This window comes from Anas platyrhynchos, chromosome 8 (genome assembly GCF_047663525.1).
Source record: "Anas platyrhynchos isolate ZD024472 breed Pekin duck chromosome 8, IASCAAS_PekinDuck_T2T, whole genome shotgun sequence".
In the NCBI taxonomy this organism is placed as follows: Eukaryota; Metazoa; Chordata; class Aves; order Anseriformes; family Anatidae; genus Anas; species Anas platyrhynchos.
Genome location: NC_092594.1, coordinates 9,031,739 through 9,152,793, shown reverse-complemented (window position 1 = coordinate 9,152,793; position 121,055 = coordinate 9,031,739). Strand labels below are relative to the sequence as shown.

At 40.3% G+C, this 121,055-nt stretch overlaps 4 protein-coding genes across 13 annotated transcripts; 1 reads left to right on the top strand and 3 right to left on the bottom strand.

The window, feature by feature from the left end:
* Positions 1-2,065: 2,065 nt before the first annotated feature.
* RWDD3 (RWD domain containing 3) lies at positions 2,066-9,631 on the bottom strand. 2 transcript variants are annotated; one of them, XM_027463087.3, is made up of 4 exons: positions 9,398-9,631; positions 3,754-4,238; positions 2,943-3,058; positions 2,066-2,844 (listed from the first exon to the last, which is right to left on the bottom strand). In XM_027463087.3, the coding sequence occupies exons 1-4, from the start codon at positions 9,480-9,482 to the stop codon at positions 2,730-2,732; spliced, it is 801 nt and encodes a 266-aa protein (XP_027318888.2). In that variant the 5' UTR covers positions 9,483-9,631; the 3' UTR covers positions 2,066-2,729. The 2 variants fall into 2 exon arrangements, with proteins under 2 accessions (XP_027318888.2, XP_071897821.1); XM_072041720.1 differs by lacking the exon at positions 9,398-9,631 and adding an exon at positions 9,074-9,359.
* A 5,386-nt stretch (positions 9,632-15,017) lies between these two features.
* HCCS (holocytochrome c synthase) lies at positions 15,018-21,420 on the bottom strand. Its single transcript, XM_027462351.3, has 7 exons — positions 21,222-21,420; positions 20,894-21,032; positions 20,109-20,257; positions 19,336-19,484; positions 18,440-18,559; positions 17,541-17,627; positions 15,018-17,280 (listed from the first exon to the last, which is right to left on the bottom strand). The coding sequence occupies exons 2-7, from the start codon at positions 21,009-21,011 to the stop codon at positions 17,082-17,084; spliced, it is 822 nt and encodes a 273-aa protein (XP_027318152.1). The 5' UTR covers positions 21,012-21,032; positions 21,222-21,420; the 3' UTR covers positions 15,018-17,081.
* Positions 21,421-23,481: 2,061 nt separating this feature from the next.
* TLCD4 (TLC domain containing 4) lies at positions 23,482-64,120 on the bottom strand. Of its 7 annotated transcripts, XM_072041848.1 has the most exons (10): positions 62,903-64,120; positions 58,604-58,698; positions 57,625-57,794; positions 55,750-55,921; positions 45,252-45,417; positions 40,562-40,651; positions 36,151-36,209; positions 34,258-34,352; positions 31,888-31,961; positions 23,482-30,051 (listed from the first exon to the last, which is right to left on the bottom strand). In XM_072041848.1, exons 5-10 carry the CDS (start codon positions 45,404-45,406, stop codon positions 29,736-29,738), a joined length of 789 nt encoding a protein of 262 aa, XP_071897949.1. In that variant the 5' UTR covers positions 45,407-45,417; positions 55,750-55,921; positions 57,625-57,794; positions 58,604-58,698; positions 62,903-64,120; the 3' UTR covers positions 23,482-29,735. The 7 variants fall into 7 exon arrangements, with proteins under 7 accessions (XP_071897949.1, XP_071897947.1, XP_071897948.1 ...); XM_072041846.1 differs by having other exon boundaries at positions 57,625-58,698; XM_072041847.1 differs by lacking the exon at positions 62,903-64,120 and having other exon boundaries at positions 57,625-58,711.
* On the top strand, positions 50,252-120,602 carry CNN3 (calponin 3). Of its 3 annotated transcripts, none has more exons than XM_072041844.1 (9): positions 50,252-50,353; positions 64,882-65,033; positions 69,586-69,708; positions 114,891-115,012; positions 115,437-115,503; positions 116,966-117,103; positions 117,977-118,093; positions 118,859-119,005; positions 119,494-120,602. In XM_072041844.1, exons 2-9 carry the CDS (start codon positions 64,971-64,973, stop codon positions 119,839-119,841), a joined length of 1,125 nt encoding a protein of 374 aa, XP_071897945.1. In that variant the 5' UTR covers positions 50,252-50,353; positions 64,882-64,970; the 3' UTR covers positions 119,842-120,602. The 3 variants fall into 3 exon arrangements, with proteins under 3 accessions (XP_071897945.1, XP_071897944.1, XP_027318149.1); XM_072041843.1 differs by lacking the exon at positions 50,252-50,353 and adding an exon at positions 64,259-64,418; XM_027462348.3 differs by lacking the exons at positions 50,252-50,353; positions 64,882-65,033; positions 69,586-69,708 and adding an exon at positions 98,014-98,193.
* The last annotated feature ends 453 nt before the right edge of the window (positions 120,603-121,055 follow it).

Here is a 121,055-nt window from a genome sequence, read left to right as displayed (position 1 = left end):
CATAGATCAGAAGAGAGCTACAACTTACCCATTTGTCACTTGTATTTTTGTTTTGTTTCAAATTGGCTGTTGCAGAATGGTTAACTCTTGGACAGAATAACTCTGTCCAAAGAGTTAACCAAGAAGGTATCAGGTAACAACATTCAAGAAAATAAATATATGAGCTTATAACCAAGTGTGACTGGCAGCCACTTACCCTGCAAACAGCTTTTCTAAGGCAGCTAATTATAGGAGCGTTCACAATAATGAGGAAAAAGTTGGAGAGTGAGCCTAAACTTGCAAGAAAGATGGCTGAAATTTATCTGTAGGTTCGTGCCCAGTGCGCCCCGCCAATAAGCACAGAGTCAGACTCCACACAAAGGTCTTTAATTAAATAATTAATTATCTGACTCTGCAGACCTTGGGACTACACAACTGCATGCCTCAGTTACTTTTGCAGTCAAAGGCAACTTGAGATCACATGACTAGGATCACTATTCCATCCAATTCCCAAAATTAACAGAAAAAATATTCAACTGATTTAAATGCAAGTTGGATAAAGCCCCAGCTAGACTTACACAGCCAAGATGTTGATACAGGTTGTGCCAAAGTACCTTGCAGTTCTCTTTCCAGAACACCAGAGGATTTTAAAGATCTGGCTGAGGACATATAATCCGTCTGGCAAAAGCTTAAAACATATAGATATGCAGAGAGGTACCAACTACTTTTTCTTCTGATGTATATGCTTAAGCCTTTTGTTGTTTTGATCCTTGCCAGATGTATCACATAGTGTAAGGAGAGAGCCTCTGCATCTTATCATGGCCTTCTACTCCACTAGCACACAATTTTTCAAGACAGATCTTTTAACTCAGAGTAACAGAATTCCGGGAACTGTAATTTAAAATCTTTGTTATTTCAATATTTTAAAGATACTTGTGTTTTATTCAGCTTTATAAATGTAAAAACTCATTTCCACATACTCTTAAAGTGATACAAGTTGTGCTTCCTTTCTCTCAGGGAACTATTTCAAAATAATACAGAACAGATTTGCAAAACCTCTTTAACCCACACTGTTTTCTGCTGTGCCTGAAATGTTGTATGTACTACACATGAAAGGCTCATTAAGAAGAGATTTTGCTACTGTCTCATTAAATAAGCCTCGGTGCATAAACATGCAACATACATGTTTGACACACTCCATATTGGGAAAATTATCCAGCTCTAAAAACTTATCTTTTCAAACAGTCTAGCCACACCCCTTTATGTATGTGATATCTCAAAGAATAAAAAACAAAAAATCTTATTTGTTTTCTTTAGTTGGTTTGCTAGTATACACAAAGAAAGAGGCATGATCTCTTGGCCTGAGTATGAAACTGGAAGTAAAAACATCTTACATTATGTACATAACACACCACGCTTTGGGAACTAACCAAATAGGACTGGTCTTCCCCTAGTACAATGGAGAGAACATAATTTACACTGAATTGATCAGATCTGTTCTGTAAACACAGAACATGTGGGGCATTTGGCTGCTGGGAGTGAGTTTTTGAAAGCAGTAAAACACATGTATAGCTATATGCTAAAACCAATTAAATGCCATTGCTAGTTATTGAAAAACTCATGACTTCAAACTTTTTACTCCTGGACAATCTATTTAGCCTTGCTAGAGGACGGCATAAGGTAAAACAGAAACCAGAGGACACTAATAATTATAACAAATCAGCAGTCAATTCTCCCTAAGCAAACAGAACATGCACAAAATGATTTGTAAAAATGCTGTATGTAATTTTTAACACTGCACTGAAGTAAAATATAGACTAGTGACAAAAAAATTTATAAGCTGGCCGAGGCTACTGACCTCAAAAAAAAATGCTACAGGTGGGTAAGATTCAACAGGGACTTATATTCTACCAGCTTTTAAATGACAGAAGACTTAATGTAAGTCTTGAGATAGAAGGCTGAAGTCTCTATATATACTGCTCTAACAGTTTAATTGAGTCAAGATATCTAAATAAGCAGTCAGTAAAACCAAAGTGCAAAAAGAAATCTGTAAACTATGAAAGAAAATACAATTGGCTTTACCTCAGATGATATACATAATTTTAATCAATTTAAGTTCTCCACTTGAGTTGCTTTATACATTTTAGAGTAACATTCAGAAAGACACTTCCAGTTTTTGTTTAGATCCCAAAATCACATGAACTGTTTCTTGAAATCAACACTCCAATATTTATAGATTCAAGTACATAGAGAAGGAAAAGTTCGCAGATGAACACCTGATGGTTATTAAGTATATGCTGTCCTCTCGTCTTCAAATCTATTTTGCTATGCTTTTAAAAAAAATATAAGCTTTCACAGTGAAATTAGTCATACTTTCTATCAGGCCATTATGAAAGACCACTATCACAAAAGATTAAAAAAAAAAAGAAAAAAAAAATAACAACACTGAAAACAGGGACTGAAAAACAGTTTAATTGAAAGACTTATTTTAACATGACTTCCTCCTTGTCTTTCATGTTTGCCATGCAAATATCACAATTAACTCCACATTCCTTTGAAAAAGTTATAATGCATAGAAGTCAAAAGATCATCAATTCATAATGTATGAGTTGCTTTCTCCTTACTGCAAAAGGATACATACTTCAGACTTTCTTTTTCTCCAGAAAATCTTGTTTGTCGAAATAGTCTTTGTATCTTACAGCAGCATCTGCAATCGACTGCTGCTTTGGTCAGACTCCAGTGTTTTATTTTTACTTTAAGAGAGGAGGCACAAACTCAGAGAAGAGAGTCGCAAGTCCTGCAGCTTCAAATTCCTTTTGTAGCTCATCCAGCGTTGAATATTCTTTGACTTCAAACATCTGAAACCTACATTGTACAAGAGAAATTCATGAATATGCCTTGATTTGTCAGAATGTAATTATTGATTCGGTTATTTTTCTGTCCACAACAGTATTAAATTATACCTTTTATGCTGTGGTTGTACTTTTGTCTCACACAGTACACTAATCATTTTCTCTTTGCATTTCTTTCCGCTTGAGTCCACATCTACCTTAGAAGTTTTCTGAAGAATCAAGTACTCCTAAGTGACAAAAAGAACAAAATATTAAATGTCACCTAGTACCTTTGAAGTTTAGTAAAATTCAAAAATCTATATGAAACAAAGATCTTTCTTCAGAACACAGAAATCAAATTTTGAAAGCGCCAACTCCAGAAAGTGTATGCCTGTTTCAATTCATCAGCTTGAAGTTGAGCACATTCTTAACTGACCCAGAGAACTTGAGTCTGAAAAATAAGAACATTCTACTCCTGTATCACCACAAAGGCCTGCCTGATGCAGCAAGAAAAGGACAGACAAGTTCAAATGTGCAGTAGGAACACCTGGTGGCTTAAATATCACGGAAGGAGACAGTTAGGAATGAGCTACAAATAGTCTATTAATTTCTCATTACAACTTTTCTGTTTTCTGGAATATTTTCTGGAGTGCTTCAGAAATAGAGGAGAATGAATCTGGGCATGTTACACTCAGGAAACACAGGGAATAGAGGAGTATAATTCCAGTGGGAAGCAAAGGAATACAAGCCACATGCTTTGCTGGTTTCTTTCTCACGTAACTTCTGTTTCTTATATACAGAATAAAGTTGTAGGGCCTTCCTACTCTCCTAATGATCAATCTGCTTCCAAAATTGTTAATCTTAGAAAAACACACACAAAATATTCAGACACAGGTTTCAGTACTAAATCGATAGAACTAGTCAACATTCATTGTTCCTGCACCTTAATGTTGCTCCTGTCACCCTGAAGAAGAATCAATATTATCTTGCCCATGAACATCAGTCTTCCAGTCAGCCTTAGATCTGAAGCCCATTTTTCCACAGTTTTGACGTATTTTGCCTTTGCTCTCATGTGATCTAAATGCAAAAGGAGCATCCAGATAGCGTCCTCTGTACTTTCTGCTTTTGACAAAGTAGTTTTTTCATTGTAAACTGTTGCTGGTTGCTTAATGACATATTTAAGATTCTCCTGTATCCAAAGAACCAGCTCATGTACCATGGGTTCAGAAAGATGTTTCTTTGCTTCTTCAAGTAATTTATCTTTCACATCTGTACACTGGGCCCTTGTAAGCTGGTCTGAGTTAACAGAAATTTCTGGTAGAGTTGATGGATAATTAACTGGCAAATGAAATAGCAGCTTTAAAAGTATATCTGTATCCAGTAGTTCTTTCACGTTGATTTGAATTCTAAATGTGATTCCATGCGTTTCTGGAAAATATAAAAAATAAATATTAGTAGTTTGCTTAAAATTGAACTTAATAATATACGTTTTTCAGCTATTTTCTTTATCAGTTCAACTCCAATGACTGCCATTCTATATTAAAAATTGTGTTTTCGGGGGGGGGGGGGGGGACACAACAGGGGATGGGTTGCAAACAATGCCTCAAGCTGTACTTGCAGGGAATCCTGAAATGAAACACTTCCATATCATATTAGAGGGAAAGTTATTTAACACATTCTATAAAGCATTCACACCTCTTGGCTCTTTTAAAGTCTAGACAAGCCAGTAATAAAGAATCGTCCTAGAAACACTTAAGTCAGCTTCTGCAGGTCAATAGCAGTAGCAAGGACAACTGAAAATAGAGGGACTCAGCAGTGCCCTAACTTTGCTCCCAGAAAAATCTGTAGGGCTTTTACCACCAACACCAGCACACGGCAAACAGACTTATACTGAGTATTTTTGAAGACATGACCACTCAAAAGCAGTTCAACACTGAAAACAGACATAGAAAGAAAAAAGTCATAGATTCTTTGTCCCTTACAACTTTCAGAGAAACTCTATTTCTTTTCTGTCAACTTCTCTGCATCTACAACATTTGGATTGAGAAAATTAAAACTTTGCTATTGTACATTTGATCTTAAATATGGGTCCTTAAATGACCTTAAATTATGGGTCCCTTCCAACTTGGGATATTCTATGATTCTATGAAATACTAGAAACATCCACATACACGTATATGCATATTCATATATAAAATGTGTATATATATACAGATACATACTGAAAATATGTTCTTGGTGTATTTCAGAATGCAATCATTTTCAGTGTAAAAAGTGTATATACGGCATGTAGCATGAAGGACAAAAGACCACGCTCTCCTGACAAATCACATACTCCAAGACACAATATGAAAGTTCTGCACAGTAATTCCTGCAATAAAGTCCTTCTTGACTAAAACATGTTTCACAGAAAAACAATACAAAAGTTCATAATGTGAAAAGAGGGGACAAAGACCTAACCTCTTCTACAACAAAGAAAAAAAAAGGGGGGGGGTATCAGAAAAATGGTGAACTTCCTCAGATGTTCTTGCTTCACCCTTTTGATGCATCCCAAACACTCCACCCCATTTCTTATTAAAAAAAAAAAGCTAATGTCAAGTTGATTCATTCTATGAGGGCAGGAGAAGCCAGATTTGAAAGGCAGATTAGAGCAGAGCTGAGTTTCCGAGGAGCTCTTTTGAAGTGACTTGCCTCCCTCTCCCCCTACCTTATCTTCCTTTGCACGACAGTCAGTCGAATTATGTTTGATTAGCGTTGCTGACACTGCTAGCCAACCTCAGTACTCTCTGTGATTTTATATTTAAACCATATTAAATAAAAGAAAGAAACTAAAAGTGACTTGGACAGACAGAAGTATTTTAGATTGCTTAGCCAAGGGTTTGTCTCCAAAATTCCTTCTTGGTTCACATGAAGAACACTGTAGGTCAGATCCATCACAAAATAAGCAAACCCATCAAAAACAAAAAGTAAACTCTAGTATTACAATAGTGAAGCCTCAAACAACTACAGACCCTCACTACGTAAGTGGAGTCAGATCTGGTGCTGAAAGTAGAAGATGCAAATCCAGCGAATTAAATGAGATTACGCCCACCCGTGCCCATACCTCCAGGCACTAAGGGTCAAAGCCTCATTCCTTGCCAGCAGAAGCTGCTCTCCAGCCTTCCAAGACCCTGCTAAAGATTCCAGGCTGCTTTTAAGGCAAGTTTATTCCAGAGAAGCACACCAGCCCTAGAAGAGATTCAAGTCTCTGGGGCTCCGGCCTGGCAGCGGGCACCGCTCACAGCCCTTGCTGACGGGCAGCAGCGAGGCCAGGACCTCGAGCCTTCCCGCTCCAGCCTCCACCTTCAGCTGAAACAGCCCTGGCAAACGCTCCTTGCTGGGCACCAGCAATTATAGCTGCTCTGCCGTTCTCCTAGGCTCAGTACACCTAAGCACACACCCAAGAAGAGGAGCCTGCCGTGCAGCCCAGCAGCCAGGGCAGTCCCCAGGCCGAGCGCCATGCCTGACAGAGCAGAGCGCTCCGTCCAGCCGCACGCTGCTGGCTGACAGCAAGCGGTGTTTGGCTGAACACCACCGACATCCTCAGGTTCCTGCCCAAGAGACGCCTTGTTTTAAACTAGGTTGCCAACAAATTTTGAAATGCACAGCCCATAGACGAGCTGAAGAACAATACACCAGTGCCAGCTTAATTATAGTGACAGAAAACCAAGTTACCTTTCTGACAATCCTGCTAGGATTTTTTCACTGACTTGTCACAACAGGTCTCACCAGCTCAAATTAACTGAGGGATAGCCAGACAGGCCAACCTGCCCCTTCGGCAAGGGCCTCCTGCCGCCCTGATCGCATTTGTAAGCCTGCAACAATCTCACACCTTTCCCGGTGATGATGAACTAATCCGAAGGCAGCCACACAGCCTCACATCCCAAGGTGTATCTCTCTGAGCCGTCGCGAAAATCCCAGCCACGCTCATTTACATCTGCTGCAGACTTCCTTTTAAAAAGGAGAACTGGTTCAAAAAGTTCGTGGGGCTACAGTGTGTAAAGTTTATTTCAGCATCGCAGCATCCATGTTCTGCGCCAGCACTGCAGACTGCTGGCAGAACAAAGAGCGAGTGCTCGCAGTCCTTCGTAGCTAGGCTCTAAAGAAATATTTCCTTTGTTTGCACATGCTACAAGGTCTGAGTTGCCTTCACAACAAAATGGTGATTATTCCTGAAATAAAGGGTTGGGTATGACCATTCTGTTGGCATTTAATGTGCTAATAAGACTAAACTCAATACATTTTAACCTATTTTCCCCCATAGCGGCACGCTTATCAGTATATTTAGCTCTAGCATACTTCAGATTTTTTCTTATGTTCCATGTCAACCAGACAGATATCCCCCTCCTCTCCTGCCCAAAGGCATTTTATGCAACACATGCGGTCTATTTTTAAATTCAGAAAATGGCACCTATTAAAGTACAAGCTTAGAATATATAAATATATTTTTATAGCAAACTGGGTGAGCAAACCAGAAGAGAACGGATTAACAAATAAATTATGAATTTCTATCTGTAACACTAATCTTTCTAAATAGATACGTAAGGTAAGAAAGATATGCCGTAATTAGTTTACTTAAATTCATCAACACATTGGTTTGGATAAAAACATATTTTACATTCTGAATAGTTCACCATTAAATTCTGGGAAGCTGAAGTTTTTAGCATACCCAGAGATCTGCAAAAGCATTTTCTTACATTCCTCAAAACCATAAATCCCCAGTGGCCTCCTTTTTGATCCTGTGGATCTACATGCAAATTATTCTTTATATATTAGGGTTAGCAGAACATAACAGTCTTACTGGAAGTTACCTCTGTGCACTGTTTGTCAATGACAATTTACACAGTTTGAAGAGACAAAGCAAACAAGCTAGTGAATATAGCAAAACTTTATTTTATACTAACTTAGGGATTTTGTAGCAAATTAAAAGAGAAGTAAATTCCCAAAGTAAGAAAATTACCAACAATCAATACTGTAAATGATACTCTCAATTCCAGCAGAAAACAATGGAATAAGCCAGATATACATGATTCTAAAACATCATGAGAATGTGGCCGATATAAATACAACCTGTTCCCATTGTGCACTCATAGCACATCACTTCATGTCCCAGGAAGGCTTCTAAGCCTTTTATGTCCTGGTAACTTAACGCAAAAACATTTTGCTGTATATGAAGCACAGAGAAAGATGTTCATATATTTTTCTAACAGACTCGGAGAAACAGACATGCATATGCAATGCTTAGATATGATTACTTTTTTTTTTTTTAAATGAACATCTGTTAAGCCTAGATACTGTATTTTCAAATGATGCCTGAAAAAAAACATTGCTGAACTTTATGACTTTTAAGAAAATAAAACTCAATTGAAACATTTCATCAATCATATTTTAAATACCACTTGAAAAAATATCAGAACTACCTGCCTACGCTAGAGCGAGAGGTGTGTCACGCAGATCTAGACACAAAACAATTCTACTTTTAGATTACCCCAGTTAATTGTTCTCCATGCAGACACTGATGTCTTCAGCCCTCTGAGGCTGTCTACATGTTCTCTTTTCAAACAGCTACCTGTTGTTTTCTGAGAATCTATTTCTACAACTATTTTAAAAGGGAAGTTTGGGGTTTATTCAATGAATTTCTTAGTAACCATTTCAGGTGAATCACTTAAAGAGAGCCACCCGCAATCTCACCCCAAAGCAGTGTTTACAGACGGGCCGAGGCGGCAGGACCCTCTGGAGGTCACCTTGCCCAAGTGCTCAGGCAGGGCCAGGGGCCACAGGCAGAGCTCCAAGAGGGAAATGCCACAACCCCTGCCAGTGCTCTGCCATTCTCACAGAAGAAGAAACAAAAAGTGTGTCCTTGTCAATCTCAGTACTTTGGGCTGAGTCCATATGCAGACAAGATGCCAAGGCAGGACATTCAGTCCGGTTTTACCAGCCTTCCCCTGGTAACCTCTTTGCAGTGCACCCAGCAGGGAGCCCCGGCCGGGTTGTGGAGCTGGGCAGCATGCTACAGCAGCACCCGTGACACCAGGGAAGCTGCATATTATACAGAATCACCACAAGTGCACGGGAGAGGTGTCACATCTCTGGTAGGAACTGAGCAAAACCTGCCCGGCACAGCCTGCCTGACCCCGGCAGTAACTGTGGGAGCACATCGGCCCTACTGAGCTGTCCTGACGGGACACCCCGGCCCTGCAGCAGCACAGACTGCCACAATTCACCTCTAAAATCCGTGCTCTGAGCAATGGCCGCCAAGCCAAGCCTGGCGCAGACAACGCGGAGCCACGGATCCTGCAGCCGCTGCGCTCCCACCGCCCCGCCCCGCAGCCAGGAGCGGGCGGCAGCAAACAGGGCGCCGCTCTGCCCTTCCCACCTAGGGCACCCCCGCAGCGCCCCTGCACAGCCCGCACCCAGAGCGCCGGGCATCGCCCTGCAGCACGCCGGGGGTGGGCAGGGGGTGGGCAGCGGCCCCGCAGCGCCTCCTCCCGGGGCCGGGCCGGGGGAAGCGCCCCGAGCGGGCCCGCAGCCGGCGCCGCCGCCGTCACCTGAGACCGCCAGCACCTCGCAGGCGTCCGGCTCGCAGTAGATGGCGGCGAGCGCCGAGAGCTCCTCCAGCGCCTGCCCCGACATGGCCGCGCCCGCCCGCAGGGAGCCGGCCCCGCCGCCGGCAGGGGGCAGCGCCGCGGCCCGGCCCGGCCCGCGGTTGCCCCGCTGGGCTGTGGGAGCGGGGCCGGGCCGGTGCCCTCGGCTCCGGGGCGAGCGGGGGCCGAGGGGAAGGAGGAAGGGGCGCCCGGCGGGCAGCGCCGCCACAAAATGGCCGACCGGGGCTGCCTCGGGGTAGCGAGGACGGGCTGCAGCTGGGGGCAAGCGCAGCCCAGCGCGGTGTAAAACGGGACCTGCGCGGAGCGTGAAACGCCCCAGCGCGATTCTTGGCGGTGTTTTGTTAAAAGCACTGTGCCTAGGTGTAGAAATGGGCATGACGATTCCTGGCCCGTGCTGGATGCGTTAAATGGAGCCGTGCTGCGTGAACACACGGTGCCTGTAACAGAGGCGATGGTCAAGGCGCAACCTGTGCTGCAGAGCAGCGGCCCGACCCTTCTGCTGAGGCCATGCAGCAGCATGGAGCTGGCCTCCACAGCCACCTTTCTTCAACGCAGCACACAGTTGTGATACAATTAACACCCTCAGAACCCTGCTACAGCCACACGTAGCTGCGCAAACCAAACTGATGGATACTGACATGCACAGGTGCATGTACAAATATGAGCACATCAGCTCTGTCTGTATTCAGAGAATGTTAAATTTGTGCTTCTTGGAGTCAACTATGGTGGCTTTATGGTCCTTCCAGTGGTCTCTTGACTGAGGTCTTCTACAGGCCACGTTATAATGCACAGGTTAATCCCCTCAAAGAGGTATTATTCAATGTTTTCCATATTGTAAGACTCACCAACTGGAAAAGCAACAGGAGGCTGAAAGACTAGACAGCAGTGGGCATACATCACTGAAGTTTATTTATTACAAATAACTTTCAAAATCAAGGGATGAGGAGGGGCTTATTTTTTCAGGAAAGTATATCATTCTATTTTTAATGCCATATGTTCTGTTGAAATACCAAGAAATACCGGAGTGCTGAGCTGGGAACAAGTGAAATAATGCGAACAGGAATAAGACCGGAGCTGTCAGAAGTCCTGTGAGGCAGCAGTCCATGCAGCTGTCAGAAGGCTTCGTGGAAATTAGCCTTAAAAGTGCCTTATTCTATTATTGAGAACTTTCTTGCCCCTGGTCTTTCCCCCTTCTCCTCATTCACTTTGCATATTCCATTTTACATGTTTAAATAAAAAAAAGTCAGTGTAAATGTCTTTTAAATTGACACTATCACAAGACATTGAGGTCCCTATGAATAAGTTACTGCACTCTGACATTTGGAAGTCATCAAATGAGACAGTATAATGTCAGCTTGATATTTTTCACACTATGAAAATATCAGCTTCATGTCAAAGATCTAAATTCCATCTTAATGTAATAAATTTTCTTGTATTCGCAGACTAGTGAAAATGCTAAATATTTAAATTTGAAATGAACTTCTACAGTTACAATCTGGCCTTCATATTCCATTATTATTAAATTGGAAGTCAAGATCTATTTTCTCACTTTTTTTTTTTCTTCAAACATTGAAACATTGTAGTGTTTGATAGAAAAACATCAGCTATATTCATGTCTCTAAATGGCTGCTTTCCCATCAACACATGGCAAATAAAGTTCAAAAAAATCTCACTTTTTAGAGTTAACCTATATTAAAATACCTCCAGCATCCTGACATAAATACCGCTGATACCAGTATTTTCCACTTTGTCTGACAAAGCAAACAGAATGCAACCTTTCATAGATCAATAAGATTATTCTCCCCAGTGTTATTTGCAGAAGTGGTATCTTTTCCTTTCCGATTACAATAATTATGACCCCTCAATCAATCACACGTTGCATCGACAGTCAGAAGTGATTAGATATAAAAGTGTGCATTTAGACCTGTTCTCCCCTAAACTGAGTGGTGAATAACAGAGTAGACAGACATTTGAAAAAAAATATTGATTTGGACCATCCATCTATATATACTTTTGCCATCATTTCCATGCCAGCCAACCTCCTGTCCCAGCTACCACAACTATATGCGGTCCTAAAAGTATGTACTATAGAAGGCATTAAAGGACCACTAAAAAGAGTCTAAAATCACTTCAGTTGCCCATTCAAGGGTCAGAGAGCAAACAGTATTGAGGAGCCCATAACCACGGCATGAGTGTGATGGCTAAGCTGATGATACTGCTGGGAAAGGGAGAGCTGGGGGACAGCGTTTCTGCAAAGCTCATTAAAAATCCATCCATTAAGGTCAAATTTGCCTGCTTACCCCTAAGTTTTGTGCTGATTCTTTACAGAACAGCCAGTAGTTTCACCTGGAATAGATGCTGCTGCTTCCAAGACACAGATACTTTGGAAGCTGATGTACCTCCAGGATTTGGTGCTGGGTCCAGGAACTTGCAAAGATTTTACCTGAATATGCTTACACAGGTGAGAACATCTAATGAATAAGCTCAGGGCTAACCTGCCTCCACAGGTACACACATACATAGGCATTTTTCTAAATTAGAAACATAACTAATTTGGAGAGTTTCCTCTTTTATATGACAGCCTTCTAGAGCCCTATCAAATGAAACTTCAAGAATTCAAGAATAATGCTCAAGTGACTAACATCACCTTTTGATTGCTCTATGATAACGGTTTGTGGTGGGGTTATCAGGACAGAGTCAAATAATATATGCTTAACATATGCTATAATCCAAACCTTTTATCCAAAGGTAAGAACGTTTGGATAAAAAGATAAATCACAAATTACCTTAATTCACCCAGCCTACTAATATATCATTTACAATTTATGCTCAGAAATTAGCAGTTTGGAAGATTCTATTTAACAGTTTGAAAGTAAGCATCGTAACAAAAAAGCACTACAACAATGATACCTAAATGAAAATGTTTATTACAGAGTGTAATGAAAATACTATTTCAATTTAAACACCACTTAATACCTATCTCAGAGACATCAGGTGATGTGAACATTTTGATTAGGGAAAATCATTTAGCCACAAAATTTAATTCGCAAACTTTTTAAGGGATCATCGAATTTCTCCTTCACAATTTCTGTATGTATTAATTCATCTCTAAGTGCAATACAAATCACATCCATCTTTCAGTATTGCTGTAGGACAGCTGCAGCTACTATCCTCTGCTACACTGATGTTAACAGTTCTAATGCAGACAATGTCACTTTTACCATCTAAATCTGTTCTTAACTAAGTTAAATAGCACTGATATTTCAGGTACCTAAGAAACTAAGCCATTATTTCTCTAGTAACATCAGTAAGTGTTAGCTCAGTGGTGTCAGTTTTCCCAAAAGTGGCTTGTACAAAAATTGCCAATAGAAAGCAACATAAAAACTTGCAAAAATCACTCAAAATGACCTAAAAGGTGAAAGTTGAAAGAAGGCAGAAGGAGAAGCCACCCCTCTAGTTGTGATAAACATGAAGTGTTGTTGTTCCTCAGTATTCTCAATTATGATGAGTAGAAAAGTTTTTGTTTGTTTGTTTTTTGGCCCAAAGCAGGTTTCTTTGTTTTGTTTTGTGTTTTGTTGTTGTTGTTGTTGAAATAAATTCATTTAACTTAAAATTTACTTTGCAAATAAAACTGCCAAAAAATGAATCATTTCTTCTGAAGTAAAATTCAATATTTTCATGACATTTTGCTCTTTACTTTTTGAAAATTAGAGTTAATAAATTCTCATTGATATCTTTAAAAAGGCTTCTCCAATTTGAGAGACAGCAATATATATATTGCTTTTCCATTTAATATTTTAGAAGGAAATTTTTCAAGGATTTGTGGTCTAGCAGTGTTTTTGAAGGCCCTTGCATTTATCCTCTATTAATCACACCGCTTCAAGTCAATTCCCTAAGACACTTAATCTTTTGGCAGATAGAAACTCATTTTGAAAGTCTACTAATGATCAATTAAAGCTTTAGCTATCTCTATAGACAGAAGGTTTATGAGGTTGTGGTCTTCAGAAGCTGAAGGCAAGAGCAGCAGCATGTTAGAAAAACTGCTAAAATTTGTTGTAGTTACCACAGAATTGGCAAAATATTGGAAAACAAAAATCATGACTTAGTCCTTGATTTTCTTTTTACTAACAACACTGAAAAGAAATGTGATGGTTTCTATTTTCTAAGACAGCTTATGGTCCAAACTGCAATGTCAACAGAGGAAACAGTGTATTATTTTATTTTTTTCAATGAGGCCTAAAAACAGTACCAATGCTTCCAATACTTAGATATTATCCTTTGAAAATTGAATTAATTCAGAGTCCAGTCATAAATATGCATGTATGCTGCAAAGATGCAGTCATGTCTTGTGAGTAGCCCTCAACAGAATGAGTGGGACTGTTCAGGAGGGTAAATAACATATCCTTTCATACGTGTATGTGTTCAAGGCCACACAACTAGATTTGGAGTCAGGACTAGTACTACCCACAAGTTTCTGCACAGTTTGACATACAAGTATTAAGACTAAATAGAAGCATCTGTCACATTCATGAAAGAATTTCAGATTCTTTCTCTAGGAGCTTGACAAGCCATTTTTTTCTTGAAGATGCACATAAAAGTGATTCATCATCTAACACAAATAGGAAAGGATGCTTTTTACAAACTGACGTATCTAGTATGACCATAGATTCTTACTAACAATGCCAAAAGAATCAATGCCTACTTGACTCACTGCATATAGATCTTTGCCTGCAATTTACCTTGAACAAAGTTAAGACAGTGTAATAAATGGAATGTGTTTTCCTTCACTGAGAGTAAAAATGCATGCTGAAGTTGCCTACTAAGTTTGTTTAAAAGTAGTCAGGTTCTGAACTTCTCTTTCAGCCTAACTGTGATTGGGAGCTTGACAGTGCTCAAAAATGCCATGAGAGGGCCTGATCAGGATACTTCACTTTTTTTCATCATTTTTCATATATTTTTTTCTTTTCAGTGCTACATACCTTTCTATACTTATATAGGAGGGATATAGATATATTTTTACTTGCACACACACACACATTACCTTTTAGCAACCCTAGATAATAGTTTTACAGTGAAACCATCCCCCAAAGGGTAAAACTTACAATTTAAATCACTGTTTTCTAAGTTTTATATTTGAATTCTAATCACACTGACACCTATCTTAGAAATAGTGAATTGCCAACATCATGTAGAAGGTAACCCAAACCTAAAAAGGAAAAATTGCATGTTTATTTCATTAAGTCTTAGAAAAGTCTTGTAGAAAGTATTTAATTTATATTCCAATGATTACTAAATAAAAAAATAATAAAAAAAAAAACACCTTGAATTCCTCTCTTCTGAAGTTAGCTAGACTCAGGATGAAAATAATTGTCATATGCTCTTATTCTGAAATCTGCTGGTTTGGTTGGCTATTACTTGAATTAGTCCTTTTTTCTTTTTTTCTGTGTATGAGCAGTACATATTCAAAGATTTGTTGTAACAGACTATAAGAATTCTTATGTAATACATACAAGAGCTTATATTAATAATTCTTAAAGCTAGAAATATATACCAAATACCAACATTAAGAAAAGTATATTTATTTGATTCTCCTTTTTGTTTGAATGACAAAGAACTGCATTTTATTAATAGTTGAATGAATTCCAGAACAGTAGAATGAATTAAAACAGAACAATTTTGAATCCAGGAAACTGGGAACATAACAGAAGATAGTAAACTCATGAAGTGGCATAAGACATGTTTTATCAGATTTAGCAATTAGTCTTCGTAACACACTTAATGTCAAGCTTCTGAAATCAACAGTACAGGCTAATTAGTTTGAAGCTTCTAAAGCACTCCCTCCATTGTTGTACCTTTTCCATATTTATTTGTGAGAAATACAGAATCAGAATTCCACATATATTGTTACCAAATGCATACATAGAAACAACAAATAATCAAAAAAAAATCAAAAAGCTGTGGCCCTCAGTCTTTGCTGTTAGAACTGAGAGGAACATCTCTTTTATCAGATACAATGCTTCATACAGGCTCACGCACTCCTCGTATCTAGTATATATATTGCCTACTCAGATTGAAGGTTACTTTTTTTCTCCAAACTATTTTTGATTTATATATATATATGGTTCACTGAAAAAGAGGGAAAAGGAATGTGGAAAAGTGGAAATGGGTAAGAATGAGGGTTAAGGTTTTTTAGCATTTTTGACTTCTGGTTAAGATTTATTTCTACCTTGAAGGACTGTGGCCTCTAAAGTAAGGAGCCATTTGTCTTTGTTGGTACTACAAAGTATGGTGGCTTCCCTGAATAGTTTTCCTAAATGGGAAGAGCCACTTTACTGAAATGCTAAAAAAAAAAAAAAAAAAAAAAAAAAAAAAAAAAATACTTGGTTATTCCTTCTATTTCCAAGTGTTTTGCAGGGAGGTCTCATTCTCAACAGTAGCGTATGATGAAAGGGAGGAATAAAGCTATTACACTGGAAGACTTGAAAAAAAATGTTAGTTTCCCTTATTAAGCACAAACATCAATCATATATAAGCTTCACAGCATTAACATGCATAAGTCTTAGAAAACACTCAAATCATTCTTATTTTCTGGCACTTCAGATATCCTTTTAGCCAAATTATCTATACATCTGTAATATGCCTCACTATAATCACCATGCAGAAACATGACTACACAGTCATACACCATTGTGCGACTCTGCATTATATATATATAAAAACCACTACTCTATAGTTGATGAAACTAAGATACAAAATCCAGATGCAATACACGAAACATTCTTTAAATATAGCTTCTGTCTTGACATAATAAAGACAAAAATACTTAAGCACACTAAAATTTTCTTACATCATAAAACAAACCCTTTAAATACTCAAATAAATATCCAGTAAAGATCAACCTTATCCCCTTTCAGATTGTTGAAAAACCAACTGATACACTACTTTCCTGCCTCTAAATCACCTGTTCAAGATAAATTGCAAATTAAAGCATGAGTATATTCTCCACGTTTTCAACACACCTTTAAAAATACTCATACTGTATTTCTTTTAACAGACCAGATCTGACTGAAAATTTCTGAGAAACTGTGTTTGAGCAGGCAAAGCGCTCATGTAAAAACCATTATGTAGTCTTCTATAGTTAAACTATGCAGTTTGTAACACCAAATCTTTTATGCTTTATCATCTGAGTACGTAAATAACGTAACTATGTGAAACCATTCATGAAATTTCCAGTTTTCACTATTTTTCAAGTAATACTCAAAACTCCAGTCAGAAGAACCAGAAACCTCATGTATTTGGCACAGCACTGGAGGCATGAAATTAAAAAAAGCTTACACAGTATCTGTGACAAAAAAAAAAAATCCCAACTCTTAAGAAAATTAAGATACATCTTTTTGCTACTGTAACTTTATTATTTAATTCAAAATATATCATAGAGTACTGGTGTGCTTTACAAGGCATTTCCCCATACCCCCGACACCCATAACATCCCCCCCAAAGAACAGTGGTGATGATGAAAATCACAGTTGGAGTCAACTTCTATTTCAAGTCCTACTGTCCACTTATCCGCATTCTCAGAAGACAGTGGTTTCCTTTCTGATTACACACAGCAGGAGCAGCGTAGTAGTTATGATGTCCACCGCCACCAAGCTACCTTCATTCTGTCCCATACAGCTGAGAGAGAATCAAACGCAGGCCGAACATCCAGGATAGTGAACTGGTAGTTTTTATCTACTGCTCCGCCATCATAGTAATCAATAACGTATCGCACTTCTTTTCCACATCGGTCAACAATCCAATCATGTCTGTCGAAGGGAAGTTCATATCTGGAAGACAGATAATAGACAGTGCAGACAGTTTAATGTGTAGATGGTATGAAACTGGGAGAGGGAGTGGAAGTTGTATTTAAGAGAATTTATTTATCCAGATCCTGGTATAAGATCCCTCACTACTACATTAACCTTCTGGTAATTACAACTTGCAATTTCATTCACATAATATCTTTAAATTACTTCTACACTATGTTTTCAGACATGTCTCCCTACTCTCCCACCTCACCAGAAGTCCTACTTTCATGCCCACATACCCCATCCACGAACGTATTCTGGCTCTTGGTGAGTACTCCTTCGCTTTGCCTCCGAACCGCATCAGTGATGGTCCACATGGACATTCCCTACAAACCCAATTAGAACAGAGAAAATGGTTTTTACCTTTAAAAAACAAGGTCTTATTTTAAGTGTTTAAACCACGACAATAATTTGTTTTAGTAAAAGAAAAACGGAATAGGAGAAATAGCAACAGTAAAAAATTGGTTACAGTGATCTAAGCCAGCTATTTTTTAAGGTTTGAAAAGTCCCCAGTTTTTGACAGCATTTAGTGATAAAGTACTTTTGACATACTCCACATCACCGTTCTAACTCATCAACAGAGTAGTTATCCACAAATCTAATCCACAAATTTAATGGACTAGAGAATAGAAAACGATTAAAGAACAAAAAAAAACATAATCCAAACCACTCTGCAATGAAGGTCATAGAATTTCAGAAAACAATTTCTACATACATCACGTTTAACTAGTCTGCGTCTTCTAGGAACAGGGACTATACTGACCTAGACACTGACGCAGTTTAAGAATCACCAGTATAAAACATTTACATCCCTCACCTTTTTCATAACAAAGAGGGAAATTAAGTAGTCCCCAAATAACCATATGCAGTAAGAAGCTTTACTTCTCCAAATCCACATTATATACACACCACCGAAAGGCTGATCAGTTTTGTCACCATAATTATTTAGTTCTAGTCAAGCTCTTCTGAATAACCTTCCTACCCGGCAATAAAAATGGGGGATCCCAAAAGATCATGATTTTTAAGATGTATCAGCACCAGAATATATTCACAAAAACTTGAAAGGCATCCTACTTCCAAGGAGTACAAAAGCAAGAGCTAAACCAAAGGACTCGCTTTTCATTTCATATGTACGTACACTGCATGAAGAGCTTCCCACTTCAAAATCTCCTTCCAAGCTTGCTCGTTATTTTGATTGTGAATCTTAATGATGTTGGTCATGTCTTCACTTGTTATGTCATCATCTTTCCACCTCCACCTAAAAATAAGAATTTGAAAACAATTTACAACTGAGTAATTCCTCCACTTTCCTCATTTTATCTGATGGGCTTTTGAACCAAGAGATTTAAGGGTTTATGCAAAGACAGAGCTAGAACGCTAACTGCTGAACATCTTGAGAACCGCTTCATTTTCTGTGTAAACGCATAGTTGTCAACGTTATCATCACAGAGATACACAAATTATAGTCAATAGATTAAGAAAAAGTCAAAGTCAACAGCTCTTCTGATCAGAAAGTTATCAGAATGTACAAATAATGCAACGATCAGTTAGATCTTGCCTACACTTAAGTTTTGTATAGACAGAAAACTTCTAGTAGTCAATTTTTATTTTCAATTTTTTTTAGCAATTTTACATAGTCAAAATAAAAGTTCTTGGATTCATAGAACCTTTACTGACAGTTTATAGGATTAGCCTGAAACCAAACGCATTTGAAAGCAGGCAGTCATACAAAGTTTTTCCAAACCTATGCATGACTTTTAAGAACAATTTCTGAGCTAGTGGCAGTTGCCTGACATTCTCTACCATCTTGCAGATCACCGAACAGATTGTGGCCTTTGAGACCCGCTCACCCTTTATTTTAAAGCTTTTTATAAAAATGGTTATTTTTAGAAATTCAAGTTAATTTTTTGCTGCTTGGAGTATGCTGCCACAAACTCTTAAATATTACTGATGAATAACAACTAATGATACTGTTTCATGAATCTCAGCATTATAGGCTCACGCAGATTTCATCTGGTAATTCTGTGTATTTACCCTTTTCTTAGCATGGCATTCCAAAACATTTGCTCTGAAGGATAGACCCATTTCTTGTCAGAATGTGCTCTAGGAATGGAAGATTCTTCTCTAACAGTTGACAATGGAAATGGCTGACCTGGGGATGGCAGCTGATTAGGAGGAGGCATCTAGAAAACAAGGAAAATCATATGAACATGAACAATGAACTAGAAAAAGGGTGTTTATTTTAGTGTTTGAAAAAAATTTAAGCATAATTAATCAGCTGCTACAAAAATCAAGAAGTTCAGCCTTTGTAAGTCCACTGAAGTTACCTCTCTTTTTTTTTTTTTGTAAAACTCTTTCCACAATTTTGTCAACTGAAGACTAAACGACACCATTTGTCTAAACTTCACCCTTCAAATCAGCAGTGCTTTTTTGTAAATCAGAGGAAATCTCGGAGAGACCTACATCAGAACTTACGCATACCACTGTTACACAGAACCTGGAAACCACTAACGTAACATAAAAACCATGCATCCAATTAACAGATAGAAATATGTGACACAAAATACCTACAAACTGGAAAAACACCTTTTATCAAACCAACATAACTCTGAAGAAGAGAATGTTAAATAAAATCTAACATGTTTTTATACAAATATTTGGATATACAGTCAGAAAAAGCAAATTAAAAATGAAAAAAAAACATTAATTACCAGTTTCCATCTTCACAGCAACACCGTTTACATTTTGGGGATAATATTTCAGGAGAAACAAGACTGAAGAAAACATGTGAACTAAGTGAAAGTTACCATATTGCTAGGATCTATGTCATCATTCCCTTGAGATGCACCAGACTTCACCGGGCATGCTACGTATTCATAGGCTCTTTCTTGATGTGCAGGAACATCATCTGTGCTCTCAGTCCTATGCTCAGGAGTCTTCATGTGCATTGGACAACCTGAAAGACAGGAAAAAAACAGTTTGTGTTCTGCTACAAAATGAAGTCTGCAAGATGTGCCAGGACACGGGAAACAGTTCATTGAATGCTAATGTAAATATTAAGCTGGTAGTTCACTTTTTTTTTTGAACTTTATTACAGTTTCCAACTTTTCCTATTTTAGAACCCAACACCATGTTAAGATCTAAGCTCCTTACACAGCCCTTGAATGCTTATATCCTGCTCCATGCTGGACCCTACACTGAGCTGCTTGTAGCCAGAATTTCCACATCAATATTAATGCACCGTGTGTTCATTTTGTCAACAAAGCGCTGATTTCTCCTTATACTGACATTTATCTTATCTCACCCTCCTGCCCTTTCCCAGATGCATGTTCTCCAGCGACAACCACCTGCTCCCAGCAACCACCCAGTGACCTGGGCATTGTCCTGGGGGTCTGCAGCACGGCAAACAGGAGCAACCCGCAGGTTCTCTGACTCCTTTCTATGTTCACCTGGCTTCTTTTTATGAATGGCTACTTGCAAACTACTTGCAAGGGAGGGGAACAACTCAAGTTTTTGCCGTAGAAGAAATATCGAGAGAAACATTTGTCGCTGTTCGGTGTAAGGCACTCGTTAAAGCTCCAAGCGCAATTACCGCTCTTTCTCTCCTGGTGCATGGGGCACTCCGCAGGTGGCGACGCCGCCTGGTGCAGCTTGGCCGGCTCAGCGGGCGGCTGGCCTGCAGCAGCCGGGGAGGAGGCGGACAGACCCATGGCCCCTCCTGCAGCGAGCTCCTGAAGCAAACAAAAACCAAACACCCGTACAGCAAACCCGCCGCGGCCCCACAGCCCCGCGCCCGGCCGTGCCCGCGGGCAAGGTCAGGCCCGCCCCAGCCCCAGCCCCAGCCCCAGCCCGGCCGCCCCCCGCTCCGCTCCGCTCCCGCCGCCGCCTCACGGCCCCGAGCGCCGCCGCCGCCGCCTTGCCTCAGCCCGGCCCGGCCCAGCTCTGCCGGCCCCGCCGCAGCGCTCCCCGCACGGCTCCGACACCGGGGCCTGCCGCGGGCCCGCTCCGCGCCTGCGCCCAGCTGAGGGCCGCCGCCCGCCCGCCGCAAGGCCCCGCGGGTCGGGCCGCCTGAGCGGGGCCGCTCCCTGCCCGCGCCGCTCCCCGGCCCCGCACACCCCGGCGGCCGGCGGCGGGCAGCGGCACGGGGCGGGAGGCGCCTCGCACCCGCAGCGCTGCCGGAGCCCGGACAGGCGGTGCCGAGGCCACCCCGCGCCTCAGGGCTTCGCGAGCCGTTGCTGAGGCCGCGCGCGGTGTTCCAAGCGCCGCAGTTAGCACAGGAACGGGAATTTTCCTTATGAAACGGGTCGTGGCCACGCCACACGGGTATAAAGCTCTGTCAGATACCCGAATTCACTCCTTTTGGCGCTTTTGTGGTCTACTCTGTCAGAGGAGGCTGTTTCCAGGCTGCCTTTCTGCACCCCGGAATTCACTACCACAGCATAGCGAGAGCCTGGAGTTAGGAAGGTGGCACCGTGTCTGTCACGGAGCTGCTACATGCCTTCAAAAACATTATTCTCTGTGAGTTTTGGCTTCGCTGAAACCTCTCTGTAACAGCTGTGCAAACAGCACTGAACTAATTTAGGTCTTCCCGTGCTGCACTTCACGAGGCACCTGAGTAAGAGCCTCTTGTAGGCTAAGTGACATCTCTGATCCCAAACATTGCAGGTTAGGGGCAGAAGGACCCTGCCATAGAGCACATTTCTCCACAGACTTCCACTTCTCTGGAAGTACAGTGTGCCGCTGACAGCAGTAGGTCGCTGTCTCCCCAGTTTCCAGCATCACACTCAACCAGGATCACAACCTCCATGAGGCACACGCTCTCGTTAAGTATATTACCCTGCGGACTCAGCTTCAGAAAAGCAGAGCAAAACCAGAAAATACAAGAGAAGTCCACCATCTAAAAAATTAGATATCCACAGTGAAGATTTAAGAAAATAAAATAATAATAATAAACTAATTCAGAAGTATCACACCAATACAAGTACTGAAAACAAAAGAAAGCTTTCAGCAAGAACACAAAAGACTGAAGAAAAAAAAAAAAAACGAGGGGAAAATGAAGAGCAACTATGCCCCAAAACATTACACAGAAGTGGATACACAATACACTTTCTGTATCTTAGGAGAGGTTTCTCAGACTTCAAGCTAGATTTGTTGAATTTTTCAAGTTAAGAATGACTCAGAAAAAGGCATTCCTTGTTCCCAGCCACGTTTAGTCCTTCCTTTCTACCATTCAGTGGTAAAAGCCATCCGGTGCCAAACTAAGGCCTCCCACCAAGCCCCCATTGTCTGTTCTCAAGCAGTTGGAAATCTGACCTATATAGCATCTGACCCCAAATAAGGTTTCCAGATATTCCCAGCCTGAGTCACTTCCAGACAGATCGACTACTTAATGAGTAATTTTCTACAGTAACAGTGCAAGATTAGTACTCTGAAAAATATAATTTACAAATGGCACAAAATTCCCCTTAGAATACGAGAGGGGGGAAAAAAAAAAAAAAAAAAGTAAAAATCACTGCACTGCTTTGTATCTTCTTCTAGTAACTTAACCGCTGCATAATACACCTGAAAGCTTAGAGAAACACAAGCAATTCTTGTGTTTGGAAGTCAATGGCTAAGATATAAATCAGCAACTTCCTCCGAACATGCTAAGAGAAAGCTCCAAGCTTTACTATGCAATTAATGGTTCATAGGCACACGTATAGAATCTAGAACTGCCATATTAAGGAGCTTAAGTGCCTGTATTAGTATTCAGGAAAGGACTGTGCAATGCATCACATCTATAATACGCACATGACAGTAGCTCTTTATCCCAACAGCCTGCGGAAAAGTGGTTTACATCCTGAAACGTGGTACTACAGTACAGTACAATACAACTATACTACCTGATATAAACATAACTTTTTCCTCAATACACAACATAATTTCAAGTTACGTTCCTGGCCCCAGCGATGTCCTACACAGAATTTCACCCTTCAGAAGTCCAGCCAGCCTGGCTCAGAGCTCATACTCACTCCCCACATTCTTCTAGAGAAATGAAGATGCAGCACACAGTTTCATGACACTCTGATGAGCCAGCTGCTTCTGAACCCAACGTAAATTGTCCTTTTATAATGCATTTATTATTATAGGTACATAAGCTACTACCATATTAAGAAAGAAAAAAAAAATCACAAAATAAGAAACTGTTTGTTTCATTTATTAAGAAGTACCAATACCTTGCATACAACATGCAATTTATTGCTCATTGACATTATTGCATATATCAAAGGAAAAAAAAAAAGCCAATTTAACCTCATGCGAGCTCCTAAATTGTTCAAATAAAATAAAGAAGTGCTCTACAATATCACTGAAATGCAAACAAAAATAGGAACTTTAATAGTAAGAAGTAAATTTAAACCCTTAATATTTCATCATTCACTTTACTACAACTGATTACATTTATAATCAACCTTCAGAATTATTATATTGCATTTTTTAAGTTTTTGTGCAGTGATAAGGATTGCTACTACAATCAGGCCACATTACTATTTTAATTTAATAATGTGATCCTAATATTTTGTGACAGTATTAGTCTTTACTGCAAACCAGATTGTCATGACTTTCCAGAAATGAGTCCAGCAGAATTTTCATTCTTTATCCTTGCTCTGTGTATAAATTAGCTATACCATATTTATCAAATTTCTTTTTAGACACAAGATTATATATACATTTTTTGAATTACAGACTCTATTACTCATGATTAAATCATAATTCATTTGTTCTCAACAGATTGTAATTTGTTTTTGTATCAGTTTAACTGTGCTTACATGTTAAATTATTCTCCATATATAGGTATCCATTGATATTAAAGAAAACACTGTTTGGTACAAGCATGCTAGAAACCAACCCAGAATATTTGGATGTATGCATGTTACGTGTATAAAATATATACCAGAGCTCATGATTAGCCCTTGTCCTCCTTCCCCCTACCATATGATGGATTTCTCCTGTGAATCTGGAATAGCGTTACAATAAACTAAACCAACACATTTCACGTTGCATTCAAAATGTTATGCTCTGTATTAGAGCGTAATATTAATGTGTTGCTTTCAACCCAGCAAAAAATTTTAAATACCCAAATTTAAGAACTTAGAAGACAATTTACATGCAACATGTTCCACTTGGGTGCAGATTCTCATATACTTAAATATTTATAGGCTCATAAAAGCATGTCCCGTCCACAAGACAATTTTTGACATCCCACACATAGATTAAAAATAAAGATACACTACAGAATATTTTATTTGCTTTTATATTTTCAATGACTAAGGAGTTATAAATAGCACACTGAATCATTATATGGTTGATGCCAAGGCATGCTGAACTCTTCATAAATCACTCCCTTAAAGACATTTCCTTTACCTTACAACTAGATTAAAAATTTATGTACATTGTTATCATCAGATGCCCTCTCGGTGCAGGACACTACACGATGAAACTGATCTCAGAACTAGTTTTGACAAAATATTTCTTATACCAAAACAATACAAGTCATTCTTTATAGCTACCTTCCATTCTTTACTGAGCTATAAAGTGCTTGGTTATTATAAATAGAGTAAGAATGCCAAAGGAGGTAGCTAGTAGAGATTTGTAATGGATAAGAAAACTTATCAAGTGTTACCATCTAAAGGTACGATTTGATGCTTAATCCCAGAGCTCTAAACATCCCAAGCAGCACGTCTTTCCATCTTTCTTTTTCTCTCCCATAGAAAGACCTTTCATCAAGTTGCTTTCAGAAAATCGCATAACCTTCACCTGTCCAACAGAGATTTCACCTGGGTTTGGATGAATGTTAAGGTTCCTAAATATTGATAGTTATTTCCATTTGACTGGTGCCAGATCTCAGCAATGAAGTACTGTTTTTTCTCCAGATGTCAGATACATTCCGTATATAGAGACACCCTACAGAAACTCTGCCTTGTGAAGTTCCTTGTAACCAGTTAGTGAAATTGTACAGGAGGCTATTAAAAATATGAAAGAGGGCTGCACACACTTTTTGAAGTCTTCTACATTTGCATTCATCATCTGACAAGTCTAGTCACTTTCTACATGCTTTGTTGATGGCTTTCCCCAGCAGTGAACACTGCAACAGATCCTAAGCTGGAGTAATTTTCAAGCAGCCCTTTATTTTCCTCTGAATGGCTCAGCAGAAGCATTACAAAACAATTTAACAAACTTCTCTATTAAATGCTCTTTCACAGAAAGCTTGTATGTACATATACACACACGAGTCCATGAAGTCCTCTTCATACAGCAATCAATAATTTATAAGCTATTTTTTACAGCTCAAAAATAAATTTTAAAGTTTCATTTTGCTCTGTGTACAGAGATATAGAAACACCTAACCCTTTCTGCTACTTATCGTCCTACCATTGTCCCAGCAACAGCAGCAGGAAGACATCTGGACTCCTGCACTGTGCGTTCTCAGTCTCCTCTGCCTCTCCTCTCTAACCTTGCTTGAGCATATTTGCTCACTTGTGTGAGCTTTACTTATAGGTTCACATTAATTTTACAGTATGACTAATCCTCTGCCATAATTTTTAATGTAAAGATGGAAGTAATTGTCTTCCAGACACTAATTAATTTGATTTTTAATAAATTTTAATACAAAATTTGGAATTGTTCAGAATTTATATAAAAGTCAGCTCCTCTCATTTTTCCTGCTCATAGAGTATTTTTCATTATTCAATAGATTCTATTTTTTAAGCAATTAGGCTATGAAAGCATTGAGCTCACCCAAAATAGCATGTATTTATAGAGGTAGAGTAGGCTTCAGAGATGGAATTCGCATCACTGAAGTATGCGTACAGATACCCATTAAGCATCCCTGTAGTGTAAGGCTCTCAACTTCATTGAAATCCACTAGAACACTCACCATGAAGATGAGTACTTGTAGTACATTTCCTCTCTGCAAGTTCTGCTTCCACAAATCAATTATAAAAGCAAAACCTGACCCACCATTCCCCTGTATTAGTTCTGAAAATGGTATTTATTCATCTTCTGATGAAAAGTAAAGCCATAAAAAGGGGGAACATATTCCTGCACGTAGCTTTACTGGTACAAACAGACTCTCCCATGGTCACCGCGCTCATTTAATGTCACCTGGTATTGAAGAAGATTTAAAAAAAAAAAAAAAAAAAACAGGATTTTCGAATATTTTACAAGATTAATTCCTTCCATTCAATATGTCCATGGCAAAGAACCCTGGTGACATACTAAGGGTCTGCTTTGCAACGTAAACGTTAAAATAGAAATCTTAAGCCACTAATAAAGTAATATTACATTCTAAAGATAGTGTTTATTACAATGCTACTAATCATGCACTTACTTTTTTGCATAAAAAAGAAAAGAGACAAGTTTGCAACATTAAGCGTTGTCAATATTTTAACAGTTTTTAACTAAGAAAGTGCAATTGAAAAATGGGTGCCAAGGCTATCTAATTTGCTGTATTATAAGCTTTTAACAGCAGGCAGCAGTGCCCTATGCTAATGCATTCATTACAGCACAACTCTGCAAACTGTTTACTACAGTCCCCACAATAAAAACAATAGTATTTAATATTGTTTGCCATTAGAAAGGTGCCTTCTGACACACAGTAGATGCATCAGAACGTAACCGTAATTCATTAAAATATCAAAATAGAAAATCAAAACCAAATGCACTACAAGATATTGTTTTAATTACACTATTTTTGTGCAGCATTCCAAAACATTGCATGTTCTAAAATAATTATCCCACTGCCCTTCCATTCTGTATTGTTGCCTAATGTGCATTATGCAGGGCTGTTGCTTTTTGTTGTTGTTTGTTTGTTTCCCAATCTAGTTTTAGCACAGTCTTCTTATAGCTTGACTTTTTCCTATGATACACAAATCTAACTAGAACTGAAGAAAACTGACCATTTTAATGAATGTTCTACACTGAAAACAAAAAAATAAGATACTGAAATATTAAAGATGAATGCAAAGAAAAGACAAATCTGAAGTTTTCATGAGCTATCATCTTAAGAGCTGCTTCAGCTCATCTTCCTTATCAATGTTTTTCATCCTACCTCCAGAATAAAAACCAGATGCTTCTACCTTTGAACATATTCTCCAAGATGTTTGAACTTTATTAATTTGAAATTTACTTTAGAAAGGAACAAACTATTAAAACCAATGCCCTGATCTAGTGACCCTAACAGCACATGAAAAAGGTATTCCATTTATGCCTTTAAATCATAAAGGTAATACAAACAGAACGCTTGCACGTATCCTAGGTTTTGCTTTAGGTACACCAAAACCACTATTTTAAAAGATACCAGGTTCTGCAAATGAACATAAAGGGAGTCCACTTCTTTCAGCGAAATGGGTCACAGAATCAGTTCACAAAGACTACGAATTTATTGGTACCCAGATAAGGTTGCATTCATTCATTTAAAAAAAAAAAAAAAAAGCAGCTTAATAAATTAATTGATATCTTTCCCAAGGCATAAGCAGATTTTTGTTGACGGGTTTGTGAAGGATTATTAAAAACAGAACCCCCAAAAGAGAGTTATTGGCGATCCTTGACATCTTCCTCAAGACAACAGTATTGGAAACAGTATGGGTAAATGCCCAGTGGGGGGGGGAAACAGGCAGAAAAAAGCAAGTATTATGCTACCCCAAACAATACTCCCTGACATCATTGTTACTGGGAACTAAACTCAGCGCAGCTGCCTTGGTTATAAGGCACGACATCCCACAGATTCCTGGGGGGGGGGGGGGGGGGGCGGGTACCACAACTCTGCTTCTCACCCAAAAAGCATCATAGCATTGGGACACTGACACCTTGGTCAGCAGAGGTGAGCACTAACTATTTCACACAGCTTTGTTAAAGGGAACAGGAGCAAAGGAAAACAAAATATCCTATGCAGGGTAAATACCTTCCATCTTTGTTTAAACATAAATTGCTTACACGGTCTGCTACAATAGTTGGTATGTGCACTAAAGTACTGAGTGAAAATGCATACTTCTGGCACACCTTACCAGATGATATAACAAATAAAGTGATGTTCCAAAGCAGTAATCATAATAAAAAAAAAAAAAAAAAAAAAAAACAAAGTTAATCGGTCACAATTCAGATATGATTCAAATAAGCAAAACAAAACCAAAACTATACATAAATATGGTTCTAAATCATTTTTTAAAAATCCTCTAATATTATAATTTAGATTCTGGAGCATTCCTAGATGGTAAGATTTTTCTCCAATGTCCTCCAAGCCTTTAGGTTTGCAGGAGAACAGTGTGAGTACCTATGACAAATACATAGTTCTGAAAAACGTGCCTACAAATGTGAGCTATCATTGCACAGAATTATGTTACAGCTTTAAAGAAGTTTGGCACAGTTAATTCAAGAATATTTTTTAGTTAACAGCTCAGATGTGATTAGCAAGGAAAGCGTGACCAAAAAAAATCAGCAATCACATCAGATGGGTCACTTCTGTGATATAAGTCATACTGTACATTACATGGCACATATACAGAAGAATTTTATCTTTTTACAATTAAACTTCACATCCCAAAAGTCAATGGTTAAAAATACTCTCAGCAGAGTTGCAGTGTTTCTCAAAGGCAGCAGCAGCAAAGGAAAAAGCACTCCAGTAAGAATTATGCTGTTTCCAAACAACGTTTTCTATATTAACTTACGAAATAATTTCCGTGACTGATTTAGTAGATGTAGTCTAAAACAGCAAAAGTGAATCCTTTCCATAAAAATCAGAGAATTTTAACCATTGTTAAGGTATCTTGTATAGTCTTATAATACAGCATTTTAGATAAAGTTATTTCATAAATTTCCCAAAATGGTTTGCATTCATACAAGGCAGAACAAAAAGCAGTAAAAGACTTCACAGAATCAAAGCTAGATTTTGTTTTCCTTGCAAAAATTAAAAAGTTTTCAAGAATGAAATCTTGATTGTTATTCCTAGAAGAAAACATAGAAACGTGCCAGGAAAATTGCACCATATCAGAGTTTGGGGAGTTTCGTTTCTGTTTTGTTTTTTTTAAAAAAAAGAGAGACGTCAATATTCACTAGTTTTATAAAACATTGATCTGAGAAACCTGAGTGAAACACTTCAAACACACTGGTGGACAACAACCAAGTAACCAGTTTGCTCCTTCCTCATGTCAGTAGTTTGTTAAGTGCTCAGAACACACACGTAGCATTCATTTCTGTGAACTTCTGCTTCTATTCCTCACTGGATAAGATCCTTAAAGCGTGGCCTTGGGTGCACAGGCAGTGTGGCTAGGGAAAGATAAGATCAGTACAGAGGTAATACCTTGTTTCCTTAACAGGAGCTTTTCATGGCAGAAATGTGCACTGGTTCAGTGAACCCAGATTATTTTCATAGCAGGAATTTCATTTTATGCATATGATCTCTAGTCAGATTTTCCATTTTTGTGAGTTTTAGCTTCCTCCTGTCCAACAAGACAAATAACTTTGTAGCATCCTTTTGTAATTTTGACCATCCACATCAAGTTCATAATATCCAAGACAACACTTGAGATAATCCAGGCGCTCTGGGCTGCAAACCCTAATCTCTGGAAACCCTCAGTTCCAAACGAAGAAATTACCCGGCTGTAATACATCGGTATGACGCCAATCCTCACCACGAAGAACACAACTGTCATCAGCACACCATTGATGATGTTGGCCTTTGAAGATTTGGGATATCCCAGTACTTCAAAAAACCACCTGCAAAAGAAGCGTACACACAGATGCCAGGCAGACTTAAAGCCATTTCAGTAAGATTGATTTTTATTTATTTAATTAATCATGTATTTTTAATTGCTTCTAGCTTGTATTTCTAAGTTATTGTTTGCAAATTGCACCTGTAGCAATGTGGGGATCAGGCTCTTCTCCCACGCACCTAAGATGAGGGGAAGTGGCCTGAAGTTGTGCCAGGGGAAGCTTAGATTGGATATTAGGAGAAATTTCTTTACTGAAATGGTTGTGTGGCATTAGGACAGGCTGCCCAGGGAAGTGGTTGAGTTGCCATCCCTCATCTTCAAGAAACGTGTAAGTGCAAAATTTAGAAGCATGGTTTAGTGGTGGACTTGTCAGTACTAGGTTAAAGGTTGGACTAGATGACCTTAGAGACCTCTTCCAACATGAATGATGCTATGAAATTCTTCTGCTTGGCTGCATTTTTTCACCTAGTTGAGAGCTGCACAATACTGAGAACATTACAGGAATTACACAGAGAAAATCCTGATTCAAACTGTAAACCAGTTCCCAAGCAGTCTGCATTTCAACAACTACCATGTTATTACACTGTAATTCAAATTTATTTTTAAAACGATAACTACAAACGTATTACTTGTTACTATAAATTGCACCAATCGGCAACTAGTGATATTTTAAAAGGTTTTTAAAATCTCCAGTGATGTGCCAACATAGGTAACTGTAGGAGAAAAGGGTAACTGGACCTCTGCTTAGTGATTTCCTCCTCCCAGCACATTCAGAAAGATAGAAGTCCGTAAATTACAGTGATCATGAACGTTTTACCCATCACTGTTGACAATTAATTACATAAATGCTGACACTAACATAAAAAGATCTGAATGTTTGGCATGGAAACAACCTCCAATTAGATAACCCTAACAACACAGACAGGAAATACAAGGAGAATACTTCAGTTCTGGGATCAGAATATCATTTGATATGTTGATATTGGGTCTTTTTTTGGTAACACTAAGAATGCAAACAAAAAACATAATGTAAATCATTATCCACAGCTTGCTGTCTTATGGATCTGGTTCTCTTCAAATTCAAGGAAAAAAAAATCATGCACTAATGAGATGACATCCCTTAGTGCAATGGACTTTATCATCTTCTACAGAGATTTCCATTTTTCTCAGAAAGCAGTAAATGTGGGTTTTCAAGGACACAGTCTCACCACGGGCATTTTATAACATATTGCTTTTAATTAATCTGAAAGGTTAGCAGCTGTATAGGTACCACTTCAACATTTCTAAGATTAAATCTATTTAATAAGACAGTTGGGAGAACACTGACTGGGACGCGACTGTCAATATAGAAATCTATAGGATAATACCACCTTCAGATTACAAGGCCACCTTCCCACCACCCCATTTTCTTACTTTCCTCTTCATTGTATCACTAAAATAAGCTTAAAAGAAGCCATGTCTCTTCTGTTCCCGACCCACAATATTGAAGAAATCCCTACTGAAATCACTGGCTTCTGCTATAATAACTGACTAAACACCCATGCTAATAAACAATATTGAATTTATGAATTTTTGTCATTCTGTAGTTTCACAAAAATTTAGCATTTGATATGAAGGATGGTCTACTCCAAAAGGGATCTCAAGAGCAAATCCACCAGTTATGCTGTTTGCAGCTATAGCAGCTAAAAGTTTTCATAGCAAAACAGTCTTCCAGGTAGTAGTCCTTAGTTGTGCAAGTTCCCTTTTAGCAGATGTTCAACGACAAAAATCTAAGTGAGAGGAATCACCATACTGAACAAAATTTTAAGAACTGTGTAAAAAAAAATCCACAACTGCTTACCGCTGATTGACAAAAGGAGTGGAGAACTCTGCAAGCAGACGGAAGTTTCCAAAATAGGCCAACAGACCTTTGCTCTAGTTAGACAAAGACAGAACAGACATAGAAAAATCAACAATCTAGCAGATAAACCTTGATTAAAGCCTCCAAGTATACACAGTGATAAAATGTCTCAACTGTTTTTATTAAAACTGACAGTAATCAAGTTTGGTAGCTGTGGCAAACTTCCTTAAAATTTCAAAATTAAGTTTTCTACAGAAGATGCAACTGTCCTTCAGGTATCTTAAAGAGTATTTTTTTATTTTAAATAATTCTTTAAAAGATTTACAGGTAAATGGTAAAGGAAATCTATAGAAGGCTACCTAGAGAAGACTGGCACAAATTGTCATAGGTTATAACTATAATGGCACTGCCCAAGAGGATTATAAATATTTTGGATTTCTCATGTTTAAACAAACCTGAACAGAAACACTACATGGAAGAAGAACATCCCTGCATTGTTTTAGAACTGCGATTTGCCAACATGAATTGCTGGCTCTTAGTTCGCAGCAGAAAGGGCACACAAAGCCCTTAATTCTTCTCTCCCCCCACCTCAGGGAAAACCTGTTCCACTGTTTCTGTTGTAGCCCCTGCCATATCCTCCAAGATGGAAGAATAGCATGTCTTTTTTTTTTTATGCCAGTATCCAGATAAGAGCATGGTACTTTTACACCGATACACGTTGCAACTGAACACTACCCTCCAAATGACAAAGTACAGAATCCTCTGTCTTATCTTCTGGTTGGGCTATGTGCTGGAAATAGTATCTCATTGCATAATGACTGGGTAAGCAGCACTTGGCAGGTAGAGAGATAAAGTCATTTAAAAAACAAACACAAACAAAAACTCTCAGCCACACCACTAACAACCCACAACATATGCCATCATTGCTTTTTCCCCCCATTGAAGGGGTTGCCCCCCCTATTTCAGGCATTTCACATAAGTTAGTACGACAGCAAACAGAAAAACTGTGTTCATTATCAAATTCTGTCCTAACTTCCTAACTGCAAGAGCAATTTTCTAAATAAGATACACATGAGTAACAGAATTAGAGTAAGGCATAGACATCCGAGGGCGGAAACAACTACTGAATTTTCTGCATTAGGGATTACCCCTAGTAGTGATACTTTCATTTCTCTAATATTCAGCTCTAATTCAGTTTCATCCATGATAACAGTAGTAGATATTATTATTTTTTAACTAGAAGCAGAGTAGTTACTTGTCAGTGTACTTCATTCCCTTTAAACCACTACATGGAAAATCTGACTGTACTCTGATGTCTTGACACATTTTTAATACTGTAAGTGTAGGATTCATGAAGTAGGTAGGGAAAGAAGTGTTGTAAGTGATGCAAATGGTATTTTATAGCATTTCTTTATTTATTGAATGAGCTTTTCAGAAGAAATTCAGCAGTCTTAATCTGGAGTTCAGTGGGATTTCTACCAAATCACATATGCATCTTTGAGAAACACCAGCAGCAAAGAGTAACGAAGTTAGTCTTCAGCCTAGAACAGTACCCTTCTCTTTGCCTCTTCTCATTAATGTTCGCCACAGGTATTTAGAGATATAAAGAGTTAATAATCATCCACTGCTTCCCCAACAAAACAAGTTTAAAAAAGAAGTCCCAGAAAGTCAACAGCAATCTTTATAAAAAATACTCAATGAGAAATCTCAGACATTTATAACAAAATTTAAAATTAGCCTATACTAAACAATGAATATGGTCCCTTTATTAAATACTCATGAACTTCATATAATAGTACATTTTTCAGGTCAGTGTACTAATATTACATATTAGCATGTCAGCTGTTCAGTAACTCAAAGTGGAATACATTTCAGAACCCTACCTACCATAACAGTAAAGTGTTTGCGTCTGGGTGACAAAACTGTGTGTAATAACATTTTTTTTTTTTATTTTTCTTTTTAAATAAAAAGAAAAACCCACTGAAAAAAAAAAAAAACACATCCAGCTGACCAGAGTTAGAGGTCACTGACCTATGGCCTTACAAATATGGAAACAAGCAGAACATAACCCACTGAAATCAGCTTCTGATTTTCTAAATAAATATTCAGATTTGTGGTTTTATTTGAGATCCCTTTCCGTAACCATGTAAAAGCCCCTCAAAGTTTCTCTACAGCAAAAACTGAGAAGAGCTTCCAAATGACTGATAAAACCATTTATAAAGTAATGATGATTGGAAATATAAACATGTCTTTCAGAGGTAATATACCAACCAGTGAATAACTTTTTTAAATATTAAGCAAATGAGATTCATAAAAGCATTGTCTTCAATCTCATCTGCTAGTTATGTTGCTAGAAAATACAGTACTCACCAGTACAAAATAGTAAGCATACAGAGCCGCCAAGTGATGTATTACAAAAAATTTGTCACCAATTGCCTTCCAGTAGTAAATAATAAGCAACAAATCTACAAGAAAAAAGTAACCATGTTAAAGAACAAGTTAGTGCACTACCATTTAACTGAGAATAGTGTTTCTTTAAGTTTCTAGGAGGTATGAATGCAAATATATGGTACCAGTAGAAATGCAATTAATTAGTTATCTCTGAAGAGAACACCTTTATCCCAAAGGCTTTCCTTTATGTAGGAAAAGCTCTGACAAAGCATAAGCAACCTTGTTCTTCCAACAGTTGCCATGAATTATTTTTCTTATCAGTGGAAGTACAGGAGCAATACCTTTAGCTGAAATATTCTGGAAGGAAAAAGTGGATCCAAGATCTCATAGCAAGACTCCACACTTATAAATCCACAAATCTGGAAGAAGTGACCCCCAAAAAATAAGGGGGATGGGGAAGGAAGGGGCATAGCCGATGTACAAATGCATACAATAAATGCAAGGGAATTTGTGTATCAAAAAAATTGTATTAGCAAACAGGGAACCATTAACCAAAATATTTTGCAAGAGACACTTGGAACGAGAAGCATGTTCATCTTAATCAGACTTTTCCAATTACTGCCAAAGTGATATTGTGGACATGAGCTAATGGTGTAAAGAAAGCTTTGACAACCAAGTTTTTCTTGCCCTGGGGATAATTCAGAAGATTTTCTGTTCTAAACTGGAATAAGCCATTTCTGCCTCTACTTTCTCCAAATAAATAAACACTTGGTACTTTGAATGGAATACTAATGATCAAGGTTCAAAATCAAAGACCTTACCCCTATGCTTTTCTTAACTCCAGTGAATGCCTTGATCTCTTTTAGATTGGCTGTCCTCAGGCAGGACTCTATATTATCTGATACAGCTGCTCCATTTCCTATTAATAATTTAACTATGTAAGGAAGTAAAAGAGAATCAGCGGCCAGGTTCAGGTCTCTGTTCAAAGGCATTCATTAATTCATAATGAAACTCTGGTGTGTAATTATTCAGAAATAGACACCAATGAATTTAAACACAGAAGATGAAGTTCCTCTCACAGACAAACCAGAGACTTAAAAAAAGCCACACTTTAACAGGGTGTACTGATTACCAAGTTATCAATTCCATTATAGTGAGAAACCTAGTGTGTACGATAAGCAAGTATATAGGCCAGTCTGATCAAAGACTTCATCCAAATATGCAGTTTTCCCTGGAAATAGTCCAAGTTACGAAGTTTGGTAAGTCAGTATTCCTCAGACACAATATAAGTTTCAAATAATTTTGTAACAAAATTCCCATGACAATCTTAGTTGACAGTAAACAATTAAGAACTCTAACATATCTAAGGGTTAATGCAGTATTAAGAAATAATTAAAAATTTGAAGTTTTATACACAATTAAATTTTGTCTTAAAACAAGATGAGGTGGGCAGGCACCATTTGCCTCAGCTTGTATTAAGGGTTATTAAAATTCCCCTGCCAGTATTTTCAGGCCATAAGACGAAACATGCAATAAAAGTGCTCCAAGGTCTAGGCACTCTGAGTGAGTGAAGGGCAACCCCTTTAACACCTTCTGAACTGGCTGAAGTACAAAAAATTAGCCGGAGTTGGTGGCTATTTATCTAACTATCACATAGCCACACTATGGCACTTCCTTAGGGCTTGAGGAGACAACATTCCCATCTTTCACATCTGCAGGCAAGACCCTGTGATTTCACCACAGCCCAGAACTCCATTACAATACAGTTTCTGCTGCGGCTTTTCAAATTGCCGTATACATATCACATCTCCAGCGTAGTGACTTAATATAAATATATAGGTTAAGTGCATTATATAGACATTGCATAATTACCAGAAATGAGGTAGCCTGTGGTAATAGCAATATTCAGTTGCACCATTGAAGGGTCACCCCTGTAAACACACCAAAAATGCAGTTATAACCTTTATAACAAGGTAATTTGCAGAGACCGTACGGATATCAAGCATCATTACATCCAACGGGTCACATAATATTTGGCCCAACAGTAAGACATTATGACTTTTGGCTGAAGATGATCCTCATCACAAAAACGGATTCCTTTTTCACCCAGATAGAAGCCATCTGTCTACTAGCTACCCTAACCAGGACTATCCCTGGCCTTGGGGCAGAGACCCCAATAGCCTTGCTGGAGTCCAGAACTGAAACCCTGCAAGTCCCCTGAGCTGGCTTCTCTGGCCTAAGTGAATAAAAGCACACAGCCCAGGCGGTGTCTCTTAGCACTTCAGCTGACACTCTACATCCCCATTTTTGTTCTTCTGCCAGTATTAAAACTTTGTTGCGGATGACAAAAATAACTCGCTCAGCTGATGCTTTTCACATTTGCAAGAGGATGGATGCTTATAGAAATAAACAGAATAGAAAGAGACATGAAAGGAATTATGTGCCTGCTCTTTGAAGCCAAGGAACCTTCCAGCAGAAACGTTTCTGGCATAGTTTCCCACCTCCTGTACCTTCCCTTTTGGTGCCAAACATTCAGCGGGCAAAGCTCTTAGTAGCAAACATACAACTTCAGTTCCTCTGGGATGTTCAACACACCCAAACTTGTGAACACTGCTCAAGGGGAGGAAGCATTCACATCACAGCAAATAACTTTTTTGTTCTTTCTTCGGTTGTTCTCTGTGCATACCTACCTTGAGGAGTTTGGTAAGCAATTCTTTTTCTCTCCATAAAGATATATATATACACATATATATTAAACTAAGTTGTGTATCTAGTCTAGATGTGTTTTGTGTACGTATGAATTGAGCTTCAAGGGACAGACCTACAGATTTATAGAAAGTGGGCTGCCCAGGACAGGCTATGAAAGCAGTCTTTGTTGCAAAACTTTTAAGAAAAAAAAAAAATGTGTGTTTAAACCAACCTTCAATACAAAGTCCACCCTAGCTAGAAAGCAGTAAAATGCTATTACTTAGCTATTACTTCTTAATCCTACTGGAATGAAACAATGGGAGAGATTTCCTGTATTATTACAATCTCTTCTCTAAATCTTAAAGTCTTTCTTGGTGTCTAAAACTAATTGGTTGCTTGAGCGAGAGGATAGCTTACAAGAAAATGGAAGGACTCACAACAACAGAATTTTGCCGTGAGCTGAGGAGAAACATTACCAGGAGAGCCTGGAGCTGTGTCCAGCTCTTAACAGAGGCCATGCAACAGGCTCTCAACTACAATCTGAGACAGGAGCATTTTTCACAGGCTTCAAAACCTGGTTTCATGTAGGCTGTGGGCTAAGTGCTCCTTCAGATGTAACGCCTCAGAAAGTCACAGCTAGATGTGGAGCAGAGACAGATGTGTTCTCACAACCTCAGGCGGTGTGTGAATAGTTCCAGTCCTTTGTTAGGGCTCCAAGCTGCAGCAATGGCTGCACCAAGCTGTAACTTGCGAGCACACCCAGATCAATTCAGCACAACCACCCAGGTTGAGCCTGCACTCAGTATCCTTCATTTTCTCATCCAGAGAGGACACAAAGGTCTGAGCGTATGAAATTGTTTCCCTGATACTGGTAAACAAGACTTAACTGGAAGAGACACCTCCCTTCAGCCTTTCCATGAGAATGATCACCTTGCAGCAAGCCCTCTCTAGGCTTGCTAAACCATCTCAACAACATACACCACTGCACTACCCATTTGTCACCTCCCAATACCTTCAAGAAGAGTCAGTCCACGTCAGATTGCCAGTTAATCTCAATTAATGGAAAATGCAGAATTTAGCCTAAAATTTTCTGGATTCCTGATCTGTTTGAATGGGAAGTGCAACAGAGCTTATGAGCTTTGATGTTTGCAGCCAAGTTTTGATGCAAGCGAGTACCAGGAATGAGAAGCAGGGAGTGACCTAAACAAGAAGAGAAGAGCTCTCTCGTTTGCGATTGCTAAGGAGGTGTGTATGGCAAATGAGTACACAGGAACATGCACAGGCAGATATAATGAACAAAAGTCCACATGACCAACTTTCTTCAAACTTTTCTGCAGATATGATCATGCTAGATAAAAACAAAACGCTAACTGAACATCAGACTTCACAAAGTTTAATGATTTTCAAGTGGACAGTTGCATGAAAAAGCCTGCCCTTTTGTGAAGCTTCAACTCATTTCATTTATTTACACCGTCTCCCTCTCCTTATCTAATCTCTGCCACCTCCACATTTTCTACAATGTTATTCTCATCACCTCAAAAACAATTTCCACATCACCTATGTTACCAACTCTGTATTACATACAGAAAACAAGGCAAAGTGTTACAGGAAGTCCTAGACCACCAAGAAAAGTGTGCATACACAAGGCTAACACGTCTCTAATTTATGGATGCTCTAGTCTTTATTATCCTTTGTTAGGATCTGCAGGATCTAGTTTCAGGCATTACCTCAGAGCAATACCACGTGCTCTCTCCATTGCACCCAAAGCCTTAGCAGGAGTCCTGATCCTTTTCCAGACCTACAGGTACCAGCAGCAGCATGCATTTAAGCTTCATATGAGCTCTGAAATTGGGCTGACAGGTTGAGACTCAGAACCTGTGATTTTCCATTATAGGTAGAGATAGATATAAGCCCTGCAGAGAATAACTGGACATGGTCATACAGTCAACAACTGCACAAAGATGGTGGCAATAGCTACGGGGAAAGAGTGCCCATGTCAAAACCTTCCCAGCAGTCTAACGTTGGAGCACCTGAGTAATGTTCTCAGGCTACATGAGTGCAAGAGAGCTGCGTCAAGGATTCCTGGGCATTTACTCAAAAACTAGACTTTACTCCATAAACAATAAGCTTTCAGATCAGAATACAGAAATATCTAACATAACTTTTCTCAAACTTTATAAGAATAGAAAAAAAAAAGTTAGTTTTCTATTTATTTTTATTTTTTACTGGATTTGTACCAGCATAATTTAGTAAAAAAAGAAGACTATCATCACAAAGTGGTTTTCATTTCTGCCATTCGTGATTTCTTTTGTACTGCTTAGAACAAAGCCTACTCAAACAAACCATGATAAAAGCTTGTATCAGATAAAGCTTACCACAACACATACACTGAGCAAGTTATAACAGCCTCCTTTTCATCGTGGTTAACAGATCTCATAACATATTCAGTGTATTTGGTTTCTCTAAAGATACTAGTATATACAGAAAAAAAATCCAAGACAGCCAGCAATTTAATCCTGTTTTACTACATCCATGAGAGGCCAATGTTGTTAGATTTGTGTTATGAATTAGTGTTGCATTTATGAAAGCCACATAACAAGTCAGTGGCAGAGATACGATCAGAACTCGTAGCTTCAAGCACCCAATTCTGTCTAGTCCACACTGCACTTCCATTAGTTTACAATATCAAAAGAGCAGAACAAGCATCAGCTGTTACATTTATCTAAGTTTAAACTGACTCATAATACAGTCCTTTGACAAGGTTAAAAACAGCAGCCTCTGACAAGACGTGTAAAATTAAACTTATAGGAGGTAATCACTTTGCTGGAAAAATACGGCCTCTTCCTTCAGGGGGGAAAGAGTTTTCAGAGGGTAATGAGTGAGATGTCAAAAACATCAACTGCACTCTATAATTAATTAACACAAGAGGCATCTTATATCCCCCCCTCAAAAATAAGCATAAAAAAAACACAACACAATGTAACTCAATATAACTAGAAATCACTAAAAGATCAAGCTGAAAATAGAGTATTTGATAGCTACAGAAAATGTTATAAATTTATTAAACAATCCAATTCCTTATGAAAATAGCATTATTTTCATCTTATTTTTCTTAAACAAATATTGGTAGAAGCTTTTTGAGAGGCTGAAATACAAACATCTTAACTCATCACTTTCTTCATATATTTTTAAATATGTAGTAGGCCCCACCAGCTTTTTCCTTTTTTTTTTTTTTTCCAAGGCTATCAACAGCATTTCAATTTTGATTTAAAATGATTATACTAAATAGCATAGTTTCAGTCTTGTCAGCTTACACTTACATGCTCAGTTTTATGGATTAGTAATGTAATTTGCTATTCCAAATCAATTGCCTCTCTGTGAAGCGAATAAAGACAATAAACTAAGGGATTAGCACTGACAAATAATTTGGAATTATCACGTATTACAGACAAAAACGGACACATCACATCACAACTGCGTATTTTAACAGAAAATAAAACAATTATTTCAGTAATTAATAAACAGCAAAACTGTTTTCCATTCTTAGTTATGCTATTTTATTGCATAAGTGCAACATATCCGCAAAATGTCTTACCAGAGATGGTCAGCGTTAACAGCGTCATCGTACACCAAAATATACAGACAAAACCCACCGACCACCAAGGCATGGAATGTGGACACTGTCCTGAAAGAGAGATCACAGTCACAAGGAGATACTGCCATTCACCTCCTCCTTCATGTAGGATGCATCCAAAGTCCCGCTCAGTTGCATCTCTTCTTTATGCTACTACCAACGACTCATTTGATGTCAGGTGGGAAAGAGTCAAAAAGTAGAAAATACCTGTTAAATAAAGGGGGAGGGGAGGGATGGTGACAAAGGAAGGGATGCATTGAACAGAAAGTGGGGTCTTAAAGTACAGTAACTGAGATCTACATTTTTTTCCCCTGATTATCCCATATATTAATGGGTCCTTACAGACAATATGACATCCAGTTCTCAAACAAATACTTACTGCACTGCACCACGTGCTGGAAAAACTAGAGGAAAGCACCTTGCGTTTTATATTCACATTGGCTGATTGCCACAGCAGCCGGCTTCTCTGTCCTGGCACCAAGTTAACAGGTGGCCCAACACACATCTCCTGAGACCACGTTTTGGAAAGAGGGACATTAAATTAAAAGTCCTATCAATGAACGTTTCAGAAAGAATTGCCAGAGCACTTGAAGTAGATTCTGTCCCTCCAAGAGAAAACTCACAAGCTACAGCTGCACATGTAACAGCTGCAGGTTCTTACAGCCAGCAGCTCGCAGCCTTCCTTGCGCAGTTTTTTACTCCTCTTACACAGAATTGCAGCAGTCAGGGTTGCCTTGCCCATGCTCTAGTCCTAAATACCCATGTCCAAAGATGTCAGCACTGAGCATACAGGCTGCAGGTGGAACGCAGATAAACACCGAAGGCCAACACGCCTGGAGAGCTGCCTGCCCTAGGGCACAGGAGGGCTCCTGCCAGCACATGGCCAGGGCCACACTGCCCCTGTGCAGCCCCAAAGTATTCTTGGAAGGCAGAACAATGCGGTGGGCGCAGGTCCAGCTCGGGAGCCTCGTTCCTCTGGCCAGGGGTTGAACACTGCTATAAGCTGCACCTACGTGTGCAGCTGCTGACTGCTTTCCCACTTCCTAAGCATGACTAGGATGAAAAAGTGAAGCGCAGCAGTATTTTAACTGAATGATGGATGGTATTTGAAAGATGAGAACTCTGAGTTAGGGCTGAGCGATCAGAAACTCCTTCGCTCCGCATCCACAGCAATACGTACACACAAACGTACAGCTGCTGTTAGTTACTAGTCTTGTCTTTGTACATATTGAATAAATGTATTTTGAAGTTATTCATAGTTTAAATGTGCATATATCACTCTCCAGAGTCTCGACTCTACCACGCAAGATAGTAATTCCTGTAGAATACTTTCCAAAGTAAGAAGGGTTTATAACCCTTAGTCTATTTCCAGGGGATGTATTATCTTCTCCTGGCATTAGAAGATTCTATCACTTTTCATGAAGGAAGTCTGCATTTACAATTTGCTTAAAAAGTGTATGATGCTATTTTCAGCAGCTTTTTCAGAAGTGTTCCAAAAACTGAATGGAGATTAATACAATATGAATATTCACGTGTAGCATGCTGAATAAAAACATGTACTAACCATTATAGCACAGGATTTTTTCTTTTCTTTTCCCCCAAAGAAAGAAAATTATGTTATCAGAACCTTAATGATAATTAATAGTTTAATTAAAGCATCAACTCTTTCAACACAGAATTACAGAAGGCTAGGAACTTTGTATCCTTGCTTAACATATTATTTGCTTTAACAAAGCATTGCATATAAGATTAGTGTTTAAGAAATACCCGAGGTTTTTGAACTTTAGGAGAGGAAATGCTGGAAGAAGTGAAATTTGCCCTAGCATATAGTTCATTAGTTTGCAGTTGCAGTTTGTCTTAGGAGTGGCTGCTTATTCAAACCTTAGTTTGGATAAGCTTACAACCTATACACAAACACAGCATTTAAAGAGGGAAAAAAAAAAGAGAGAGAGAGGAATAAAGAGAGAAAGAAAGGAAGGCAGGAAGAAAGCAGACTTCCTCCTTAACTTTGAAGTTTCTCCACAGAAGAGGAGACAGAAGGGAAACAGCGTAACACTTCATTTTAACATGGAATCTAGGTCAAGCTATCAAGCTCAGTACATTTCCTTGAAATTACTGTCAAAGCTTGCATCCTTTAACTCCTCATTAAACTGAAAAGAAAAAAAAAAAAAGAGTTGCCCTGGTAAGTTGCATGCTTATTCCTTTACTACCTAATACACATATTTTTACAACTGCATAATAGCAATACAAATAAGTATTGTAGAAGGAGTGACAGGAATTTATGCCCAACAGACAAGAAAGTTATACTACATCCGTGTCAAAGTATAGCTTCTAACTCAGTTTGAGAATCTGCATAGTTAAGATCCCACAACCAGTTACTTATTGGCTCTTTATTCTTGGAAGGGCAGAATGAACAAATCCACAGCATGGAAAACACAAACCAGAGCTGCAGTTCAAATGCTTAATTCAAAAAACCCTCCAAACTAACAATATACTTTCAATGCTACAGCTCATTTCAGACAGATGCCCTGCTCCAGACCCAGCTGAGCTGATAAAAATGCAGAACCATCCTCTGTGCCAGTTTCCTTCAGGACTGCCAACAGAACCGTTTGTGTGAGCGCTCCCTACATCAGTTCAGTGTAAGACAAAAGAGCAAACACCTACTTTTAAATCACTTACGCTAACCAAACTGATTTTAACAGGCAATAGTAACTTTCTCCACCTGCATAGCTATATGCAGAATACATACACATCCATCTATATTCTGTGAATGCACAGAATACCCCTAGGGGCATCTTCTGATTTAAGTGAAACACTGGAGTGATGTAGCAGTTTGACAAAACACCGCATTTGGTTAGCAGAGTTAACAGAGTTAACAGTCCATCTTTTATAGAATCACAAGCACCATTAGCCAGCTGTTCTTTCACTTCATACCCTCCTCAGGTATAAAATCAACAAGCTGCTGATGAACCATGCCCTGAGTTTCATGCCTTCTAACTCCAGAACTCAGCATCGCACTGGACCATGACTCACCTCCGTGCTAACATATACATCCTGCTATAAACTCCACGCAAAATTGCAGAAAGAAGTAAAAAAGGGTACACCCAAAGTGCTTTACCAACTTGCGTAGTTAAACACCTTACTGCAAAGTAGCCCAGAGATTACAGAACAGCTTATTTCCAGCAGACTTGTGATCTGTGAAACAATTTGTATGTTGTTATGCAAAGCACTGCAACTTAGCATCGTGCTACCAGGCATGGGATATGTCCTCAGAAACCCTATTATGCAATTCAAGGGTCACTCGATGTGGCTTTGAGACAAAGGTTCAGCTCCAACATGATAAAAGTTTAGTTTAGTTTCCTTGTCAACCTTTATTATTGATTTTGAACACAGAGATAAACCTCAGCTTGCACTGATATGATGAACCGGCAACCTAAAGAGATGTTCTAGCAGATAAACAATTATTCAAAGATCGAACCGAAATTAAGATGGTGCCTCTAAAAGCACTGCAAGTGGACGTTTGCCAAATGGAAGGACAAGACTATTTGAGTTACTAATGCTTCATAGGCCAGTGGAAATAACTTTAAAAGTATCTACCTGATAATGCCTCTGAATGGCACAGGGGAGGAAAAGTATAAGACTAATGCATTTGGAATGCAGTTACAGCAGTGCAATACAAAATTTTGAGCTCAGGATTTGAGAAACACCTGAAAAACATCTGAACATTGTAATAGGCTACTCAAGCATGAAGTTGTGCTATATCAATTCCTTTCAACTGTAGAAACTTGTGTACTCTATATGTATAACCTTTCAGAGTATTGTATTGCAAACAAAACCTCGGTGACCTGTTTGCAATTACTACCCTATACTTCCTCTGTGGCTTAAAAGTGAGGAAAGCATTCATCCCGAAAAGACTCCCTGGACTGAACAAGCTGCTACCAGCGCTCTGTCTGAAGGACAAGTGTAATACACCTGGATATATCCCAGCGACAGGACTGAAAAAACACAAAGGGAATGGGGAAAGGTTTTAGAGCAAGTTTTGGCAACTCCTTTCCAAACACTTACCTGGTGTCTCGTAATGTCCTCCTCCTCTTCTTGCAGTCCCCTTCCCCACCAAAATACCCACGTAGCTGTCCTGTAACTATAGCATAACGCTGCCTCACCGCAGTGCTACACTGATGATTCAGTAAATTTCTTTGAAAACCCAAACTTACCCAAAGCAGGTTGTAGCAGTAGAATGGGAGAAGAGAGCAACTTGCATTTAGATCACAGAATAAATTGAAACATAGATAATTTTCATTTATGTTTGGGGAAAAGGAATTCTGTACTTCTCCAAGTAGAAGCATCAGAGAGAAACCATTTAAAATTAATCCACATTAGCTTAGTCCCTGCCAGCGGTCACTGTTTTCTTTTTAAAACTTACCTTGTAATTTGCATATCACTGTCTAAAGAAGTGTTTATCATACAAGTGTTAATGCTCCGTGCCTACACAGGGGCCTCAGCATTTTACCAGCAGAACTGTCCTGCTGATCACCGAGCGCGTTTAACTAAGTGACATTATGAGCAGTTTTAGACATATACACACGCAGGTGGTTCAAGTGTTGAAAAGAGCAGATAGTTCATTAGCTGTAGTTTGTTTTCAACACTTTACCTTGAATTCCATTCGATCTTCCTTTTCTGGCTGAGATTGTTAAAACCAGGTGTTATCCGTGTTGATAACCAAGAACTTAAAACATGGAACAGGAGCTGAAACGTGGTAAAACTGGCAAGAGCAATACCAATAGTCAGGTTGCTGAAGGAAGCCATTGTTCTTCAGCCTGCAAAGAGAAGCATCAGGTAATTTCAGTCCATCGTCCGTTTAACTGTTTTAATCAGGCACAGTGTGTTATTGACAGCTAACTTATCAACAGAAATACTCTTCAATAAAAATATAAAAGTATCCCCAAACTTTTTTTTTTTTTTTTTACTGTAAAGTTGTGGATTTTTGTTTGTCTTTGCATGGTATGCATCCAACTTGAGCTTCCCAATTTCTGCTACTGGATCCCCCCTGCCCTGAACAATGGAAGTGCTGGCTCAGTAGCCCCTGCTCCTGTCCCAAGAAGCTCCGAAGTTAAAACCCATCTCACCCTTAACAGATTGACGGCTACCAACAGGATTTTGAAAGCAACAGCGAAATCACGTAAGCATATAGAGAGATTTCCAGGTCAGCTGAGAAGGCTTCAGGAAGTACTAACCTCACTGCAGCTTTGTTTCTGTACTTCATAGGGACAGGAGCTCTCCGTTCACACTTCTGTTCACAGCTGAGGGCTTCTCCTTGCCATATCATGCAAGCTATGACATTTGAGCTTTTTTCTTTACATGGAAAGCTAAACTTTGCGCAATTTCTGAGCACACTGAAAAACTTCCTATCATCAGGGCTAATGCATTTTTCAGACACCGTGTTGTTTAGCTACTTTATGAGGCCTAAATCAATAGCTGAACAATTCCAAACACAAATAACAGTCTGTAAATACTTGAAGTCATTTCTCAGAAGCCTCCAGTACTTTGCAAGGCAAAATGGTATTTTCCCAGAAGTCACAAACTTCTGATATGTATCTCTGGTTTGATGGCGTAGAGAAACGTTTTATATTTCGTGACTGACAAAGGTCACAAACTCATAAAATTCAATTTCTATTAAGTTGAACAGAAAAGAGGAAGAAAGCCACAAACAAATGGCTTGCTCGAAAATAATATTTTTAATTAAGTAACAGTATAACTACTGTCACTCCTTTGATTTTTTTTTCCTGAAGAAAACATCTACAAATAAAATGCAGACTTAGAGGCTAGCATAATTTGATGTTATTACAATAACTAGTGATAGCAAAAACTGATATAATAATATAGTACACTTATGTCCACATTCAGTTCACATGCATTATACAATGAGGGAATGTGTATTAGAGTTTTAAAACTGTATCTGCATTGCAGATAGAAAGAAACTTGAGCTTCAGGGAGAGACAAAAAGAAATAAAGGTCCATTATTTACAATAATAGCTTCCAAAAAAAAAATGAAGTGCAATAGTGTAGGCATGTGGGGTAGCTGGTGAGTGAGCGTATGGAAATGTTTTGCATTTAAACTGAAAACTTTAACAAATGTGTGCTATCTATAAATAGGAGCTAAACAATAAGGAAGAATGCACTTTTGTCTAACAAAGTTTTAGAAGCAGCAGGTTGAATTGTCTCAAAATCTCCCCCCCCTTTTTTTTTTTTTTAAATAAAGAAAAAGTGAATTACCTAAAACATTCTCAGAGCAACACCTACTGTAAAAGCTACAGGTGTGTGAGCAGAGCGCAGCTCAGACACAAGTAGATCTCTCGAATGAAACCCACACCCATATCATATGGATTTCAAGAGTGTACCTCAGCCCAGCTTTAATCCAGTCCTAGGGACCCCACACTTGTTAGATTGCATTTGAGGTGCTCTCTGGGTGCATCTCCCTGCTTCGAGCAACGCAGAAGGACACCTGCCTACAAGCTCCGGGACTACTATGCAACACAAACCAAAAGGCAGAAAGTGGGCACGATGCAAAGATGCGGTTTGTGAAGTGCACTTTTACTCCACGTTAAGATTTGAAAGTACACACGCTGCAACGCACTGCAACAAAGTTTGGTTCATTCCAGTTGTTTATCTGATGACCCGTTCTAGTTCAGCAGCATACCAGCCTTTTGTACTTTTTAACGCTAGTTTACCTGAAACTTTCAATTTCAAATACTATCTGAAAGTATTCAAATATATTTCAAATACTATCCTGGAAGTTCTGCATTCTCGCAATTATGTTTATGGAGTTCTCCCCATACTTCTCCATTTGCCTCCACTGGCCAAGAGGACACAAAGTACACTGCAATGCAGTTTTTAGTACTGGAGACAATGGATTCAAAGTCTCATTTTCTAAAAAACTTTTCAATTTGAAGGAATAAAACAATCAGTGAAGTTTTATAACCTCCAATTTAAGCCCATTGAAAAACATCGCATGGTGCCCATTCCAGACGCTGCGCCCGGGGCCAGAACTTTGTTATTACATCTTTAATTTGTAGTAATAAAGTCCTCTCCTGGACCACTTAAAGAAAAAGTAAGTCTGCCTGATTTCCCATGTGTGTGAAAGAAGCCAAAATGCATGTTGAAGCCAAATCTCCTCAGAAAAATATCAAAGGCAGTGAACACAAAACACACCTACCTTATCCTTTTGACCAGAATATTAACAATTCTCATGCCACCAATTTTATTCATCTGCCATGACTACACTAGTACCCCTGACTTTGAAAGACACTAACAATTTCTTGGACAGAAGAAATCCATGTTTTCTTTTGTTTCCTTAGCACCAGAAGATTTTGTTAAGTACGTAATATTTCAGTGTATGGCAGATGCTCATTTCAGTACAGGAGATTAGGGAGTTACACCAAAAAAATAAAAATAAACACTCCCAACTATCCCTTGCAAGAAATGAACTAAAGGAGTTGCTTTTTCTTCTATGGAGATTGTACATGGATTTTGTCTTAAGAAAAAGCACTTGTGTGGGAAGTACATGATCTGGCTTTCAGAAGTATTATGTGCGTTCACCTCTCAGCACTTTTAGTAGCAAGTACAGAAAGAACCACGATGCCAGCAAGGGAGGAAGGTATCATGGCAGCAAAGAAAGTAGTCACCCGGCCCCTACGGTTGGTCTGACAGGTACTAAGAAGAGTTTTGCAATACTGATTTCAGAAGGCTATTTCATACATGCTTTATCAACACACTGTTCATGCACATAAAGTGCCAAAGTCCAGGAATAATTTCATATTTTACTTTGGCAAATTAAGAGCGCTGGATTTTAATCCAATTCAAGAACCAGGTTTTAGGACACAATCTTTTATATGAAATGAAAGAACAGTTCAGCTACAAACATTTTCTAGGTTGTTTTCAGCTATATCCTGTTTAATTAAATTAAATTAACCGCTGCTTACCAGATTTCACTTTAAATAAGCAAAATCATTCTCTTTGTTGAACTAAAATTTATCATTTAAAAGTACCATAATACGCTTCCAATTAAATGATTTCTTTGTCCTGAGGAAAAAAAAATCACTAATGTAAGTCAAAAATGGGTTTCAACTATGCTATTTTTTTCTGCCCCGCTATCTTCTCATGGCTGTCCAGCAAAGTCCAGTCTAGATACAGCACTTCATGGATTATATATGAGCTGACACATTATCCCACAAACTGCATAGTCATTGATTACCATTCAGTCAGCAGATACAGTTTTTGAGCTACTGGAAGGTGGGGCAGCGGGTGTTAGTGTAACTACTTTGTAATTCAGCAAACAAGTAACGTACCAGGGTTGGTTCTTCACCATGAGGTATTTAACAGCAGTCTTTCCCTTGTTAACTCAAAATTTGCTGTCTTAACCATTCAGGTAGACAGTCAGTACAGGTGGTCCAAACTTCGCTCTTGCATCTTTTCAATGTAGTCTTCATGTAAATAAATGTCATCAAAAGCTTGAAACTAACAAATTCCAGCAAGGTATTAGTTACATGTGTCTAGCACAGTATCAGATTGCTGTGTTGACCCCACTAATTTTGAAGAAGCTAATAACAGAGCTTTTCAATAGCATTCAGAAAGCACTGAAAACGCAATCTTTTCATCTGGTATTAACATTCTGTGGTTTTTCTGCGATTCTGTTTCTCCTTTGGGATAAATAAGAGCACTAGAATTACACATATGTATATGGCGACTCAAAATTCATTCACCCCAATGTGAAACCATTACAAACTCCTAACAGGAACAAGTCGGCACTCGGGGAGAGTACAAAGGAGCAGAAGAGTTACCAAGCGCTTCTACCATCAATGGCATTTGGTGTTTATGCTTTCCCTGCTGATATCAATCTTCCACAACACAAACATAAGACGTGCTATCGCATAACCACAAGCCATAGTATGGAGGTGCAGAGCAAGGTGCATGGCCCACAGCCCGCTGTCTTTAGGACTGGAGTGCTCGATGCCCAGCCAAGATTAGGTGGCGAAGCCACTACCGATACCAGGACACCCCCCCAGCCCTAAGTTCCCCTGATCTGCTGAAAACCGCAAGCTAAACCCAATCCCGATAGAAAAACTTGCCACGATACCACGCAGGCAACTTGCTACTGGAGGCTGCGGGCTCGCTTTACAGCCAGCCTCACACCGCACCACCTGCGCTGCTCCAGCGCTGCCACGTCGCTGGTGCCCTGCGGGACGGCTCCCGGCTCGCTGCGGCAGCACCGCGGGGGCACCGCGGCACGGCACGGGCGGCACAGCCTGCGCCATCCCCTCCCTCCCTCCCCTCCTCCGCAGCGACACCGGCGCCCCGAGCCCCGCGGGATCCCCGGCACCGAGGCGCTGCCGCCGCCGCCCCCCGGAGCGGCCGGGTGGGTGCCGGGGGGCGCGGAGGGGCAGGGCCCGTTACCTGCTCCCGGGGCAGCCCCGCGGGCTGGGGCCGCCGCACAGCTCCGCGCACCGGGGCACCGGGGCCGGGCCGAGGCAGCGGAGGGGAGGGCAGAGGAGAGGCGGGGGCCGCCGGGGCCGCCCCCGCCGTGCCTCCCCGCTGGATGCTCCGCCGGCGGCGGCGGGGCTCGGGTTACGGCAGGCGGGGCCTTAAAGCGGCCGAGCCGCCGCCGCCAGCGGCTGCCGCTGCCCCCCGGGAGCCCGCTCGCCGCCCTGCGCCCCAAACCTGCCCCCCGGCCCCAAACGCCGCCGGGAGCGGCTCCCGGTAAGGTCTGGGGGGTGGGGGGGGGGGGGGCGCTTCTCCTCCGGCGCTGCTGACACCAGCTATTGCTGAACCCAAAGGCTGGGATGGTTTTGGCCAATTAGTTTTCGTTTCGCATCTTTGAATTGTCACGTATGGAGAAAACCAAGCCAAATCCTGCTAACGCAAGGAGATACCGTGATGATCAACGGGCTTATTTAACTTTTCCCAGGAAATGGCAAATGTTACGGAGTGGATAGCATAACGCTCATCATTCCATTCCTTTCTGTATAATTCTACTATCATATGCCTCCCAAACCACTTCAGCTTCCCTTTGCCGTTAAGGATGCCTGATCTTCAAGATCAAGAATGGCCAAGTTCTCTTCTCTAAAACAATTAACATTCAGATACACCTTGCGATGAAATAAGCTGCACACGCCCCAGAAGCCATCTGCCCCAACTGCATACACTGATCCCTCTTGCAAGATGTCCCCCACGGCAGGAATGCAAGGGCTTAAATCCCACATTGCCTTACTGCCGCCGGCCGGAATCCAGGTATGGATATTGGGCCATTGAGTCATCCCTCTGGAAACGGCAACCTGTAGGAGGTGGGCAGGGCACACCACCAGCATCTGCCATTGTTTCAGGCTACTTCAGCTTAATCCATTGCTAAACTTATAAATCATCTGCCAGAAACATATTTGTGTAAAGATGAGAACTACTGAAGTTTGACTTCCAATGGACTTGTGTCTTATGGCCGACTGACTTTTCTGAACTACAAGGCACGCTCAGCTGAGTAAAGCTGAGATCCTGATCCTGCTCCCAAATTCTTCCATTCCAGAAACAGATGGATAAAGACAGCAATAGAATATAAACACAACTTCTTAATGAAATTAGGATAAAATCCTCGTCTTTTACTCTGATGTCCTATCATGTCACTCTTCGTATCATGAAAGATTTCAACCTACTTTCTTTTATATATGCCTGTAGTTTCTAGCGAAACAGAACGGTCATTACAAGCTAAGAACAGCATGGTGGAATCATAAACCACTTACAAGATGACAAACTAGAATGTTTTAAGAGAGTGTTTTCTTCAGCAATTCACCTTTCAAAGAGCAGGCCTCACTTTTTGTTTAGTCCAGTATCACCAAATTTAAAATGTCTTTATACGTACTTCTTGCTCTCTCAAGCCGTAATAACTGTAAGAACCATATTCCATGTGAACGAACAGGAGCCCCTGGGGATGACAGAGGGCCCGTGGTGCCAGGGAAGGCTGCAATGGCTGTTCTCAGTCCCGCAGGTACACCGGGACAGGCAGGCACCAGCAAGGACCGGCAATGACTTTCTGCTTGCAGTTCAGAGCCAGAGGCTCTGACCAACAAGCTCTGGCACATTCAGCAACCTTGTTTTAGGATGTTCTTTCTGCCAGCTGCCTGAGGTCATGATCGTTCCAGCAGAGCACAATTAAGTAGGCAAGTTTTTAATACGCCTATTTATGACCTGGAGCTTCTACCTTAAAAGCATGGTTGTACCTAGCAGCAGGATAAAGCAGGCAGTTAAGAGTGGTAATGTCTTAAACTGAACAGAAAACTGTCAGAGCTCTACGCCTCAGGATAACCCATCACCATTATGCAGTTACAAGGCTAGGAAGCATCCAGAGGACAAAACAGATTCTCCCCACACCTCTGCATCAGGCCAGCATAGCACGCTTCTTACCAAGTAATTCCTCTGGCCCAGCGTGCTGCGTGGGTGAGAGAAACTAGTTTGACCTGCCTCACTACTCTCACCTTGGCCCTCGATAAGCACGTTGTCGAACACGCAGCAGATGATGACCAGAGGCAATACTGTCTCTCAACAGCCCAACAACACGTGCTCGGTTGAGCAAAGCTAAGGAAAGCTGAGAGATGGTGATGTGCTGAGAATTCCTGGCTGCTAGCTGCTCTCCATGTGCATATAGTGGGGGTCTCTCTCAGCTTTTTGATAAAGGAAGAACTTGCAGATAAAAGAGAACTGGCTAAGGAAGTACAAAGGCATTACAGCAGAAGGCTGTGGACATGTTTAAATACAGCTACCTTAAGCCCACATTATCTTTGTTTGTTTGTCTGTCCTCTCTTCCAGCCAGAAATGTTCTCCAGCAAGATTTTGAGCACTGCCTATATATCTGGGATTGTTTGTATCTAGTAATCCTACCAGGCTGGATGGTACTGCATATGTGCAGCAGCTTCAACTGGGATGTCTTATGTCCAGCAAAGCCAAAGAGGTCTCAAACACACTATGCCAATGTTGCATGGCCAAAGAAATTCCAATGAAATCAGGAGTGTTCTCATACTCTTATATGGTGTCGCATGAATCACAGAATATCCTGAGTTGGAAGGGACCCAGAAGGATCACCAAGTCCAATTCCTGGCTCCACACAGGACCATCCCAAAGTCAAACCACATCTCTCAGTGTTGTCCCAATGCCTCTTGGACTCCGGCAGGCCCGGTGCTGTGATCACTTCCCGGGGGAGTCTGTTCTAGTGCCTGACCACCCCCTCAATGAAGAACCTTTCCCTAACCCCCAGCCTGACCCTCCCCTGTCCCAGCTCCATGCTGTCCCCTCGGGTCCTGTCGCTGTCCCCAGAGAGCAGAGCTCAGCTCCCGCCCCTCCGCTCCCCTCGTGAGGGAGCTGCAGGCCGCCATGAGGCCTCCCCTTGGCCTGGTCTGCTTGGGGCTGAACAAAGCAAGGGACCTCAGCTGCTCCTCGTAAATCCCCTCCATACCCTTCATCACCTTTGTGGCCCTCCTTTCAAGGCTCCCTAACAGTTTTATGTCATTTTCATACTGGTGGTACCCAAGGCTGCACACAGTACTCGAGGTAGCATTCTAGCACTGCACAGAATGGGACAATCCCTTCCCTCAGCCAGCTAGCAATGCCGTGCCTGATGCACCCCAGGGTATTGTTGTTTTTTTTTTTGGCTGCTGGGGCACGCTGTTACTCATATTTTTCCTGCCATCAAACAGAGCCCCTGGCTCCCTTTCCATAGGGCTGCTCTACAGCCTCTGTACATATAGTCAGTGTTGCCCTGTCCTAGGTGTGAAATCTGGCACTTTTTCTTGTTGAAATTCATGCAGCTGGTGATTACCCAGTCCTCTAACTTGGCAAGATTTCTCTGCAAGGCCTCTCTACCATTAAGGGAGTCAACAGCTCCTCACAATTCAGCATCACCCACAAACTTACTTCTTAGTGTACAATTGAGCCCTGCATCCAAGTCATTTATGAACTTACCATACAATTACATTCAGCATTTACAGTAAGTCCTAAAAGTATGAGGCTTATTGATGTGTCTTGTGCACCTAACTTTTGCATTGAAAATACAGTAGCCCAAGGGTGGGGTAAGCAATAACCAGAGTAGCAACACAGCCAATGGGTTGCTATACATCAACCATGGTTCAGCTTTCACAGCTTATGCACCTTTTCCTCACTCCCTTGTGATGTGCAGCCACCATTCTCAAGCCATTGTAAAGAAGAGTTGCCACCAATAAATGGTAACTGTCAAGAAGTTCTCCAGTAATAAATACAGCTTCTGGAGACAAGCTTCAGAAGGGAAGTAAGGGCAATAGGGTTGCTATGGTGAGGTGTAAAACAAAGACACAGGAACACAGGGGAAATATATTGATATATATATATTCCATGATGATAAAAGGGCAGATACACTGAGAGCACACAGGGGGGACATAGAGGTACTACAGTACATTTGCAGATAACAGCATAATTCTGGTGGCTTCAGTTGGATCATCTTATTTACATTATGTCAAAGAAAGCTGGGCTCTGCCTTTCATCTACACTTTAATTACAACGAAACTTCTTGGCTATATTAATGATTTTAAGCTTCATGCCAAGTAGGCCCAAATATTCCATAAATGAGGAACAAAGCTGGCTGAAATGGAGTCGGTCTGCTAAGATAGGGTGGTAAAGAGAAGGCAGTCCAACATAAGTTGAAGTCTGTAGTAACCCATCCTCAGCCAAGTTGTACACACCTGTTCCATATCCTTCTCCTTCTGTAATTGACTTTCAGGGTAGCATTTCAGACGTGGTAAAAATTTCTTGTCAGATGACTGCTTGTAACTCCTACTAAAATCTGTGAGAGAGGTGACCACGAATAGAAAACTACATGGCACCCTTTTCTAAGTATGCCTGTTATTTCAGAACTGTGCTTTCTCAGAACTGAACTTACCTCTGCCAAGAATCAAGCTTTTATGATGGTTGCTGTACTGAAAAGTAAGGCATATGCGAGAAAGCAAAATACTTCTAGAGCAGTCAAAAATATTTTGGTTGCAGCTTTGAACTTAAAACATAACTAACCTTTCTGTCTGAATTTACCAACTGTAGAAAGAACAGAATCCTAATGTTTAAAGAACAACCTGATCAGTTTATGACACAAATTATATAACATTGTGCTGCAGCAGCAGTGGATTGAACTCAGTGACCTAAAAAGTGCTCAAATTTATTTCCACCTTAGAAAGTTCCTATGTCTACCTGTCAGCAGCAGGAGATATTCCCAGAAAATCAATTATAAATGTAGGCAAAAATATCATGGAGAGGAAGGAATGTATGAAAGAGAAAGCACAATTCTCCTTTCACAACGTTGTGAATCAAGAGCAACTCCACTGAAGCCAACAGTTACACTGGTGTGAGTGAGAAAAGAGCCAGCTCCATTGTCTGAAAATTGCTCATGCCACCCCTGGAGTCCAATCACAGGAACTGTAGGCAGCTAATATTACAGCATTTAATTCAGACAACCCATGACTGAAAAGACACTGAAAAGAAAGGATCTGAATTTGGTGTTAGCCAAAATAGCTGAAAAATTGCAGGGAAGTAGTGAATGGAAAAAGAAAAGATGAAAGAAAAAAAAAAAAACACTGCATTTAAGAAAAAATCCCTTCCCCCCCAAAAAAAAAAAAAAATCCATAGAAAAACTGAGTGTTTCTGCATGCTTTTTGTTTGTATGTTTGTTTTTGTTTTTTTGTTTTTTTTTTTGTTTTTTTCTTAACACTCTGCATGCTCACAGTTAATAGCTGTTGAGTTGTATGCTTGCCTGAAGGAAGTGTAATCCTCACTTTCCCACGTTTTGTATGTTGGTACATACTTTGTTATACCCACTCAGACTGAGTGCTATAGAATGTGAATCTTACCTTTTCAGCACAGGTCACTATATCATACCTTGTCACATTTTCAGGTAACAGTGCACTAAATACCTTAATTTCTCCCTGTGTTAGTTTACTTCCTCCAAACATACCCTCCTTTTTTTCATGTCAGATCAGTCAGTTGAGCTTTCTCAGCTCCTGTCACCTCCCCATCTGAAACAGCATTTCTGACAGCAGTACTTACTCTCAGTGATCAAACAAAGGCTTGTTCTGGAAAGCTGTCTGGTCACTAACCTCTTCCCGTATCTCAGCCTCCCTTCTTCAGTTTTCTTCCAGCTTTTCTGTCCTCTCTTCTCCATTTATCTCTCATCACATGCTCTTTCATCTAGTTACACCTCACCTGCAGCATTACCCTCTCTATTGGTGTTACTGTCCTGATTATAACCATCCAGAAGCTATTGAGGACCTGTAAAACAGCACATTGTGAGTTTATTATTCTGCATTACAAACCGTTGCACTGATGCACCTTGTCAGCATTATGACAAAACATCAAACTGCATTAAGACAAATGTGCTGAATGTGATCCACAGAACTTTCAAGAACACCATCTCTTTTTTTGTTGTTTTTTCCTTTTCCAGGTCACTCTTTTTTTGCCTCTTTTTGCCTTTCCTACTTTATTTTCTTAGCACCTTTCCCTTTTATGTCACATTTTCTTCCTCCTCACAGTCATCCTTCCCAGCTTCCTTCACTGGCCACCTCACACTCCTGCATGCCTTTTCTTTCCTCTGATGCGCCCATACAAAGGGCTGTAATAAAGGCAGTACTGCAGCTTTGTTACGTGTGTCCTTTGCTCTTTCATAAACAGTGCTGCACCTGGGTGCATCCTTGGGATCTGTAAACTGAGGGTCTAGCAACCGTTCAATTCCCAAAGGCTTAAACCAGACAGCTCCAAGAGTAACACGACTTCTCGGTTCCCTAACGCGTGAGATGGAGCACACCAAAAACAGCAGGAGGAAGCTTGGAATAATACAAGACTTTTTTATTCACATGCACATATTTCCTTTTGCATTGTGGCAGTTGAGACTCTTAGCAGCAAGCGCCCTGTAGAATTGGGTAGTGACTAGAATTTGGGAATGTCAGAGCAGCAGAAAATGAAAGAAGATGTCCTTTGTAAAGGCATACAATTGAAAAGCATTATATTGGTGCCAAACTGTACTAAAACCAAACAAATTATTTCCCAAATATTCACTCTGCGAAGGGCCAGAAAGCAATGTCTTTTTATTCAGACTGTCAATTAAAAATTAGCATAATTTAAATAGTGAACAACATAGCATACGTTGACTCTAGGTTTTTTTGGTTTACGCGTCAGCATCAGATTTTCAGAAGCAGCACATCAGGTAACACGACAGAATGCACACTCGGGAGTGTATCACTCATCTGTATGCTAAAGACAGCTTCCAAGCCTTGCTTAAATCAGTCTAAACTTTGGCACACGCCACAGCAGCTGCACAGCATTCAACTATGCCTCCTTCAGAATGCACCACGGTGCAGAAAGAATGGTTTATTAAGATATTTTAATGTCAGATATGTTAATTTGAAAAGGTTATGTAGTTTCCTCAGACAATATAGTTTGCTATGAATGTCTCTGTCAATTTTCAAGATTTTACAAAAAATTATCTATCACTTTTAGTGATTTTTCCCTCCTTTGCTGCTCTGTGAAAGTCTTGAGGAAACAAGGAAGGAAAATTACTTAGTGGCACAAAGAAACAATGAAACCTCCTGCACACTCACATCATATATGTCTAAATACTGTTGAAAGCCATTTGAAAAATGGCTTGAGTAAGAAAATGAAATCGTTTCCCACACAGTTCCCAAATACAGTACTCATTAATATTTGCAACAACTACATATTTTTCAGAGCACAACATGATTTTTACATTGTTCTCTCTTAAATACCAAAACTTCAAAATTTCATATTTTGGGGTAGATATTAAAGTGAAAATTATTAAGAAATTAAAGATATTTGTCTGCTCAGGAGCCTCAGAATGAACTATTCTCCCTTGCTAAAAGATATTATCAGTAAAATAAAGACCCTGCTTTTAGAAGTGCTAATTGTTAATACTGTAATTTATTTATTTTTTTTTATTGGCACTCTTACCAACTTCTTACCTAGAGTTTAATTCTTAGTTTCTGTTGATATCAGCAGGTCTAGGGATTTTGCCCCTCTCTAAAGCCTTGATCTGCACATTATTTCATGCAAGCCTCCACACAATTCTAGTCATTCGAAGGAGATCACATTCTGCCCTGCAACTTGCAAACCTATTATCTAAACAGCAGTCCTGGTAAGAAAGATTTAAAAGAGAAGAAAAACTATTTTTACATCCAAAAACACAGAACTAAAGCTTGTCTTTCAGATCACGTGGAGAATTTTTTTAGGTATCTTTTTCACACCAACACTAGTCAACACCAGATATATTTTTACAGACATGCAACACTTGCTCTGATCGACTTACTCAAATGTCTACAAATATTAGGGAAAAAAATATAAAACCCAGAGATAATTAAAAATAAATTCAGAAAAAAATGCAAAAATAAACCTAATAGTCTATCTAATATATATGAAAAAATGTGAAGGTGGAAGTTGCACCACAAAAACATATCATGCAAACATTATAAATGAGTTTGAAAAGTCTCTTTGTGAATTGCAACAAATACACTGTATAAATGCATTTTTTTCTGGAATTGGATATTCACTAATTACAACAGCTTGATTTCTTTCCAGCGTTGCACATTTATTTTGTTGTTCATGCACATTTTGCTATAATAATTCTATTGGAACTTCTTAAAGCACTTCTCAAAGAAATTCAGCATTTGTTCATTTGCTGAATTATGGATATTACACATCTGGAGTTCCTGTGGAGATGTCCTCTTTTTCTAAGTGGAAATTACACCTCAGCAGAAACAAGAGCTTCCCCACTGAAAGCAGGAAACTTCAGATTCAAGGTATTTGGGGCAGACCCAGTCCTGTGGTCCGTGTACTGTGCTCTGCTATGCACAAGTTAGGAACGTTCCGGCCATACCGTGCTCCACGTGCGTGCACGGAGTGTTGGGCTGGACATCTCTGACTCACTGGATGTGCCAGACTTACCATGCAGCAAGTCCACAAGTTTCACAATTCAGCAAATTCAATGCTCACGTATACAGGCCTTCTGGGTGCTGAACAAACTTACTTGTCAGGTTATCCTAGGGAAAACACATGAAACCAGGTTCCAGGGCAGGCAATGCTCTGCACCTTGCATAATTAATCTAAAAAAAAAAAAAAAAAAAACCATCCCCTTAAAATGGGACAGTCTTTTCACCTTTCTTTTATGTTGTGCCTGTTCCAAAGAATTCCCACACGCCATAATGATAAAAAACAACTCAGAGAAGAACACAGTACTTCATCCCTTGTAAGCACTGGGGAAGCTGCAGGAATACAAGCTTCTCATGATCTGATTCTTAACTACCAAAATAAACAACACAGGGAGAAGGTAACAGGGCCAGTAATTTTTAGTGTCATTTTGAACAAACTATTTTTTCTTTATATGCACATATATGCACTCTTGGTGTGACTATTTCCTGCTTAAAAACTGCTTGTACCTACAATCATACCAGCCCTCCTGATACAAAGGTCAAGTCAAAAAGAGAACATGTCTTCAAAGGATTCTAAAAACAAAACAAAACAAAAAAAAACCACACACACACACACACACACACACAAAAGAACAGGAAATCACTTTAAGATCTCTATTTGGAAATTCTATTTCTTATTTGGCTTTGGTCCAGCATTAGTAAATCAGAAGCTACCATGAAATCTCGTGTTTTCACATGCATAAATTTTTATTCTTTTCAGTAATACACCCATCATCAGTCAGAAAAATATTTAGTACCATAACTTAACTCTAAGCAATTGTCTCATCATCGTTTAATTCGCAACAGGGACTGACCCACTCCTCATGACACCTTAACAATGCATTAAACTCACACCAGCTGATGCAAATTGTGTATTTTTTCCTAATGTTCATTTTATCAGAGAGAGAACAGCATTGCACATCACATGAAGCTGATGAAAAAAAGGCAAGTGAGGGGGTATCTGCCTTTAAATTGTACATGATCATGCAATTGAGGACTTTTAAAATGTCCACGATGGCTCACCAAAAGGTGAGCCATTGTGTTCTATCTGGACTGTTAGCTGGGAGACCTTTTTATTGCCAGTTTGCTGCATTTCACATTGCACATATTTGTAACAAACCAGATAAAAGCAATAGGAGGAATGTCAGATTTCAGTTTTTTAATGTATTGTCTTGCAAGGGTTATGCGCAAATTTACACAAATTAAAATACTGACATAACTTGACCAGTCCTTGCAAACTCTACAGATGATTCAATTTGTCTCCATTGAGAGTTAGTGGAGCTGTAATATTCAGCTGCCTTTAATAGGATTTGGATAAATCCCCAGACCTGGCAGTATCCCCAAAACAATAGTCAATAAATGGCATTTTAAAATATTACTGCAAAAGACACAAGGAAAAAGGGAGGAAGGGAAAAGTAAAAGAAAGACAGTGTAGAGCAAAACCAGAGTATATCATCAACTCCAGCATTTCACTAACTCAGTGCTAGACCTTCAGAAACCTGAACAGCTCAGGAAACTGTCCTCACTTCCAACTCAGGAGCCCATCTTTGCTGGAGAAGATATCACACGTTGTATCCTCACAAGGAGGAGATGGAGAGAGCAAAAAAGGGTGAGGCATTTTTCTTAAGCCTAAAAACGCTAAGGGTGGAGTACTGAAACCTAGAAAAAGACCTGTGATGCCAGCAGCATCACCCCAAGTGCCTGATTTCCAGTCTGAGGGAACAGGAATGTGCTGATAGATGAGACAAGGCTACCTCCCTTCACAGGGAGCATTTGCACTGGCCAGTCTTCTCCTGGCAGCAGGGATCAGGGAAGGCCAAGCAAATGCTGCATGTCTCCACAGTCTCCTTCCAGATCCAGGGAAAGCTCAGGAAACCCCCGTCTTAGTGAAGCAGTGAATATGTACAGAATTTCATCTTGCACTATAAGCAGAGTTGAAGATATATTTTCAGGTAGATAATATCAGACTCCAAAGCTAAAAAGAAGGGCCGTATTTTTACAGGCTGAGCAGCCAGAGGCACCCGGTGACCTCCGGGTTGCTCACTACTTTTAAGTTATGAAACAAGTCTCCTTCTCCTGGCTTTTGGAATAGACAAAAGAACATGAGTTTACATTATGTTACAGGGACTGCTCCCCAAGCATACTACCTGGTAATTAGAGCAAATTGCAACATGTAATTTTGGTGTTGCCTACTATAAATGTTCTTGCTTCATAAAATTGCAATCAGAATGCGTCCAAACTGTTACCAAGCGTTGTGTCATCAGTGCAAGGAGGCTGGCTCTCTGATGTAGCAGGTTGAATCAACATCTGCTCAGTGTAGCTCATGCCTATGAGAGAAAAGTGTCTTCCCTACAAATCGCTACTGATTGTACATTCATACACTGCACTTAGACCAAGATGGATTTCTAAAAACAACCTCTTCCCTCCTCCCCCACTTCCTCAGACTCAATACAGAGAATTTATCACAGCCAGAAAGACAGAAATCTTCAGGCAGTTGGAGGGAAGGCTACCTTATTTCTTTGGCTGGTGTAAACTAATGACCACTTTGCTCTCTGTCACTTAGGGCAGAGTTAGACACCAAAGCACACCAGTGAAAATTAACGTGGAAAGAATAGCAAGTGTAATTAGGAGAATTAATACAATCTTAACAGAGAACAAATCCCATTATTTGGAGAATTGGTTCCAGCTTTGCAGTTATTTAGGACAAGCACTGTTCAAGTGTTTGCAAATGTTGTATCTTTGTGTTTAAACAAACAAGAGCCATCTTAAATATATATGAGAAGTGCCGTTATGCTAGGAAACATGGCACTAACTGTAATGTTAACATAAATATTACAGATGCTATTGATTACAGATACAAATCAGGGCTTCTAAGACTGCATTTCTGTAATTGCAGTGACAGCATCTTTTGTAAGTTCCTGACTCATGAAGAAGTAAAACTGCACTTAGCCCAAACAAAACAATTGAAAGTAACTGCTGCTAAAAAGGACAAATTTTGCTAGAGACTGGCTCTGACATATTCCAATTCTGCCATCAATTGAGATCAGCCAACAGCCAGTACGCTGATCAGCTGCCTGCTCCATCTTGTCCCCAGCTGGTCCTCAATGCTCTAGTCCACTGCTTTGATTTAAAAGCCCTTTTCCAACAGCAGAGCTTTTTACAATATCTGTGATGATGTTATTGTTCTAAAGTCTTCCAGATGCAACTTGAATTTCTATTATTAAAGAATAAGCATTAGAAGCCCAGTCAGAAGCCTTCTAATTAGAGGTTTCCTCTAATCAGAGAGCACAATATCACTTCTCTTTATGTTTTGAAGAACAATTGGAAGCACATAAAAAGTGTTTTCTGCAGAAATCACATTTACTTATGTAACATTTTGTTTTTCAAATCACTTCTCTTATAAAAATGTCTTGCAGAAGCTAAGAAAAATAGTTAAATGCATTTAATATATAACTGGCGTTTTAACATTGTAAACAGTTACACAGTACAATTTGTCCAGTAGCAAAGACTGGCTAAAAAGTTCCTACCCTTTTCCTCGCCCCTTCTCCTACCATTTTGCTAGTTCACCCCACGGTTGTGCTGATGCAGCTGTTTGCCTTGTTTGGATTTGCACAAAATGACCTCACTTAAGAAAATAACAAGTTAAAAAGGTATGGGGTGCAAGTGTCTTGGGGTTAGAAGGAATCTCTTAAACAAGCTCTCTAGTCTGAGAATTTGTAATGTAATGTAATTAAACTCTAAGAATGCTCGCATGGAGGCTTTGTCCAGAATAGATAGCTTTACGTAAACTTAAACCTTAAGTTATTTTGGAGTAAAAATCCTCGACTGACAAACGTGAACAAACCTCATCCAATGGATCTAGAATTTAAAAACTAATTATCATCCAGAAAGCCAACAAAAGCAAAACATTATCGAACAGCACAAGTACTTAATTTTCCTATTGTATTTTAAACTTTCATATTAATAGCTTTATGTCTACTTGTAGAATTCATAATTAGAACAAAAAAGTAATTATTTGAAGTTCCAGTTAAGAAATTGTAAATATAAGGTATAGTTTAGTTACATGGAAAGCGTTTCTTTTTTAACAGTTAAAATTAGGTCACTTAAAAATTGAATGTCAGAAAGTTAGTGACTATTGGATAGTCAAAGCTGCCTACATTTTTTTTTTCAAGAAAAAAATACTTTTGTTTACAGTCTATTTGCAGCCTTTCCTACTGAAGACAAAAAAAAAAAATGAAACTAGATAGAGTTTTCTTCAATTCAGTTTAATACTCACCAGTGTAACTTTCAAAGGAGACATGCACCAGATGTACCAGTTTGCTTCCACGGAGAATAGTCACATATAAAAAGGACAGCAGCAGGTTTTTCTTCAGAGCGTTGTTTACAAATAGTAAATGGAAAAAATACTATAGCATTTTATATTAAAAAAACAAACTATATATTTACCTATTCAATAGTTTAAAAGTTTTCTTTTGAACAACAGTGACCAGTTGCTTGGATTGAGGTTGGTTTATTTCTCCTTCAGTGAAGCAGTTCAAAGGTTCCTCCTGCATGAGCTGCAGAGGTACCAGGGCCAGCCCTGGTAATTACTGCACTGACATCACTTTCTGTCAAGCGACTCTCAGGGCAAGTGTACTGCTTCCTCTCAAACAAGTTGGTTCTACATTCACTGGCAGCACATGACATCTTTGTGGACTACTCTACTCAACTTTTAAAACAAAAAGAAATAATGAAAACACCTGCAAAGCTTTAGGTTTGCGGGTTGCATGTTGTCACTTCAGTCTTTAAGAAATTCCTTTAACCAGCCTCACCAGCCTCTGACTCTTCCCTCCAGCCTTGCAATTGGCTGTAGATACTCCTTGGAAGCTATATGCCTTATTCAAGCAAAATTCCCAATGATTAGGACTTCCTGCACGTGTTCTAGGAGATTATGAGGCAAACTCACTGGACAGCTTTCTAGACGCCTTGGAAGTCGGGACGTTTGTTGGGTCAGGTTGTCAGTGTTGTGGTCCAAGGCACAGGTACTTCACTGAAGAACATTTCAGAGGGACAAAATCAGCAGAAGCAGACAAAATCAGTATTTACTTTGCCTACAGAGCTTACTAACTTGTTTTTAACACAGTAGTTTATTTTCTGAAAAAGGACTGTGGAGCTTCCTTCCTCTTCTGCAATTCAGGGGCATTGTCCCTAATCATTACTTTTATGCAGCTCATTAAGTGGAAAGCAAAACTAATTTTTGAGATTCATGCACCATCAACATAACTATTAATTAAAAGCCCTGCTGCTTCCAAATGTCAGTAATGATTAAGTAGCGAGGTGTTTTCTGTCAGGCTGTCCACAAGCAGGTTACTCACTGGGGTGGGAGGCCTTGCTGTGGCAACGCTTTAATAGTCGCTGCCTCAGACAACTGCCAATTTACATACTTCACTAACTTCAAAAGGAAAAGGACTCAGGGTAACGTGTAGAACTGCAAGAGATGGATGGGAATAGCACGGCTGTTTCTTAACGTGTAACTTAAGGTGTAACTTAACGACAGGGGCCTCGCCCGGCCGTTGGGGGCCGTGCCGGGGCCCGCGCGCCCGCCCAGCGCGGAGTTTTGAGCCGCGCCGGCTGCCGTAGGCCGGGAGGCGCCGCCCGCCGCTGCGCCATGGAGCCGCCGCTTCCCCCGCTGAGCGGCGCCGCCGCCGTCCTGCTGCTCCTCCCCCTCCTGCTCGTCCCCGTGGCGCTCCTGGCGAGGAGGCGGCGCGGGCGGCGGGCGCCTCCCCTCAGCCTGCTGGTGGTGGCCGGCTCCGGTGAGTAGGGGTCGGCGCGCGGCGCGGGGCCCACGGAAGGCAGCGGGAACTACAGCTCCCGGCATGCAGCGCGCGGCGAGTGCGAGGGTGGGGAACCCCGGGACGCCGCGGTGCGTGCCGGGAGTTGTAGTCGCGGCGGAGCCGTGCCCCCGGGCGCCTGACGCGCTGACTGGCGAGGGAGTAACGGCAGCGCGGGGCTGCCTGGCGGCAGGGTCGGCTTCGGTCCCGTCAGATCCGGTGTGCGCGTTAAAAATAAATAAGTGAAAAGCTTTCCCGGGTGGAATTTCCTGCTGCGAGGCTGCTCCAGCCCCTCACCGCGATGCGCACAGCCCCGGCTCTGGAAGCCAAACTGACCAAAAAGCAGCACCGCGCCCTCCTCTGCAGCCCGCTGCCAGCTCGGCGCCCCGATAATAATCATAATAATATTTCATATACTAACAGCAGTTTATTTTGTTTTTTACAGGAGGGCACACAACAGAAATCCTGAGGTTACTTAGTTGTTTGTCAGAGTCATACTCGCCTAGACATTACATTTTTGCAGACTCAGATAAGATGAGTGAAGCTAAAATACGTTCTTTTGAACAAAAAAGGGCTGAAAGGTTCTCCAATTCCCAGGTAACTTGTTAAATATGCTCTTGTAAGATAAATTGATCTCAACATGACATTCTAATTCAAGGCAATTTAGAAGTGATTCTTTAAAAGGTTATTTTTAAGATCAGCTTGTGCTTTTGATTTTCTAGCTATTGATAATCACTTTCACTAAAGTTCAGCTAAAGTGCCATTCTGTACATACTGGATTTTATGTTGCTAAAGGTGAGCTAAATAAATTAAATTGATTGATGTTGTACTAGAGACCCTGAAAATGCAAAGTACTTAAAAATAGCAAATGCCGTTGTCGCTTCCAATTTTCACTCCTACCTTCCTTACTTTCTTTTTAAATGTATTATCTAAGATAAAAGTATTATCTAAGGTTTTATCTAAGAAAGCCTTGATTAAAATTGTATTTCTTTTGTGTTTCTAGACTGTTTTACTTTGTTTTTAAAACTGAGCATTAGTTACACAAGTGCTTAAAAGTATTTAATGCATCTTAATGGCAGTAGTTTCCTGATTGATGACCTGAGCAAACACTGAATTCCTAAAAATAATGAAAAATCATGAAAATATTCTGAATATCTTTTTATCAAATGTTTGCTTGCTTTGAGCCAGTTGACTGTATCATTAACAGACCAGCAGTATGACTCTCTGCTGATGTAAAGTACAATCTGATGTCCAGCAGAATTAGTAGAAAGACTACGTTTTTATTTAGAAAATGGAAGAAGTACAATGGAAGTTAATGTTTCCATTACAAAAATCTTATTCCTTTTGAGCAAGCTGCACATGTCATAAATAACTTATTTATGTGGCATTGATTTCTAATGGTGCACTTACAGTATTTCTGTTGTTTTCAGCAACACTGATAGGACTGAAAACTAGAACTCAGTACTAGTGATTTTCAGAACAGACTCTTTCCTTGTAAAGCAACTGCTGCTAAGGTGAGCAACAAGCTCACTCAGGAATGAAGTTTATAAGTTTGTCTATTCCACTTTCAACTCTAAAGGTGAAGGTTCCTTGCATTCCACAGATATCTGTATCGAGTGGGGATGGCTTCATTTAAAATTCAGTGTGGCTGTCCCTTCTCTTGTTGTGTACCATGGATGAGTTTAGTTAAGTGGCAGGAGGTATTTCATAATTCAGAGAAATCTTGTTTGGTAATTGGCCATTTTCATCAAGAGCCATATTCATTTATCTGAAAAATGTCCAACCCTAAGTTATTAAGTTTATTAAAAAATACATACTTCAATTACTAAAAAATAATGTATTTTTCACTAGTTCACTTAGCTAAGCAACTTCCCTTTCCTACCCCCAGCCAACTGCTAACACATCATGTAGTTATATTTTCCTTGAGCACTGAAAGCCAGAGGAACGTACTTGGCTGCATCTGAGTTTGCTGTCTGGATAACAGATGCTCACTTTACTTTGGCCATTCTTTTTCCACTGAGCAAAAATATTCAGAGTGAAATAGAAGATACATTTTGGAAAGTGAAGGTCATGTGCCTATAGCATGTATTTGCCAACTTTCAGAGTATGCTTTCAACTAATGTGTGCTTTGGCACTGAGGGTGCTAGAGTACATACCCGTTTAAAAATCACATGTTAGTGGCTTCTTGCAGCTTTGAATAAACGAAGGGGAAAACTCTGAAAGCTTCAATCCACAATCATTCCCTTCCTCTTCTCATCAAGGAAGTATATTTTACCAGAACTAAAGACTGGACAGAAGACAGATTCGAATAATGATCTAAGAGAAAATCAATGTACTTCTGTAGCAAATTACCATGTAAAAGCCACAAATATAACCAATTTTTCTTTCTGATACGTGGTATAGCCCAGATCTAAAAGCAGCAGTATTCAGGCAGAAGGAAAAGAAGCTAAAAGCAACATCTTGCTAACAAGAAACGAAACGCTGCGCACCTACCCACTAAGTCTTCTGGAAAATAAAATCCAAAGAGCCTCCTAAGAGAAGTCCCTGGTCCTGCTACCACTTTATTATCTCTGGCTCCCAACCTGTAACCACAGTAATTCTACTTGGTTGCCCCCACAGCTGATAGCCAGGTTATCTTCTGCAATCAGCACAGAGAACCTGCTTCAGCTCCTGCTGACTTAGTCTAGCAGTAGAAAGACAATTTACATATGTTGACTGAACAACACACATTCTTCAAGGGATCTTGTACCCTATTCACCATGGGTAAGAGGACAAGCCAGATTAATTTGCCTTTACATAATGCTTATTTGACCACATTCTTTTCCATTATGTTTCATGAAAGTTATCATGCTAGGAAATCCTGTTCATCAGCATGAAAAAGGACTACATAAACCTAGTTTCTGTGGAAAAATTGCAGTATATTCAGCTGAGGATATTTTAACAATTCACAGCAATAACAGTTTTCCATGATGCATGCATGCAACTTTTCCCTGCATGCTTGCAAAACTGTGCTATTAAATAGGTAAGGACTACATCGCTGGTTTTAAAACTGCAGTACCCTGTCAACATCACTGAATTGCCAGTTTGGAACATTTGTCTTCAAATAATGAAAAGGTTTCTGATTCTGCTACAGCAGTAAGAAAAATAAATGCAACAGTATGAGACCACAGAACTTAGGGAAGAGTTTTTTGTTTCTAATATCAGACATATTATGCAGTTTTCCAACAAAAGATTCCGGAGGTGCCTTTGTCCAGAATACTAGCAGTACTCCATTAGATGAGACACTGGAGAAACACCTGGCAGTGGCTTTTAAACAAACAGAATCCTATTTTGTTCCCCAGCTAAATATTCAAGAGTCGATTGATGCATGGGCTGAAGTTCTAATATGCAATACAGACGTCAGTGCACAAAGTTTCAAGCATGTATTGCGAAGAATATAGATAAAACCAGTCTGATCTTTACTCCAATTCTACAACTAAATTTCTACTTCTATACCATTTAGGGTCCCTGCCAAATTTTGGTGATTTTTTTTTTTTATGATGGAGAATATTACATACAGTTCTTTGGCAAGAACTTTATTATTTAATACCATCCTTGCAGTGAAGGGAACATCCAAATGCTTCTACTAAAACTTGATCTGCCTAAAACTACCTTGTCAATACATATTTCTTACAGGACGGCATACTGTGAAAGAGTCTAAACTTCACTTAACAGCATTTCTTTTTATCACCTGATCTCTTACAAAGCTTTAAGAAATAGTGATAACCAGAATCCTGTTAAATGGGGAACAGGGGGCACGTTTGTTTTTCCATATTTTGTTATCACACTAATACAATCAGTTACAACACCTTCAAATAAAATATAAAACAGCCAGTTCGTAACATCTGTTAATGCCTTCCAGTATTACAACAATTAAAGAACCTTATTGCAATGAAACGAGATAATTTCAGTCAAGAAAATTAACTTAATATTCTGCATTTGTAAGGGTTCTTTCTTTATTTTCTTTCTACTTCACATAAAAAAGACCTGAGTTATAGCTATTCAAGACAGATTTGTAGTTTGTATTTAATGTGCAACTATTGGTAACATCACCTTTCCTAATCACAAATAAGCAGGGCTAAATTGTATCAGTCAGATATGGTGTAATTGAAGTAAATGGGGGAGTTTTCAATATGTGTAATGATATTTAGAGTCCCTCGCTCCTAACGTTAGTGATCTGGTGTCCCATGTGAAGTTAGTGACCGCTGTCCAGATCTAAACAATATGTCAGCATCACTGGGCAGTACAGTGTACTTAATGTATTTGTTTTTCATCTCAACAATGACAAATTGAATGGGCATCAGGACTACCCTCAGCTGTAGCAATAATTCTTAGGTGCAGTTCCTCTATGTCAAAGACGTCGGGGGAGAGTACATGAAGCCTGAATACCGTTGGCTGCATACAGTGTTCTGAGACAAACAGAAAACATCCGTATTTTGTTAATTCGATACCTTTTACACACATTGGATGATCTCTAATTTTGCCTAAGTAAAAAACAATGAATAGTATTTCTTAAACTTAATATTAGTTTATGTTCTTTCCTGTTTTAAAATGCAAATATTTTGCATTTTGAGTATGTCTTGCATATTCTTCTGAATATTCGAGTACTCACTTAAAGGAGAGTGATATTTACTATTACATTTTTAATAGCATGCACTGGACATTAATTGGGAAATGTTGTTACATTTTCTGCAATGTAAATCCACGATGAGTTTAAGCAGGAAATAAAAAGGAGTCACCTTGTTTGGACTAGTTTATGAAACCTGGAAATGTGTCCCGGTGACCACTAGGAGGGGCACTAAGTTAACATACAGCAGACGAAGTTGCTCCAGCTGAGTTGTTTTTAAATTTAGGAATGTTTTAAAGTAACATAGGAAACGATTTTAAAAATAGATATATAGTTCTAGTATTTTGTTTAACCTCATTCCAAAGAGTGCTAAGCATGATAGTGAATAAGGCATCTAAGAAAGGATTTCATACCCAAATATTTCCAACCTAGATTTAAAAATTAAAAAAAAATGTTGGCACAGATAGGTCTAATAACTCTATAGAAGGAACAACAACATTCTTAGAAAAAATAACAATTCAGCTTTATCATGCTCTCTTACAGTTCACCCTTGATCGCATTCCCAGAAGCCGCGAGGTTAGACAATCTTGGATCTCTTCCGTGGTAACAACCCTGTACTCCATACTTTATTCCTTTCCTTTGACCTACAAACTGAAACCAGATTTGGTAGGTAAATCTTTAAGTATTGAGAATTTGCTAATCTTCACTGTAGAAGAATTTGGAATATCGAGACATTGCAGACTGTATCACGTGTGTGCTTAGTTCTACAGTTCACAGGACATACGTTTTTGAACATTAAAAGCTGAAAGAGATATTGTAGCAATACACCAAGAAACAGAATGGTTTCACGCAAGTGAATTAGTCCAGCAAAACTAGTATCCTTTCTCAAAGTTTTCAGGTAACATTAGGGAGCGAATGCCAGTAGAGCTACCACAAACAGGTTTGCAGGTTCTTGATAATATCTCTTCAGGATTGCGACAGCACAAACTATGCCTGAAAGCCCGGTTATCCTTTTGGCTGGTCTTGCTCCAGAAATGGTATGACCAGTCTGGAACAGACAGGTTCAGACCAGCAGAAATGTATACAAATTCAGTTCTCGTGCTTACTTGGCAAAGGCCACCTGGTTAGTCAATACTAGGGGATCTACCAACCGAGCTGGACCTGCCCAATCAAACCTGTTACATACTGTAGAAGGGGATAAAGTCTAGCTTTTCAGCTAGATACATAGGTATTTAGTCTATTTGGAGACTAACAATTATCTGATGACAAAAAGCATCCCTGCCAAAACATCAACTAGAGCCTCTCACTTCTGGTAGCTTTTTCTAGCTGTTCACAAAACCGCAATCCCATGCTAATTACAACATACATTTTAAAACATTCTACACACTTTATCGAGTCAGAAGCATTCAGGGTTGTCAGGTTACAGAAATAAACAAAATAGTAAGACATATCTGATCGATAAAGATTTTTGTTAATGCAGGACTCAGAAGGTAGTGCATTGGACTCCATGGTTTGAGTCCTACCATTCTTTAAGAAAAAAATTGATAAAATCTGACCTTTTGCTAGAGTTGTCATATTAAGGTATCAGATATCCAAACTTGGGATTTAAAAGACATTTTAGCAGAATTTCATATTATTATTACTTTTAATATTTAAATGAGACCTGTATAAACTTGTGCAGTTGCAAGTTATTTTTCATAATTTAGTAACGATGTATATATACCCACAGAGGATGTTTGTAAACTGACTTTTTTAACTCTCGCTGTGAACTGTATGGCTCGTTCCAAAGAGGCTCAAATATAATTGTGTTATTTTGAACATTGAGAGAAGCTGCTGTGAATTGTATGATCTCATGGGCTTCAGTAGTACTTTTCAGTTCCTGTTAGATCAAAAGCTATTTGCTTGCTGAAGTTTTCAGAACAGTTTAATGTGCAGAACAACAAACAGTTTCTTTTCAGTCTTTTTTTCAAGCCTATAAAGTTGGGATGGAGGAGGGGATACTTTTCTTTCTACAGTGATTTTTATTTGGGGAGGAAATATTAATGGGTAGTTTACATGAAGCAGATACCTTACAGAAAAGGTATCAGATATTTAGGAATCACCTTGCTACACCACTGGTTTCATTTAATGTATATATATTTTTAAACTAAATATTGCAAAAGAAACTGACTGCAAATCCCACTGCGTAGATTAATATATTACACAAAGTGTCAATAGGACACATCCTAGGAGAAGAGCAGGAAGTTACTAATTCCATGGTTCCTCTGTTTACAAGAGAAATTTAAAGTGACAGTGGGATTTACATGTAGAATTACCAGAAACATGGTTGGAGTTGATAAGATGTCTAAAGCTTAATGCTTTTGAAAAACACTTGTCCTCATAAAATTAGGAATATGTTTTAGCAAGGCCTGTAAGACCTTTGCAGAGTTTAAGGGAAACACTAGTTCAGAATTCCATCCAAAGATTCCTTATCCATGATTAGAAAAGGGCTTGAGGGGAGGGAGTTCCCAAATGTTTTTTGCCAGATACTATCACTGGCCACAACAGCAGCAGGTACTGCCACCGGCAGGAATATTTCTGGCTTTATGCCAAATCTTATACCACTTCAAAGCAGCTTTGCATACTACACTACTAGTTGTGTATATGTGTATCTCATAGCTTAGGAATTCTTCAAAACACAGTAAGTCAGAGAGCTGTAAAGATCTTAAAGCACTTATCAAAGTAAAGCGATATGGGGATTAAAATGTGTCGCATTGCCAGTGAAAAGATCCTGTGTGATACATGAAGCAACTGGTAATATTTAATTGCCTTTAGAGGAAAATGTTCTCAGTGAATTGCAACTCGCCCTATTCTTGGCAGAACATAAATGATCAGTAGTTTAAGGACCCAGAAAGGGTGGAACAAGTGCTGGAGTTTACAGGATTAATCTATAACTTTTGGCATGGAAACGGACACCCGAATATAGAAGCAAGCACACTATTACATCATGCTGAGAGTTTCATATTTTTGAACAGTAGAGCTTAAGGGCAGAGTACAGTTTCAGTCTAGGCAATTGTTTTTGTTGAACTGCAAGAAGGAAAGACACATTTGAATTGCTTCTAAGTCATTTATACACACATGTGATCCCCAAATCTTTACACTTACTTTTAGGCTTGTCACAAACTTGTTGTTTGAAGGAATACTAGCTCTATCCTTTGAAGTCTTTTCCAGACACCCAAAAGCTAGAGAAAAGCAGATTTGTTGTAGTTTCAGTTTAAGGAATACGGGACAAGAGAAGTGGTGCAAAGGGAGACAGAAACCATTAGGTGCACAAAGGCAAGTTTGGAGCAGATAGGCTTAGGCTGGCATACCTAGCAAAACTATTGAGCCAAAATAGCTATGAGGGGGAAAGCAACAAACCTAGCAGCACAGGAGTTAATTTATATGTACTTATTTACATGAGCACTGTGTCCCCTTTGCATCTCACACTGATCTTCTGGCAAAGCTTCTTAGTTTACTTTACATGAGAAAGCAGTTTCATCTAACCCTTCTTCAAGACAGTGAGTTCAGAAAGAACTGAACAACTTCCAGGAGACCTTTACGGTCTTGCAGGACTTGACCCACACTCAAAATGGGCCCCCAGAGGGTTTAAGAAATGTAAAAGTTAGTTGAGTTGTTCAGTTTGAGATCATATTCAAGAGGCCCATTTCTGAGTTATGAGCATCTGCACTCTGCAAAGTTAAATCCCTTTAGAGGTATTAAACCAAGTAACAGAATTAAGACGTCAGAAGTGATGATTGTCTTGTGTTCTTATAGCCAAATACAGAATTCTAGAAATATAGGTACCAAAATGTTTTGCAGGCACATCTATGTTGGGTAGTTTTTACAACATGTCAACCCTATTTGGGCTTCCTATGCCGAGACCTAAAATTCCAGGAAAGCAAGGCTTGTGCCAGCATGCTCTGTCTACATCTTCCTTCTCCCCCCGCCTCCAAAAAAAAAAAAGTTTAACACCATCAGCTGCAGCCAGATTTAATATGCACTTATAGCCTCAAAGACTGCAAAATCCTACCATGAAAACAGGCAGCTGGTCGGAGAAAAGAGATTTTTATTGCTTTCATTGAGAGAAAAGTGGAGAAGAAACTTAAACCCAAAATAAGGTGTTAGAAGATCTGCTATCTAGGGAAAGATGCAAATCCTTCTCAGACAGATACAGAAAAATAGATGAGCCACACAGAGATTTTCCCAAAGATAGGGAAAAGTTACTGAACTATTTGTTGTCCAAGGAGGCATAATGCTACAGCCTTTCTACAACATGCTTACAGTCAGTAGCTACAAGTTCAGAGGATCCTAGTCCTCAGTTTTCTTGCTCCTCACAGAGCTGTTGTCTTTGTAGTCTCTGGGCCAATCTGCCAACCCTGAAACCAGGTCTTCAGGTGATCTAGCCCTTTGGCTGGATCACAATTACTCCAGGCATTCTGGCATACCACAAAGTCAAGCTGAAAACAAAGGATACACACGCACCACACAATAGAAAAGCATACAGAGATTGCATCCAGCCCTCATTTTCAGCCACAGATGGGATGTGTAATTGGGTCAGTGCTGGACTCTCCTTCAAAGCTCCGCAGCTCCAGTCATTGCTGCATCGCGCATCCTAAACTCTGGGGACACTCCTCAGCAGTGTCTGAGGCTTCAGTGCTCTACAGAGCCTGAGATAAGCAGATGTTTTCAGGCCACTGCTGCTTGGAAAAGCCGGGGTTAAATCAGGCAAAGAAGGCAGTCCTTCCACTTTCAAGCCTCCTTCCCGTGGGAAGTCTCCAGTAAGAAGTTTACATTTGCACAGCAAGTACAACAAGCCGTGCTGCCTCCCTCCCCACCAGCTGTCAGCTGAACAGGACTCTCCTTTGCAAACTTTTATAGAAGCCCGAAATCTGCACAGCTGATTATGCTTCTAGCAGCCTACCAATTCTCATATGATTCATCTCAGGCCTGCACATCCCATTACACACGCTGGTCCCCAGGCTGCTTCAATTCACTACAGCAAGCTTCTGGAGTTGTTACAGAAGTATTTGCAGCAAACTATATGAAAGGAAATCATTATTTCATTTAGCTAAGATTTTCCATTCTTTGTACCCTGCCTAAAATGTCTGAAGTTCATAGCACTTATGATAAATGGCTGTGATGAATAATAAGCTATTGTCCCGTATATCACGGTTCTTATTAGAACTTGGTGGAAAACTACAAAATCTGGGTGGTGACATTTTTTCCTCTATTCACTTCATAACAAGTGAACTTTGTATAATACAGTATTAAGACTAGCTGGTTCTTTTTTTTTTGTTTACTGAATCCTTCTCCCCTGCTTATAATTCTTTTGGATCAAATTGATTTTACAATGTCTGATCAACTGTTGTTCTTCTAAGATCAAAACAGTCAAAACAGATGAGTGAGAACATCAGGTTAAGACCAGTGATTTAAGTTGTATAGTCTAAAAAGAAAACAAAGTGAAGACATCCAAATTTGTGTCGTAACTTACTAGTGTTAATGAAAATGAGTCACATTTGCCCCTCCTCTACTTTGTATTATGTGTGCTGCGCACAGCTACCCTGCAGCCACTGTGTCGAATTACCCTCTGCTGAGCAGAGATAAACATCTCAAGCTGTTCAGGTTAGCTGCTTTACAGCTAGCTTGGTAGCTGTGTCTTCTGCTACCACCAGTCAGCCATGCCTGTAGATAGCATATTTCAGAAGGAGGATCGCAATAGCAGTAAAGATTAACAGAGATCTTAGCTTAGATTTAAGTCCAATTTAAACTAAAGGCTGATCAGTCTTAACTCATTAGCTCTGTCATGAACCTAATGCAGATCCTGGTCATGCTACTTCCACGTACATCATACAGCCCTGTTTCAAGCGAGCAGTCTTGCCAAACCTGACAGCTGAACCAGGCCCTGCCACCCAGCACAGACTGCTCACACCTCTAGGTTTTGTGTTGTGCAGAAGTTTCAGGCAGGTATTTGATGCAGATTCTTGTTATAGCAACTACAGTTAGTGTAGTACTACAAAATATAAATTGTAGCTAACCTGAAGTACCTATTCAAAGTTCTACTTAAATGAATGCTTGAGTAATGAGAGACACGTTGAGATTTGCAATTAAAGGCTCATTTCAGGTCACTGTTAGTATGTATGATTTAATTTAATCTTTGGGTTTCATTTCTCCTTTCCTTCCAAGTAAAAGCAGGCTATTATAATAAGCATTACTTTTTGACATAGAAGATGAGATGCTCTCTTACAGTTAAACAGGCTCTAGAAGGTTTGATAGTATTTCTTGTGTCTCTCTGACCAAGCCCATTGTCAGGCTGACAACTCAGGCAAGGTGACAGTAAGTGCAATAACAGCTTGCTGAAAGACATCCAGCACCTAGTGTTTGTAGCTGCAGGTGTGGTTTGGTAACTGCCATTCCATGTGTTTGGCACAGGCCCTTTGCTGAATTGCATTTTGACCAACTTTTTCATCTACACAAAGTCAAATTTCTTTTTCTTCCCACAAATTTAGAAGTAGCAGCAATAAAGAACAGGCTGTTGGTACTCCATGGTAATGTAGGTAGGTGTTTATTCTCCAGCCTGCATCTGCCGTGGTGATCTTGTTCTTTTTTAAGCAACTTTTTATCCATCTCCCAGTTTCTTACACAACTCACTCATGCCACTATTTCCTCACACAGACGTCTGGCAGAGATGATGATGCTTGGCTGGTCTCATTGGCAGTCTGGGTGTTAATTTAAAGCTTTAATAACCAGCACCAACCTTCCAACAGACTTGAGAATTAGTACAACTTTCTTGCCTGTCCTTCATCATTGTTTTTGGCTGATTGGTTCTATGATTCTCATTTTATGTTTGGTAGCTAGGCTGGGGAGAATGCTGTGCTCACATCCCCTTCTGCTTCCATGTATCCGCAGCATCATGTATGGGGATGGAAACTGTCACTCCAAAGAAGACCTTTTCTTTCCAGTCACAGACCTGCCACCTTTTGCCTGATTACAGGGGCAGTTAAGTAGGGTAACTAAGGTTAGTTTAACCCAAAAAAGTCAAACTTGCACATTTCTGCATGCATCCAAATCTAGATTTTCAAACTTACCTTCCTATGCTGTTGCCTAACTCATGAGACTTTTCATGACCCCAGTTATCCTTCCTTTCAACATGTAAGCCCTTAGGCATACCCAGAAACAGACCTGAGCTGTTTATGGCTTGACAGCATCAAGTAGCCACATTCCTGATCTCTGCTGAGGTCCAGAAACTGGGAGTCTCTCTACTACTGCTTTGCACATGGAGGCACGCATGGCACGTCAGTGCTGCTCCTTGCCTTGTCTCTTACCTCTGAGGCCAGTTGGCTAGTAACTCAGGGCCAGGCAACTAAGTGCCTAGAAGGCAGAAGTGACAATGCTTGTTGCTGTTATGATTAAATCCGGTTGTATCTGGTCCCTAGGATTTTGTGGAACTAGGGTTTTTCACCTCTAGAAAAACTCACCAGGTAGGATTTTTGTCTCCCTCTCTCCAGCTTTTTTTTTTTTTAAGTGAGAGATGGGAAAATGAGGGATTGGATGATGCTTCCTAGTACATTTTTATTCTTTAATGAAAATAATACTCCTGTCGAAAGCAGAAAAATGCAGTGCACATTAGGAAGCCAACTGCACAGTTTTCTAATTTAAGTCATTGCTCTCCCACATCTCTCTTCCAGTCTGGCGTTCACAGTTCTTATTTACCCTTGTTGGGTAATCTGCCTTAGAACCACACAAGTCTCTGCTTGTTTTGAAGAGCACCTCACCCACTGTGGGTATTGTGTGATAATAACAATGGAACTGTAGCAATAAAATGCCCAGGAGTGGACTCAAATGTTTCAAGGCAATTCTAACTGGTGACTAGCTTGAACACAAGCTCCTGCTACAGAACACTGGAACTTTTGTTTTGTACTCATGGTCATTCCGGGGCTTGGAGAGTAGAAGATAAAAGGGTATCTAGGTATGATTCAATTCTACCTTAATTACCTGATTTACATCAGACTACATAGCTAGATGTTTCGTCCTAGCCTGCAGGAAATAGTGTGAAGTTTTAGCTGCTTTCACACAAGTTTTAGAGGGAAATGAACTGGGTGAGATCTTAATTTTTCAAAAGGAATTGGCCAATAGGTAGTTTAGTGACCTTTATATTGTTCAACCTGACTTTCTTCTTCCTCCCCACCAATAACAGGGAATTGTTGGAGGAGGATCCTGCTTATTTTAAACCTTGAAAAATACCAAAAATATTAAGGCAGTTCTCTTTCTTCCTCCTTATTACCAAATGGTAATAATGTATTCCCTAGAATTCCTGATTTCTGTCGTAACTGCAGTACCTCCACGTACACCAACAATTTACCTTTTGAAGCCTTTTAGATTTAGTTGCTATGAAAAAAGTCACAAATTTTCTGTGTTTGCCATCAATGCAAATGCATGCTAATAAAAGCAATACTCATCATACCTGGAGATCTTCACTGAGAAGGATATACAGGAATCTTGATGCATCCCCTCTGAGCAGTAAATTACTGTTTTCCTGGTGTTAAAGTAGAAAATATTGATATGAGAAAAAGTAAGTACCAGGTCCCAAATCCCATGCTGAGATCACAGCAGAGTCATTAATACAGCCTGGGTTTCTTGGCTTTCCATACTTGCATCTTGATTATGAGCTCATAATGTAAATAAATTTACAATTCAAGTTTGAGATATTTGTTCATCAATACTTTTTTGTTTGTTTAATTTTTCATTAGAAGAACCTCCCACCTCCCATATTGAGAGAGCTGGTACCACAACTGCAGGGCTGTAATGTTCACAGTTGTGTTTCTCACAGACTGCAGGTGCTGCTTAGGATCCCCTGAGCTGAAGCAGGTCCCTGAGAAGCTTGGGGAAAGACATGGTAATAGCTGAGACCAAGAAGCCCATTACACCTACCTTTGTAGCCACTCAGTATTTTTTTGGTTTAAAAAAAAAAACGTTCAATTGAATGCTTCACTTTACAATGCACTAATGTGAAAGTTTCATAGAGTAAGATAATATTAAAAACAAGCAAGTGGAGATGAGCTCATGAGATGCTGTAACTTGCATGGTGGAATACAAATGAATTCATTGCAGATTCTCTCTTACTTCTCATGCCACAGAAAGAAATAACACCCCCAGCAAAATACCCACAAAACACACGAATTCATTATTGGACCAAAATCACAAAAGGCAATAAACTCCTGAAACATTAAAAACCCTAGCTCTTAAGAAAAGCAGAAGTCCAAAACCAGCCCACATGTAAAAATGAGTATGTTATTATGTTTTTTCTTTTAATTGTCCTCTCTATGTCCAAGGACTTCTGCAGAGCTTTCACTAAATCTAGCTGTTTGGTTTCCCTGTCACTGTAACCATTCTCGGTTCCATTTCCCTTGTTTCTGAAAGATCTTCAGGTTATTCAGTGCTCAGCTTTGTGGTTTCAGGAGTGAGGTTCCTTTGTATCAAGACAGTGCGTTCTGCTCCCTCTTAGTTTCTTGTTTACGTGTCATTGAATTGTGTTTGTTTACTGTTATTTTGACTGCTTCTGTGCAAGGCTTACTTTTTTTGTCTGCCCTTTTTTCTAGAGTTCTCTAAAGCTATTTTTGTAAGGTTTCATACATTATAACTTGCTAAGGCATTTCTTTTTTGTTGTTGTTATGCAAGTCCAGCCACCAAGAGCAGCACATTTGGGTCTGTCATTTTTAAATGCCCTCTCCTTTTCCTTTGCCTTCCTTAAAATATCAGAAACAGCTATTCAGATTTCCTTGGCCTTCCTGACAAGCCTCAGAGATATCTTGTGGGCTTTCATAAGCCGAACAGTTCCTTTTTTGTTCCCAAATGTTAATTAGCCATTGAAATGAAGTATTTATCAACAAAAGCTGAGTTTTAGCAGTCCAGCAGAAATATGAAGAAAATAAGATTTATAAGCAAGCATTTTAGGCTAGGAAGCAGAAAATACCTAATCGCTTCTTTTTTTTTTTTTTAAAGCATTGTTTACTGGCATAGATAAACAAAGGTCACACAATTAACCCAGTTTGGGTCAAACCCAATTTTGTATCATCCTGTTTTCCTCTACCTTTTTTAGCAGTTCTCTGCCTCCACCATCCTCTCCCTTACTCGTGTCCTTGGCTGTTTAGCCCCATGGGGAAGGGGCATTACCAGGGAGGCACGAGCAGTGCCCTGACCCCATGCCAGGAGCTAGCAGCAGGGCCGCTGAGCTGTGTGGTGCTCAGCTCAGGTATGTGCATCACCACACAGCCAGCATTTCCACACTATGAGCTGCCCAGCACCAGGCTTTGAGGAGTTGCTCTACTCTTGTCCAGGTGGTAAAGGCCAATCTCTGTGGCAATCATTGCAAGACACAGGTGTTAACAGTTTCTTATGCAAATCAAGTCTCACAATTTTTAATTTTATTTTTTTTTTAATTTTTTGTTTACTTTCTGACTAGGTTTAGAGGGACTGATGTTGCCCTCACTTGATTATTGTATTTTAGAAATGTAATCAGTACTCAAATACTTGTTCATTAAAGATTTACAGCAAATACGTGCTTACATATTTATAGGAAAATCTACAAGTTTTCTGCTTTTCTCACTTTTTGTTCTAACCAGTGGCTTGACATTTAGTCCCAGTGAATCTGCGAGCTATGGTTTCAGTGTTTGAGCTGGTAAATGTCACTCTGCTACAGTGCTGCATTCACCAACTCTGAAGCAGTTTTTATCAGCAATGGTGCCATGTGCCAGAGTTCCCTGTGTGCCAGACTGCTGGCTTAGCTTGTTTTCTTTCAACAGCTGTAGGAAATATCTGCAACACAAAGGCAGGAACTATTCCATTTTTATGGGAAAGTGATTGTTATGAAATTAGATTTGTAGAATCACTAAGCACAAATGTTTTATACTGATGCTTTGCTTTCAAACCTCCATCAATAAGCAGATTGATTAGTTTACTTTTTAAAAGACAGCTTCTGTTGACTTGCTAGAGGATTTCGGTATGTAGGATTGAGCTTACAGGCTTCACTGTGAAGACAGGCAGCTAGTTTTAAGAGTTCTCTGGAAATTTCTTTGCATTAAAGCTGAACACAAATGGTGTAAAGAGCCCTGCTGTGCTGGCTTCTGGAATGCTCCCTTACAGCTTGCTGGCAACAAAGCGAGATGGACCAGTGACCAAGAAAGTCCGTGGGCAGCTGCAGCAGAGGTCACGAAGGCAACAACACAAAAATTGTCTTTGACACTTTTTTTTCGCCCTTTCTGCTGCTTCTTTGAGGAAGGCTGAAGCAAATAAACCAGAAATCATCAGAAAAATATCTCATGCAAGGCAAATATGCTACAAGCAGCCTTGTAGCTAAAGTAAATAGACATTGGGAAACACTTACCCTAAATAGCCTGATCGACCTTGTAGAGGCCCTAGTCCTTTCTTGCCCAATAGATGGCTGCGTCTGCTGCATGGGGCACTAATAATTCCCACAAGATTCCCCAACAGATTCTGCTGGGGGGGAAAAACAAAAGCCTTGATCTTTGCAAGATGGAAGACATCACTCATTCTCCAAAAGTTACTTTGGGACAGTGTTTTGAAATTCCCTAGAAGGAGAACTTATCTTCTCTTACAAGCTCTGGGAAGGCTGCAGACCATGCAGCTCCTTTCCATCTTCACGAAAGGTTTGCTGGTTGGGAAGAAGCGAATGGCCGCATTTCTAGCTGACAGGTCTGCACCAGGTCCTCCTCCTTAGAGCATGCGTTCTCCTTTCCTCAGAAGTTTCCTTTGTGTCTCTTGATGAGTGTCTGGTGTTGCATTCCACGCAGCCGGAGCACTGCTGTCTCTTCCCGGTGACAGCAGGAGAGGGAGTAAGTAGGGCTGGTCAGACAAGATTTTTGTAGGGGAATTGCCCTAATAGTTCCAGGTATGACATGTCTCCTCACACGTCCTGAAGGTTAACTGAAGGTTAATTTTTAATTATCAGAAAGGTTGATTAATAGTTCTGACTTGAAGATCACAACCCCAAATTCAGATAGGGATCTATTTGCCTGTTGGGTTCAGTAAGTTCATACCAGAGTCTTTTTCAGGGCAGAATTCCTAAAACAGAGGATTTTAGAATATGAACATCTATAGTCAGAGTATCTAATGGCCGTTTTGAATACAGAGATCCTGTGGAGTCACATCTGCTGTCTCTAGTTTGAAGGGGTATGTGTGAAAGGGCGTGTGTTATGATCAGATAATTTTTTTTAGAGATGCTTATTCCATAATTTTCCTGATCCTTTCTCCCCATGCAAGGAGTTTTCCATGAATCCAAGAGCATCTAAGAAGCAGATCACAAGTTATAAACAGCTAGTAGAAGGTATAAATTGAATGTGTCATATCTGAATCTGTATATAGTAAAGATGTTTTATTAGGATTTTATTTTTGATTATTGCTTTTCTGGCTTGTAGCTCAGCGAAGTAGTAACACCAACTCAGTCTGGCCTTTAGGTCTATGTATATATTCACAAACAGATCAATTTAATATTATTTCAGAGCACAAAGATGAGGAAGGAGAGGATGGGTGGAGACATCTCAAAGGGCTAGCAGAGTGCAGAGAAACACTGAAATGGAAGACAATGAGGAAGGGACAAGGGAGGGGATGGGACTCGAATGAAACAGAAAAAGATCCTGGAGAGCAATGAAGACAAGACAGGCAGTACTTGTACTCCAGGTAGCTCTACTCAAGGAAAGGATAAGTAGAGTTTCTATTTAGCAGCAGCACACATTTTTATCTGTCTGGTTAAAGTGGAATTTTGAAGCTGAAAGCAGTAGTCTGAATATTCAACTCACGAGAAAAACAGTAAATAATTGGACTGTTTTGGTGCTTCTTATATGTTTGTCTGAAACACAGCAGGTTCTGCAGCAGATTTCCTGGTTGATTTTGTGTGTGTGTGTGTGTGTGTGTGTGTTTCCCCTGAAAACTCAGAAAAACACTCCAGGTTGATTCATACACCTATGTTTAGACTACAGTAACAAATGCTATTACTAAATAGATACACAACCATGGTTGTGTATCTATTTAGGTGTCAGGAGCCATATACCAATAGCAGGATCACCACCAGTGCAAATTAATCAAGCTTGTCAGGAAATAGGGCAAAACGCATGGTTTAGTTAACAGGTATGGAAGTTTCTTTGAAATGCTAAAAGGCCAAGTGTGGTTGGTTTACATCCTTGTTTGCCAAGCCAAATATATAAAAAAATGGATTTTCATTCTCATCAGATTGTAGAGTAGGTTTTTAAGCCCCAACATGGATTTACTTGAAAGCAAGTTCTACAGGAGGTTTGAAACCGGAGAATATGACTGCTTTCAGAAACATCATATGCAAAGTGGATGTGTTCAGCCTGATCACTTCTTTGCTATGTAATTGTTAACAAACGAATTACGCTCTTGCAGTTTTCTTATACAAGTATTTCGAGACACGAACAGTATACGGTATGTTGGTTCAAAGGATCTGCCAGAAAACACCAGCAAGTTTTGGATAAATTAAGATAAACAGTAAAATCAGAATAACTTTACATACAATATCAAGATCTGTGGATTCTGATAAGACAGTATTACATTACGGTCTTCACATCCCCAAACTAGATTTCTGGGTCCATTTTAGAGGCAAAGGACAATATATGTGAGCAGGTCAGTAACATCAAAAGTGTCTACTTTTAACCAAGGCAAGGTGCTGTCATCCAGCTTATCAGTGGGATCTCGCCATGAAGCAGGGAAGGAAGCATTCTGAAATGTTTGTTACAGCCCTGAAACAGAAACTTTTTTTTTCTCCACCCCACCAATATAATGTTTTTCACAAGCTGTTGAACTTGGAACAAAAACGTAAGTTCATAGGATACAGGACCACAATTTTGTAAAAGAACTCTTTATTTCCACATAACCCCCAGCTGTGCAGAAAAGGGCTGATTACATGGTAGCAGTTAAATTTAGTAAGAAATTCCTTGCCCGAAACCAATTTTGATACTCAGGTAGTATGCCTGATACGTACCCTGCTTTAAAGCTTTTAGTTTTAAGCAAGCTGTTTGTCAGTTTATCAGTGTCTAAGTTTGAAAGACCACTTTCTTTTGCTGTTAACATTTACATGTGAATTTGAGACTCTCTACTACAAGTATGCGAGACTCTCTACTACAAGTATGCAACACATACATAGAAATAAGCCTACCTAAGGAAGGCATTTTGCTAAATACTAGTGTTTACTAAAATAAAAAAAGATCTCTGGTCATGCAGATCAGCTAGTAGGTTTTGATGAAAGTCCTAATTCATCAGCACATTTTTGCTGAACTCGCAAGTGTTTTGCTGACTTAAGCCAAAGTTCAAGAGGTTTATAACTGAATCCAAGGTTTAGTAATCCTAATTAAACTTCTTTGGCCTTATTATGCTTAATCTGTGCATAAATCTCATGAGTGATACAACACAAAGCTGTGATTGAGAATGGAAGCTGTTTTAGTTATAAATCCAAGAGCCCGGGAGTTCTTTCTGCTTCCTTCTTAGGCAGACTGTACCATTTCAGAGCTCTTCTTCCCCTTGAAGAATGAAGTGATGATCTCCTTTGGCAGCTACTTTGAAATAATGTCTTGGGTTTCCCACCCCATTTTTTTTTTTACATATTCAATTGCCTCTTCTGTTTAAAATATCTTTGTAATCTTTTTTTTTGTGTGTGTGTAACATTTAATGTTACTAGAATATGTGCATTTTTAATTCTTTACTATATGAAAAAAACTCACGGTTTACTTCTATCAAATGTTTCTCTTTTAGATACTGTGCAATGGCCCAGGAACATGTGTTCCTGTCTGTATATCTGCTCTTCTTCTTGGGCTTCTAGGAATAAAAAGAGCAATCATTGTGTATGTAGAAAGCATCTGCCGCGTGGAAACTTTATCCCTGTCTGGAAAGATTCTTTACTACTTTTCAGATTACTTCATTGTTCAGTGGCCTGCTCTAAAGGAAAAATATCCCAAGTCAGTCTATCTTGGTCGAATAGTGTAACAAGAGAAGACAGGCTTCACCTAAAATAAACTCTGAAAATTCCTCACTGAAGAAATTCATTCATGTAACAATTTATTTTCAAGGATTCCTGTTAGAAAAAGAATCGACCATTACTGGAAAAGCAGACAATAATAAAGATCTCTCTACATTAAAGTACATTTTTGTGTAGTTGTATTTATTGGCATCATGTAGGTCTGTTCACCAATACCCATAATGGCCTTAAGTCTATGCCATCTGTTTTCATCTAGTTTTCCTGCTATGTGAATAGCAATTTTTGTCCACAAATAAATATGGGAATTTGTATGAATTGTAACATTTCCTGTAAGGAAACTTTGTGTAGTTTTCTAAATTGTAAGAAACAAAGTCTTGTTCTAGCACAACAGACTTTATTTCCTGTATGCTAGCAGTGAAGTCCCTTGTGAATCCTTAGAGTATAAAAGAAACAGTTATATTAAGTTGGCTTCATGACAGTTTGTACTCTGCAGTCTTCCAAACCTCCCAAAGCATTAAAGCAGTATCATTTTTCCTCTGGGCTTGTCAACGCCGTCCTTATAGTCTGTAGTACATGTTTTGAAATTTTTTGATCAGTTCTTAAGATAAATAAAAAGGTGACAAGTGTCATGCACAGGCACAGTATTTATAGACACAAGTAGTACTTCCTTCAAAGCTCACATGCTTACCCTCATCAGGGTTACATCACAGAGAGCAAACTGTCAGTCAGAAGAATTGAACTGGTTCACGCTTTAATATATAGAGGGGGGAAAAAAAGCCTTACTATGTGTTGTAGGGGAAGGAACAGAGATTCCCTTCTCTTTTCCCAATACAGGGACTGAGTTTCAGTATATCCTACCTTCTCATTTTGAGCACCTTACTTTCAGCATTATGATACACACTTAAGATTTTGTCGTGGGAAACAGTATGGAAACATAGGAACCACTTTTGAAATCTATTTTGTTGGAGCTAAGTATGTGAAGCCTACTTTAATATTTCACATTCATCTGGCAAAATGTAACTCTACACACTGTTCCACCTCCGAAGCAATATAAACACATCTGTCATCTGCGCGCACACAGAGCTATGTGTCTGGCTACAGAAACATATACAAAGAAAAAAGCTCAAAGAAAAGTAGAAATACTTTACAGACATTGTGGTGAAGCCAACAGCAGCTCCTCGTGCTGCCACGGAAGGAGACTCGCATTCTAAAGCCTTTTCCTCAGCGTCAGATGTCAAAAAAGCTGCAGCAGTTTTTCGGGTAGGGAACGGGGGATGGCATTCAGCTGAACACAAACCGTGGGTCCTGCTGTTAGGAAACAGGAGTTAGAAGAATATTTTGCTTTTTGTGAAACATTAGGTAGAAAATGACTGTCATGCTGCTGCGAGGCCCTGTGGGGAAACCAGCCGTTATAACCTGTCCAACAGGCTTAATAATCCTGAGCTGTGGGAGAGACACAATTAGAGTCCCTTGATGTGGTCACATGTGAGTTTGGAACAGACACTTTTTGTGGTTTTTACCCCAGATTGCGCCTGACATTAAAGAGCAGCTAATAGGTTAAGAATACGTGAGAAGGGATCTGTACAAAATATACTCGGGTCCTTGAAAATGGCCTGAGTAAAGCAGTTCTGATCTGCTTAACATCTTCTTTTTTTTTTTTTTTCCTCCCTCCAACTGGTGTGAGGACTATCTTATCAGGACTTTCTACATAGTTGCAGATAGTTCAGTAAATTGGAGATAGGCTGGACTTTATTATGGCTAATGGCACGTTATTTTAGATCCGTGCTCTCTGAGCTGAACCTTGCTTTTAGTTTTACAAGGAAACTGGAGTAGAGGGGAAGGAGGACAGAGGCAGCCTCTTCCTCCGCGCCTGGCTAGGGGCAGCAGCACAGGATCACACCCTGAGGCTCAGAGAAGCAGGAGAAGAGAAAGGCAATGAATGCTCCCATTCATGCACCGCATCCGTGCCTGAATCGCTTGCTGGCCCGGCAGCACGGCCACCTCCCAGGCCGCCCAGCACATAAACACAGGCAAGGCTCCGACAGCACGGAGTTCACGTGCTGCTTCTGTTCAGAGCAAAGCAGAACATATCCCATCCTTCACCCTGCTGTGGATTTATACCTTTGTGAAAGCATCTCTGGCTGCTCTGTTGCCCCTTCTGGCCCTGCCCAGGGCTGGATTTAGGGGTTTGGTGTGCTTTCAAACTACGGGTTCATAAACTTCACGAGTTTGGCTCTGAACACCAGAGAGTCCCAAGAATGTTCTTCCATCTATCACCTGCGTAGTAACCGCTGCTGCTGAAGGAAATCACTTGCCTGTTTAGACTTGTAACCCCGCATGTAAGTGCTCTGAAAGTAGCAGTTGATTTCTTTTCAAGAGACTGCTCTGAAAAACCGAGCTGCTCCAGGTCTTCCGATGTGGAAGAGTTTCATCTTCAAGGTCTTGGGAAGACTTTTTCCCCTTTACTTCCCTCCCAACCTTTGGGAGCAAGGCCAAAAGAATCTCTGCCTGCATTCGCCGAGAAGCGTGTGCTTCACGAAATTTCCCAGATTGACCAAACTGAGTCGAAGCAGTGAATGCAAACTGGTTTTTAATCTGGATGATCAGTTTGGGTGTGAGCCCGTAAGAGAGTGGGACAATACCCCACTTCCTTGTATTTGAAGCTGTTTTCCTTACTGCTTATTGGCTCAGGCATCAACTTGAGTTAAGGAAATTTACATTTCAGCAGTTTATAATCAGTCTTAGTAAGAGAAAACTTGGGTTAGACATGACAGCAGTGTGTAAAGTTAAAGCAGCTAGAACTGCTTAGGAGAGCTCAGAAATGAAGGATCGCAGGCTGACTTTGACCAAAGCCTTCAGCAAGAGACTGCATTTGTAACCATACAGAGTACAGAAAGGAGTTCCCGGCTTAAACGCTGTTCAAAGAAGTTTTGTTATCAACCAGACTGACTTTTCCTTGAAAAGATTATCTCAAGTAACTGCTAGTTCTCTCCAAAAGCAGTGGAGCCGAAGTCAACTATCGTTTTATTATTGACTAGCTCTTATCTTTTGTTTGTAGTAGGTGGGTACAGCCAAACTGTCGTTGTTCTGAAGGAAAATTGCATTCTTCCTGCTCCCAGCAGTGAAACGCAAAAAAGTATCCTGACAATCTACTCCAAAGACTTAGAGCTCACTGACTAGATTCCTTCTGTTTAGCTTCTCGCGTTTTGCTGTGTCTCATTCTTTCCCTTAAATATTAACATTGAGGCAAACAAGTTTGTGTTGTATAAATTTCACTCCAAGCCTCTGTCATGTATTACCTCTTCTTCTCCATGTCCAAAAGAGGAAAACAATATCTTATGGATTTAAAGAAAAATAAGGAATAAATATGTGCTTTTTTTCAAAGAAAATAAATATTACTTTATTGAAATACCATCATCAAAACTGGCAAAGATTCAAAAGAGAAGAGAAGGCATCCAAAAATTCCTTCATTTAGTCCTAGCCTGGAAGCCAAATTTAAAATGAGTTTTAGTTATCAGATTGTTTTATCAAGATATGCAATAGTTGACAAGCATTAAATATTCAGAGTTGTTTCACTTTTGACCTGGTTGTCTTCTAAGGGAAAACACATAGTGCATATACAATAAAAGCTGGTTAATTTTATTTAAAAGAAGGAAGGGAAAATAAACGAGGAGCGCCAGTTGGGCTGCAATAAAGTAATGATATGGGAAGAGAACTGACGCTTGATAAAAACAGCTTAAGAGATTATTTCTATGTTATGCCAGAAGAAATCTAAACAGGCTGATCTACTTTCAGCCAATAAAGCAGATAGCTTTTAACTTTCACACTAGCCATTTTAATAAGGTTATGCCGCTCTGTAGCGTGTTACAAACCATGAATGATTTCAGGGGACAAACAAATTTCTTGGACAGTAAGTCAAAATCACAAAGGTAACTTCTGAGGTGGTTCTCACACAGATCTATACACACCTGTTTTTAGTGCAAGAACACTGTCATAACAATGACAGCCGGGTAGTGCCTTGAAACAAAAGACTGACCTATGCAAACAGCACACAGACCAATTCAGAGATGTTTACAAATCATGTTTATAAAGCCAAAGATACTCTTGCATCTGTGCAAGGGGCCACAGCGCATAAACGAACCTAGCTTAGTCCTGTGAGACCATCTTTTCCTTCTTTCAGCCCCAAGTAAGCTTAACAGCATGCCTTAGCCATCATGGTATCACAGACTGCATCCACAAAGCAACCTTTTTTTCTTGGGACAATAGAGAAATAGGTCGCTTACGTGGAGGAGTGCCTGAGGCAGCCAGCCGCAGGGGCACACCGAGCTCTGCTTGGTTCAGCACCAGCTGGCACAACCCAGTTAACAGCTGTTTGCCCCACACTTAAGTCCTTTGCAAATAGCAGAAACACCTTGTACCATCAACATCTCTCTTTAAAGACTGCATGTCCTCCATCTTCACGATGGAAGTGAAGGCTACAGACCTGTGCTAGATACCGTAATGGTAGCGCAAACACATTATCTGCACGGCACTTCCCCCTCAAATTCCCCCTCAAATCATCTGTGTACGCTGTCTTTCCCTGTATTGATCGCATCTGAAACCAGCAGTCAGCTTAGGGGGATAGGGCGTCACAGCAGCGTGCAGATACAAGCTGCTGACCTGACACAGCTTTCCTCTCTGCTTTAAAGGAACTTCTGCTCTCACCAACTGGGAACGAGCACAACTGCACAAGGACTGCAAGGACAGCGCTCTCACGTCACTTCTGCCACTTCAGTGCTGTACTTTGTTAAAGCCTGGCAGACTACTATTCGGTCACACATTTCAAAAACACTGAAGCTTTAAAAAGTCACCATTTTCCTTTGCTTTACAATGTATTATGCAAATTAGAAACATAAAATAGCCAATGTTAGATAAAAATGTAAGGTATTATATCAAGGATAAGCAATAATGTTTTCTTCATGAATATTTTCTACAATTGAATGCAGTACTGCTCTCAGGGCAGAGCAGTAAAGTATTTGCTGTTAGTCTGGACATAGGTAAAGTCTTTCCTTTCAGTCAAAGAAAGGGACATCACCAGCTGCGATGTAAGCAAGAGCTTTGATCATTGGAGTATGTATTAGATGTTTATCAGCACTAGGAATAGAACATACACCAGTTAATCTGCATCTAGTTTCCTGAAATGAATCTGAATTTCAGGAAAGTAATTACAAGCTGGCTGTTGAATGTCGTGTTTAAGATATCCATTCCCTAGGACATTACTTTTTAATTATAGTTTCAGCAAGCTCAGTCTTCCATTCACTTAATAAAGCTGTGTGAAAGAAGGACAGCTTACACGGGATGAACAAAGATCGTTTCGGTGGAGCTTATTTGTCAGAGCATTGCACTGGGGAGTGTCTCTTGTGGGACAGAACAAGTTCTACAGCAGAAAGCAAGACCTTTCAATAAAACCTATTTTTAAACAAGACTGAGTTATATTTTTGTTTTAGACCTGACAGTTAAAAGTTAGAAGACCACTAGGACTGGTCACAGTGTCAGAGCACGAGCGAGTACCACGTAAAGTCTTTGAAGAAGCTCCTTGGCTCATTCTGTTCTCTGATACTCGTGTTGTTGGCCCCCGCCAAGGCTGCGTGCACATTGCCCCAATAAATGATAGATACAACTGTTTGAATTTAGATCTTCCTGCAACTTGGATGTGACTTGCTTTATTGTCACCATACTTCCTTATAGCGTAACGATACTCTTATGACCAGTATTGTTAAAGTTAATAGGAATTACTTTGGTTCATCTTGCAGGAAGCAGCTCTGTGAAGGACAGGCAAACCAGTAGCTTCCCCTGCAATAGCTGCAGACATCATTTTTCATCTGCGTTACTGTTTCACGCTGCAATGGTAATGGATAACGAAGAGAAAGTGTCACGTGCTACACAAAGATGAGCCTCTGCTGACACGCTTGTTTAAACTCAAGTGACTATCCTGTACAGCGCAAAATTTCTCATTTAATAGCTTCTATTATTTTTTCTACATCCCCACTCCAGGAAGAGTTTAGCATGCTCTATATTACAGTTAGCGAGTCAGACATATACGCATGTAACAAAAATAAGCAATCCCACATCTAGCTATGCCACTGATAGGCTTTAACCATGCACGTATCTAAAGATCTATTTGTCCATAGCAGTTTTACACATGCCTTTTGCTATCTTTGCTCATACCTGAAGAATAAAGCTAAATGAGATGTTTAAAATTTACTATCTAATCAGAGAGGGACTTGAGGAAAGAATAACAACAGACAAAAATGGAGAAAGTAGGGGGTCTCTGGAAGTGATGTTGGCTGTTTCAAACAAGCTTCATCAAGCCCTTCATCAATTAAGATATTATACATGTTACACAAGACTGCCGTGAATTGATGCTTCATTAATGGTAGCACAGACGCTACTCCAGCATTACTATATTCTCGTCACTATTCCACCCAGAGGATTTCATCTGAGTTTTTCCAAAAACACAGATCAGATATTCACAACTGTGCAGCACTGTGATCTTCCAGAACAGGGTTCAAGTACTAAATTTAGACTTAACTGTTCAATTTTCAAGAGATTTTGTACAAATTTCATTCATAAAGGGAGAGATAGTATTTGTAGATGAAGTTGCCCTTTCAGTATGCAGCAGATACTACTAACTGTGTAATGACTTGTTTTAATATATATACGCACACACTTTTTTTCTTTTATTTTAATAAAGATTAGACATAGGAAGTATTCTAGTCCATGCAGTGAAGTTGCAGGTCAGAACAGTCATAAATACTTTCAGAGGAGGAACTGAAGAGAGTAGATAGCTAAAACTGTTTGCACTGTTGTGCCTGATTGTGCCTCTTCTATGCCTTGGTGCACAGTAGGTTTCTAAAAATCAACCCCCTTCTATTTCATTTAAGAAAGCATGGGTATTTGCAGTGTTGTATCAGTTGGATCTGCTTGGTTAGCATTACTGTAAATTCTACTTTCAGTTGCCGGTAGTCTGGTAATTAGTGTTTCCTGCTTTATTGTTATACAGTGCAATCGAACACCCCTGCTTTTCATTTATGATCCAGCCTAGGCTGTCAGCTGACACTGAAATGAATGTCCTAACCTCAAATCCAGTGGCTTAAAAGATATCTCCCTAACATTCGTTGCCAAGGTGAAGTCCAGAAATTACTATTCAGTAGAAGCAAACAGGCCTGTTTTTGCAGGCAACCATTTGTATTTTTAAAAAAAAAAAAAAAAAAAAAAGAACCAGCACGACAGCTGGGAATTACAGTTAATGTTTTTTTGTATCTACACTGAAAAGCAAGATAAAAATAATGCTGCAATATTTGTAAGGCAGCACTTGATATCTTAACAGCTCTAAATTAAATACTTGTAAAAATTCTATTAAAAAAAAAAAGTAGCATGGCTCTAAAAGGGTGCTAGCTATATCCGATTTTTCACTGTAGTTAGACACATAACAGATACTTTGGTAAATTATTGGTGTAGGTATTCTCTGCTCTTCTGTCATGGATTTACAGGTTTACCAGTACAATACAGAGATATGAGCATATTTTTAATTCCTCTCCAGATGAGAGAGAATTCCTGAAAACCGTCACGTAACTTTTTCCTTAAGTAGCAATAAGGGGGTGGAATAGGAAGGCTGAGGAAGGACAGAGAGCTGCTTCCATCTCCGAACTGCTTTAGGAAAGATTTAACAATCCTGACAGGAAAGATGTTATCACTGCTGCCTTGCCGCCTTCCCCTCCCCTCAGATCGTTTAGGTTTTTATTTTTTTGCAGATTCAGAATATAACGTAGCAGTTAAGGTTCTAATACCTTGTAGGCTGAATTTACAGCCAGTCTGTAACACTGAACTGTGCTGGCTAGCATGTCATGAGTATTTCTAGAATATCACGCTCATTTTCCAAGCTTTTTCCCTCTAAAGAGAGTTTATTACAGAATGCAGATACAAAATAAAGCTGTTTACTTAGCATTTTTAATCTCCATAAAGCTTCCTTTGTAAACATTACCAGTAAACATTTCCCGTGCTTGCACTGAGTTCTCCCTCCCCACCCCTTTTTGGAGGCACATCAACAGGCAAAATATACAAGAGGACTTCGTGTTCAAAACAGTAGCATCTCCAATACCGCATTTACTACGAGTAAGCACACCTAGCACACACAAAGTATTACTATTACCTACTGTTTAAAACTCAGTATTCCTTTCATTAAAAGTTAAAAAATAACTACTTCAGATATTAAGCCTTTCTGCCAGTTTGGGAAAGAAAAGACTTCTCCACACCATACACAAGAGAAAAAAAAAAAAAAAAAAGAAAAAAGGAAAAAGCCACCCACACTCAAGATCTTCTGGAAATTCTGAAGTTTTGTGGGATGCAACACAAGCATAAAGAGGACAAGATTAATGATCTGGGATGAAGCAGCTGAAAACCTCAGGATCCTGTATTCCGGTACAGTCTCAGTTATCTGAGCATCAGCTATTCCAAATTCCCTTTTCTCCCCCGAAGTCTGAATCACATCCTCCAACATCTACTGAAGTACATTAACAGTGACACTGATTATTTGAAACCTCTCTTATCCAAACAGATTTGAGATCCCTACTATTGTAATAACAGTCTCCTCTCTGTGGTAGCGAGCCCCTGGCTAAATGCCACTGTATCTCAGCCATTCACTCATCATGTGCAACACTCATCAGCTGTTTCTCCTTTGACTCAAATAATCTTATAAAGGATGCTGAATATCACGTATGTATTGTTTTAAAGCTACATTAACTTATTCTAAGTAAAGCTCTACAATTGAAATGTTGAAAGAAGGGTAATGAACTGAAGTTAACACAAAAGCAAGAGATTTCCTCAAGCTTTTCAAGAGCACTGTGTCAGAGGTGGGAAACACTTCTGATTAGGAATCAGCCTCACTTAGAAAATACAGCCTAGATAACTAAAATTGAAAGAAGTCACTGAACTAGGCAGTAAGGGGACGGTTTTCTATTCTTCTTTTCCATGTTCAGATTTTGAGAAGGAAAACGACAGTACCATTGGATAATTTAGCAGCCATTTAAAATATCAGCACAGCTCAAGCATAGTCTGGCATTCTGTATCAGAATTAACTGCTTACATCAGTTCGTTTTTAGGTCTGATCAGAGCAGAAGACAGGACACAAAACCAAGCCTCTATAGTTTTAAGGTCTGCTGAGCTGGAAGCGCCCCGTGGCTTTGGGCACACTGAGCCCCTCAGCTCTCCCTGTGCCTGGTGCAGCTTGGTAGAGCAGAGGGTGTGCTCCTAAGATAGCCTCACCTGCTAGCATCCTTTCAAGACCACGCATTATTTCTCTTTGTCACTGATGCAAACAGATGCAGGACTCTGTGTGCGTGCACATATCCTCTGGCCTGTCACCGGGAGGGAGAGTTGTGGCGTGTGCTGCTTGGTGGGCTCAGACCTCGGCTTTCTGATGCTGAGGGCTGCCAGCAAAGCTGCCTGCTGAACTCGGGGAGCAACAGTGAGACTGAAGCAGAGCTTCACATGGGAAATTTTTAGAGCTATCAGAAACAATTAAGGAAAAAGCCACCATTTCTTCAGGGGTATAGCTGTCTTCAACAACAGCATGAAGATACAGTGCCAAGTTTTCTGCCTACCAAAGTCTGCCTTCAGTAGGCACATGAAAGCCAAGTGCTTTTCCTTTTCTTCCTTTATGAAGAAGAAAAGAAGAAAAAGGAAGATACACTTCTGTCAACTCCTTCACAAGGATGATTGCTAGTAACATATACTGTCCATGCATGCATTGCCTTTGTGTGCTTTGCTACAGTGATCTTGTAGATCAATACCAAAAATAAAGCAGATGTTTGTTAACATTCTTTGTTGACAAGTGGAGTAAAACACTTGAGTACACACATGCAGGTGACAAAGATCGTCTGCAAGTGGTTTAGGTCTTACTGATAGAGAAATGAGGTTGCCAAATAGGAGGGAGAAGTGAATCTCTGCTACCTACTGCAAGCCAGCAATCGTACTTGTTGTTACAGTGCTTGAGGAAGAAAGCTGAAATCTCACCATTTTGCATAGCAAGTGCCCTGAAGTCCTTGTTTGCCTTCTCTTTGTATATTAGTTATAGCAAGTTAAAAACCAATACCAGAAGCATACCTATCAATCATATTTGGGACAGGAGGGGAGGAAATCCATAACACTAACCAGGCTGCAGGTAAGTTGTGTTTTTTTAGTCTTTAATATAAAAGCTCTACCCAGGAACGTACTTTGGCACTGAACTGTTGTCTAGCTGTACTCCCACCGGTAAGAATTCAACTATCACATTTTAATAGGTGATGGATCTCAAAAATAAAAAAGCAAAATGTCCGTCTTCAGCTTGTTTATCAACAGCTAGCCTCACAGCGGGGGGGGGGGAGGGAATATCTTCATAGAAGAGCAGAAAAGGATTTCAGCACTAGAGTCACTGAAGAAAATGGTGAATTAAGAAGTGAACATTTAGATATTGAAATAAAACTGAATATGTATGTGAAATAAAGCTTAGACTGCTACGTATTTGTATCTGTAGAGATTTTCACTTCAGGGAGTTATTTTGTCATGAATGTGAGTAACATTTATGCTGTAAAAATCTAAATACAAAGGAGAATCTTTCTCCAAAAGAAGACTAAAGCTCCCAGTCATACTTTCCAGAACTTGTGCTTAAAAACCCTTCCCACAACCAGAGATTTCCACTACCGCCACTTCTCTTGGTTTGTATTTTTTTTTCTACTACAGTATTTTAGGTTTGGCCCTATGCAATTCTCAGAGCATTTTGGCATTTCATGTGTCACTGAAGTCTCCATATATGTGTTTTTTTTGTTTTGGTTTGGTTTTTTGTTTTGTTTACTCAAACAATACAGGCTAAAAACAAAACATAGGTATCAGATAATTCCATCAAGGCTGAATCTGACCCCATATTTTGTGGTATTTGTAAGAAGCACGCATGCTTTGTTTTTCCAGATGTTGGTTTTTGAAATACTTGTAAATGCCAGCCTTTTAGGTAGAATTAATGACTGCCAAGAAAATGTTGTCTTCTATAGTCTGCTTGAGAGGAGAGCGGAGTGGCTACAAACACCTCATACAATCTGTAATTGTTCTCCAAGGCAAGAGAATCTCACGTAGAATGAGAATGGAGGCTGTTAAAGCAGACAGAGGCGATACCACATACATACAGTATGGCATGTTTCCTTAAAGCACAGAGGGGAGGACTGCACACCCCCTAAAATCCCCCCACATAGTTACAATTAGTAGCATGAATATAGCAATGTTTTAAATAGATATTTGAGGTGACACATCAACAGATGTCACCTAGGTTTACCTAGGGAGACATCACTGATTATTTTCAAAAGGACTCTTAGTAAATGCAAAATCCAGGATATACATGAGTACTGGTAGGGTTCACCATTGCCTGTTCTGTACAGCTCTTTTTAGGCAGTTTTTTTTAAATATTACTGCCTGCTGTTCTAACATTTGTTCTGAACAGGAATCAACCAGCAGGGAGATGCAAGTCTTGCTGCAGACAGACTCACAAGCTGTATCTATCCTGCAGCTGGTTTAATAACTTTAGCCCCACACATCAGTGAATCAGGCTAAAACATTAGTGAGCAGCAGTAGGACAGGTCATTTCACAGTGCCAGGACTAATTAACACACTGACGTGGGACAGGACTGCCCAGGAAAGGCACCACCAAGTTCAGAGGAAGTGCAAGAGGTCTTAGCTCCTTGCCTCTCAGCTGAAGTGCATCAGAGGGGAAACAAGCAGTGCAGCCTTGTCCTTTGCCTCACCAGGTCAGTACTCACAGTGTTCTCCCCCCAGCCTCAATGCTCAGAAAAGGAACGGTTGTAACTCAGAAAGCTTAGAGTGCCTTCCCTTCCTTAAGGAACCCTTTCTTCAGCCAGCTCCCCCATGGTTACCTGCAGCCAGGTAGCACCACGAACAACACAGCGTGGGACTCCCCACACCAGGCACTGCTGCCTTGACCCCACAGGGGCACAGCCCCTTCATCCTTCTCTTCTGCTGCAGCACAGCCCCCCAAGGAGCCCACTCTGCTCCAGGCAGAGCTACACCCATATCTGCTACTACAAACTCCTGGTGGCATTATCTCCCACCCAGCCCCAAGGCTGGCAGCACCTCCTTCCCCCCAAGGAGCTCTGCTCCCCTCCCTAGACAAGCCCCCTCTCAGCAGAGCCCCCTTCTTATGTATCACCTTCTGGAGCCAGACTTGGCAAAGGAGCTTCCTGAGCACAGTTTAGCTCGCCTAAACACACTCTCCGTCCTTCAGGGAAATCATCCAGCTCCCCCTCAGCTGAGCCAGATAATTAAACCAAGGCACTTTATCAGGATCAGATGGGTAGGCAAGAGATGATGATCTGTCCCAGGCAGGGCTAGGCCCAAATCCACACGGACGACTTGCCAGTCACCCCATTACATGGCTTCAATCACTGACGCTAAATAGGGCTTCCATCACAGAGTCGAAAATGAATAGAAGTGCGTGTTTGATAGTTTTCCATTGAGCCACATTAATTCTATAGATTACAGTGGAATTACACAAGGGATAATTTAGGCTCGGGGCATTTAATAGGACTACACATATGCTTACAATAATTCATGTGCAAGAATGTTTGCAAGATTATGGCCCATGTTTCCAAGAAAACAGATTGTGTCTCTTCATAGCTCTTTTTTCCTAGTTTCCAGCTGAAGTCATCAGTGCATGTTTATGATATTACATGTGGTTGCTGAAGAAGTTATTACAATGTCACAAAGAGGATTATGATTTCAGGTGGGGAATAATTCTTGTACAAATCCTCTTTCCATACAAACAGCCTTGGCAATAAGGAATGTGGAAAAATAGGGCAAAGATAAGAGATTTATACATAATGAGCCAGATTGCCCAGTGTGGTCCAGCTGCTTTGTATGGCACTGAGGGGTTTAAATTTGCTTTGTGTTGTCAGAGGGATGCAAAACAGAATGCGTTTCTAACTACGCTCAAATATTTCTCTCTTGCTGTTGTTTTCCTGCAGGGTATAAGCATGACTCTGTGATATTACTGGTCACAGAAGGCATAGCAGCAGCCACCCCAAGAGATCGGTAGCTTTCTTAGCAGTGTCAGAACAAAAACACCAAGTGGCATTTGTGTCCCGATCAGATGAGGTAAAAAACAAAAACGCTAAGTGATTTATTGGAGCATTATTTAAACCTGATTGTTCAGCGAGAAAATATTATCCCATATTTTTGTCTGCTACTAATCAGGAACATTTTGTTTCAAAATTGATGAAACACATAATTCATGGAGCTGAGAAAAACACACCAATTGTAAATGTCTGAAACTTCCCAAGCCACTGTGTGCTGCAGCAGAAACGATTGAGCGCATTAAGAAGCAAGGTTCTGATCCAACATTTGTTAAGTCAATGGAAACATTTCCAAAGACTTCAGAGAATCTAACCCTAAATCATACGCTCCCTCGAGATCACGAAAGATGAGTTTCTCCCGACAATGATGTCTAAAAATTAATGACCTTCCATTATGTTGACGTGAGCCACCATTTCCCTCACCCCATTCTTTAGTTTCCTGCTTCTCCTGCCGTTTCCTTTTCCCCACGGGTAGCTCAGGCAGCCCTGCTTCCTTTAATTGGGAACAGCCCCGGCTCTTTGCGTTAGGGGCCGAGCGCTTCCCTCCAGGCTGCGGCCGCCTGACGGGGCTCCCACCCCGAGCCTCCCGCAAGGCTCCCGCTGCTCTCAGCCGGGGCTGAGCTTTCCCCACAAACACCTCGACGCCAAACTGCGTTGTATTTTTTTATTATTTATTCCAGTATTTGTACGTGGAAGCACGCCACGAGGCGGGGCCGGGCTCTCCTCCTCCTCCTCCTCCCCCCGGCCGGCCCGGGAGGGGCTCCGCCAGCCCGGCGCCGCGATTGGCGAGCGGGCGGCCGCGAGGGCCGCGGGGCCGGGCCGCGAGGGAGGGACTAGAACTTTCCGCGGCCGCGGGCGGACTCTTCCCTCAGCCCCGCCGCAGCGAGCGCCCGCCGCCAGCGCCCCCAGGCAGCGGGGACCATGACCCACTTCAACAAGGGGCCCTCCTACGGGCTGTCCGCGGAGGTCAAGAACAAGGTAGGCGGCGGGGCGGCGGGCAGCTCGCCGCCGCTTTGTCCGGCTCCACGCGGGGCGGCAGGGACGGCGGGAGGGAGGGAGGGATGCGCAGCCCCCCGGGCGGGGAGCGCTGCCCGGGTGCGGGGCGGCCCCGGTGCGCCCCCCCCCCCCCCCGGTCGCCTCCCCCCCCCCCCCCTTCTCCGGTCCCGGTCCCGGTCCCGGTCCCGTCCCGGTCCCGCCGGAGCCGCGTGGGCGTGGCCGCGCGCCGCATTCCAGCCGCGTGACATCATGGGCACGGCCGGCGCGCGGCCAATCAGCGGGGGCGGCCCCGCCCCGCCCCGCCCCGCCCGGGCACACAAAGGCGCGGGGGCGGCACCCGGGGGGGGGGTGGTTGGGGTTGGGGGGGGGGGGGGGGCTCGGCCCTGAGGGCTGCGACACAAAACGGCGAAAAAATATATTAAAAAAAAAAAAAAGTGAGCCCTGACGTCACCTGAGGCCGCTTCCCTGCTTGAGTGATGCCAGTTAGGTGCCCTTGTTTGAAATCTCCAGTGCTGGTCCCCGAGCAGGTTTATTTCCCTGCAGAGGACAGGCGCGTTGGTAGCTGTGCTGCCTGAGGGCCCAGCTCTGCGGGATAGAAAAGTCTCTTGGTTTTGGTTTGTGTTCGTAATTTTCTCATTTGGCACTGTGTGAGTGCTCAGAGAGACCTTTTGTTTGCTGCGGTATTTGGATAGATGAATATAACGTGTCTTGATGCTGCCTGAGAAATTTTTTAAAATTTGCATTCCAGATTCTGGCTCTAAGCCTCAAATCCTTACTTAGTTCAGTCTGGTGTTCAAGGATGTATATATATTTTTTAATTTTCTTCTGAGGCCCTGCCCTTCTCTTGTTTTGCTCCTTACCCCAGGTGACCGGTGAGGTGCCTGCTCCCATTACTGATCTCCTGCTCCCTCTCAACCAATAAAGGGTGGAATTTGGGTACTGGTTCCCAGCTAGAAGGAAACTTGTCTGCATGAGAAATGTGCAGGTAGTCAAACTAGCATAATCCCTTTGAAGTTGGTTCCCTGTTTACTTGAGATCATAGCCGATACTTGATCCAAAACAAATGTTCGGCGAGGAGCCTTTAAAGTTGATTTAAGCGGATAGTTTTTTCTGCAGGCAGGACATTTTCTTCTGAAGAAGTGGGCCGGTTTCTGCAGTGCATGATGTTAGCGTAGCTTGAGACAATGATTAATGAATTAAATAAAGCTACAAGCTGGAGTTGTCTTGGTCGCTGACTTAGGACCAAGGTAGCAAGGCGTTAGCAGAAGCTTGTGCTCCGTTGTCTCATGGCATAGTGCGAGGAAGAAACAGGAACAGGGGTAGGAGCCGAGCAGGCTCCGGGTCCCTCAGCTGCTTCCTCGCGGCTCCACCCTTCCCATGTCAGCCGCATTGGGATGAGGCCTTTATCTATCTTCTCCCTCCTCCCAGCTTTGGTGCATTGCCGCTCCATCCTAGCTGTGCCTGGAAGGAGGACAGCAAAAGCAAGGTGTGGGTGGGGAGTCAAACTTGGTGTGTCCTGCATCTCGCCTCCAGTCTCCACCATTCCTCCCACACCGCCACCCAGCAGGGAGTTGGCCTCGGCCCAGGCCATTTTCTGACGCTTTATAAAAGACGGGGAGTACCTGGAGGGAGTCTGGCTGTCCCTGCAGCGGTGACCCCGAAAGGCCAAGCGCTGGCGACACGCAGGAGGCAGGGATGAACAAAACATCGCCAGGCATGCAGGAGGGCAGTGGCGCTTCCTGCTTTCATTCTCAAGGGCAAATATGAATTAATTAGCATGAAATCAAGTCTGTGCTGAATTAAGACCAACCAGACCTAGGTATGATTATTATGTTCCTCCTGAAACTGCTGAGGAGAAAATTCTTGTACTGTATTTCACTTGCTACAGGCCAAATAAAAACAGATTTAATTTCTTCATCCAGAAATTACCTTTTTGTGAATACTTTAACTGGGAACCAGATTCAAATTACTGCCTTTCAGACTTTATACCTTTGTGATCCAGTTGGCTCAGGATCTAGGTGAAGTTTTGTCTGCCTGTAGCTGGCCTGCTGGGTCCTCTCCCTCCCCTTTCACAGTCTTCCTTTCAACATAAAGATAGTAAATACCCTTTTCTTTTTAAAAAGTAACTTAACACCAAACTGTTCCAACTGTACACTTTTTTCCCCTCTTTTCACACTTCTTATATACTATTTTCCTTCAGCAAACCTTTAGTTTTGCTCACTGAGCATTCTTTAGGAACCTTATACAAGAATTTTTGCTGCTGATGAAACGTATTTCTACTAACATTTATCTATAATGACATAACAAAAATTAATAATAAGGCAATAGTGAGGCTAAAGGCAATGAGAATGCTTTCAGAGCACAGGTGATGCTAACTGACAGTGCAGGATTTCTGCTTGCCCGTTCTCTTGTACAGAGTACTCTAACCTTTAAAGAAATAGTATCTTTAATTTACGAGTTATGAATTAAACACAGGTGATTAGTTTAAAATAAAATCAGTCTGGCCTTTCCCATGATACACGTCTTAACAGTTCGTTGCATGGAGAGTAAATTAAAAAAGCAGTATTTTGATGCTGTCAGAAACATTACAATAGAAGTATTGTACGCTGAGATTTTTCACGGGGAATTTCAGAAGCAGCAAAAGGGTTTTAAAGGATCAAGCGCTGAACTCCAGTTTGCCCCAATTAATTCATGGTTTCTGATCATTGATCATTGCTCTTGAAGTTAACATTTACCAGCTAAATATAAGGTTCATTGTGCACAGGACTGATTTTTTTTCTCTTCGTGTCTGATTTCTTTATTTTTTTCCAAAGAACTGTGAAATTTTTCCAGCTGGACCCAGGCTTTAGTAACAGATCTGCCATTCAAATGAACTACACGTAACTTCATCTTTTATATTGATTGTCTTCCAGAAATCTCAGAGCACAAATCTTCAAGGATCTTATTTTTGTGATATATGTTCCCAAACCTCCTTTATAATTGTAATGTACAAAGATGAATGAAAAAAATCCAGTATAGATTTAGTTAAGAAGTCTGTCCACCAGATACGCAGAATGCACCGATGTAAGAAGAGCATGGTACTTAGTGGTCTGCTTCTGATAGCGAAGTCAGCACAAATCTGACCACAACCCACAAATGTTACAGTGGCTATTCCATAGCTAAAACTAACGTTCAGTCCATTTGGCACAACAGCTATATGTACCACTTAAAACACATTACTGATGCAAACACAGGAAAACTTGCATTTTGTATGTTAGTCTTGAAATGCCAGATTTTTTAGTGTATCAGCAGCCTAGGTTACTTCTAAGCTACTTAAAATATGCTTCCTGGTTACGTCTTTCCAATGCTTAGTTTTACTTTGACTGATAATACTAAGTTTCAGTAACTTAGGTGCAAGGCCACTTAGAAAACGGTCCTGCCATGTGCTTCCCTTCACATCCAAGTCACGCGTTGCTCCCTCTCTGGACAGAAGTCTCTTACACTTGTGAGCATCCTGGGCGTGAAGAGCCCTCACACCAATTCAGGCGGTATGCAGAAGCCTAATCAACCGCTAGCTACATGTTTAGTTTAGACCTCTTTTTCAAAGGGGGAAGGTCTTCAGACAGCAGGGAACCTGAACTGCGGTGTCTCCATCCACTGCTGTCTTCTCCCTGCTCTGTCTCCGCGTGCCCGACCTGTTTTTTGTCACACTGCTCCCTGTCTGAGGACAGGCCTGCTCTCCTGAGCGTCGCTCAAGCACAGGTTTCCAGTTCACTGGGCATTGCCTAGAAGCGTTACTGCTAAAGCAGCAATAGGTGGCCCTCCTAACAAGCTGGTGGCAATGAAACCTGTGTAGTAGACAGCTCATATTTAGAATATTTCTCTGTGATAAGCAGAGAGACATATTTTGCCATGGAACCATTTTCCTTGCCAGCTAACAGGGATGTGAGCACCCAAAGCACAAGCCTTGTTTCTGTGTGCCGAGCACTGCCCAGCCTGCACCCTTCCCAAGCCCACAGACCCTTCCTCAGCCCACCCGGGTAGGCCCGTCCCATGGCCACGGGTAGCCCCACACAGCTAGGAGGAGGCACGCCACAGAAGGTGGCTGCCGGGAGGACGTTTGACCAGCACTGCTGTCACCAGGGATGTGACGGGCGATGACTTTACCACATGGTTTAAATCCCCAGCAAACCTCGGCGTGTCGCTGTCAAGCTGACAGCTGCCTTTGGTTGTCCCGATGTGTTCCTAAACTGGCCGGGAGCAGCGTCCAGCAGGAACTCCTGAACTGTGGGACTTGTGTCGGCATCCTGCGTAAAGCCCTGCACGGCAGGTGGAGTCTCGGGTCTGTCCCTTGGCTTACCCCGTCTTTTCGGGGAGGAAGGTGATGAATGGCAGAGCTTAGCTGGGATTAGCTGCTGCTGCCCCGTGAACGCCTCTCTGAGGCCTCTCTGAGGCGTTCTGAGATGTGAGGCTGGTTGCTCCATGCTGGTCTTGTGGTTACCTTGGGCAGCGCGTTGGCTGCACTTCCAATTCAGAGCTGTTAATTTATAAAGTGCCTTACAGAAACATTTCTGGTGGATTAATAAACTTCTCAGTAAAACTTTCACTGGTGATAGAAAAACATAAAATTTGAGCTTAGGGTTTAAGGGTGGGGAATAAGCACCAAGTTTTGCAGCCTTTATGTGCAAGCTAACAGTATACCTCCTGTAGCCAGAACACATCTGAGGAAAGCAAATTGAATTTACACAGTTGTGATGATTAAATACGATTTGTAGTCTCAGAAAATAGAAAATGTAATTTTCACTTCAGTAATACTTGCTTGTTTCAAATGTTTGTTTATTTTTTTGTGCATATATGTGGATTCAGAGTTAGACTTGGTTTAGAATTTGGAGAAAAGTACCTAATATATATATATATATTCCTGCTGCTGAGTCAATACTCTAAAAGCTGATGGATGCGTGCACGTGTTGTTTCAGGATAATGGCACATGAGTAATTTTTTTCATCTCAGCTTTCTTTGTAAGTATTAATTCGGAAGCTTTTTCCTGGGTTATAATTTACCTTGGAGAGTAAAGGGATAGACACTTCTCTGTGTCCAGGATTGCTGGCTTCGGTAGCTACGTAACACCGTATGCGCTGTGCATCTGACACATCCTTTTAAGGAAAACTTTTTAGAGATTCCCATCCCCTATGGAATAGTACAGGAAAGGCCTTCAGTAAAAATGGGCCTGAGGCCAGGACACGTAGGGCAATTTGAAACAGATTTTTTCTAAGTGAGATCATGTGAAAATCCCTCTTTGTAAGAGGGACTCTTTTGCTTAGAAATGCTTTTTGTAAGTGTTTGATTCTACACAACTGTTAACTTGTATGGATATATTCAGCAGCAAACGTTCTCTTTTGGGTAAATATTTTTGGTTTTGCAGTATTGCCTCAGTAACGTATGTTGTTTCTGATTAATTGGATTGAATTACTTTGTGTTTTTCTCTGCCCTTTCGACTTTCTTCAGGTGGGTGGTTCTATGTTCTTGTTTTCTTTTAAAAAATAAAATAAAAAAGCAACCCTTCATTTTTTCTTAAACCAGTGCCGATTTTATTAGGTACTCAGAGGGGAGACATAGTGAGAATTCTTACTGCCTTTATAAAGCCATCTCTTCCCTGAAGCAGATGAGATTCTGGTGTTTCCTTGCTGCCCTGAAAGGTGTTCGTGAGGGTGGGATCTGCTCTCCTGCATCAAGGACTGAAGAGTTACAGATCAATGCCAAATGAGCCTCTCCCTAGCTCGCCTTGTATGCTTGGACCATGGCTGTTCCCAGAGTGAAACCAGACATCACAACCATAAAAGCTTTACCTAGCTTTCCTGTTAAGAAAGCTCTCCTGTTATATTGCTTTCCTGTTGATATTTCCACTGCTACAGCCTCTTATTTATAGACAGATAGCCTGCTCTTAGTACTCCTCGTTATGCTTGAATAAGAGTGACTTAACTAAAGTGTTTTTCTGTTGTCCCTGATCCGTTGGCTAAACGCTCCCAAGTCTTGCCAGCAAAAGACGAGGCAGAAAGAACAAATGCATACAGGAAGGCGTTCGCTTATCCCCAGAGGCTTAGGGTCAGGGGCAGCTCTGCCTTGGTGGTGAGCGGGGACCCCCGCGGCACATTTCCCGTCCATGCTGAGCAGGGCCAGGCCAGGAGGAAGGCCCACACACAGCCCCCAGCCCTGCTGCACAGCAGCTGGGGCTCGTGGCTGCCTGGTGAGTGCTGAGCTGCCACTGCTGGGGCTCTGTAACGCCACGCTGCTCCTGCTCGAAGTGACCCTATCTATAGCACAGCTGGAAGTCACTGCAGCGTTAACTCAACAGAGCATATACAATTCAGACATCTATCGCTAAATGTTCTTTGCAGATTTTTGTAGGAGGCTGTCCCCTTACCTTGCTGAAATTCTTGTAGTAATCATGGCCAAATAGAAGTAAACGGTTCAGGAAACTTTCTAAGAAAATAAAGACTACTGCCTCTTCATTGCGGCCTATCTGGATAGCACCCTTTATCATTAGTAAACAATGGCATGAAAATCGTTGCGATATGGAAAAGTACCTCTCTTTTAAAATAATGAAGTGGTTTTAACAATAATTTAAAAAAGTTCTGTAAGATTAAACATCGGAGAGAGAGAACTGGTCTTTTAATGGGTGGAAAAGAACTGGAACAAAACGTAACTAACAAAGGTAGAGTTCAGTCAGGGCACCCCAGCACTTTGTTCTGCAGAAGAATGATGGAACCTTAAGCACTTTAGGTCAGGGACCTCTCTCAGCTACACTTCGTTTGTAATATAGCATTGCTCTGTTCTTGGTTCACCTTGTAAGTTTGGAAAACACCCTGCACACCTCAATTCGTTGTAATGAGACTACAACTTACCTTGCAGTATCCAGAGTTTGGGATGCTGTGCATACGTGCAACCCCTACCCACCTCTAGTGGTGCTGACTATTGATAATCCTGTAGGATTATCAGGGTCTTTTACCATCTGTGCCATTCACAATATGAGCAAAAGGAGCTGGCAGGAAGTTTCCAGAAGACCAACCACAACCTGTGAAATGAAATCTGTTGTATGATAGGGGAAGACCAGTAACTGCCCCCTTTTTTTTGTTGTTGTTACAAGCTATTTCTGCCCAAGGTGGATTTACATAAATTAGCAAGGAAGAAACCGCTGAAATAAATCAAGGAATGTGTTTTACCTGTAAAGTGCAAACAAATCTATATGCCCTTTCTGAAAGACTTTTCATTGGTTACTAACAGTAAAACCACAATTTTTAAATTTTAACACTTTTGTAGTATATACCATTCACAAACGTTTACACGTGATTAATTAAGCATGCGTATGGGTTACTCTCCACTTGGATTTTTGACCAATTCCAACTCTTGTACTGTATTCTGTACGTATGATGTGAGTACAGCTGGATTTGAATAGAGATGAAAATTCAGTCAGATGCCAGAATAGCAAATAAAGCAAGTGAATTAAAATAAACAAGTATAGTTATGGTAGTTTTCTGTGTAGAATAGATCATCTTAAGTTCCATGCTAAGAGTGTGTTTGCAGCCAGTGGTGTAAATGAGCCGTTTCAGATCAGTGTGTCCACCGTCCCTTCTGCTGGGATCTTCGTACCAATTGGAAGACATAATTGAACTTACTTTCACCGTTTTTTTCATGTTAAAATAAGTCAGTTATTGAAATGCTTTAGTTTGAAAAACTTACATGAAGAAATATTCTTCCAGTACTTGCTTAATTGCTGAAAAATCCTGCTTTAGAACTTAGTACAGGGCGGTTAAATCCGAGCATCTTAGTGGTTTGACTGTCTTTAGTACTTTAACAATAGTACTTTCTTTCACACGAGTTATAAACTTCCCGTATAGCAGGTTTGTGGCTTGATTTTCACATAACTTAAAATATAATTTAAACAAACAGTTGATCCAAAAGTTCATAATAAACTCCTTAAAAATACCTATTCTACTGTCTGTTACAAAGATTTTATGATTTCTACAGAACTGCCTACAGGATCTGTGTAAACAGGGAAAGTGTCATGCTAAATTTCAAATGGTCTTAGCATATGTTTTCTTAGACTTCCTTGAGTAATCTTCCAGATTTTAAATGGTAGACTTTTAAAGATGGATATTATTACAAAATTAAGTAAACATTTTCTAATATTTTTCTACTTTTTTTTAATATCACAGTAATTGCAGATCATATTCTTCTTGCAACTCCTACATGGTTAAAGCACAACTTCCTTGGGTGGCCATATCCAGAATATTCTTTGATGTTTCCTGGAATACAATCAACATTTTTTATCTCCTACTGGGACGTTTTAAAAGCTGTTCTACTGGGGGAGAAAAGTATGTAAACTTGAAAGAGCGCATGATTTTGTGGATAGTTGTGCAGCAGTAGAGAAGTACTCCCAAATAGATATAGTGACCCTTGGTGCTCTTGCTTTCTGGCTGCAGGCTGTCCAGGCTTTGAGAACACCGTTCCACCAGCACTATCGCAGGAGGAACCTCAGGAGACACTTCCTTGTTTGCTACTAGGGAAAATACAACGTTCTCAGAATTTTTGATATTTGATGTTTATGTAGCGGGATGCTCAGTTAGATTTTGTTTTTCCCCCACCCATTAAACAAGCAGTTCACTGGTCTTTCTGGACGGCATGGTAACAGTATTTTCAGTGTATGGCTCAGCACTTTTCTTTCAGAAGTAGTCACTGCTGCTGATGGTGTGATCTGCACCCATTTATTGTTGTACCAGAGTTCAGTAATATTGGGGAAGGGTTCAAATCCAAGTAAAATCTGTTCTCAGGAGGTAACAGGTCTCTGTGCATTGATTGGGATCAGTACTGTCCTAACTGAGAAGAAACTTTACTTTCTGGTGCTTTTTGTGCAGTGAAAACTGCCATGGTTTAAAATAATGGGTAGTGAGTATTACTGAAACCATGTTCTGTAAAGAAATTCAAACTATTCAGAAATACACAGAATAAATAGTACAATGCAAACAGATTTGATATCAAGACTAATAATGTATGGTGACAGGAGCAGATTATAGAATCATAAAATGGTTTGGGTTGGGAGGAACCTTAAAGCCCACCTAGTTCCAAGCCCCTGCCATGGGCAGGGACACCTCCCACCAGCCCAGGTTGCTCACAGCCCCATCCAGCCTGGCCTTGAGCACCTGCAGGGATGGGGCATCCACAGCCTCTCTGGGCAGCCTGTGCCAGTGCCTCACCACCCTTTGAGTGAAGAATTTCTTCTTAATATCCAATCTAAACCTACCATTTTAGTTTAAAGCTATTACTCCTCGTCCTATCATGTTGCTGCAGTTGGAAGTAGAAGCTGATCAATGAGGAGAACAGGAGTTGTAAGCCAGAAATCTGACTGTGACAAGAAATGATTACGTAAACGCGAGGGGAAGAAACTGAAAACAAATGTCAGTGTGAGAGAGAGCTGCAGTAACCCAGCTGCACAAAACAGGGTAGATGCAGTATTCAGTCTGAGGATGGACACGAGTCTGAGTTAGAGCAGTCTGAGGGAAGGGATGGTAGCATCTTTTTCTCGACTGGCTTGTGAGCTGTCACAAAGTCGTACTGGACAGCCAAGGAATAGAACACACAGTTCTTCCAGCCTGCTGCTCTGGCAGCAAAAGCCCATCATGACTACAGGTATCTTGTTTGTAAGATGACTTGGAAACTGTGAGGCATGGCTTGTTCTTACTTCACAGAGCTTCAACTTGTGCAGGTGGAAACAATGCCAGGAAATTTGGATTAATTCTCATCCATTCCTCTTTTAAGGTTTGTGATCTAAATTATGATTTACAGAGAAAACAGTGAAACATGGGTGAGTTACCAACTATGCTACAAATAACAAAAAATAAAAGTTTAATATTAAGCTAAATGGATACTGCTGTAAAAATTTTGTGCCTAGATAGTGTGAGCTCTATCTAGCTCTCAGTGAGCTCTTTTAACATTAGTTTTACACACTGTTTCCTGCCTTTCTGTACAACAGTCCATAATGACAGAAGAAAACTGTGTGTTCAAACAGCAGGGCATGCTTAATGGTGGCTTGCATTTTGTACTGTACCTTCCCATTTATTTTTCATCTGGCTTTCCGCATTTCTTCTTACATTTGGGTTTCTCATTGCACAAATATGCATCCCGTGACATCTGTTTTTGCATGGAGCCCTGGTCAACATACATAAAATTAACAGGGTATTTTAATTTGTCCTTATGGTGAAAGTTCATTGGGTTGGTAGCTCAAATGACAAAAGGCTCCACTTGATGGTGAGCTTGGTGCTGTCACTCCCTCTTCTGCCCCACCTTCAGTAAAACCAAAGCTTTGTAGTTTCCCACTAAGATTCTTTGTCTCATTTTAAAGGTTACACACTTTATTTTATTCTATAACTAAAGCACTTTGTTGACAGACTTACTTGCTCCAACTAGAAGCGTTGCGCTGAGAAATGCTGATTATGTCCTTATGTTACTCTCCCTTAGCCCTGAAGTTTAGATATGTACAATAATCAATTTACACTTTCAACCACAAAGTTTTAACTGGGTTGTATAAAAAGTAAATCCAAACAACCTTAAAAAAAAAAAAAAGTGGGAATTGGAAGCGTTCTGGAACAACAGGCAATGAGCACAACAGGGCAGTTGAGATGCAAGGAGCAGGAATGCTGCAGAATAGTTTGGGATTAGCCTTGTAGTCTGCCTCACTCCCGCTTTGACAAGCACTTGCTCTTAGGGTTAAAACTTTTGACCAACGATCAGTTTTTCAGCTGTTTTCTGGTACTTCAAGTACAGCATGCTGCATGCTAAAGGCGTGACTCCTGCTGCGGGGGCGTGAGGCCTGAAGCGCAAGTCAAAAGTTCCAGAAGAAGGAAGAGTTGTTGGCAGATGTAACGTGACAGGGAACTTTGGAAGTTTTATCTTCTGGAACTGTTCTTTTTAACTTGCTAAATTCTGTGTTTGTTAGTCCCAGCGACTTGTAAAAAGGTATGCAGCCTGTGTAAACCTTTTCCTGAGATACTGTTACAGTATTTTTCCAGAGCATAGCAGCAAGATAGCTGAACTCGAACCGGAGATTTGGCATATCTATAGCCTGTAACGTGCAGTGTGTACCGTGTAATTTGGAAAAGATTATTATAAACGGACAAATGAAAGTCCATATGAGATCATTTATGGTGTGAAATACTTGTTAACATTATCACTCAAACTCAGCACCCTACAGGCACATGCAGTAACTCGAGTCATCTGCCTGCATCCCTCGAGGTTGGCAAAGATAACTTTGCATTTGTTTCAAGGAATCCGTACCCTTGATAAAAACAGCGATGATGATTTCTCTTGTACTAAGGATGGAGGGAGGTTTTTTTACACTGTAAGAGGTCCCAAACGGGAAAGTCCTACCTGAACAGAACAAGATGTGAGGATCAGAGAGAGTTCAAGAATCCTGAATTCTCTGTTTGCCAAAATAAGCATATTATAAGTAAGCATGGATAGCATGAAATACTGCAGTAAGTTTATCCACGTATACCATCACCAAAGCATATTTCACTGTACATCTAAGTATTGTGAAGTTTCTAGAGGAATCAAGTTTAAACCAAGCATTTTAGCCTAAGGCATATGTATTGGCATAAACGTACATATATCAGGATGCCTAGTATTATACATGTGTGACATTCAAAGATGAAACTTGGCATTTAAAATAGGAATTGCTAGTAAGAGTAAGAGCTGACCTATTGGTACCCCAAGTTCTACAACCAAATCTGCTCCTTCCGCTCCAGAAAGACAAAACAAATTAGGAAGCAAAAAAAAAAAAAAAAGCCCCTCCACCTTCAGAACTGAAATGCATCAGTTTTAGGTTATAAAGATAATGTGCTTTAAGTTATCTGTAATAGAAGATTACTATATTGAAGAGATTTTACCTAAATTTCATACTGTGTTACTAATTTTTTTTTTCTTTCCTGTTTCTGTGCATCATTAATGAGGCAGTCTTCTATCCTGGCTCTATAAGACAAGATTGTGTACAGGACAGACTCAGTACAGCAGCAGCACATAAGCACCTGAAACAGCTTCTGATAAATTTAAATCCTTTAATAAAATGTTAACATTGTATGACTGCATGTGAAGCTCAAGAAGACAAATGTAATGTCTATGATCTCAACTGGTACAAAAGAGTCAAGCTCAAAATGTTCTTTTAAAGCATGGAGAAGTTTTCCTGATTTCCACCTCCTTCCCAAAAATTCAGATACAGCTGGAATGTTTTGCAGAGATGCAATTAACTGAAGTATTTTATACAGCTCTATTTGAAAAGTACCTTTTTTTTTTTTTAAATGAAAAGAAGCCAGTCCTAAATGACAATAAGATCCTAATTTTTCTGCAGCCTCCTCTTGTGACTTACAGTAGCAAAGTGAAACCAAAGTCTTCTGAAGATTACCTCTACCGTAAAAGTATCATATTTCTACTTAGAGTTAATCAGAAAAGTTGTCTTCAGTTGTCAAAGTATTTTTTCTGTGCTGAAAGCGAAGCCAGCTCTTCCATATTATGAATTTTACTAATAGTCAGGAGCTTGTAAAAGGCAAGTAACATGTACTTGTTTCCTCCCACAACCATAGAGCACCTACAATTTTTCACCACTTGCATAAGTTTAGTTTCCTTTCAAAGAGGCTTCTTTGAAATCTGTGTCTCAGAAGTAACAAGAACAATAGCATTTATAGCTTTATATCTTTCAAGAATTACAAGAACAAAGTAAAGAATTTATATTAATAGTTGGCTTCCTGCTGTTTTTAAACCAGATTTTAAATTTTTATATCCATTGCTACAATTGGATCTTTTCTACAGTGTTCTGACTGGTACCTTTTTTCAATGGCACTGGTGATGAACACTTTGAATTAAGGTGCTTAGCTACTGCTATCATCTTTGCTAGACGGTGCTTTCTTTTTTGTGAACATAAGTTTTAAGCATCTTCCATGAAAGTCAGTACTTTAAAAAGAATGAAATGTTGGCATGTTGATAAGCAGTAATGGAAAAAGCCATAAAGTTTTTCATTTATATTAAAGCTTCCAACTTTCCCCTCACAGATAGCAATCAAAGGAAAACTGGAACAACTGATAGTGATAGACATGTGGAAAATATGAAGTATTCACCAGTTTGGTGTTGCATAACTTCTAATTGTGTCACTGGGAGTAAAAAAAGAGCTAACAATTCAAAGTAAACATAATACTTTGCTCCTGGTACCTGACCCAGGCTCTTCCTGCTTAACTCCTTCTTGTCACACGTTTAAGTCAGATTATAAAAGGTTTCCATGTCTTTACCTTTCAGATAGAGTAAGTATAACTTTCAGAGAAACTATCACCACTCTTTACTTTCTGTAACCTAGTTGCCCACCAGTTCAAATACATCAAAACAAAACCTTTGCCATATTTAAATCAAACCGCACAGTACTTACTGAAGACAATGCAGAAAATTTTCAGATTTAATAGCAATGCTTTTAATGCCAAAAATGCAAAGCTTCCTCACGTGTTTAAACATTTATTTCCTATCTGTATTTAAGCACAGTAGCGATATCCCCGAGAAACTTTAAAACCTCTTGAAAAACTGAAGATTTTAACACACGTGAGAGTACTCCAACATAGAGTAAATATTTAAGAGACATGATAAAATTCCATCTGATTACTTCCAAGTTACCCAAACAGTGGGGGTTGTGATTCACTATTCATCTTAGTTGTAATCTCAAATGCGGAATGTACTTTACATTATATGAGAAAAAATGTTACCTTTCTTTTTCCTTTATATACTTGCAAATAAAGACTGAAATAGCCACACGTAGAATTGTTTGGTGGTACTCTGTCTAGTAGACTTTATATTTCTTTACTGTAAGTAGGGGGAGGGAGGAGATGAGTGGTCTTTGAAGCGCGTCCCTTGATCACCAACTTTTCTATAACCTCATTTACTTCCATGCACTGGCAATTTTTTTCTTCTTTTAAAAGGAAACTAAGTTGTAGAAAGACAACTCCAGTTGTAACCTTCCAGCTGCAGGATGGCTGACCTATCACTTAGCATTGCCTTTAAGCTACAGTGAAACAAACTGCCTGAATTTTGAGGTAGCATAAGGTTTGTTACATGTCTAACTGTAACTAAAGAATAGCAGAAGAGAGCATAAACCCCTCTGTACCCATGTGCATGCTAGAGCTGAGATTTTCATGTTGTGTGAACCATTAGCACAGAAGCAGCCAGCCTGCACAGTTCCCTCCCCTACCCAGAGTACCAGAACAGGCCACGTTCGGGCCTCTGCTGAGCGTATTACCTACAGCACATCTCGTCTGTACATCTAACTTCAGATTTTGTCTGCACGCTTCAGTAAGGTCCCTGTAGGTCCTTTAACACATAATAATGTCATGCTACATTTTAGTCTTTGGGATCTGTCTCCTCTGCCCGAATACTTTGACACACACATACAAAACAATTGATTCTGTTGTGTCTAAGACTGCAGCTCCACTGTGAGTTCGGCGCAAGTCAAGCAGCTTGTTCAGATGTTACTAGGGAGACAGACCCAGGGTGTGATCACACAAGCCTGGTTTCCATAGGAATCAAAAATAGCCATGAAAAGTCGTTTGTAAGCTAACCACCAGGTCAGGAAGGAGAAAGACAATAACCAACTTCCTCATACACCATTTTCAAGACAATTAACCTTTCTGGTAGGCCTCCAAAAGGGGCTACCTTCTCCTTACAGTCTCCTATTACAATCACTGAGTAATGTTGTAGCACTGAGCCTTGGGCTAAACTTAAAAAAAAAAGGGCAAGAGGAGTATTTCTTAAAAAAAAGAAAACAAGAGACAAATGTGGTGGCTTTTAGCTGTGAACTTAGCAGCTAACTTTTCTAGTCCACTTCTCATCTTAGCTATGTAGTATCTGAAAAGTATGATTAAAGAAAGTCATTTTCCTCACGCTGAGCAGGGTAACCTGAGCTTTCTTCCTTTTTTCTTCAATAAGAGAGAGCACTTGATTATTTTAGACCACCATTGGTCTGAGCACTGAGGTACGTATTTACTGTCTTGTGCAGAACACTGCGGAGTTTCACGTATTAATCAATAAGGGAATTATCCTGATCTGTAACTAAGGCACCAGAGCAGCACTATTACGAATAGTTTAAGGAAAATAACTATTACTCACCCTAGTTTCTGAAGTAAAGCCAGAGATACGGGAATTTTCCATTCCCCTTAGAAGAAAAATAGAGAACAACATACTGTAATTTTTTAGTTTGGTCAGTTTGGAGTTGGGGATTGCTAACGCTAGCCAAAGTGCAGTAATTTCCTCTCTCCCAGTAATTCAGATAGATTGGAATTATAATGTCCTGCACTATAAAATGGTTGCTAATAATGGTCTTAGCCTTTCTGGGATGGAGTCTATATGCAAAAAGTATGAAACTTACATCGTGGCCTGAACGCCAGTGGCGTTACCTGAGCTTCCTGTTAGGAATCTGTAAGGGACCAGCGGCCCGCCAAGGTGTCAGTGGGGAGTGCTGCAGGCACCCCTGTGCTCGCCTGTCACTCACATTCCTTGTGGCAGCTCCCTCACCCCAGTCCTGCTCACTGACACAGGTGGGACAACTTGTAATGCAGGTGGAAAGTGTTGCCAACCTCCGACCTGGAGAGGTTGGTTATGCCATAAAGTCCTGCGCTCAGTTCACTTGTTGTGTTTGCAGAGAAAGTAGCAAGTTGTAGTACTAAGGATTGCTTCCACTGAGGTAATCCCTTCTCTCCAGCTTGCCCCAATGCTTTTCAGCATCACCCGTGAAGAGCAGGGATGGGGAGCGAAGGGCAGAGAGTAGAGCCTGCACCCTGCTGGCTGTGCAGTTGAAGTGTGCTGGTTTGCATCAACTTCCAGCGGTGAACTCTGAGTATCTGGAAAAGGCATTCAAGTCACCTTGCTAACAACTCTTGGCCTCTGTTTGGTGCCTTGAACTTCAAAGACCAGGCTTTCTTTCTCTACCATAATAGTGTACTAACTTTGCAATTAAGACATGAGATCACAGCTTATTCCATGTGAGTCTTCCAGCAAACCCAAAGAAAAGAGGAATAGCAGGGATACTGACTCTTAGCTTGGGGGTGGGCGAACGCCACACACAGCCCCCAGATTCCCTCGCAAGGTAGCTCTGGATGTTGTAGCAACAAGGGGGAAAGCTAACAAGCCATTTCCATTAGTCGTAATCTAGGTAAAGAAGCAAATCCACCATAATCTTCTGGTAAATAACATCAGATCTATTATGCTAAAGTTCCCATCTGGAAGTCTGTGCTGGAGCAGTACTACTGATGCTGTGGCAGTTAAAAATTTTTACTTCCATAAAACATTATTTCACTTCTTACTTGCTACTAAAGTACAACTTAGATGTAAAATAATTTTTTTTAAAAAGTCCTTATTCCTCTGCAGCTATCAAAGACTGTTCACAAGTTCTTGCAAATCTTACAGTAGGAAGAACTGTTGGAAGTGCTTTAAAGGACCATTTCCAAATAAACATTTAGTAAAGCCATTAGCATTGTAGTAGAAGGAATAAAGACATGTATCTGTAGCCTGATCACTAAAATGCCATACTAAATAAATGCTATGGCATACTCTTTGAAACAGATTTGGGAGAAAGACTTGCAGTTTTCTCTTGTGAAATAACTTTACAACTGCTTCTGTTACAGATAGCCCTCAAGTATGATCCCCAGATAGAAGAAGACCTGCGTAACTGGATAGAAGAAGTTACAGGACTGAGCATTGGTGCAAACTTTCAGCTGGGACTAAAAGACGGCATAATCTTATGCGAGTAAGCATTAAGTAACCTTATTTTTAGCATTTTTCCACATTTGCAGAACTGAAGAGGGACTTTCTGAAGACTCCCTTCAAACACAACAATGACAGTCAAAGATAGCAGACAGTAGGGTGGGAGACAGCTTCTTTGAAATTGTGGAGAAGAATGAGAAATCTCCTTTATACTTCAGCAAAGATAAAGAACTATTTCTAAATTTAACAATGAAGCTCTTTTCTATGATAATGAAATGGCACACAACAATAATGACTTGTCTGTTAGACTTGTTAGACCTGAGGCACTCTGTATAAATCAAAAAACTAACAATTTTGATTAAACTAATGCAACTAATAAAGTATGAGTGAAAATATTATATGCCTGCACAGATTATATAAGGATGAAATTTATTGTTTAAGCATTTCCCTTTTTTTCACCTCCCCAGGCTTATAAATAAGCTGCAGCCAGGATCAGTGAAGAAAATTAATCAATCAAAACTAAATTGGCACCAGGTAAAACAACAGAATAAAACCCCAAAACTACACCTCTAACCCCTCCAACCCCAAAACAGTTCTTTTGTATTAACAAATTTCCTCTGAATATCTACACCTTAATTCTTCATAGCATCAAGTTTTGTGTATGTGTAGCAAGATACACACAGCAGTTGAGATTACTGCGTACATGGAGAGTATTCAACAGGAGAAATTCTAATAACTAAGATGTCTCATAAATGGCAGTTGACTATACATACTTAATAGTAATGCTGTTAAATGAAGTTTTAAATGGAGAATGAACATAGAGCAATATAGCAAGGCTTTTTCCAAGTTTAAAACCAACAACAGCTGTCCTTCCGTCTGTCTTCCTTCCCCCCCCCCCCCCAAAAAAAAAAAAAGAAAAGAGAAAAAAAAATGTTTTAACCCAACAAAAACTAGAGTATTCCATCCAGACAGTGCTGTAAGGCTCTAAGGTCAACAGCTTGGCTCTACCTGCACATTTGAGGTCACCATACAAAGCATCCTCCTGAGAAGGCGGCTGGGGGACATAGGGGAGGGAAAGGACCCAAACGGTCTCAGAGGAAGTACTTGTGTAACAAAACTCAGAAAATACATGGTGCAAACTACAGTGTGTATCTGAGTTCATTATATCCAGATTGGATTTCATATGGGTGGTCTGCCAAGCACTTTTTTTTTTTTTAATCCCCAAGAGACTATCAACAGCACCATGCTTTTAGAGCATGCATTGGAAAGGTTGCTGGTTAGAGTTGGCTGCCTTTACTGATGCTGGATCAAGCTCAACACTGCTGTGTCAGCCTCTTATTTTATTGGTACCAAACACTAATAAATGCAGGGGATTTTTTTATTTTTTAAGTTTTAATCTCTTACGATTCCAAAAGGAAAGATGAGTTTCAGCCTTCACTTATGTACTCCCTATTACTTACTTGCCGTTTTCTACAGTACGCAGTGCTAAAAACTAGCAGTAAAACCCAAAAGCTTGTCTGAATTTTTTCCAGTAGGTGATCAAGAGAATACTTTCAGACCAAGTTTAGCGTTTTTACTAACCACATAGTTATGTTTTTGCTTCTTTTACTCAAAGTTATCAATTGCTAAAGTCAAGCAGCGTTGACATTTAAGTAAATTTTTCCTATTTGAAGGTTTTGAATTTGGGTTTCTCTTGGGACACGGTTGAATTTTGTCATTACAACCCCCCTCTAACAGATACTCGCTGATAGAGAAGTGCTAGACTAGACAAACCCTTAAACTGATTTCAGAAGTCAACATTAAAACTACAGAAAGTAATCTCAAACTCCCCATTAGTCACTCTTAACCAGGCCAGCTGTTTTGACAAACTTCACAAGGCAAAGAAGGTGTGTAAAGACAAAACCAACACCAATAAGCAGTGAAGTTACTTAAACTAGTTACTTTGTTTCTGAACTGAAACACTGAACAAAAAATGGCTTTTTTTGTTTCTGTTTAGCTGGAGAACATTGGGAATTTTATCAAAGCCATTCAAGTCTACGGCATGAAGCCACATGATATTTTTGAAGCAAATGATCTTTTTGAAAATGGGAACATGACTCAAGTACAGACTACTCTCGTGGCATTAGCAGGTCTGGTAAGTATTTGTACCCCAGGCATTGGTAGAAATCCACATGCCAGTCAAGATACTCTCTTGCCACTCATTTAAATACAGAAAACAGCATCCAGCCTATCAGGAGGGGATACATACTATGTACTAGATAGTTGCTCTTGAGATGGCTGTGTCTTCATTCCTTCAGCAAAGGCTGAAATTATGTTTCTTCAGGGAGACCTTATAGTGGCCTTCCAGTAACCTAAAGGGGGCATACAGGAAAGCTGGGGGACTCTGTCAGGGAGTGTAGTCAAAGTACAAGGAATAATGGCTTTAAACTGAAACAGGGTAGGTTTAGACTAGATATAAGGAAGAAATTCTTCACTCAGGGTGGTGAGGCACTGGAACAGGCTGCCCGGAGCAGCTGTAAATGCCCCATCCTGGGAAGTGCTCAAGGCCAGACTGGATGGGGCTGCGAGCAACCTCGTCTGGTGGGAAGTGTCCCTGCCCACGGAAGGGTGGGTTTTAAGGCCCCTTCCAACCCCAACCATTCTATGTTCCTTGACTGCAGATACACAGAACCAGGGAATATCACAAGAGAACATTAATGCCTGCAGATTGTCCTTCCCACTCTTACAAAAGATACTTAGATAGCTTGGGAGTGCCACCTTCAAATGGTGATGGAAACTGTTATCTCCTCCCACCCACAATATAGGGAGTTTCTCATACAAGTTAATCCTGCTTGTGGCATCATTTGAGAGACCAGAGGATCAGGTACAGAGGCAGCCTGCCTTTCAGCCTAGGTCCCTGTATAATAGTAGCAATTTAAGTAGCAGAAACTATACTTTAATGCATATTTCAAGTAGCAGAAACTATACTTAATACTAAATACTCCTATTTTCCTTCCCCTCTAAATAGGCAAAAACCAAAGGTTTTCATACTACAATTGATATTGGTGTCAAATATGCAGAGAAACAAGCACGAAGTTTTGATGCAGGAAAACTAAAAGCTGGTCAAAGTGTAATTGGCCTGCAGGTAAGTAAGAAATTCGTGTTTGCAGATACTCTTAACAACTTTCTTGTTTTGATTAACTGATTTATTCTGTACGCAAAATAAAAAAAAATAAAAAAGCTGCAGTTAGAATATGTTCTTATCATGGAAGGAGGTGTGAGGTTTTAATTCCTGTAAGCAGTTGATTGCCGATTGCCTTTCTACGCTCATGTGACTGTCTGGAAGGTTTTTCTGCTTGTTCTAGATCTGCACTAAGGGTAATGAAAAGAGAAGCTAATATTATCAGTATTATCTCTGTCCCTGACAGCGGCTTTAAAATTAGTAGGAGTCTTTGGATATCAAAAGCTCCTTATATGGTAGAAGATTTTTTTTCTCCCCCCTCTCTCTCTCCACTTTCCATAATAGTCATAAAACCCAAAATAACTGACATAAAATCCTAAAATTCCTGTGGTAAACAAGTTGTGGCAGTGAAATTGAATCTCTACTGTCCAGAGTAGAAGCCGATTATTATATTTTGAAGCATACATTCATTTCTAACTGCATATGCAGTTGGGCAAATGCCAGTCACTGAAACGCGTTAGGAGGACAGTTGCTTTATTTTACCTTTTGAAGCTCAGTATGGAGAAAGGGTAACTTATTACAGGTAGCGGTCAAGCTACATGAGAAAAGCATGCATTGAAATTACTTTTTCAGTCAGCCATCGATTACCAACTGTATGTTTCCTTACAATGGTGCTTGCTGTACAAATAGATCTCTTACTCTGTCTACCTCTTCCTTCTCCCCATAAAGATGGGCACCAATAAGTGCGCCAGTCAGGCGGGCATGACTGCTTATGGCACTAGACGACACCTCTATGATCCAAAAATGCAAACTGACAAGCCATTTGACCAGACAACGATTAGCCTACAGATGGGCACTAACAAAGGAGCCAGTCAGGTAAGGAGGACTGCGTGTGGTATTTGTAGAACAGACAGAGCTCCCAGCCTGGGAGAGTCTGCAGGATGGGCAAGTGAGTTCTGTGGAGTAATTTAAGAACTTCAGTTTCTTATCATTAACCAGTGTGTTCTGTGCTGAAAAATCTTCAAGCATAAAGGTGACCTGGCGCTTTTAGAATTTTCCGCTGGCTGTGTTGTATCGGGAGAAAGCAGTAACTTCATTTCCAGTACTAACTAGACAGACACAAAAAAGAAATTACTTCCTGGGCACTACCTCAGTTCAAACAGTATATTCTTTCCAAAGGGAAAAGTCCCTTTCAGCAGGGACTTTCTTCCTAGACTTGCTTACTAGTGAACACATGTGCTGTTCTGTTGTACTTAAGTTTGTACTTTCTAGCAGTTCCAGTAAGTCATGCAAGTTGTAATCATAAACCCTGTAACCGCAGCTCTTGACCTTCTTATTGAACCTCTACAATCCTGTTTCACTAGGCTGGTATGCTGGCACCAGGTACCAGAAGAGACATCTACGATCAGAAGCACATACTGCAACCTGTGGATAACTCAACTATTTCATTACAAATGGGTACCAACAAAGTAGCTTCACAGAAGGGAATGAGTGTGTATGGGCTTGGACGGCAAGTGTACGACCCCAAGTACTGTGCTGCACCCACAGAACCTGTCATTCATAATGGCAGCCAAGGAACAGGAACTAATGGGTCTGAAATCAGCGATAGCGATTATCAGGCAGAATACCCAGATGACTATCATGGAGAGTACCAAGATGACTATCAAAGAGATTACCATGGTCAGTACAGTGACCAAGGCATTGATTATTAGATTTGCATCAAAAGTTCAGTATTAGTCCATTATTTTATTCAGTAAGAACGAAACTAGCCTTGTGGAATTGTTACCTGTCTTTCCTACACACTATGCTTAATGTACCTAAAGAAATACTGCCTTACGTACATTCCTTTCTCCTTTCTCTGCCCTTTCCCTGTCTAGTTGCCTTTAGTGCTGTAACAGTTGTAGTCTACAGCATAAACAATAATTGCATATGAAGTAAAAAGGAATACTGTGAAAGGGGGAGTGCTCTCGTACAGCCAGGCCTTCTAATAAGAAGCTATGCATTTTCACAATCTACTCAAGTAGGTTTACATACCACATTAAGCCTTCATTTGACATATTTACAGCTTTTCTGTTTTCCAGATGAGATAAAAGAATTTAATGCTTAAAATTAAATACGGTCTCTGCCAATTAAGTTTAAGACATCACACTAGTGATTTAAATATCATTACTATGTTTCTACGGTATTGTTTGCTAATGGTAAGTCCTGCATTAGACATAAGTGTGCATTTGTGATCGTGTATTCATTCCATTATCTACACTGACCAAACTCATAGAAATAGTTGTCTTACTAAAAAGGGAGCTTGTACAAAGTCTTGAGCCAACAGAAGTCCATGTTTGATGGTGCATTTACCTTTTATTGTGCCATAATATATCCATGTAGAAATGCTTTTTCTTCCTTGAACTGTATTTATTGCCACTTCTCAAACTGATCCCAGTGTATTTTTATAAATAAATATTTTTTCTTAAAGGTATGTAGAAGATTCTGCCTCATTTGTTATCCTACCATTATTAAAGAATAGATGGCAAAAATTATTCCCAAATCACCATTACCCTTGCCTCTGTTAAGGGCAATGTAAAACTGCTGTCTGTTGCAGTTAAGTTCTTCATTTTCCATGGGATTTAATCTAACAACCTTGTAAAAATCTCTTGTGAGTGAGTGACAGTGACTTAACAGGAAAGGAATGTAGCTCCTTTACAGCAGAGTTCAGTTCCCCTCTACGTTACTGTGAGATTAAAACCAAAGATCCTTAGATGTTCGCTAAATCCCTGCTCTTCTTTCAAGGCAAATGAGGAACTGCAGATACTTAACACTAACTCTACTTCAGCCTATAACCTTCCTTCATACCATCATTTTGAGAAATTAAAAGACACTTGCTTTAAAATGTGAAATGAGATATCCAGATCTTCATTTCCACTGATCTGCA

Bases quoted from the DNA above. Each gene is read 5' to 3' on its own strand.
- TLCD4 (XM_072041846.1), bottom strand. From the start codon at position 45,406: ATGGCTTCCTTCAGCAACCTGACTATTGGTATTGCTCTTGCCAGTTTT. The intron at 40,652-45,251 runs GTAAAGTGTTGA...TCTCTCTTTCAG, and splicing joins AAGATCGAATGGAATTCAAG to GACAGTGTCCACATTCCATG. The intron at 30,052-31,887 runs GTAAGCAGTTGT...CTTCTTTTGCAG, and splicing joins ACTCCTTTTGTCAATCAGCG to GTGGTTTTTTGAAGTACTGG.
- CNN3 (XM_072041843.1), top strand. From the start codon at position 64,274: ATGGAGCCGCCGCTTCCCCCGCTGAGCGGCGCCGCCGCCGTCCTGCTG. The intron at 115,013-115,436 runs GTAAGCATTAAG...TCACCTCCCCAG, and splicing joins GACGGCATAATCTTATGCGA to GCTTATAAATAAGCTGCAGC. The intron at 115,504-116,965 runs GTAAAACAACAG...GTTTCTGTTTAG, and splicing joins CAAAACTAAATTGGCACCAG to CTGGAGAACATTGGGAATTT.
- RWDD3 (XM_072041720.1), bottom strand. From the start codon at position 9,278: ATGCCCGGCGCTCTGGGTGCGGGCTGTGCAGGGGCGCTGCGGGGGTGC. The intron at 4,239-9,073 runs GTGAATTGTGGC...TATATTTTCCAG, and splicing joins TCAGAGCACGGATTTTAGAG to AAACGCATGGAATCACATTT. The intron at 3,059-3,753 runs GTGCAGGAACAA...TTTGTCACTTAG, and splicing joins GTGACAGGAGCAACATTAAG to GAGTACTTGATTCTTCAGAA.
- HCCS (XM_027462351.3), bottom strand. From the start codon at position 21,011: ATGGGTCTGTCCGCCTCCTCCCCGGCTGCTGCAGGCCAGCCGCCCGCT. The intron at 18,560-19,335 runs GTAAATACACAG...TCTTATTTTTAG, and splicing joins AATGCCATGCTAAGAAAAGG to GTGGAGGTGGAAAGATGATG. The intron at 17,628-18,439 runs GTACGTACATAT...TTGGGTTTGTAG, and splicing joins TGGGAAGCTCTTCATGCAGT to GGAATGTCCATGTGGACCAT.